Source organism: Erpetoichthys calabaricus, chromosome 13 (assembly GCF_900747795.2).
Source record: "Erpetoichthys calabaricus chromosome 13, fErpCal1.3, whole genome shotgun sequence".
Taxonomy (NCBI): domain Eukaryota; kingdom Metazoa; phylum Chordata; class Cladistia; order Polypteriformes; family Polypteridae; genus Erpetoichthys; species Erpetoichthys calabaricus.
In genome coordinates, this window is record NC_041406.2 from 53994577 (window position 1) to 54136359 (window position 141783).

Sequence of the window (141783 nt, forward strand, 5' to 3'; positions counted from 1 at the left end):
CCACTCATCATTGGCGGGGCATGGTGGAGAGGGTCCCGGTGTTCAGGTTTCTGGGTATGGAGCTGGAGGATGACCTGACCTGGAGTGCCAACACCAAGGAGCTGCTAAAGAAGGCGCAGCAGAGACTGTATTTTCTGAGAATTCTCAGAAAGAACCACCTCCCAAAAAATCTGCTCCTTGCTTTTTATCATTGTTCCATTGAGAGTGTGCTCACGTACGAACTGTGTGTGTGGTACGGCAGCTGCACTTCCTCAGAAAAGAAAGCGCTACACAGGGTCGTCAGGATAGCGGAGAGAACAATTGGTTGTACCCTCCCCACTCTGGAACAAATCTACACCTCCCAAAGCCGCAAAAAAGCAATAGACATTTCACAGGACTCATCACATCCCGGTCATTGCCTCTTCCAGCTTTTGCCATCGGGCAAGAGATACAGAGCTATGAAAACCAGGACAAACCGCCATAAAAACAGCTTTTATCCGAAAGCAATCATGGCCCTGAACTCAGAATAAAACTGCTCCATATTATTCTTCCAATGTGCAATATAGACCTTAAGTCAACAAGTGCAATTTGTATATTTATTACTATTCGGTTTGTTATTTTCTCTCTTCTTGTCTTTTTGTCTTTTTAACTCTTATTCCTCACACTGAGTCGATTGCACCTTCAATTTCGTTGTTCCTTTGTAAAAGTGACAATGACAATAAAGATCTATCTATCTATCTATCTATCTATCTATCTATCTATCTATCTATCTATCTATCTATCTATCTATCTATCTATCTATCTATATGGAGCTCAAGTGAATTCTCTGCATTACTCCCTTCCACTCCTTTTCTGAGATGTTGAGTGACAGATCCTTTTCCCATTGGATCCCATTCCTCATGGATCTTTGAAAGGGAGGTACTATAAAATATTTTTATATATTGCAGAAATGCTGTCTAAGTCCTTGAGACTGAGCAATATTTTTTCCAGCATAGAGGAAGGTGGGAGATGAGGAAAATCGGGCAGGTTCTGTTTAACAAAGTTTCTAATTTGAAGATAGTGAAAGAAATGTGTTGCTGGGAAATTAAATTTGGAATGCAATTGTTCATAGGATGAAAAGATGTTGTCTATATAAAAGATCTCTAAGAAATTTAATCCCAAATGTTTTCCAGATATTAAAAACTGCATACGTTTTGCGAGGGTTGAAAAAGGTAGTTCTCATGCAGAGGTGCCACAGATAAAAGATTCTCCATCTTAAAATGCTTTCTACATTGGTTCCATATTCTGAATGAGTGAAGTACAATTGGGGTATTAGTGTATCGGCGATAACTTGCATTTATTGGGGCACAAAGCAGGGAATATAAAGAAGTACTGCAGGATTTTACTTCTATTGTGGACCAGGCCTGTGTATGTTCATCTACTTGTGTCCAGGTTTTTATAGCTTGTATGTTTGCTGCCCAGTAATAAAACTGAAAGTTAGGCAGAGCCATGGCACCTTCTGTCTTAGGTGTTTGTAGGGTCGCTCTTTGGATATGTGGATGTTTTAGGTTCCAAATAAATGAGGTTATGGTTTAATCTAATCGTTTAAAGAATGATTTATTGATTTATATTGGAATGTTTTGAAATAAAAAGAGAAGCTTAGGAAGGATATTCATCTTAACAACGTTAATTCTTCCAACTAGAGTGAGATGGAGGGTTGACCATCTATGCAAGTCTTGCTTAATTTTTTCCGTACAGACGGCAAAAGTTTGTTGATAAAGAGCTTTATGTTTACTTGTGATATTTACCCCTAGGTATTTAAACTGATCTGCAATAAAGTCAGTTCTAAATGACACAAGTAACCAATGTAAAGATGCTAAAACTGGTGAGATGTGCTCAGATTTTCTTTTTCTAATTAAGTTTGTAGCTGTTGCATTATGCACTAATTGCAACTAATTGCATACAGTAATGTAGTCGACTAAAAACAAAAGTGTGAACTAATTTTTCAGTGTCTTGTAATGATATAAGAAGTCTAACTTTTCCTATATTCCTTAAGTGAAAAAAACACAGTCCAATTATACTGGTTAATATGTGATTTAAAGATTGGGTCAGAGTCAATGATTACCCTTAAATTATTTACCTCTGCCTTGACTTTTAAACCTAAAGAATCAAATCTATTTCTAATACCCTCACTGTCTCCATATTTGCCAGTCACTAATATTTCTGGGTTTGTTTTCATTATTTAGTTTGAGAAAGTTATTACTCCACTCAGAAATACTGCTAAGACATTGGGTCAGTGAACCAAGAGCATCAGGGTCATCAGGCACTATAGATAAATAAAGCTGTGTGTCATCTGCACAGCTGTGGTAATTCACCTTGGGCCTCATGTATAATGCCATGCATAGAATTCACACTAAAACATGGCATACAGGCAAAAGTGGAAATGCAAGTAGGGACAAAAAATCCAGATGCATATATCTGTGAGTACGCCAAGTTCTACGCACTATACAAATCCCAAACAACATGAAATTTAAAACAGGTGCATGTGCTTACAGCCCCATCCTGACTCCTTCAAGAATTTCACATATTCTAATATGCAAATCAGTATAAACAGCCTCTTTTCTTCAATGCTTTGTGAAAAGACAATGGCAAAATCACATGTAAAAAAAGTATTTCAGTGAATGCAAAGTAGAGGCAAGGGAAAATGTACTACTTGTTGGCTTAACCAGTGGTATAAGCAACAAAAGGAAAGTGATGGAGTGATGCAGCATGGCAGAGACACTCAAAAGTTCAAGTGCAGAAAGTTGTGCAGTGCCCGAAATAAAAAACAAAGTGGTCAGATATCAAAGTTGACGTGAAAAGTAAGTCACAGCCCACCATCTCTTTATTCTGTTTCAAACAATATTACAAAAGCTCGCTATCCTTAAAGGACTTCTTGCCTATTGCCGCATTCGTTGGAAAAAGCACCGGCAACTGTGCAGATCTGCTGTTTTTAAAGGTTCTCCAGCTATTGAGTGGATGTGAAAGTGGTGCACTGCTACAAGTAATTGGGGATCCACATCAATGAGAGGTTGGATTGGTCTCTTAACAGATGAACTACATAAGAAAAGGCTGAGCAGTCTCATTTTTTGGGGGAGACAACATTCCTTTAGTTGGGGTTACTGATGCCATTTTCATATTCTACAACTTCTGAAAGTCGTATTGATTTCCTATGCCGTGGTGTGCTTGGTCTCGGACTTTACTTCAAGACAGGCCCGTCAAATTAGCAAGCTAATTTAAAAGGGCAGGCTTAGTTATGGGATGCACTTGGGAAACCCTGCAAGTCGTAGCAGAGGAGAGAATGAAAACAAAACTGAGTGCCATTATGAACAATGCTGCACATCCTCTCTCTGATACACAAACACGGGAGGACTTTCAGTCATCGAATTATTTAGCAGAAGAGCTCCTTTATACCAACAGCAATCTGCCTGCCTTATGCCTCACTGTGACTGCCAAGTCATTTTTTTTTGTTTATTTTATTCATTCTAATATATTTATTTATTGAGCTTCTATAAAAAAACAGATTTCCCCCTGGGACAAATAAAGTTCTATCTATTTATGTAAAACATAGGGGAAGGGAATGTTAATAACGTCAAGGGATTGGCTGTGGAAATGTGTGCAGTTTTATTTATTTATGTATTTGGTTATTTATTTATTGTCCTTTGCTTTCCAGAAAGGCTGCAAGCACAAGGATTTAAACTATACATTGTGGCCACACAAGCAGAAAGGCAAAGTCCAGTGAATATGAAATAGTTCCTCACAGAATCCATCTTACACTCAGTTATAAAAAGTGTATCACCCACCATTTGTTTTATTTATTTTTTCTAATTGTGTACTCCTGTTCTGAGGTAGAACTTTTTGTGACTCAAGTTTTGAGTTGGGAAACAAGCGAACTAATAAAACTCCAGCCTTATTTGTCCTAGTAGCCTATTATTCATGGGTCACTATGCCCTTTCTTAATAATTCTTATAAAACATTGATAATTCAAAATGTTCACATGGTCGAGCAATGGGTTTAGCACAGTCACTCTGTAGGTCCAAGTGCTTAGGTTTGTCTTGCATACCTGGACATTGTCCATATGTGTATTTTTTCTCCTACTAGATAGATAGATAGATAGATAGATAGATAGATAGATAGATAGATACTTTATTAATCCCAGGGGGAAATTCACATACTCCAGCAGCAAAAAATATTAAAGAGTAATACAAAATGCGGGTAAAAAACAGACAATAACTTGAATAATGTTCAACGTTTACCCCCTCTGGTGGAATTGAAGAGTCGCATAGTTTGGGGGAGGAATGATCTTCTCAGTCTGTCAGTGGAGCAGGACAGTGACAGCAGTCTGTCGCTGAAACTGCTCCTCTGTCTGGAGATGACACTGTTTAATGGATGTAGTGGATTCTCCATAATTGATAGGAGCCTGCTGAGTGCCCGTTGCTCTGCTACGGATGTCAAACCGTCCAGCTCTATGCCAACAATAGAGCCTGCCTTCCTCACCAGTTTGTCCAGGCGTGAGGCATCCTTCTTCTTAATGCTGCCTCCCCAGCACACCACTGCGTAGAAGAGGGCACTCGCCACAACCATCTGATAGAACATCTGCAGCATCTTACTGCAGATGTTGAAGGATGCCAGTCTTCTAAGGAAGTACAAGCGGCTCTGTCCTTTCTTGCACAGAGAATCAGTACTGGCAGTCCAGTCCAATTTATCGTCCAGCTGCACTCCCAGGTATTTATAGGTCTGCACCCTCTGCACACAGTCACCTCTGATGATCACGGGGTCCATGAGGGGCCTGGGTCTCCTAAAATCCACCACCAGTTCCTTGGTTTTGCTGGTGTTCAGTTGTAGGTGGTTTAAGTCGCACCATTTAACAAAGTCCTTGATGAGGTTTCTATACTCCTCCTCCTGCCCACTCCTGATGCAGCCCACGATAGCAGTGTCATCAGCAAACTTTTGCACGTGGCAGGACTCCGAGTTATATTGGAAGTCCGATGTATATAGGCTGAACAGGACTGGAGAAAGTACAGTCCCCTGTGGCGCTCCTGTGTTGCTGACCACAATGTCAGATCTGCAATTCCCGAGACGCACATACTGAGGTCTGTTTGTAAGATAGTCCACGATCCATGCCACCAGGTATGAATCTACTCCCATCTCTGTCAGCTTGTCCCTAAGGAGCAGAGGTTGGATGGTGTTGAAGGCGCTAGAGAAGTCTAGAAACATAATTCTTACAGCGCCACTGCCTCTGTCCAAGTGGGAGAGGGATCGATGTAGCATATAGATGATGGCATCTTCCGCTCCCACCTTCTCCTGGTATGCAACTGCAGAGGGTTGAGGGCGTGTTGGACCTGTGGCCTCAGGTGGTGAATCAGCAGCCGCTCCATGGTCTTCATCACATGTGATGTTAGAGCGACAGGCCTAAGTAAGGTTTATTAAATTGGGGATTATAAATTGGCAACGTGTGGGGCAGTGGACCCTGTGAGGTACTGGCACCCTATTCCTGGCTGTTCCCGTGTCACCCTGAACTGAATTTAGTGGATTTAAAAATGTCTATTGTTCACACTACTGTTTGTATAAATACATATTTAATAGCAGTATAGTAGAGTTTGGTGGCACTGAAGTACACATAAAAAGAACTCAACATCAATCATAAAACACAGTCACTTTATCAAATTTGTTCACTGCTCTTTTCTGCTGTCCAATGTAAATATGCTACTCACAAAATGAAGTGTTTATGATGGTCATCTCAGGATGGCAATGATGCACTACATTATGCCACTCAGCTTTTAATTCCAAAACTGCTTCGTGCTAAAGATAGTAGCTGACTTACCTGAATGCCACTGCATTATCTTTTCTAGTTCCCCACTCCTTTCCTGCTGTGCTTGTGTATTAAGGTTTGCCTGTTAAAGATAAATCACAACCAACACAAAGTTAATACTTGGCCAGCTTAGTTGTCAGATAATCATCTCATGGGATCATGTGAAACATGGTACAAGTATCAACACTGATTACAGCAGCATACTGCTCTGTGTGATAGGCATCATGTCCAGCCTTGACTTGTTCCTCTTTGTACACACTCACAAGTATTGGAAAGCCATAAATAATTAGCCCTGTTTGTTCACTGGGAAGTGATACGAATTACCAGAATTAGAGATCAGTATAGTTTTTGTCTCTTAATTCAAACGGAGAAAGGTTTCGCTGCTCATATGAGGATTTGTCACTACAACTGTTTTTGATTGTGGCCATGCAATGTACTGTATTTCTTCCACCCTTTACCAGTAAGCGTAATCCAATAAGAAAACAAGCAATGCAGCTCAGTTGAATTTTTGAGGAGAGAGTCAACAGGCCTCTCATGATAGTGCCTGATAAAACAGGGTAAAGGGTACAGTTAGCCCTACTCATTTCTTCCAATTACCCAAAGAGGGACCATACTCTCCATAGCTCTAAACTCCCGGTACATTTCATGGTGTTCAGCAGTTGCTAAGTATTTTCCAATGTTCAACTGTCTTCACATTAATTTCACAATAAGTTGTAAAATGGTTCACACACTATTTTATCTATGCGTATGCTTGGTGTTAAAAGGGTACATACATGTTTTCTTTCCAGATTATTAATAACTTCCCATCATAAAACATTTCCAACCACCTCCTTTGCACTTTTCACTTGCATTGTTGATTACAAGAAAATGCTACCTGCAGCATGAAAAAAAGTTCTAAGCAAAATGTCCAAACTTGAAAAGGAAACCACAATCTGTGCTAAAATGACTTCCACCTTTGTTTTTGTTTTGTGTTTGTCACAAACAAACTACTGAAGCCCTGAACTAATTTTGTTAAGGCAGGCACCTTGCTGCTTCAAAGGGAACATATTAGGCAAGTGTTCAAGCTTTTGTTTCACCTTTGGTGTGGTAGATCATTGGTGCCCATTATTATCAAATATAGCTTTGATCAACAAAGCAAGTGTCTGTTGGCAAAGGATAGCACTGCACTACTGCTGAAAAATAACATCATCCTAAAAAAACAATATGAAACTTGTCCATTCACTTTCAAGGAATATACACAAGAATAGTTTATAATCAGTGAGACATTTTCATTACTAGTATACAGAATCAAATTCAATGTACATTCAATTCATTACATTTTTAACTGTCAATTGATATTCATGGCCACATTCCTTTTGGTAACGTAGGATAATGAAAATGAAATAAACTGTTATTATACATCACAAGAATGACAAGTATAAATGAAATATTGTAAACTGAATATTTAAATTAATTATAACTGGCTATTTAAATTCAAGACATAGTACAAAAAAAGGTGGAAATTTGCCAAAAGCAATAAAAAGGTCATTCAGCTAATAAAGAATAATAAAAAATAAATTAGAAAAATTAAAACCTGAAATCTTTGACAGAATATTACAAAATAGTCTACTTATTATCATTTAGTAAAACTTGGATGACCTTCTCGTGATTGTAAAAAGTCCATTACGAGGGCAAACAATGAATTTACACAGCCGAGATTGCTGCCATGTTGGCATTGGCCATAGACGGCCCTTTTACATGCAGACAGATGAAGGAATTTAAACCAACAGCAAGAAATAAATTTGTGCATGTGGTACAAACAAACAAATGTAAGAATGTACAGATGCATTACATTTCTGCATAAAATATGGGACACTTTAATAAACTTAGAAAATAATGTTAGGTACCAGTTAGAAGTTCAATTTAAATTGTATATTAAAAATTTCTTCCTTTTTATACATTCAGGATTTCATGATAAAAATGTATTACTTGGCTATTTTATATATCTTGATTTTTGAAATCTGAAATGTTTTCAAGGCAACATAAGTGTAAAAATACAAAATCAGTAAAGACTAATTTATTCCAAACATAAAAGTGACACACACATACTAAACAATCAGCAGCTCCTTTGGCGGCGGTTTTAAAGGGATTTTCCCCAAAGTGAATCGCTTAGCTTGGAATTCTTTTAATTCGTCCTCTGTCAGCTCACTTTGTGGTGTAAATAACTGGTTCAAAGGAGTAGTGGTACTAAGAGCAACTGTTGAAGGAGTGGTGCTAATCTTGCTGCCAAACACATTTGAAGATGTTCCAGACATTCCAGCAGAAGAAGCTTCTGCTAAGGCTGCAGCTGCACCAAATCCAGAGGTGGCCGATGGAAGGGCTGAAAACACAGAACTGCTTTTAAAGTTTACAGAAGAGGAACCAAACCCAGATGGCTGTACGCTGCCAAAACTCACAGGCTTTGACTTCTCTTCTGCAGGAAGAGCAAAAGAAAAAGATGCAATAGAAGGAGAAGATGAAGTGTTTCCAAATTCATGTGAAGTAGCAGAACCAAATGATGGCTGAGATGGAAATCCTGTAGAACTGCCAAACAATGGTTTAGAGAATCCTGGGTTTTGAGGTATGTTGTCAGATTTAAAATTAAAGTTGTTACTAGTAGTGTTTTCTGTTGAACTGAATAATGTGGATCCAAATCCTGTTAAAAAACAAATTCTGTATTAAAAGGTTGTACAAACATGATTTTAAAAAGTATACAGTATAAGACACTTGGTGTTTTTTTTTTTTTTTTGGTTTTGGAACACTGTATTAATCCACAAGGGGAGATATAAAAATAGGCAAAAATATTAATAGCAATACTTTAACATTGTGAAACAAAAATGTTTGACAATACCAAGCTGAGAAAAATATCTTACCAGAGACTGAAATGGTTTACTGAGTAAAGAACACGAGGAGTCAAATCCTAAAATATTAATATCATAACAGATTGCAGGTAGAGTTCTACTAAACGTACAATACTGCAAATGGCTGTGTGTGTTTGTATTTAAGAAGTATTCTTTTGTTCAATAACAGAAGGAACTCTTGACCAGAACTCCAGCGTAATTTGTGACGTGCTTCCCAAAAAGCCTTAAAAGGTGTATTGTAAAGTAAATTCCACATAAGGAACACGTGAGTTAACAGGCAGCAAGATTTCTGGCACATTGACAAAGACAGCCCTTAAAATCACACAGACAGACGGCTATTATTAGAAAGTCAAAAAAGTACGGTAACTACAAATGTCAGAATGATGGAAAGATCCTGCCTAATTTATTTCAAAATAGACTAAAGTGCCTACATGCCAAGAGGTAAATATTTAAAAAACAAGCAGCTATCCAAAACTTTACATCACTTGTATTTTGGCCATAAATAACAGATGTTCTAGTTGATTCAAACTTCATGTCATTTAGATCAATTGAAAGAAACATTAATTGGTATAGTTTTGAAAGCTCCATCTCTAAATTGATAGCAAATGATCAAAAGCTGAACACAATTTAGCAGACTAAAATTTCATACAATAACACTGTGCATTATTGGTGATATTTATATTTTAACATGGTATGCATTTTGTAGAAAACTGGAATTTTAGGCGGTGCAGTACCAGGGACTGATAGGTTATATATTTTAATTGAAATATATTTCTATAACAAACGCTCTGTCCACATTTAAAAGGATAGGCTCAGTTACTTCCTCACAATCATGGTATATATTATTTTGTCACATGAAACTGCATTCTAAACTGAAGTATATTTTACAAAGTCTAAAAAAATACCTAACATGCATTTGCATTTTATACTGGAGTTAATGGGAAGTGGGGTATCAATGTTTGATAAAGCCCTAAAACATTTCAAACAGGAGTGCAAATTATTCTTAATCACATGAGCTTATATGTTCTTCTATAGTCTCGTATGAAGTACAAATCACTGTCACTTGAGGTTACGTGGTAAGAACAGGAATTTATAGCTGATCAAAACTGTGGCTAGCAGATATTCTTCAGTGTATTGCCTTTATTTAAAAATGACTCTTAAATAAAAATCTTGTCTTTATTTTAAAAAAAAACCAAAAAAAAAACAATTGCTACATCACCTTTTAGCACTGCTTTGTTTCTTGCAGCTTTCTCAGTAAGAAAAGTAGAGGCTAACCAAGACTATCGGTAATAAACATGCACCAAAACAAAATAAATCATGCTAATCCATTTTTGTTGCTTTTAAGTCACTATTCGATAGTTTAAATATTACTCACCTCCAGATACAAGTGGTTTTGGAAATGCATCAAATCCTGATGATGAACCCTGCTGACCATGCTTAAGTTCTGCAATCTTTATATATATATATATATATATATATATATATATATATATATATATATTAAAAAAAAAAAAAAAAAGGTTAACTGGAAGTTCATTTTTTAATGTTGGGTATAATGTGTAACTGGCTAATCATTTATAAGTGAATAGTTATCTCCCTCTTAAACTAAAACACTGTTTTTCAGTATTGTGGTGACACAGTAGCTGTAACCTGACAAGAAGCAGATAACCATCTCTGGCTCAGATAAAATACACAAATTATAAGATTGGTAAATCTTTGCTAGTTTTAGTAACACTATATAAAAATGGCAGGTTGAATTATTTATGCTATTTAAGCTGCATACAAATGCCACAAACGTAATGAGCCTGCTGTGTTGTCCTATCATTCCTCAGGCTTCATCACCGCTCACTCTTACACATTTGATCATGCTGTAGCAAATGACACAATAAACATATTTAAAAACAACAGAAATAGCTGCAGCAATTAAATATGTGGATAAACAACAAATATGTGGGGAAAAAAAGATCTTCATACAGTTGCCTGTTATTTTCACAACATATCACTAACATATGTAAAGCACCCACAGATTTTTGCAGTTGCAGCACATAAAAGCTACTCTCTTGCTCTCTTTGTAACAGATGCCAAGTTATGTTACAGGTCATTTCATTAATCCCCCATTGAAAAGTGTTGCCTGATAATGACATGAGATTTAGCTGCTTACAGGCGCTCTCTTCTGACACAACGCCAGCAATCTCTTTAGCAGCAGGAAAAATCTAATTTTCCCCAATTGTATGTGGCTTTCCATTACACAGAACGATGTTTCAACTGTTTTCCCACACAAGCAGATTGAAGATTTTTTTCCTTTGGGCTGGTATTCCCTTTATTGATTTTCAAAAATTCAGTATGTTTAGGCATATACGCACTATGCTTTGTCTGCATATTTTAATATAATTTTTTGAACTTTGAGGCCTTATTTGATAGAACACTATATCGCTCGAGAGTTTGTTCAGTTCCCGCAACTCTTTGCATACAGCAGTGCTTTTGGGCTTCAGTTTTAAACACACTTCCCTTTAATTTCTACTGGTGTTCTTGAGTACATGATTCACTGTTAGGTTGAAAGAACTCTGCTGGATGCTCTTTATTATTTATGCTTTTGCGAAATTTCAAAACCTTGCCAAGAACCCCATGCAGCCTCTTCTTCTAAGAACTAAAAAGGTTTAATTCTGTGAAACTGTCAGAGTACGACACATCCTTAAAGCTTTGGAACCTGCTTGGTTGCTTTAGTCTGCACAGCTTCAAGTGCTGGTATGCCTTTCTTGTAGTGTGGGGACCACATTTGTTATATAGTTTGATTCAGCTTTGTAAGTCACCCCAGTGCCTACTGCTTCTAGTTTTGGAATTCATCTTTGGTGTGGGACTGTATTAAAATATTTCTGAAAGTCTACATAACTTATGTTATATGCTATGCTTTTGTCAACTATTGCAACTGCATTTCAAAATGAAAATCTAAAAGATTGGTTGTGCAAGACCAGATTAGATGAGAGAACCTAGACAAATATCCATGACTTGCAGGTTAATTCTGCAGGTATACTACTGTACATCAGGCAATGGCAATGAAGTGATTGTGCTGCATAGTCACCTTACAGCTGGCCCACAGTTTGAAATCCACAGATTTAAACTAATACGGAAATGTAGGCAACACAAAGGCTTTTGGCTTTAAAACTTGAAATATCTAATTCAGCATTATCATATTTCAGTTTCAATATTTTTTCGACTTTATCTAGAAACTATATACAAAACATTGCACAAATGCATGTCCATGAGATCAGGTTACCTATTCATGTATTTTTACAACAGTTAAACTTACCAGGGGTGCTCTAGTTGCTGAATTTTGAGCCTTTATCTCAAATATTCTATTTTTTTGTTGACTTAATAACTGTTGCACAGAACTGGCCTGAAAAAAAAAATTACATAAATTATATATACAGATGTCAAACAGGTACACATCATATAGCAGAACTATCTTTTAGGTTAAAGCAGTACAGACTAAGATAATGGCTAAAACAACAAAAAAATATATAATGTAAGCATTGAGGAGAAAAAGTCCCACAGACACAGAGAAAGTCTGAAGAAAAAAAAAGTATACATCAGGGGGAAATTCAAAATTCAAAAGAACAAAGCACTACACAGTGGCCTTTACAATTTAAAATGAAACAAAAAGTCAGCCCAGTATTTGCTATTGAAAGGAAGAAAAAAAAGACAGCCCCTCACAATTAAAGAAGGAGGGTAGCCAGAAAAATGAAATGGCAAACATGAAGAAAGAAAGTAGAAACTTGGGTTGTTGTTGTCACCTAGTGAGGAGAAAGCAGGTAAATATTTTCTTTGTTTGTAAGGTAAAATATAAATATGTTCATCAAACACTCTCGGTTGTATATCATGTGGTGTAACAGGACACACTGCCAACGCTGTAATTAATATCCCTACTTATTGAGCTGTGCATGATACAAAAGTAAATTGACAGATTGCTAAATGTGCTAAGAGCACAAGAAAGAACACTGGAAAAGAAGCAGAGACTCTCCAGATGCCTCAAAGCCTGTTCTTTTTTTCCCCAAATTGGGACTGAAAGAGCATTGAACAGGTTATACACCAATGGTGTGCCAGATGTTGTGAGAAACCAGGTGAGCTGGTAAAGATCAGGAACCAATAAAGAGGCCTGTTCCATCTGGTGTTTATGATCCAGGAGAGTATAAAAGGGTAGCAGGAAAAAAGAAGCAGCATTGATCCCTCTCTGGTAGCCAGGAATAAAGAATCTCCCTTCGGTAAATGGGGAGCATGAAAGAATTTTACTTTCTGCTTTTTAAAGGAACAGTCCACACAAAAATGACAAAACAGAAAAAAATTAATCTCATGTTAACATGCAGAATGGAGAGAAAGAAGACATAATTTATGCCAACACTGACCAGTGCTATGCAATGGCAAAAAATATGAACAACATTCATGGAAAAAAAAAATAAATAAAAAATAATAAGTCGTTACTCTTGTCACATAATCTACATGTGTTATCTGATCAGCTTGTTTAAAACTTGCAAAACGAATGCTTTTTGCTAAAATATTGTTAAATAGTTACTTCCACAATTATTAGCATGCAAATAAACAGGAAACCTAAAGACTCATGAGTGTGAAATTTTGAATTGAAAACAGGATTGTTGACCCGCAAATAACAAGGAAAGGCAGGTCTTCAAGTCACTGGAAAACAGACATGTGGATTTGGAGACACGAGAAACGCAAGATTTTTTTTCCCGTTTTTCATGGACATTTTTGATATTGTTTGCCATTGTACAACATTAGTCATTATCGACCTTGGTTATATAATGCCATTAACTTCCTTCTCTCCAATCTGCATGAAAACAGGAGATTAACATTTTTATTTGCTACCAACACAAGTACATGAGGTAAGTTACAAAGGAAAAACAATTTTTGGTACAGTATTCATTTAAATTTTGCTACAAAACTTATTTCTGAAGAGAGAACTGCTGCAAATTAAACATATCAGCAAGTGCATAACTAACAACATGAATGTCACTTCATTTGAGCAGAAAAAGGTCAAAGCATGTTCCATGTGCATTATGCATTATACTTGGATCTTGTATATTTATATTATACACTACACATTAAAAAATATCAAAGTAATTATTTTGAAAGATTTTTTCCAAAGCCTTGGGATATTTTTTCCTTAGTGTTCTTCCCAGGCCACCTTGCTGGATACATGGAACCAAATTTGTGTTCTTCCTTTTATATTATTTAATTTTGTTTCTGCGTGTCACTCTATGTATCTTCTCTTCTGTTCTGGCTTTGAGTATTTATTTCAGTCAAACCCCTAGAAAGTGTTTAAACAATACTGTATCTTCTACGAAGAAATGCCTTTCCCATTTTGTTTTCGTGGTCTTGTCACTTCATATTCTCTCATTACCCTCCAGCTATACAATGGAGATATCCTGAAAATATTCTGAAATAATCATCCTAAAACTGTCTTTGTGGCACCAACAATCACAATGTTATAAATACACACCATAACTGTTTAGGACTTGAAGTCTGTTACTACATAATTTAAAACCTCACTGTCACTGGACATGTGCTTATTAGTGTTACTTCTCTCCACAGTATTTAATGAAAGACAAAGTACAAGAAATATTGAGAGGAAGTGGTTTAAGACATGGAAAAAAAAAAGTGTGTCATTCTGTTTGGTAGGATATCCCACTTTTCCAGAAAAGTAACAATATGAAGCAGCTTGTTATCATCCCACCACAGTGGCAGATACCAATCAACTATCAGACCTTCAATTAATGAAACATGACACTGGTATATTATGACCATTTACACAAACAAATGTATGCTGCTTTTACAATTTATACAAATGTTATTTTTTTAAGATGTAGAAGTAAACTTAAATCAAATGCAAGTTTCTAATTGTCACAGTACAGAATTTCATTTTTTAAATAAAGGGACTCTATTCTTACATAAGCCTGCAAGTTCCCCGATGCCAGTGCAGTACAGTATTCAAAACGAAGCTCTTCTGGTGAAATATCTTGGAGTCCTGCAGGTAAAGTCATACATAACATCAATAACTAACAAGGTAGTTTTAGGCAAGCGACTGGAAAATACTAATCTTTGCATTACACTCTCCGATATAAAAGAGCAGTGCATAAATACAATCACTGACTAATTCTAAAGTACCTTAGACACTGGTAGTTACCATTCACTTCAAACAGTTTTATGCTGCACAGTTCCATAAGATTACAGATTAAGATAAGATTAATTGTACACAGAAGCTTCAAGCTTCAAGTGTAATACACTGTATTTGGTTCTGCATCTTGTGCATTCTCCGCCTTGCAAGCTGGGCTCACTTTACCTGGGCTTCACCTTCTCGTAATGCACACTACTCTAAACTGCAATGACAATGTGAAAGTGCTCTAGGATGAACAGCTATAAGACGCCTGGAGGTAAATTTGGGGTGTCTTAATGTACTAAACTAACTGTTATGAGATACAGGTCTGTAATGTAAATACTCAGGAACTAGACCAATTACTTTGATCTAATATACTAAAAATCTTCACAAGTCTCCTTTGTTGAGAGTAAATTCCAGTGGTCTCTGATCTAAAAACATTTACCACTATAAGAAAAAATATTGATTCCAAATTAAAGGAGTTACCAACTTTCACAGAGCTGAATTATCCTCAAACACGGTATAGCAAGGTGTTAAGCTCTAATAGTGATAATTACACAAATTTAGAAGCACTCTTTGAAACACAAAAACAGTCATAATTATTGTAAAACATTAATCAAGAAAAAAATAGTTTACCTGTTAGACAAGGTGAATCTTTAGCAACTGAGTAACAAGAGAAAAGCCACTGCCCTGACTGCTCCCAGCTCTCCATGTCCTTTTGAATCATCCTCCTGAAAAGAAAAAATGAACTCACCAAATTTAAATTTAATATTACATGTACAAAAAATGTAAACAGACCAAATCACTTAGAGGATAGCTGAAATCACTCATATTAGGCAGCCAATAAGTAAAACAGGCAGGTTTAAACGTTCCTACTGTGATTTTGATTAGTAGTGCAATAAACAGGTCAAAAGGTACCAAATTACCCAACATTATATAGAAAAATAGACAGCAATTTCTGCAAAACTACAAGAGCATTTCTACATGCATCTGTTTAATAATGTTATCAGTAGTATGCATTAAGATTCATGGAATAGCAGGCTGATTCAAGGAATGACTTGGTGGTTACCCTGTGATATAAAGAAAGGGAAAATTAGTCAGATCTTGCAAGCTCTATATTGATTCTGCACAGACCTGATTTCCAGGCAGTATTCCATATCATTCATCTTATCTGAAATATGTTTTAATACATTTCATTGTGAACACTGTTTCTTGGTACAATTCAGGTCAAATAAGTTTTTTTTTTCTCCTTTTTCCTAACACACAAAATCTTTTTCTGGCATATTATTAGACTAATTTTGAGCATCATAAAGTCATTCCCATTTTTCCATTAAAAATCTCGAAGAGTGGGGCCCACACCAGATCTCTTTCAATGGACAAAATAGCAGTTGGGAGACCTGGGGACCTGGGTTCGCTTCCCGGGTCCTCCCTGCGTGGAGTTTGCATGTTCTCCCTGTGTCTGCGTGGGTTTCCTCCGGGCGCTCCAGTTTCCTCCCACAATCCAAAGACATGCAGGTTAGGTGGATTGGTGATTCTAAATTGGCCCTAGTGTGTGTTTGGTGTGTTTGTGTGTGTCCTGCGGTGGGTTGGCACCCTGCCCGGGATTGGTTCCTGCCTTGTGCCCTGTGTTGGCTGGGATTGGCTCCAGCAGACCCCCGTGACCCTGTGTTCGGATTCAGCGGGTTGGAAAATGGATGGATGGATGGATGACTTACAAGTCAGATTACACTTTTATTTCTAAAGGACACTTGCTTAAAATGTGTACTGACATCTGTGCCAGAGTCAGTTTCTCAGTAACAGTGAAACACTGGCACCTAATGGCAACAGTGTGCAATTTCAAATTTTTAAAAAGCGAACAAAAATCTGTACAATAATAATAATTATTCTTTACATTTTTATAGCACTTTTCTCAATACAACAATAATGGAGTATTGAAAAGTTTTGCACGACAGTAGGAGGCTATGTGGGAAATATATATATATATATATATAAAAAAAAAACATTAAATAGAATTTCAAATGAATTTATTATGGACAAAAACACCTCAATCTTAATACAATATTTAGTCAGTTCATGGGCTATATTTTAGTTCTACCCATTAGCCCAGAAATAATTTATCATATAGGGCCTTGTAAACCTCACATATATCAAGTTTCAGTCCAATTATAGTGTATTGCTTTGATTAAACAGTTTTGCAAATTAACTTATATGGACTATGTGACATACAGGCACATATTAAATAAACTTAATTTTGGAGATGCAGAAAATGATTGAATGCACAGTTTATTAAATATATGTAAATAAAGATTTTGGTCAATAGATGTTAATCAGTATAGAACATGCACTAAATTAAGCAGTTACAGGGTAGTACATGTTTGGAAATCTGGATTGATATTGAAATCTGTGATGCACAGATACTTTTTTCTTTGAAATCAATTTTGACTGATGTCAAACAAATAGTATAGTAACAAAAAAAGAAGACATTTTCATATTAAAATTTTGAAAAAAAAAAACACCTCCCAAAATCCATTAAAATCCACCCCACTCCGGAGCTATTTAAGAAAGTACATACTAATTTAGGACTGATGGTACACATGGTCACTGACAGGGCTCAGAGGCCCACACAGCTGGCTGAGGAAAGAAATCTAAGATAAGTGTCAGATTCAAATCAAGGGTTTGCAGTCAGTCATGACTTGATTAGGGAGATATTAAATGAGGAAAATACTAACACTACCCAGTTAAAACACGCAGCTGACAATTCTAATAATGCTAGATTGTAAAAAGAGGACTTCCAGACCTAGAAAGAGACTGATACAGGATTGTTCCATTGGGAGACTATTAGAATTCTGGCCGCTATTGTAGTCAATGAAGTAATGCACGGATTGTGAAGAGAAAGAGAAGTGAAATCTAACAAAAGCAGAGTGGAAAAAGAGCAAGTAATTGAGATAGATAAGATGGAGAAGAGGGCCTTAGCAATTGAAGCCCAAAGAATAGCAACAGTGGGACATTCCCAGAATTCACAGATTCTTAATATTTAAACTTCTGAATTATGAGATAACAAAGCTAATTATGCGTGTAACAATGGAACTGAAATGTAGGCACAGCTCCAACAGCCTGCACTCAAACCCTATCCAAGACATTGTCTGTGTGGGGTCGGCATATTTTGCATTTAATTCTGTGTATTCTTTTGCTCTATAATGGAAAATCTAAAACAGCACAGTGTGAATTACTGTGGGTATGTGGGCAAGTGTGCTTCAAATGGACTAATGCCCTGTTATAGATTTGGTCCTGTCTTGTAACCATTGCTATTAGGATAGGCCCCGGCACTGTAATATAGAAAGGAAGTAAGGAGGTTGGGAGCATGCGCTGATATCACGTTGCCACACACACCACAAAACAAACCACATGGAATGGGAGATATAATATATAAATGCCTAACGAGCCCAAATAAGGGCAAAACGTGTCGCGTACTTTTTGCATTATTTGACAGTAAAACTATATAACATTCTATGATCTGCTTCTCACGACTGAGAGGGCGTGGCAGACGTTTACCGACTTGCAGACCAACCACATGCGTTACCTGGTAGGTAATCAGCCAAACAATCAGATTGTATTTCAGACTACGAATGCTATGAATGTAATTACTCCGATCTCCAGGCTGTCAAATAAATAAACCACACACCGTGGCGCAGTGTAAAGGGGCTTCACCTCTGACACTGACGTCTGAGGTTCGATCCCCGCGAAGGGTGCAGTGGAGTGTGTACACCTGATAAGCCCAAATAAGGCGAAACACGTGTCTTGTACTCTTTGCATTATTTGACAGTAAACTATGTAACATTCTATGATCTGCTTTTCGTGACTGAGAGGGCGTGGCGGACGTTTGCCGACTTGCAGACCAACCACATGCGTTACCTGGTAGGTAACCACCCATACAATCAGATCGTGTTTCAGACTATGAATGTATATGTATCTATCTATATCTATATTACATAAAAAATTTTGGGTTGAGACGGGATCATTTCAGGGAGACACTTTGAAGTCCCGTAAGACTACTTGCACGTCATGCCCTACTTACAATTTCTCAGAGACACTTTAACATTCCGGGAGACAAGGAAGTAAGACAAAAGGACAGCTGCTGTACAGGCTTTTAAATGATCGTCACGCAGCGCGACATACAGATCCCGCAGCTCGGTAGCAGCAGCTGCAAGCTAACAGCTGATTCGTCCGCATCTCCTTAGCATGCGTTCAGGCAGCCATACACAATGCGAGTGGCAGATACACACACACAGTGGCTGGAGTGCCAACCCTGCCACCAACCCCCAAGTTTTCCCTGCAAGTTGGAGGACTTGCTTGCGGGGCCAAATGCACGTTAACATCATACACTGGACGAAGCAATTGTAGGTTAATTGCCTTGCTCAAGGACCCAAAGGAGTAGAGTCACTTCTGGCATTTACGGGATTTGAACCGCCAAGGTACAGATCCCTGGCCTCAAAGCCACCACTCCACCCATCAAAGGAAGTAATTAGGAATGATAATGGATGATTATTAATGCAGAGCTTTGAAAGTTTTGCCATACTTACAGAAGTGTCTCGGTTTCATCTTCCTGATCATCAACATTACATTCTTGTTGGGAGTTCAAATGTGAGAATTTGTTTTGGTTGGTGAAATTGAATCTGGATGATCCAGTGTCAGAAAATCCAGAAAAACTATCAAAACCTTCTCCTCCTCCTCCTCCTCCTCCATGCCTCCTCTGATTTCTTTCACGGGCACCACGTCCATCATTCTCATCATCTCTTCCCCAGCCAGTCTGCCTAGAGAACGTAGGAGACTCATTATAGGAATGAGACTTATGTGAAGGATTAACCCACACTTTGTTGCCAAACCCTGTTAAAAGACAGAAAAAGGGATTGAATTCAAATAATAAAAATAATGTTAAGGTCTCAAATTAGCAAAAACATTGGTGTAAAAAAAATAAATGAAATGAATGAATGACAGTTTATGTTTAAAACTTATGAAAAGTTTTAAAGATTAAGAAATTGCAACATTTGTCTTTCAGTTAGAAGTGTAAGGCACTGTATGTGCATTAAGACTTTTGACAAATTCTGGTTTTACTGAAACAAATTCAACATTCAGACTGTGCTCTCCGTGATATTTTTTGCAACTTGAAACAGCTTTTTTAAGTGACATTATGTTAGAAAAAAATCTTTAAAATAAGAAATAATGTTGTCTGCGTTGTACGTATTCAGACCCCATACTTCAGTATTTTATAGGTCCACTTTTTGCAGTAAATCCAGCTTTACATCTTTTGACAGACTGCATGTACAAGCTCTGCATACTGCTTACGAGTGATTTACGCCCAGTCCTGTAGGCTGAAAGCTTCACATTGTTCAGTTTAGTCAGGTGGCACTGGTGCACCACCATTTTCAAATAATGTCACATATTTTCAAAAAAAAAAAAAAAAAGCTGAGATGACAACTATGAATGGGCCAATGTAGGACATTCACCGAGCCTCTCCAAGGTTACTTTTGCCTTGTGTTTAGATTATTATCCTGATGAACTATGGACTTTCACCCAGCAGTCTTGAACAGATTCTCTTTCAGTATTTGTTTTCATTTACACCATCCATTTTTCCTTTTGTTTCAAACAAATAACCAGTCCGTGCAGGGAAAAACCAGGCCAAATGCATAATGCTACCACCAATATATATCACTGCAAGAATATAACTGGCTCACTCGCATGCTTTTTGCCGAACACTAAATGTGCTTTCACTTTGTTTTGAGTAATAACTTTGTTGATGCTACCCTCCCATATAGGCTAATGTTGCACCGAGCTCTTCATACAGCTGACTGGAGCTCCTTTACTTCAATCTCAGTTACTGACCTCTGCAGCTCCTTCAAAGCGATTGTTAGTCTCTCTCTGACTTCTCTCAAAAATCTTCTTTTTTTTTTTTGTTTGCACACAGGTTTTTCATGGTCCATCTTTTACAAAGAGCATCTGGGTAGTTTGAAGTAGTTTTCATTTCCTGATGATTGAACCAACAGTGTCTACTGGGCCATCCAACCACTTGGATATTGCTTTGTACCCTTCACCTCATTTAGCCATCTTTTTATTCTTCATTTTCACAACTACAGTATCCTCGAGGTTCATAATGGAAATGTGGTAGTTATTTAAATGATTTACTGGAGGTCAATTGTAAAGCAACAGTGTCCACTTTTAGGTGTTGTTGTTCACCTTAAAAGATTTCAGTACACAAGGACTACATATTTCCTTTTTTCTTTTCTTAAAAGTTTTTAATAATACACAGTATTACATTAAAAAAATAATTTTGAGTTTCAGATAGGAAATTGGGCCAGGCATTGTATTTGGTAGGACCTAAGCTGGAATTTTGAACTGGACTCATTGCTTTAAAGATAATCCAAAAAATGACTAGTTATTTCTGTATACAGTTATTAGAAACAAGGCCATATGTTTCACATTCTCCATAAACAATCAATATGAGAATGTCTTGACAATTATTAAGAAAAGTACAAAACACTGGGGAAGTATTCAGGTTTTGTAACTATACAGGTAAATTAGCTCCATGTACTGTAAATGAGGCCTTTCAAATGGCAGGGTTCTGCATTGTGCCATACCCTATGGACTCTAGTAGCAATGCACTACTAACAGGTCTGCCAAAAAAGTTTTCTATCGATTACAGCTGATTTAGAATGCAGCTGGAGGAGTCCTAACTAAAATGAAGAAATCTGCCCACGTTGCACTGGTATTGGTGTCTTTACACTGGCTGTCTGTGTCAGTCAGGGTCCATATTAAAATACTGCTAATTGTTTATAAGGCTTTGAATAATCATGCACCTTTATTCGTTTTAGAGTGTTTGTCCCAGTACAATGTCAATCATAACTTCACATTCTCAAAAAGAAGTAGGGAGATGCTTCAAAAAATTTGGAATAATCTATCTATAGGGATAAAAACTGTACTGTACCAGCATGATGTGTTGAAATCAAATCTTACTTCTTAAATTTGCCTTTCTGTTAAATTTGTGACCATCATATCATTTGTCTTTTGTTGTGACTTATTTGTTTCTGGTGATGGCCCCATGCCATCACTTTCTGGACAAAACTCTATGAGGCTGGTGCTAGGATGACGATCACTGTCATGATGACATCTGCACAGGTTGACTCTTTTAATTCTTTTTTGTATCTTAGACATACAATGTAATGCCTCACAGGTTCTGGTGGGTTTCTGCTCAAGGAACCCCAGAGGTTTTTTTCTCCACTGCATGTTGATTTTTTTTTTTTTTTTTTTTTAAATTCTACACTCTGATCATCTGACCTTTTATCGTTTTTTGTTTATTTCCACTTAATACCACTTATAATCCCCCTTGGATGATGCTTTGTATTGGAAGGCGCTATATAAATTAATGTTCTTGCTGTTAACGGATACCTACTCAATAACTTTATACCTCAAACTGTTTACCTCCACCCCAGGATACCTCAGGAAGTGATTCGGTAAGATCTGATGCCGTACCACTTGACCGCTTAGCAGTTTTTACTTGTGGGCAGTAAATCCATAAGATCATCTGCTTGACCTGTGACAAAGAGTCCGTTATGGAAACACCGGCAGAACCAATCAGTTTATACTACCTCTTCTGCATCTCAGTAACTTCTAATGTATGGCTATTAGTTGTTGTATGATAACCCTGAATAACTGAATTGCTATTGACCCTTCTGTAACTTAACTCCTCAGCTGTAATACATCACTGAAAGGTTAAGAACTTCTGTAATAATACAAAATAATACAACCGTGTCCATCGTAAAAGCAGTGGTGAAAACTGTCCCTTTAATGCTTGAGAAGCACTTAACATTGCTAATTCTTTCTACCCATCTGGGGACAGATACAGTTGTATTTAAAATTTTCTAAAGTGCGCATCAATTTCAGGATCTCCGGAAAGGCGGAAAGTGATTCAGAGGCAAAAACAGCTGATCACAGAACAGAGTGCTCAATAAACTTTTCGGGATAGTTCATTAGAACTCATCGAAACATTATAAAATCCTTACTTAGGGAGCCTGATATTTACTATACTTCAACAGCAAAATGTGCGTCAGTCTTAATGAAAGAATTATAAATTAGACAGCCACTTACAAAAAAACGTAATACTTGTCTATTTATGAGATGGTACCGTTTTCAAGTTTTTTTTAACTTTCTTTTCAACTATAGCAGGCTCCTACTTTCTCACGATACAAGAGTGTTCAAGTACCTCCGCCTCCACGATTCGAACGTTGATATCCCCCTCCGCCTCCGCCGCCGAATCCTCCTCCTCCTCGCGGATGTTCATTCCAACACTTTTCCCCAAACCGACACCTTCCTTGCAAAAAAAAGTTGCACACCACCATTTTTAAGCTCAGCAAAACTCAACTACTAAGTCTGTGTCCTGATAATGACAACCCACCGGAATTACATGCAGCCTATTGGTCAATGCAGGACTAAAGAACTACTTCCCGTGCTTTCGTCATGAGAACGTATCAAAATAAAAGCCTGGTACGCTACAGTAAATAAGTGTACAGCACGCTGCTACCGGCCGACAGAACGGGGCAGGCAGTAGTGAGTGTTTGGTGTCAAAACAAAGGTAAGAAACACGTTTACAATTAAAGCGTGTTGAATACTACACATACACTGATGTCTGCATTGTAGATTAAACTTCCTGAGAAAATTGAAGTCAAACTCAGTTCAGTTTATTTTTGTATTGCGCTTTCCAATGAGAGTAGGCTTAGGATTCTTTAACTAATTAATGCAATGACAAAGTAATTAAAGCATACATTATTTACATTAACACAATCATTATGTTAAACACAATATAAAACATCATACTTCGATCTGATTACCGCAAAATAATTATCGTTACCACACCTATAAAATGTGAAGCCCTGCACACGCACACATATATATAATTTTCTCCCACGAAATAGTACTGCCGCTAGATTGGCTTTTTATGTTCTGTTTACCCTTTACTGTTATTTCCGAGACGACTCTTCCCCCGCTCGTCGAACACACACAGAGTCGTTCACGAGTTTACCCGTCTGCTGCTGCAAGTGACGGAGGCAGCAGGGAAGATCAGATTGAAAGAGATTTTTGTGTTTTAATAATGGTAGTTCTTTAGAAATGGCCAGTGACAACATGTTAGATTCTAGTTGTAGTGACAGTGAATCATACGAAGGTGATGATTTTGCACAAAAGGTAAACTTCGACTCCACTTCAGTTTGAAAGAGCCTGGTGTGACAAGAGCGCTGGACAACTTTCAAAGCGGCGGTTCATTGATTTACAAGGCAGCAAGGCAGACGTGAGAGATTCAGATAATCCTATACAGAATTTCAATTTATTCATAAGTGACGGCATGTTAGATGCACATTAAATTCAGAAAGTATTCAGACCCCTTCATTTTTTGCATGTTTTGCTCTGTTCCAGCCTTAAAATCATTTTCGTTTTTTTCCCACATCAAGCAACACTTATTACCCAAGAATGATAAAGTGAAAACAGATTTTTAGAAATGTGCAGATATATTCAAAATAAAAAACAAAATATTACATTGACACAGGTATTCAGACCATTTGCTTAATACTTAGTTAAAGCACCTTTGGCAGTGATTACAGTTTGGAGTTTTCCTGGGTATAACTTGACAAGCTTAGCACACTTGGACTTGGGGATTTTCTGCCATCTTTCTCTGCAGATCTTCTCAAGGTCTGTTTTCAGGTCTTTCTAGAGATGTTCGACTGAATTCAAGTTTGGGCTCTGGCTGGGCAACTCAAGGATATTCCCAGAGGTGTTCCTAAGCTGATCCTGTGTCATCTGTACTTTGTACTTGGAGTCTTCGTCTGCTTGGGTGGTGAACCATTGATCTAGTCTAAGGTCTGGAGCAGGTTTTCATTAAGAATATCTTTGTACTTTGTTCTGTTCCACTTTCACTCAAATCTGTCTGAATTCCCAATCCTTGACACCAAAAAACAACCCCACAGTATGATGCTACCACACGCTTCATAGCTAGAATGGTATAATGGGTGGTGCCTGGTTTCCTCCAGACATAGTTGCTTTCATCAGACCAGATCAATTTTTTCTCACAAACTGAGAGTCCTTTAGGTACCTTTTTGCAAATACCAAGTGTGCTTCTATGTGTCTTTTCCTGAGGAGAGGCTTCTGTCACTGTGCCATAAAGCCAAGATTAGTGGAGTGTTTCAGCATTGGTTGTCCTTCTGCAAGTTTCTTCCATCTCCACACAGGTTCTCTGGAGCTCCGCCAGAGTGACCATTAGGTTCTTCGTCACCTATGGCCCTTCTCCCATCCTTGCTCAGGTTGTCTGGGTGGCTGGCCCTAGGAAGAGGCTTTGATGTTTTGGACTTCTTTCATTTAATAATGATAAAGGCCACTGTGCTCTTGGGGACCTTCAATGCTGCAGGGATTCTTTGGATCATTCCTCAGATGTGTACCTTTACACAATCCTGTCGGTAAACTCTGCAGGCAGTTCCTTCAGCCTCATGGGTGCTGTTTGTTCTCATACACATTGTCAACTGTTGGACTTTCTATAGATAGGTATGTGACTTCCTTAATCATGACAGATCAATTGAATTGACCACCCGCTCTTAAAAATAATTGTTTTGTAATGGCACATAATGCCTTTACTGAGTTATATGGTTCCTCATAGAGCCATTGCCTGACAAAAAACATTTCATTTTGGGATGGGTTCTTTCTGCTTCGAAAAACTTCCCAATGTGTAAGAAAACAATGAAATCTTTAATGTATGATAGGCTACCTAGCATGACACTAACAGATTAGGAAAGCCTGCACTTAGCCTGTGTTGCTGTATGTATGCAGAAAGAGTTCTTTTAAAATCATGACCCATTGGCATAGTAGTTCACAAATCAGTCTGAAGAACCACTCTGCCACCTGTATTTTTAAGAGTGAAGGCACATAGACATATCTCAACAATCATCATTAGAAATTGGATTTCCAGTATCACAGCAAAGGATTTGAAAACTTGTGTCAATCCTGTTTTGTCATTCTGGGGTTTTGTTTTATGTTGGGGAAAAATAATGTAAAGGCTGCAACATAACAACATATGAAAACAGATGAAGAAGTCTGAATACTTTCTGAATCTAGAGTATTTGTGAATGAGACATGCACAGCAACTGATCTTCAAACTGCAGCCAAATTATAGGCTGCACAAGTGGTCTGATTTCAGTCGTGACAAGCTTCTGGCTTTCTTTTTACACTTATTGTATTTAATTCAGAAACTTGAAGTTGAAATGTACTGATTGGCAAAATCTTTATTTTAAACGCCTTATGGACAGCAGATGGTGGCTCTCTGCTCTGTTGGGCCCTTGAGCAAGGCCCTTAACCTGCAATTACTGAGCGCTTTGAGTAGTGAGAAAAGCGCTATATAAATGCAAAGAATTATTATTATTATTATCACAAGTCAAAAATGCTTCAGTTTACTTCCTAGGTGTTTGCATTTCATTGACAACAACTTGCTTGTCACTTTTAACAGAAGTGAGAAATCCTCTTTGAAAATGAAATGGTTCTTTGGTGCACTGATAGGGTGATTCACTGCAGTCCATCCCTGAACAGAATGCTGTTGTTGATCAATCACATGGTTTGGAAAGGTGGTTTGGCAATAAGGTAACACAAATTGCACTTTGTGTAACTGGTGAATTGGCTGTGTCTCTAATGGTCATCAGGTACATCTGGAGTCAGCAAAAAAACAAATCTGCTGAAGAGTTTTTATTTTTGTTTTCATTGTGAGATACGGCCCAGACACAGACGGGCAGACATTGTTACAAAGCACCACACACGTTTATTTACAACTGTTATTTACACAAGTGACACAGCACACAAACCAATACTCCCCCAAAGTCCAGGCCTCACACGATGCCTCTCTCTCTGTCTGCCTCCACTCCTCTCCTCCGAGCTTTGTCCTTCTACTCTCCCGACTCCAGCCATTGAATGGAGGGAGGCGGCCCCTTTTATTTTCACCCGGACGTGCTCCAGGTGCCTCCCAATGATCTTCTGCCGGCACTCCCTGTTGTGGTGGAAGTGCCGGCCGTGTCCCTGGTCTTTGTCCCCCCAGCACTTCCGGGTGTGGCGGAAGTACTGAGGACCTGGGCTCTCCTGGCATCTGGGTGCCCCTGGCAGTGACCATGGGCCCCTATAGGGTTGAGCTTCTAAGCTCTGTTCCTGTGGTCCCCAAAGCCACCAGGGCGGTCACCCCCTCATGGTTTGGAGGAGGTGTAATCCCTCCTCTGGTCCTTCCAGGCATCCCGGCTGAGTACCACCCCCAGCCACTTGCCACATCATTTTTTCTTTATTTTACATTAACAACCAAAAATCACTGACATTGCGAAAATAATTAGGTACCAGAATTATGTTTTAAAATATTTTTCCCTACTCCCTGCTTCTCTGTCACAATTAATAGCTGAAAGGGCAATCTCTCTTTGTGTTTAATACTTGACATGGCATACTGTGCTCTGATGGCTATCAAGTATAATTTTATGCTTTGATATTTCATACTCTGTCCCTCTATTTCTGTTCCCTCAGAACACCTAGGTGGGGCCCAAACAATGGTTCAAGCCCAGGGGTCCCCTCCCTCCTAAGCCCACCCCTGATGACAGTATAAGCACCTTAATCTTCTAATGGAGATGCAGGCCGCTGTCAACAGAAAAGAGGAAAACAAAAATGCATTTCTTATACAAGCAGGCGGACAACCTAATGAGCTTTGGGGCTCTTGGCCTTTCAAAGTTTTTTCAATCCTTGGAATTTTTAGTAGAGATAATAACATCCATGCATCCATCTATCCATTATCCAACACGCTATATCCTAACTACAGGGTCACGGGGGTCTGCTGGAGCCAATCCCAGCCAACACAGGGCACAAGGCAAGAAACAAACCCCGGGCAGGGCGCCAGCCCACCGCAGAGATCATAACATACACTTTGAAATTTTTATGTGGACTAGATGATATAAATAAGTATTTTAGACCTTTGTATGTAAGAAGAAACATTTTGAAATATGTTGGAAACTAAACTGAAAGCCACTGTTAAGGAATAAAAAAAATGTAAGTGTTGTGCTTGTAGTTCGTACTTCTAGTAGTGATGTTTGCAGCAGCGTTTTGAATTAAATAAGAGTAACAAATGGAGGGATTTACAGAGCCTGTGTATAATGCACTGTAGTCGTCAATGTATGAATTAACGTTTCTGTATCCTCTGTGTTATGCTGCCATTTTTCAACCCCAGAATGAATGTGTCATACCCAATGTCAGTGTTTTCATCCAAAATCATTGAGAATATCCTGCACTATGGATTGTTGTCGAATGTACAAAGGGACATTAGCCTGTTTTTTTACATTTACTTATTTGGCTACAATTGGTTACATTTCTTTTTCTGGAGCACAGGCATGTGAAAGGACTTGCTCATGGTCACACAGTATCAGTGGTGAGATTGGAACCAACAACCTCTGGGTCAAAGACTTTACCTCTTCATCACACTGCCTGTCTAATAACTGTAGACATGAGAGCTTTATTTCTCTGTAATTTGTTATTCAGTGGAATTTTATTTCCATTTTACTCATTATTCACTTCACCTGCACCTTCTATTATCTTGTTCTGGAGAGGGTTGTAGTGCCAACACACTGAGTCACCTATCCATAGCCACAGCGTCCAGTTACTTATTGAAATTCCTAGGCACTGTCATGCCAGCTGAGAGACATAATCCCTTACTGTATTCATACATTACCATATTGTTATATTAGTGATGAGTGATGATAGAGCAGTTAGAATTGCTGCTTCACACCTCCAGAATAATAGGCTCCAATTCCATCCTGGGAACAAGTTTTGTTCGGGGTTATCTGAAAGACATGTACGTATGTTAGGCTCACTGGTGACTCTAAAATAGTGGGGAGTTGTCAAGCTTATCCCAACGGCACTGAAAATGAAGCAGGAACACATCTTTGGGATGTGGGAGAGAAGCTAAATTACAGAGAAAAATCCACGCAGAAATGCAGATGACGTGCAGGCTGCATACATACATACCATGTTGCTTCGAAATAGGAGGCACCAGTGTTAACCACTGCAGCACAATGTCACTCAGACAGCTATTGCCGAGTGTAAAAGAGTCTGCAACTTGTACACACCAAGCACTTTTAATGTAGAAGATCAGATTTCTAGGAAAAGGGTTTGCCAGTAACACATCAGCAGAGTTACAGACCTCTACAGCCGCTTCATACTTAAGCAGAACTAGAACAGCTGCAATAAACAAGATGGAGAGATCTAAGAGGAGGAGGAGGATGGGATGTGATCCAGAAGATGAAGTTCATCCTTTTTAATAGTAAATATGTGAGGAAATGGAATGCACATAAACTTAAACGAATGTGTACTAAGAGGGTAGTTAGATTCTGACATAAGGAGAAAAGAAACAGTGAGCTAGTTAGAAATTGAAGTCATATGAACAAGTAAAGATGTGGAAGGGGTAAAGGGAGCAAGAGAGACAGGTGTATGTCCAGTATATTGCCTTTCTGTAAAGGCAACAAAGTGTGATCTGTAGGGGATGTTCAGAAGTAGCCCCCGTACCTAAATAAAATCCAAGGAAGTTTAAAAATATAACAATAGCAAAGGCTTTGTTATTTATACCCTTTTATTTGCACTTTGTGGTCTCCCACTTGTGTTTAGCCTTACTTTAACAAAGACCTGATGCCCACTGGCCTGCCTATACAAGTAATAGACCCTGACTACCACCTGGGGAGGCTGGTCCACTTATCCACAGCTCCTCTTCCACCAGCACTCCTCCACACTATGAAGCCTCCCAACTCCATACTCATGAAAAGTGCTTTTTGAGGCCAAACCCCGAGCTACTGCTGCTGTCCTGGATATCATTTAGGAACCCTGGGGCCATAAAACACAGGTAACCCCTACACTTTCATACCATCACAGAAACCTGGCGAGTTTCGGCATTGTAACAGGACTCCACTGTACCCTCTATCATCTGGGGGACTCGGATTATATTAATCGGAGTTCCCTGTTGCTTTTTATTGAATGCTTTAGGTATGCTTATTACCATGCTCTTGTCTGGTAGGACCCCTGTTAGCTAGACTGGGTGTCACTACCTGATTTTCATTCTCAAAGGTTTCATCATACCCTAACTACTTAAATATGCTGCATTAATATTCAAGTACATATTTGAACTAGAACAGAAAGTTCTTCTGCAATAATATATTTATTTATTATTATTTTATTAAGCACAATATAGTATACTTGACCTGTGTTTGATTCCTGGCACACTTTGAATCGGTTTTCTTCAGACCCTCCTGTTCCCTCCCACACCTTAAAGATGTGTTCATTAACCTAACCCATAATTTTAAACCGTTGGGAGGTTGCTGGTTCGAATCCCATAAACGGCAGAAGTGACTCTACTCCATTGGGCCCTTGAGCAAGACCCTTAACCTGTAATTGTTTCATCCTGGGTATGACGTTAATGTGCAACCAACCCTGCAAGCAGGTCCTCCAACTTATAGGGAAAACTTGGGGGTCGGTGGCAGGATTGGCACTCCAGCCACCATAAAAAAACATCACACAGTTCCGGTGTGATGCTGAGGTGTCACCCGCTGCACTCAAGTCCCAATCCAGGTGGTCTGTCGTGTGGTGGATGCGGCAACGTGCTATCAAGCACATGCTCCCATCTCTCTCTCAGTATGAGTAAGTTCAGGGCAGACATGTTTCATGTGTTGCATCCGATCCTGCTTTGGATCCCATTGACCCAATGAGAGAGAAAAAAATTCATAGCTAAATGATTTTGATGTATTTTACTGCTACGACTTTTGCATGTAACCGGTATCTGATCCACATGCTTATAATAGCATACAAAAAAAAAACGAGTGACATCTTGGACTGATGACATAATGTTTATGTTAGTGCAAAGTAGAGATCTCTGTTACCTAAGTGAATAAACTGGAATCAAAAGAGTTTATCTTCCCCTTAAGCATTGGTGTTACTAGGATGTCACCTATGGATGGGCATTTGCGTATGTAGGGAGGGAAACCTAATAAGCTGAAACATTATTTTTACTGATTTTTCATTGGTTGGGCGCCACCCACCCATAGCCACACCCCCCTCTGCAAGGTTTTTCGTTTTTGGCAGATACTATGGAGATCCTGAGGTCCTTTTTAGCCCTGTTGCCAGATTGTTCTTTGAGCAGTCCTTTATTACTTTACCGTATATTTTGTCTACACAATAGTTATCCCGTTCCAAACCAAAATTCAAACATGCCACTTCCTTACACATGAATATGTTTGGTCTGATTCACTCTAAATAATGGGACTGGTTTGCAGGACTTCACAGAGCAGCACAAAGTAATTTTACAGGGTTAGGGTTCAGAGAGTGGTCAAACAGGCCCAGGTCAATAGCCCAAAGCAGTGGTTCCCAAATTCAGTTCTGGAGACCCCCTTTGGCTGAAGGTTTTTGCTCCAACCAGATTCACAATCAATGATAATAATTGATCTAATTTATTAGCTGGTATTCAGAAAAGCACAGCAGTATGATTTATAAGGCATTTAGAAATGTTACCATTTTTGTTGTAGCTTTAAATGCTTAAGTCTCTTTTGCTGTTTTCCTATTATTTTGCCATTTTTCTGTGTAGTTTGCTTTCTTTATTGTATCCTAGTAAAGCCAATTAAAAACAAGCAGAACAGACATCTGGACAAAAAACACTGAATGATGAAAAGCTGCCACCACTTCAGCATCAGACCCACTAATTAGTGAATAATGGATTAAGTAACCAGATCGCCTTCTAAAAGCAGAATGAAAATCAGGTGGAAAATATTGTTAAAAGGTATAAAAGAAAATCTACATTATCTCCATATAACTGCTTAGCAGATTTTAATAAAAAAATGACCAAACTTAGTTTTGTAATCTCTACATTGGCCCCCAAACATAGACACTGGGAAATAACAGCTTGTTTAATTAGTCCAGACGTCCGATTAAAAACAGAGGTTGCTTGGAACAAAAACCTGCAGCCGCAGTGAGTCCTTAGGACTGAGTTTGGGAAACACAAAGCTAGAGACTGGCAAAATAATTCAGGGGTAAAAGAAAACGAGGGGGAATTCCATAAAGCACACGTCCATCCATCCATCCATTTTCCAACCCGCTGAATCCGAACACAGGGTCACGGAGGTCTGCTGGAGCCAAATCCCAGCCAACACAGGGCACAAAGCAGGAACCAATCCCGGGCAGGGTGCCAACCCACCGCAGGACACACACAAACACACCCACACACCAAGCACACACTAGAGCCAATTTAGAATAGCCAATCCACCTAACTTGCATGTCTTTGGACTGTGGGAGGAAACCGGAGCGCCCGGAGGAAACCCACGCAGACACGGGGAGAACATGCAAACTCCACGCAGGGAGGACCCGGGAAGCGAACCCTGGTCCCCAGGTCTCCCAACTGCGAGGCAGCAGCGCTACCCACTGCGCCACCGTGCCGCCCTGGTATGGAAAATGCAAATTAAAAAAAATGCAGTGATTCATAATTTTACTTTGACTTTTATTTCATTGCAGACAGTATGAACCCAAGATATTCCATGTTTTACCTGGTCATTTATTCCTGCATTTCAAGCCTGCAACACATTCCAAAAATAGTTGGGACAGGGGCAAATTAGGGCCAGTAATGAGGTAAAAAAATTAACCAATGATGTGATTTCAAACAGGTGATTGTACTCATGATTTGGTACAAAAGCAGGATCCATGAAAGGAGGAAAGTCAGGCAGAGGATCTCCAATTTGTCAACAACTGCATGAGAAAAGTATTGAAATGCTTAAAACCAATGCTCCTCAAAGAAACATTGGAAGGGATTTGCATATTTCCCCTCTACAGTGCATAATATCATTAAACAATTTAAGGAATATGGAGTGTATAAAGGGCAAGGGCACAAGCTTAAGCTGAACAACCGTGATCTCCAATCCCTCAGATGGCATTGCATCAACAACCGTCGCTCATCAACAGCTGATATAACCAAACGAGCAAGTGATTACTTTGGCAAACCTTTGTCAAGCACTACAATACAGAGGTATATTCACAAATACCACTTAAAACTTTACTGTGCAAAAACAAAAAAAAAAAGCCTGTTAACTATGTCCATAAGTACTGTTAACTTCTCTCGGCTTGGAGGCATCTAAGATGGACCATCACACAGTGGACACATGTATTGGGGTCAGACGAATCAGTATTCCAGATCTGTTTTGGAAGAAATGGACACTGCCTGCTCCAGACCAAAGACAAAATTGACTATCCAGACTGTTATCAGCAACAAGTCCTAAAGTCAGGGTCTGTCATGGTAAGGGGTTGTGTCAGTGCCTTTGGCAAAGGTAATTTATACTTCTCTGATGGCAGCACTCATTTTAATTAGATTGTAGGGCTTTCAAGATGACATCTTTTCCAGGGACGTCCATGCATATTTCAACAAGACAATGCAAAACCACATTCTGCATACATTATGAAGACATTGCTGCAGAAGAAGAGGGTACAGCTGCTGAACTGTCCTAAATAAAGAATGTGTGGAGAATTCTGAAATGAAAAAGGTGACAATGACGACCCCGTACTGTTGCACATCTTAAGACGTGTTTACTGAAAGAATGGGACAAAATTACTTGAAGTGCTTCACTGCTTGGTATCCAGTGTTGTGAGTAGGAATAACATTACACAGTGGAGAATGCTTTACTGTCCCAACTTTTTTTGGAATGTGTTGCGGGCCTGAAATCCAGGAATGCATGTATATTAACAAATGAAATGAAGTTGACCAGACAAAACATGAAATACCTTGGATTCATACTGTCTTGCAATGAAATAAAAGTCATATTAAATTTAAGAATCACTGTGTCTCATTTTCTATGTGCATTTTTCATACTGTCCCAACTTTTTCTGATTTGGGGTTGTATGTTCATAACATGAATGACATGCCCATGAACCTCAGTAGAAGAGGTAAGAGGAGCTCAAAAGGTTTCTGTTTTCAGTAATCTTAATTTGAAACAACAAGGCAAATAAACTAACACCCTCATTCTATTTGTTAGAAAAGAAACAGACGCTTTTGGCAGTCTGATTTCTTAATAGCTAACAGTAGAGGATCTAGGGATTTTACAATTATTTTATTACTGTACCAATAACTGTATATGCAAGGCAGAATGGTAAAAGGAGTAATATCGACAAAAATTATACTCATTTTAGTATTAATCATTCACCTCTTGGAGTTCTGGTTATCTTTATATATAATACGCTACCGTGGCTGTCCGTTTGTCTGTCCAGGATTTTAAATCACCTGTAGCTCGCAAAACGTTTGACCTATTGACCTGAAATTTGGCACACATATACTATGTGATGTCTACTATCCGCTTTCGGGGTGGTGATGCACCTCCAAGATTATTCCCCTTTTTATTTCATTGTAGAATCAACTCTCGGCAGCATGCAGCCGTGCGGCACATGTATACGGGTGCTGTTCTCATCCCTACCACCTTCGCCATCACTTCCCCTACTTCTTCATATCTTAAATCATTCTTGAGGCAGATGGAAGACTTAAATGCCAGCTTAAGTGAAAAATGAAAAAAAACGTACCAAGTAATTGCAACACAAACACTGACTTAATCAGTTTTAACGCAAAAAGATTCAGATGAAAGAAGAGAAGAAGCAGGGTGGAGAAAAGAAGAGTTCTCAGGAAGCAGCAAGCGCATCAACCTCTGAGCAAACAAATGATAAATGTACAGGAAAAGAGTATGAAAACTATGAATACTCAAGTCCAGTGTATTCTACAGTGCACCATTACTGGTTACTTTATATATGTGTATGACAGGTTTTGCCATTTGTTTTCAGATTAGACATCATTTATACTTTTTTTGTGTCTTTTTTTTCCTAGGTGCCACCAAATGAGCTTTAATTGTTGTGACACTCTGAGGTACACAATGTTGACTTTAGCACCACTATGCATTTCTTGGTCATTCAAGTTTATAGAAAAAAATCGAATGAAATCACTGCATGTGCTTGTTGGTATTTTTACAGACCCTTTTTTCTGGCTTCAAGTTTGATTTTTGGTTTAGACAAAAGGTAGAACAGATTTTCGGTATCAACTCTTTTTCTGGTTTTCTAACATTTCTTCTCCTGGTCACCTGCATTATTTCTAGTTTCTCCTTGTTCCTTCTGGAAAGCAAAGTAAAAAGAAGTTAGTCTTCAACAAATCCTGAAGTGCTGAAAATAATTGTACACACAGATTGTGACCAGAAACAAATATATTGTTTATCAGAAAAAAAATCAATTGGGAGAGAAGGGGACAATTCTGAGGAAAAGAGTTTGTCATATCTTGCATAACTGACCCAAAAGAAGTCACTTCTTTGATGTGTAGAGGTTATGATAGAAGTTGCCAAGATTTTTTCTCGCGGGGCATGGGAGCAGCGATTAAATGATGAAATATCCTCACTACATAGCAGTTTCATTTACACCATCAAATCTTCCTTGAATAATGAGAACGGAAAAGACCTGTATGATGGAACAAATATAATTAGGAAAGGAGTTGCTGGATAATCAAAAAATTGCTAAAGTCACTGAGAAACTACACAAAAAAGAGCTAGTAGGACTGCCTTTAAAAATCAACATTCAGTGAAGTAATATTTTCACCATAGACAGTTGCATATTATAACTCATGTAATGATAACATTTTCCCTGTGCAATTACTAAATAACCATTTATATTAATTGCATTTGCTTTTGTTTGTAGCATGCGGTGCTTTTTAAGTGACCACAAAAATATTTGTTGCTATTTTTATGATTTACCTTGATCCATGGATGGTATGGTAGAGATCAAGAAGGCTGGGTTTAAATCCTGGCCCAGACATTGTGTGGGTTCACATCTTCTGATGCCAAGGTGTAATCCTTGCCTAAACAAGGGTCCTGACCTGTCTCGAAAGCTTAAGTACTGCAGCCATAAGGATGTCATGTTCTTGAAAAAGGAAGGATTACTAAATATACAAGTTTCAGCCCATGATGAAAGATCTGATGAGAATCCCAGAAAACCCCCAGGATTGAAACTTTAAAGACAATATCCACTCATACAACTAAGTGCTCAGTTTTGCTTCGTTGAGTGCTCAGATCAACAGAGTTGCTGGTAATGGTTCATATGTAATCAAGAGTACTTGGTCAAATCCTCCATCAGACAAGCCTTGTGCATCCTGAAGGTGATATGCTTTACCAGTATGGCATTAACTCTGGAATGGAAAAACAGCAAAGAAGAAGTACTCCCAAGGTAAAAGAGCAGGACAGAGCTGCATAAGGTGAGTGCTTGATTCCTCATGTTGCTTTATTACCAAGTGAGCTATTACTGCCATTTCAAATGAGTTACCATCAGTTTGCTATCATGTCCACATGGCATCCACAAGTCTCAGGGACAGTTGTACAGTCATGCTGGGTTCTATCTTTCTGACCCAGCCACCATTCATAGATAACTGTGGCTCTCACATGAGACAGACATGTCCATATCACCAACACAAAGGAACATGGCTATATTTTATCTGACCACTGTACCATTTCTAAAAATGCTGTAATCAAAGAAAATGTGAACAACTAATACAATATTCAAATTTAAACCTAACCATTTTTTTGCAAATTATTTTAGTGTTTTAAAATAATAACACCTCATTGTGTGTGGTTTGCCTATAATCTCACAGAATTTCCATATATACATGCATGAGCTTAACTTATACCATCCAATTTTAGAGGAGTAAAACTGCCCACCTTCAAAAGGGTCCAAGGAACAAATACTGGAAAGTGTGGCACTCAACTGGTGGGCATACACCTCGTTACACTTACTTCCTCATAATATAGAGGTAGCAATTAACCTGACAGGCCTGTCACACAGATTTGAAAGAAAAAACATTGGCACATAATTGCAATCATTTGTCTACCCAGAATTTTTACTGTGTGTGTTATAGTACAACATGTGTGAAGTTCATTTAACATAGAATGCTTGATTGGTTTTGTCTTATGACATACAATGCCATGCTCCATTGTAAGTAATTAATTAACTTAAGAATAATGTTCATTATGTTTTTGCTGTAGTACTTACAGTTCCCTCCACAATTATTGGCAACCCCAGGTATCACTTTTTTTTCTCACTTTTTGGAGAATTACTTAAATCTCACACTGAAAAAAAATGAAAGAAATAAAACCATAAAATTATGTAAATATGTTCTGAAAAAAATCCCTCATGAATAAAGAAATATTTTTTAACAAAACCAAACAATGTTATTGGCACGCCTATAAATTCTTATGAACAAAGTGTAACTGAAGCATTGTTGTTCTTTATACAGTGATCCCTCACTATATCGCGCTTCGCCTTTCGCGGCTTCACTCTATCGCGGATTTTATATGTAAGCATATTTAAATATATATCGCGGATTTTTTGCTGGTTCGCGGATTTCTGAGGACAATGGGTCTTTTAATTTCTGGTACATGCTTCCTCAGTTGGTTTGCCCAGTTGATTTCATACAAGGGACGCTATTGGCAGATGGCTGAGAAGCTACCCAACTTACTTTTCTCTGTCTCTCTTGCGCTGACTTTCTCTGATCCTGACGTAGGGGGTGTGAGCAGGGGGGCTGTTCGCACACCTAGACGATACGGACGCTCGTCTAAAAATGCTGAAAGATTATCTTCACGTTGCTATCTTCTGTGCAGCTGCTTCCTGAAGCGACATGCTGCACGGTGCTTCGCATACTTAAAAGCTCGAAGGGCACGTATTGATTTTTGATGTTTGTTTTTCTCTGGCTCTCTCTCTCTCTCTCTCCCTGCTCCTGATGGAGGGGGTGTGAGCTGCCGCCTTCAACAGCTTTGTACCAGCGGTGCTTCGCATACTTAAAAGCCAAACAGCCCTATTGATTTGTTTGCTTTCCTCTGTCTTTCTGACAGACTCTGCTCCTGATGCGCACTCCTTTGAAGAGGAAGATATGTTTGCATTCTTTTAATTGTGAGACAGAACTGTCATCTCTGTCTTGTCATGGAGCACAGTTTAAACTTTTGAAAAAGAGACAAATGTTTGTTTGCAGTGTTTGAATAACGTTCCTGTCTCTCTACAACCTCCTGTGTTTCTGCGCAAATCTGTGACCCAAGCATGACAATATAAAAATAACCATATAAACATATGGTTTCTACTTCGCGGATTTTCTTATTTCGCGGGTGGCTCTGGAACGCAACCCCCGCGATGGAGGAGGGATTACTGTATCTTAAATCTCTTAGTTGATCAGAGTGTCTAGGAACTTTCAAGCAGTGATCTATGATTTCCTGATTAACTGTGGTATAAATCTGACATGGCATGGAGGTCAGATTCTCTTATTTATTTATCAACATGGGAAAAACAACACAAAATTCAAATGAGGGAGAAGTGTGTTGACTTCATAAGTCAGGGAATGGCTATAAAAAAATTGCTACTCGTCTGAAAAATTGCCTTATTTAATGTTGGGGCAATGATTAAAATATTCAAACCAACTAGGACTATTACCAACTGGTCTGGAAGTGGACCTAAGTTCATTTTGCCTCCACACACAGTGAAGAAAGTAAAAAAAAATATCTCCAATGATCTCTATTAGAGAAATAAAGAAAAAAGTTGCATCTTGGGGTGACCAAGTCTCCAAAACTACCATCAAACATCACCTCCATGTCAAAAGATTATTAGGCATGCCAGAAAAAGGTAATTTCTGTTATTTAACAACAAATGCAAGTGCTTGGAGTTTGCTTGAAACTGTGTTCTATGGGCAGACGCAACAAGAACTGACAAGCACTCAAGGTGGGTTTGGTATGAAAAGAAGGATGGCTATACCGAAAATGTAAAGTGGTACTACTGTGATGATATGGGCCTGTTTTAGCTCCAAAGGCCCCAGTAATCTTGTTAGGGTATAGGCATCATGGACCCAATGGAATACCATGACATTTTAAATTTTCTGGCTGCTTTTGTCAAGAAACTAAAATTAAACCAACATTGGCTCTTCCAGCAGAAGAATGATCCAAAACATTGTCAATACAAAAACAAGTTTCTGCTATGGCTATCACATGTCCCAGACTTCAATCTCACTGAAAACCTGCAGAGTGAGCTAAAGAGGAGAATGCACAAGAGACAACTGCAGGATCTGGAGAGATTCTGTAAACAGGAATGATTTCCAATTCCATGCTATACCTCTATATTCTCTCATTCTTTCAGTGTGAAATTAAGGTAATTCACTGAAAGATGATTTTTTTATAACCCTTTTACTCATCTTTACCAGGGGTGCCAATAATTGTTGAGGGGACTGTATAACAATGGTAATTTACTTTTTTTTTTTACCTATATCTCTGTAACCCAGCTGAGATATGATTTACATGTAGCAACTTTTGTTTATCTAACATCACCATGGGTCTATCATTTGCAAAGAAGCTGTCAATGCAATTTAGGGGTCCTAAAGGAAAAAAGGGGGAATCAGGGTTTCTCAAACAGATATAATTGCTTGTACATAGCATTTCCTTATTTACTAAATTATTCCAGTCAAACTGGCGTTGTTAGGGTTTCCTTCCTTTTCCAAACCATGGTTTCCAAATACAGGTAAAATTCTGTTACAACAAAATTTTCATTACAACGAAGTATTTTTATGGTCCCGACAGTTTCCCCATATGACAGTCTATAGAAATCTCGTTACTACGAAATACATTCAGCAGATACTTTCATTGTAACGAAGTGCCAAAAAGACCTTGAAATGCCTGAATGAATCATCCACAGAGAAGTCAGTTTTGTGGTCGCAGCTCAGTTGTGCACAACGATCCCCAAACAGAAACATTGTAAATTTTTTTTCTTTCTTCGAACTTTCCTCGTACTATTTTTTTTTTGTTATTTTTGTTTTCTGTGGTTTTCAGTGATACCTTTTGCTTATTGCTCGTCAACATCTGAAAAACATCCAGTGGAATTTAACTCAATGTCACACAAAGAAACGACAACAGTTCATATTAGAAAAAAAAAGCTCTCGATTGCGGCAAAAAGAAGACATTGTCAGTGAATTCGGAATTTCGCCATCAACACTGTCAACTTTCTTGAAAGGCTGAGCAAAAAAAGAAGAAAAATCTCAGGTTGCAAACGTATGCGAACTGCTGCACTTGAAGACGTCAAAAAAGCCAATTTTATGTGGTTCACTGATGCTTGTTCAAGAAACATTCCTATTAATTCAGCACTCATTCAAGAAAATGTGAGGTTTCTGAACTCTCTTGAGACCGCCCCTAACGGGACAACATGCCGAAGAGCGTGCCAAAGTGCGATCACCCTGTCTGTGGAAGACTGTTTATCTGTTGCTGGGGCAACAGCAGGCTCACAGCTCTGCTGTGGCTCTTCACTGAAGCAAACAGAAAAGATCTCAATGGGTGATGCAAGGAGCATTGTAAATGCAGGGAACAGGATTATTTGGTCACTAACCTGGCAACATCCCTGCCTGACTGCTGTGTCTGTGTATAGGAGAGTGACAGATTCCGCTACAATAATTAACCATGGTGTTCCTGTTTCAAGCAGAATTAAGCTGGTTTTGCTAAAGTACCTAGACTCAGCCTCGTGTTTTGAGGTGCAAGACAGGGACTTATATAGTGACCCCAATCTTTTATGATTTGCTTCTGTGGCGCTTCACTGCAGCACTGTGAGCCTGCTGTTGCGCTGACCCAGCAACGGACAATCAATCTTCCACAGACGCAGCAATTGCGCTTCGGGACGCACTTCAGCATGTCGCCCCATTAGGTGGTGGGTGGGAGGGCTACCAAAAGAGTTCAGAAACCTCACAATATGAAGAAGAAGAAAAAGATTATTCGGCTTCTGATTGATAACTGTGCTGCCCACAACATGTTTCCACATTTAGATAATGTTCGCATTGAATTCCTCCCACCCAGTTGCATAGCAGTGCTTCAGCCATTGGATTTGGGCATCATTCGCACCCTGAAAGTGTATTTTTGCAAGAAAATGCTGATAAAAATTTTCGTCTGCATAACTTGTAGACAGGAGGAGATGAAAATTAATGTGAAAAAAGCTACTGAAATGATTGCAAATGCCTGGACGCAAGTTAAAGAAAGCACTATAGTAACAAATATAGACTCTCATTACTACGAAATTTTCATTACAACTAAATATTTTTTAGATCCCTGGTAGTTCGTTGTAATGGAATTTTACCTATACCATCAACCCTAAGCAGTATGTTTAAAAGTTTTAGCTTTCTATATTCTTCATTAAATGATTTATTTCAGTTGTCATACCATTCAAATGTGGAACTGTATACAAGGCATTCAGACTTACTAGATTGCACAAGCTGTTTTTTTCATTCATATTTCCCTACTACCACCTCACATTTTTCTAGCATAATCATTTATTCTTCTGTAAATGCATACTTTATCCTTTAATTATCCACTTTCCCCTTATGATAACTTATCCAAAATCAACCTAAATGTATTAAAATATTTTGCAGCTTTCAGAATTTTTTAGAATATGTTAGCTCCAAAGCCAGGAAAATTACAAAGATTCATTGTTTATTGACCCAGATTCAATTTAGTCCATGAATGAGAGCACAACACAAAGCAAACATTTTGAATAACACTACAAAATATAACCAGTGTGGGGGTGAGAAAGATAACACATCCATACTGTATTCTTGAATAAATTAACATTATAATTACATATTAAATGGTAAATATAAAACAGATGACAAAAATTCAGCACAAGTAATACAAAATGCAATTAAAAAGACAAAATGAAAGTCACACAGCACAAATCATAGTTCACTGCACACACTGTTAACACAATTTCATTTGTTTAAATAAACGAAGCACTAGTAGAATTCAGACACATTGCACAAATAAAAGCCAGGTTTAACCAGTAGAAATACAAACATTGTAAACAAGTATTTCATGGCTAACCAGTAATGAATCACACAGTATAAAATATACACATCAAATCTGCTACCCATTTGGGCCATTCAGTGAATACAAGTTGTTTTACTCCCAGTCCAGATCGGGTGGTTAAAGAATTATTTTTCTTCTGCAATACGGTTGAAGTCTTCTAATCTAATCCATTAAATCACAACACTGAGTTTCCAACTGGAGAAATGAATGTTATTACCTAATCAGGAAGTAGAAGTAACAGCTTGTAAGCGAAAGTTACTTCTTGGCATTGCTATGACACAAGCATTATTTAGCAAATCACAACATCAGGTAAGACTTTACTGAAACACACAGTCTCTTTAAACAAGTACAAGGCACATGCCTACAGAAACTAACATTTAGGGCTTTTCTGATACAGAACAAATTGCAGGATTAATATACTTATTAAGAATGTAATGTCAATATTAAGGATTTTCATATCAGGTTTTCTAAACACACTGTAATAACAGATATGAGGGGTGTCTCGGAAGCCTACTAGTGTCTAATGCACAAGCAGATAAATATGTATTAATTCTAAAATAACACAAACAGCACTAAGGCATTGGGTAACTGAGAGGTGCAGAAAGCAACAATAATTGGGCAGGTGGACATGTACAGTATTTGTGGAAGTCACAATCACTGAACTAATAAATTCACAATAATCTAGACCAAATATAAATGACTACAGACTGAATAAAACTGCTACCAGTATGGTTAAACTACAGTTCTCAGAAGTAGCATTAAAGAACTTTGATTTTGTTTTTGTCTATATATCATTTTTATAAAGGAGGACTTTATGCCCATCATGTGATAGAATGAGGTAATTAAAAGCAATGTGAAAAAAATCAGTATTATAATAGTACAGCAAACAGATATTCTTTGAATTCTGAGCATCAAACTAAACTGCTAGACACTACTATGGACTATAAAATATGTACAACAACAAGTTTATGTTTGTAAATAAATACACAATTTTGCACATAGCATGAAAATTATTTCTATGTATGTAACACCAAACTAAGAAAATGCCGCTTACAATATTTTTAAGAAGCACTGGTATTACAAAATGCATCAAGCAGTTTGTTTATTGATGTAAAATATTGACTTCTGGTCTTACCATACCTGTTTACAGTACTCTCCATGTTCCTTATAATGCCTGCTTCCATTAAATAATACTTTGTAAATCTAAATTTACACTTGTGCAGCCTTCATTCTACTTCACGCTTACAACATTATCAGAAGTAATTTCAGGAGTTTGAAAAATGCTAAAAACAGACTGGGAAACCATTTTGAGCTTTTGGTATAAGAATGCCAGGAGTTAAAACACAGATGCCATACTGATGTAGGGCCAAAGCAAATGTGGTTTTCCCAGCACATAATTGTTTAAACAAACTGCTCAGTATAATAAGCATTATTATTCAATTAGCAAACAATACTATAAATATCTGGTAAAATGAAGAATCAACATGCTGCACATAACACATATTAAATAAAACATTACAAGCATGGCATAATTAAAAAGACATTGCCCTAAAGTTACATGAATGAGGCAAAATTAAATACTTTACTTATGGTACATGATACAGTATTGTTTTTCTCTCATTTTTAAAATGACTCAAAAGAAATATACCTTCTTAGTGTGAAACAGAGACACAGCCAAGAAACTAATGACTGTATAAATACAGGGCAAAAAAGAAATCACCTATTCAAAATGTGAATCATCCTGCCAACTCACGATTTAATACAAATTATCCACCAAACCAGGTGGACCTGATGACTGAACAAAATCTTTTATGAAGCTTATCTTCCCACAGTATTTTTGTAATATATTTCTGTATTCATTTGCATGAAAAGCAATTATCATGGGACCTGTTTCATCTTTGGCAGTAAAACACTGAAATAATTTCTTCTATAATACATTTCTGTATGAATTGGTGCCATTGTGTATATTTAATAATTCATGTGCAATGAATAATAGTTTATATTTAAAAGGCGCAGCAATAATTGTTGCAGAGTTTTGTGGACTGTTAATGTTATGTTTCATGTGTTTCTTCATTTGCTCCACAGGTATCCACTACACATATAAGACAACTTGTAACTGGAAATGCCCGCACTTTGTTGTTTGCCACCCATTTATCAGTCTCAGTATAGTACTCCAAAATATGTCCCAGGCGACCCACGCCCTGAAATCCTGCCAAGACATAAATAACAGATCCAACAGCAGCACATTTAACAGTTACCCCTTTCCATGGCATGGGAGACACCATTTTCCATTCATTGACCTTAATATCATAGTATTCTACAGAGTCCAGACCCCCTGTAAAATGAACAAAAAGGTATGTAAAGAGTTAGTTAGCTTTTTTGAGACTGCAGCAATAAACAGACAGTGGATTGACTTAAAATTTATATGCACCTTAAGTCATTGTAATGAAGCGAGAACCAAAAAATCTGATAAAGTTCATTTTTAAATAAATTTATGTCAGTTTTATTTTACTCAAATTCTTTTGTAATCAAACTGATATACATACGTCTTAAAATCCTTATTAACTTAGAGTAAATATATGAAAGGCAGTAACTACACCCATTCATTTAATTTTCCAAATGTTTTCTTTCCCATACAGGATCATGAGTAGATAAAGAGTCTATCATGTCAGCACTGAGTACCCTGAAGCAAGCAACTCTAAGCAGGGCGTTAGATTATTACAGTGCCCACATATCCATGTTTCATTCTATTTCATTTGAATTCAGAATGATTGTAGAATAAAATTCAACATAATTTATATATACAAAATACACTCTATTGGTAGTCTGCAGGCACAACAAGAATAAATAAGGATAGTAGGACCTCCAAAAACAGCAATATTGATAGAATGTGAGGAGTGAAGTAATGATTTCCAAAACTATGGTTTAATAAACACTTCAATAAAGGGTGTGTAAAGGGGTCAATCAAAACCAGAAGACAACATACCCATTCCATTCTGTCCACCAACTGCATAGATTCTATCATTTACAAAGACTAACCCATGATTCTTTCTTGCTTCAATCATGGGGCATAGTTCAGTCCATCTGAAAGAAAGTGAGTACTTATTATATATACAGTATGTATATCATATATATGTCCGTATTCAATATTTATATTTCAATATACTGGTTTTCAGTTTAACGCTGAGACATTTAAGAAACTAAAATATTTATGTATTTCTTGTATCAGAACACTTTATTGTGTTATGCACCACAAATGTTACTTTTACCCATCCCTCCATATATAAAGGGGCCAAAAAAGTAATGTTACCACATTTTCATGTACACCAATGCAAACTGACAAATTATAAAACTCAAAACATAAATAGGTCACATTCCAATATTAAATGCTTCTGCTAAAATGAAATTACAGTTCAAAAGAACTATTACACAATAAACAAAACACTGAGAAGATTCAAGTACTGTGTAAGTATGTGTTTAAAAAACGTGACAGATTTTTGGTGAAGATTCTAAAAATCTGGACACACCCAGAATTTTTCATGCTTTGGCTAGAAATGGATACCGTTTTTATCAAGATTCCAATCAGCTGGTTTTAAAACATGGCCACTATATTACTAGTGTTCCTAATGACAATTGCAGCTTGAAATGAATGACTAATTTATTATTCATATATGACTGCAAAGCCCTATTTTCAGCAGCCATTCATTTAGTGTCTTAATGGTAAACTGCCTTAGCTTATCTTTAATTAGTCATGTACATATGCCAATTGGTTATTACAGAAGCCTTTGTAATTGCATTAGCACAACTGAAACCGGTTATTCTGTTCGCTTGGGTTGCAAGGTACTGGCATTCCAAAAGCACACCTCTGTATTCAAAATGAAACTGTTTTCTCAAGAAACGTATCAGTCTATTGTGTGTTTTTTTTTTTTTGCAGAATGAAGATTATATCATGTAACAGACTACCAAGAAACTGAAAATTTCATACAAAGGAGCCTGTTACTAACTTAAGAAAAGAGGGCAGACTAGAACTAACCAGGAGAAAGGCAAAAACTGCATAAGAGGATAAGTACATCAGAGTGTAGTTTAAGAAACATATGCCTACAGGTTGTCAGTTGGCTTCCTCCTAAAATACTTGCCAAATGTCTTCTGCAACAGAAAAAAAGAAGATTCCAGAATGCTGACCATAATACACTTTTTCAGTTATCTTTCATTCAATGTCTAAGTTCTTTTACATATTTTAACCTTTTCTTTTAATTTGCCAGTTTCAGATATGGCTTTTTCTTTAATACTCTGCCTCTAAGGCTAGCATCCCAGAATTGTCTTTTCTCTGTTGCAGATGACACTGGTATTTGTATATTCTTTAAATATGCAGTAAGTAAATTATAAAGTAACAGTGCAGAGATGTAAGTTTGGGTCCAGAAGCTCACAATTTGATGTAGGCATGAACATGACACGGCTCTACAATTATAATAATCAATATGTTTAAGTAACCCTTAATTATATGAAACAAAACAAGTAATGTCATTGTCCTGTTGTATATCATTGGCTGGGTGATTTAACATGAAAAGAAAAAAAAAAATTTGTAATTTGTATTACATAGCACATATGCTTTAGATTGAATAACTACGCAGGGAATTAGATATAAACAACCTACAGTATATGCATACTTTAATGGGGCATTAATAAATGAGAAACCTCCTTAATATATTTTTTCCTTAAGGAGAAAGCGTACACACCCTGTGGAAATTATGGTGAGCCTGTAAAATGTATGTCATATATCTAATGTCATAATGGACAATAAATACCTCAGCCTGTGTACATCATCTAGTTAAGAGACTGAAGTAAATTTCTGAATAATTCTCCAGGTACAGTAATCCATTTAGTAATTAAGATTTTAACCAAATTAAAAATTATTTTTGACCTATGAATATATGCCATATTCAGTGATATGCAATTTCTGTTATAGTCAAGTCAACTGATGCTCAGAACTTACATTTCTGTTGCAGGGTCATAGACCTCACAAGAGTTAAGGACTCGTCCTGACACATTATTGCCCAGACTTCCTCCACACACATAGATCAAGCCATTTGCTTCTACCATACCATGACTGCAGCGTGGAATTAGCATGCTGGGTTTAGCATGCCAGCTTTCAGTCCTTGTGTCATAGCATTCAAAAAGGTAAAGTGCAGAATTCCCTTCAAAAAAGAATACAGACTTGGTTTGAATTAAGCTTCAAATAATAGATCAGCATTTTGTCATCACTGGAATGAACTGTGCTATATTTTATTCTTAAGATTAAGACAATGAATATATAATTACATTTGGAACACAGTACAAGCCGGTTTAGTAACAAAAATATTTAAGAATTGTACGTATTCTTCTCTTGTTAGTATGTAAGCATTCATGTTGATACTCTCAATAGTTTATTAATGTATTACTGTTTAGAAATGTCAATAAACCTAAACTTAATTTTAACATTCTGAAAATTGTCCATTTGTTCAATGTACTAAATTAGCAATAGCTTAATATTTGGTGATTTATAAAGTAATAAAATATGAAATCAATCACATTTTAAAGATAATTTTGTTACGTATACAAAAAGTAGAAAAAATAGTTTTAAACTATTGTTTAAAAAAAAAAAAAGTTTTACATACAGAAATAATTCATGTTATATTCTTTGAAGTTACTGATCTGAATTATTTTTAACCTGGCATCATGTTTTACTCTCAATGAGATCTTATTTTACCAAAAACAACATAAAAAGAGTATACGTGGGGACAATTTTTTAACAAACTAGGAATTTGGCACTGATTTTACCTAATTCATTTTCTTTATTGCCCTTTCATTTTCTGTGGAGTTTAGCCAAAGAAACATTTCTGTAATATTCTTTTAGTCTCATATTCACTTTAATATGTATTCAGTGCTGAAAGCTAAATGTACTTCTGGGGAACAAAATCTGTGTATACAAAGTGGCAAAAAATCATGTATAAAATTGGGTCTTGCCAACAAAAGTAATTTCTGGCACAGGCTAAATAAACTAAAGTATTTATATTTACATCAAAAAAGACAAGATATTTAACAACTTATTTTATGTTTTCCATACCATGGATTGCAAAACTATATGACATTATTTTTATGGAGAATTAGGAGCAATATTAGGTTTGCATAAAATTATTTTTAGATAATATCCATACCAACTTCTGAACCTCCAGAAGTATAGATTTTGCCTTCTGCTGCACAGGCTGCCAGGCTGTCTCTAGGCGTAGGTGGACCAAGTTTAGAATACCAACTGTCCTTAACCACATTGTAACAATCCATGCGTTTGATAGGGAAAAGTTGTGATCCTCCCAGAATGTAAACAACATTGTCCCAAAAGACAGAGGCTGCATCTCTGCGTTTTTCAAATGGGCAGCGTATATCTGTCCAGCTATAATCCTGCAATAAAATAAAAAAACAAAAACACTTAAAATTTTGATTTGATTATTGCTTAGCAGTAGTAGCAGAAGTTATATAAACTCTTAATGTACTTTATATTTGTATTTGTTTTTTTTTGTTTTTTTAACAAACCTGAAGGTTAAAATATATGATAGGGTTGTTATGCAGGCATAGACATAAGAATATGTCATTTAGCAATCAACCGTTATTAAGATTTGTTCATATAAGGAAAACTTTTTTCTCATTTTTGTGTATATTTTTCTTTTTTTTTGTAATAGTCTGTCTAGTCTCACTGATTATCATTTTTCAGACATTCTGTTACCCGCTGAGTTTAAATTCAAGTATTTTACAGAACTAAGTTTGTCAATATGCATTTTCTTCTGAAATACATTTCTTCATAAAAAATAAAATTAAGAACAACATTGTCATAAACTAGAAAACTGATTAAACAGGAAACACTTGTTTGGAATATACATTACAGTTAAAAGTACAAAGAAGTTGTTTAATTCACTAATCACCTCTGATTCAATCTTATTCTACAGTGACTGTGGTAAATAATCAACTGTATATACTCTACCTTTGGATTAAAGTAGCGGCAAGACTGTGGCTGGGACCCCCCAAACAGTGCAATACGGTAGTCATGCTTTTTACGCCTCGGTCTGCTGCTCTCTCCAAGCTCCTCACGGTCCTCAGGAGAAAGAAGATGATACCGCATCCCACCTGATGGCACACAACATTAAAACACTAAAAAAAGTACAATTCGTGTATAGAAAAAGGCACATATACCACAAAATAAGTTTAATTCAGATCCACAGGTCGCTGCCAACAAATATGCAAACTGCAAATGAGCTTGACAGCCTACATAATCTTGTCTATAACATTTCTTAAATTCTTATTTACTGCATCAACATGAATGCCATACACTATTACCTTTACTTTTTCATCAATAATGACCAGAATAGGAAAAACATAACTGAATGCAAGATATGAGCTAGGTTCATAGCCCCTTTTGTTATACTACTTCCCTTAAGAAACAAGATGTATATGTAGGAAAACAGAATCCTATCAAAAGATCTTTTGACAATGGAATGCTATTGTCCATTTTCTGTGAAATAAAAAAAGGTAATCTTCAAAAGAAATTAAAAAGCATAACTAAAACAAATGTTTCATTGTACTGAAAACTTTTTCATTTTATTTTTAATATTTCAATGTATTTTGGCCAGATATGGTATTAGCAATCAAACTAAATAAAGGGTCTGCTGTCTTAACATGCCATGTTTAGAGAAAGTCATATATGATAGATCAAAGATTTTTATCAACCTTATTTCAGAGAACACTACTAGCATTGGAGAATCCAAAGTCAGCATTTTTTGTTAAAAAAGTTATTTAGTTTTAGAACAATAAACACATTAAAATGAAATCTCTATTATCTTAGGTGCGTCATTTTAAAAAAATGTTTGTAATAGTCAGTCAGTCAGTCATTTTCCAACCCGCTATATCCTAACACAGGGTCACGGGGGTCTGCTGGAGCCAATCCCAGCCAGCACAGGGTGCAAGGCAGGAAACAAATCCCAGGAAGGGCGCCAGCCCACCGCAGGACACACACACACACCAAGCACACGCTAGGGACAATTTAGGATCAGCAATACACCTAACCTGCATGTCTTTGGACTGTGGGAGGAAACCGGAGGAAACTCACGCAGACACGGGGAGAAACTCAACGCAGAGAGGACCCGGGAAACGAACTCAGGTCTCCTTACTGCGAGGCAGCAGCGCTACCACTGTGCCACCGTGCTGCCCTATTTGTAATAGACAACAGCAAAATAAATCAATGCATTCACTGCCTTTAGTTCTTTTTCCTAAAATATGTAAAAAGAAGGAAATCCAACGTATTTCAAACAGGAAAAGTTTTTAAAACTGGCTGTTTTATGGTTCTAAACTTGTGTATAAAAACACACACATACACACACAGCAATTTCAGATACGACTGATACAGCACAGCATTCTAGCAAAACATATAAGAAAGTTTTGAAAAATAACATACTGATAACCATCTTGAGGCACTCTGGGTTGTCCTGAATCAAAGGTTCAGCTTGCACTGTTTTGCTCAGGAAGTTCTTTGACACAAGAGGAAAGCGGACTTTGGCCAGGATGTCCACCATGTATTGTTGCCGGTTTGGCTCATCATATTTAAGCCACCTAACTGCTGCATCATATACCTTGGGGAACAAGAAGGACATTCAAAAAATAAACAGGAATGCACCATAAAATTAAAACTACTATTTACATACATAAAACTGTTTGGAGGCTTATTTGTTTTTATTGTTTTGCATTACTTCATGGACGGGATTGCATTCCTCATTAATGATGTAAGAAAAAAATCATGCAATAGGTCAATTTAGAGATGTGAAAAAAAAGATACAAATAACTAAGATTCTGCATGTATAAAACATGGCACAGCCTGTGTGGGATTTTTGTGGGGTTTTTAAGTTTGTTTTATTTTTTTAATTTCCTTTCTTTTTTATGTTTCATCTTTATTAAATATTAAAGCCAAAGGATTAATTAAGAAATACAATTAATGCTTGCATTGAATGAAAAAAAACAATAATTTATGCAGAAACAAAAGGATTGTAGAAGAAATACCATTTAGTTTACACACAGAACTGTAGATACTGTATATGGGACAAATTACCAAAGTAGTGTAGTTTAAAGCAGCACCTTGTAAACTTTCAAACCTCAAATAAACAACATTTTGGAAACATTACATGCGTAGGATGCAACAAGCTCTGTTGTAATGAATTGTCTGTTCTCATCGAAACTGTTATTATTTACACATGGACACAAATACTGAGGAACAAATGCACTTTCCTACATTTCCGACCATTCAATGACAACTTTATATAAGTCGACTATGCTATTTAATGCATGGCTTAAGCCAGACTGACACCTGAATTCAACATGCTTTTAAAAGATGAAAAAGACACTGCACAAATTGTTGATATCACCATCGATATGGTAGGGCAGCCTGATCCCACCATGTTTCACTCCTATCAAGAAGAAACAAAAAGGTGTAGAGTGTATTGGCTAAGGAACTCAGGTACTGGATGACTGGAAAAACAGTGCCTGGTTTTTGCTTATTTCTATTGATGGAACCACGGTATGGTAAAATTTCAGTTAGTCCATGGTGCCATCCCACTGGATGTCAAAAATTCAGTATGGGGGTGGAAGTGAAATGATGTGGGTGCCCATGGAACAGGAACAATTAAAATGACACATGATATCTAAATATTGTTGTCTATCAGGTGCACATTTTTATGATAGCCACATATCTATAAGTAAACGGGCTTGTTTAGCAGGGTAACACTCCACATCACAATGATAAGAAGGTCCTGTGATGGTCCCTTGAACACAGCTGTGAATTCACATTAATGCAGAGGTCTCACCTACTAACATTATGAACTTCTACATGCTGCATAGTATGTAATAATAGCTGGTGGCTTCTAGCATTCTGCAAGTGTTGGTGTTTAGCGATGGTAACACTCGTAAGAATTATCAGAGACCAGGTTCTCATTTTAACATTTCCTATGCTTTCCATACTGGGCTACAAGAACTTTCTAGTATCAAACTCATGATATCTCTACACCTGATACTAATGAAATATGCAGCTACAAAACAAGCACATCATTACAGGGTACTTATGCAGCAAATTAACCTAATTTGGAAATCTTCCATCTCATAATTCTAAAAGTTATTGATTTGTATACTACCTTTCACAAAATGTTTATTTCATAGCCTGCATATTTCCTATGCAGACCAAAACAATTAGAAAATCATAACATAATGACAATGGATATTGCCTTCTAAGCAGCACAGTAATTTGACGGAGCCCTGAAAAGCTACATGGAACCAACCATTTGCTGTTTCTGCACTGAAAGTGCAAACTACCAGAATACAATAATGTACATAAGACTCGCATTGTTAAATCCAGCAGCTACTATCACTTGCACTGTGTGGAATCCTGTCTGTGGTGCAGTAGTATCTGTAGCTACCCAAGTTTCCCTTGCATGCATTGACAAGCAATTTATATTGTTTAAATCATACCTCTGATCCCCTATGGCTCATTTTTCATTGTTAACACATACTGCCAAGAGACTTTCTTCCATGTGCCACTGCTGAGATTAGCAGCTTTCTTAACTTGCACTGTAACTGCAGTTTCTTGGTATAAGTGACAGTAGCAGGCTGGTGCTGTTGGCATTTAATTTCCCATTCTCCTTGCATTTTCAAAGAGTCATCCCTATGTCAGGGCACATGTTGCAACTGGCCACTTCCATCACTTGAATTCCCACTAAATTTTGACAGCTGTGCCCAAAACATTTCTGCCACTTGTAAATAACTGAGCCCAGCTTTGCTTTGGGCCTTTGAAAGGCACAGTTTCTAATTTTTCAATTACCTGATCCTCTGCTCGAACAGTCAAGGTATCCTGATTTAACAGCTGTGTGACTCTCTTCACATCCAGCTGAAGGAATTCATCAGTTTTATAGACCTCCGTGAAGTGTTGGTAAATAAAATCATCAGCAGTGGCTTTCAGCTCTGGACAATCAAGACACTCTGCCAGGACACTGATACCTTCAATGAACAAAAAATATTAAAACACTGCTTTTAATTTACACTCTTTCAGTTTTTTATACTTCAAACCATTAAAAGGGAAGCTAATCCACCCATCCATTATTCAACCCGCTATATCCTAACTACAGGATCATGGGGGTCTGCTGGAGTCAATCCCAGCCAACACAGGGTGCAAGGCAGGAAACAAACCCTGGGCAGGGCACCAGCCCACCGCAGGTCATGCACACACACACACACACACCCAGCACACACCAGGGACAATTTAGAATCACCAATACACCTAACTTGCATGTCTTTGGACTGTGGGAGGAAACCGAAGCACCCAGAGGAAACCCACGCAGACACGGGAAGAACATGCAAACTCCATACAGGGAGAACCCGGGAAGCAAACCCGGGTCTCCTAACTGCGAGGCAGCAGCGTTACCCACTGTGCCACCGGGGAAACTAATATTATTTAAATTATTTAAAAAAAAAAAACAAAAAGGAATTTCCAAGCCTTGTCTGTCTAATTTACAAAAACTATATATGGAAAAAAACTGGCAAATGTATATCTTACCAAGACAATTAGATGCATCCACTTGCTCCTTAAGGAAGTCAACACACATCTTTTTTACAGGTTCAATCTGATACTGATTTGCAGCATCTAGTAATGACTGAACATTGTTGCTATTCACGGAAATTCTGTAAAACACACAATGTCAAAATTTGGCATCAGAGTATATGTTACTGGTTGTTTGGTCAGCATCCATCCATGACAGCATCAATTACAAGACAAGAACCAAACCTACACGGCAAAAATTCACAAAACATGCAGAAAATACCCCAACAAAACAAAATATATTCTGTTATAGATAGGTACTCTTTAAAGGCTGGATTCTGTCTTATAAAGCACTAAACTGTAGTCTGAGATGTAATATTTAGATTTACTATGAAGTACACCAATGTGAAAGATAGCTTTATGATATTAATAAGGAGACAATTTGATACAAGGCATAATTTGGAACACCTGAGCATATTTTATTAAATTCAGTTTCCTCGGTTTATGTTACAAAATTCTCTTTCACATTTATGTTGCATTTTATTGTTCATACTGAACTTATAATTATTGTGAAGTGAACTGGGTTTGAAAGTATGCGTAATATAAATAAACTGAATTAATTTAGTGAACCATAATAATTCTGAGAAAATTGTAAAGTTGTTTCAGAATGCTAACTAAAATTGCAGAATCTTAAAAGGTCAACTAAATATTTCTAACAAAAAAACAATCCAGTATTTAAAAAAAAAGATTAGGTAAAGCTGCTATAAACAAAGATAATAAACTTTGTAAAATCAAAGCGAAGTTTATCAAAGCAAAATGGAGGGAGTGTACCTTGCAGTGTATGCAAACTCCACTAGTAACTCAATGATATCAGGTTCTGCATCTTTTAATTCCACCTCATATGCTTTTGACTCCAGCATATTTGCTGCAAAATATGAAAACATACACAGACATTAAACACCTCTGTAAATCAGGATTGAAAAACTGTCATTTTGTGGTGAAACAGTGTAAACTTGCCAACTGCACATGGAACAAGAACAAAGTGTACTAAAGAACAATCTATATCGCACTTTAAAGTAAGTCATTTTTCATTATGGTAAACAAGTTACAATATATAAAATGTTTTCAAGTTTCAGTATCATCCTGTTATTGTGAAGAGTTCCATACATGATCTCCAATATTTGTATACATATAAACAAAATCTAAATCATTCAACTTTTGCATAACAAATTGAGATTCAATTTCAAATTTACTCTTATGTATACAAATACATCTATTGATATGCATGTTTGTATTCTTTTATAAGCTGATGTGATTTTTGTTAAATAACATGCAGTTATGTATTTTAATGTATTCTTGGTTTCATGGTGCTAGCACAGCGGTTCTCAAACTAGGGTCCGCGGTCCATGGGACCGTGAGAAATGATTGCATATTTATACTATTTATATTTTTATAATTATTAGCCTTTACCTTCCGAGGGGAAGTAAGTGACTGAGCTCCGTCGTTACCCCCACCACCTAAACCCGACCACTAATCAGCTGTTCCGTTATTCGCTGCCACCACATTGTTTTCCCACCGTTATCGCTCGGCACAAACCAGCCCTTATTATTTTTATCATAATCATAAATTATCGATTCTTTCGTAGAATCAAAACACTCGCAAATAGTTTTCGTATATTTTAGAGGCAAATAAGAGCGCTAAAGGTGGATACAGATAATCAAATTTTTCCGATGTCCGTTTTCTTATATCCCTGTCATTTTTGGTCGACATATTTGAATCTGTGAATTTTATCAACCTGGCGCTGCAAGGAAAAGATATCACAGTGCTCAATTGTCACGAAAAACTGGCAGCTTCCAAAATGAAGCTCGAACTATGGCATGGAAAGTTACAAACAATTTTTAAAGGGACCGCCACGCAAGAAATTCTAAAGAAGTTTGAGAACCGCTCTGCTAGAGTAAGAACTTAAAAATACTCTGTACCTGTCACAATTCTTCCATTACTACTACTACTATAGCACTCCCTCGTGTTTCCTCTTTGACTATTTCTTTTTTGCTTTAGCACTTCAGTCTGAAGTTGAGGGCAATCTATATGTCCCTCCTGTTACCTTGTTTACAAGCCTGCTTATCCCATTACAACACTAATGGAGCTTATACAGGTAGCATCAGGTGCAGGACTTTAACCTACATGACACTTAAAAGACGAAATTATAATTCCTACCTCTGTTTCTCAGAACCACAGCTCGGTCAAAGTAGCTGCAGGAGATACTTAAAGAGCTTCTTCCCATTTTTACACAGTCAGGCGTGACGAGTATAACAAAAAGGAACAGACTTATCAAGCTTACATATACACTTTGTAGTTTTAGGACTGAAATATAATATTGTCGGCATTTAAGTTAATACTATGATCACAGCAGAAAGCCCCTATTGCTTGTGTCTGCAAATATAACTATCAAGATAGAAGAATGATACACTATAATACAAAAAAATCATTCTTCAATTAATTTTTGAAGCATAAATTTGCATATAAAATGTACTCAAAATGCATTCATTAATTAATACTTACATGTGAACATTAAATTAAAAAACTGGCTGGCTGCTGCAAGGACAATTCTGTGAGCAGGAATCATTCTCTCAGATACTACTAAGATGACATCGCAGAGCGTCTTCTACAGAAAAAAAGGAGAGAAAATGCTATCTTATTTGGAGGAATCTCAATAGAAGAGAGATTTTATTATTAATGTATTACTTTACAGACTGAGAATGTACTGTGTCACAAAGCATGGACATTTTGTTGGTTTCCAAAGAGAAAACTGAGTACTTACAATACAATAAATGATAGTTACAAAAGAAAAAGAGGAGACAGTTATCAACAATCCCCTCTCTTTCATTTATTCACTCACCTGTTTCAGTGAGACCCATCCATTTTATTTTACTATTCTTCACCCTCTTAAGTTTTATTATGATATGTCACTCCTGAATCAAAAATACAATTGAGATGTACCTTCTCCAGCACACCTTTAGACGATCAATCCAAGGACTTCTCTATGAGTCCCATTTGCAAAAGGTATACATTAGCAATATCTACAGGGATGTTACTTCAAAAACATTCCTTTCAAAAACCTTGTTTTGTTTTGGCTTCTAATGCCACTAACTTGCATCCATATTGGAAACCTGTCCATGTAAGAAAAATGGCCTAGACTTTCGATGGATACACCGTCCAAGAATATAAAAGAGCTGAAACTGGCACCTAGACCAAATAAGTTTGTTTTGATCTTGTGTAATATAATATACTGCAATATATCACAGAAAACAACTCAAACAGTCTCAAGTCTTATGAAGTGTTAAAGACGACCAGCCTCCAATCTACTTTGAGAAGCATCTAAATACCTACAAGCGAAAAATGTCCTTTTATATAGAATAGCACTTGAGAGGAGGGAAAGTCAGCCATTTTTAGAATACAGTAAGTCAATGAATGACAGTCATAGTAACCCTGAATGTTGAGAGTTTTGCTATGCCAAGAAGCAAACTGCAATTGAAAAATGCCCTTTATATTTGAACTGCAACTCATTATCAGTAAGTTAGTGTTCCTTTTACAGCACTAAGGACCTGGGCTTAGCTACTAGGCTGGTCACGGTTTGTGTGTTCACAGGAGTTTTCTTCTCAAGACATGTCTGAAGGCAGGCTGCTGACTCAAATTTGGTTGAGTGCCAGAGGTCATAAGGGTGTGTGCTGTCTGTATTTGAGCATGTCATAAGATGGACTGGTATTCAACCCTCAATGAAGCCCAGTGATGCCAGCATTGGTTACAACTCTCCACAACCATATAGTGACGGGGGGTTCAGAAATGGATTGAAAGATGACACACTGGAGAAAATGGAACATATTTGTAGGACTATTGTGAAATAACTGGTTCAAATGGCCATGCATTTTGCACTTGAAGCTGTTTATCTTGCTGCACAGATGTGCAACTTACTATTTGTTTCTTTTATGCTTATAATCTGATGTCAGTTTTTCAAACTGACCTTTGCAAGACAAAAACATTCTAACTTGACCTAGTTATTATAACTTTATTTGGAGAAAAAACTGTGTCATCCTCAAAAGCTCTATTTTTCAATATTATGTTCCACAAGAACCAACAAATTTTATTGCCATATTTTATAAACTATGTGGCTGAGAAAAACATTAACAGTAAAAATAGAGTAAATATACACCTGTGAGACTGTATATAATTTAATCAACAAATTTGGAGACTCGTCCTCTTCTAACAAAATATAACTCAACAACTATGACTTTTTTTTAGCCAAGATATAGCAAACTCAGTCCCATACTATACAGTATGCAACTCAAGAACCCCAACAGTCTGAATTGAAAGCACATCTGGTCATTCCAGTCTCTCTGCTATTAGCTCCCATGAGCAACAATTCTGGCAAGGGACTCCTTCATGGAAGTTCAAAGTGAAAACAAACACTTGCAAAAAACACTAACAAACTTGTACATAATGTCTTCTACTTGCCAAAAACTGTTAACAACTTTGCACATACTTTGTTCTACTTGCACACTAAGCCAGAAGATTCCAGTAAAGTGATCGCAGCTACAGACTTCCATTACATTAAAAAGCTGTTATCTGCCATACAATGAATCCATCCATCCATTATCCAACCCGCTATATCCTAACTACAGGGTCTCGGGGTCTTTGGAGCCAATCCCAGCCAACACAGGGCGTTAGGCAGGAAACAAACCCTGGGCAGGGCACCAGCCCACCGCAGGGTGCGCACAAACACATACACACACACACCAAGCACACACATGGGCCAATTTAGAATCGCCAATGCACCTAACCTGCATGTCTTTGGACTGTGGGAGGAAACCCACGCAGACATGGGGAGAACATGCAAACTGCACGCAGGGAGGACCCGGGAAGCGAACCCGGGTCTCCTAACTGCGAGGCAGCAGCGCTACCCACTGCACTACCATGCCGCCCATACAATGAATTCCTTGAGAAAAACAGTGTTATGGAGTCTTGTTTTTTTTGCACTTTTTGAATAATAATAATTCATTACATTTATATAGCGCTTTTCTCAGTACTCAAAGCGCTATCTGGATTTACAACTACAACACACTGATAACTATAGTGTATTGCTCTTTTAAGAAATTAGGTAACTGTCGAATATATTAATGGCTAGCTGTATTCTATTTCCCTAATAAGGTTGTTCATGCCTCAGTTCATATTTGGTTCAGGTTGAGTCAGATTAATATTTTAGATAAGTCAAGACAAAATTAATTTGTTCACCTAATTAGCACTCAATTCTACAGCTTTATTGAATAGAAACATATTACAGTTATCTGGCAACAGTGTACATGTGAAGAAATCAGGTTATAATGTAATTGCAAGCCTCCTAATACTGTAGCTTTAGGTATAGATCCAACATAGTGCAATAAGTCAATTAAAGGTCTATTCTACACTTTACAAACAGTACATGTGTATTTAAACTGACCAAGAGGAGGAGGTTACGGACATGTGCTGATACGGGGATAAGGAGTATATCCGGTAAGCCGGTTTGGGTTTTTTTTACTTCATTGAATGAAATTACCTATAATATTCTTGTATATCATGGAGGCAGCGTGTCACATGTTGTTCAGAAATGAAAGTAGGAGCTTCACTATACTGCTATTTTTTAAATGTATCTATTAAGAAATGACAGGAGATCACAACAAATTTCCTTTATTACATTATTTAAAATACAGAACCCTCAATTATTTTCTCTTTAACCAACAGCCAAACAATAAAGAGATGCAAAATGACCCAACAGATATCCAACTAACTCAAGGTTCTGAATTTCAGTTGCTGTTTGTTACATTTAATTATTTGGCTGATTCCTTTATCCAAGGCGACTGATAACATTTGAGATATAACTGGTTACATTTCTTTTGCTTTTCCAATTAGAGCATGGGCTGGTGAAGTGACTGGCTAATTATCAAACAGGATCAATAGCAGGATCTGAACACACAACTTCCGGGTTTGAAGTACAAACTTTAACAAAATCAATCAGTTTTGATTATGCACACTGCCTGCCTTCTTCTGATTCTTAATTTGAAGACAATTTCTACCAATGATGAAATTTGTTGCTTAGTTTTGTGGCTTCTTGGTGCTCTCATTTTGCCACACTAGATATTTCCAAAACTACGGATTTTCTTTTTTTTTTCCTGAGAGCACCTCCCATATGTTTTGTGGGACCAGAGCAGATCAATATTTCTCAGTTTTTCTTTTCTCTTTCAAAAAAACTAAACAATGGGTCTGAATGTTAACAAGTTAATCAAAACTAAGGCAAAAGCACATGATACATTAGTAGGGATGGTTGATATGGCATGCACATATTCTTCTGAATATTTTTGCTAAAGACAGTTATTGGTTTACTCTTTATCATAACACTAATTTCCTACACAAACTATGTTCCAAAAATAGCCTGAATGATTTTGTTGGGATTTAGTGGGCCAAATAGATAGATAAATAGATATAGGGGGTACACCAAAAATCTTGATATCTGCATAACTACAGATAAACAGGAGTCAAAATGTCATATGTGTGGGTTTTCTTGTACTGGGCATTGATTTCATAGTGTTCATAAGTGATTCTTTTAACTGTCGTATATAAAAACTATAATACAAATTAATTGTTTAGATTGTATTGTAGACACGGGTTTCACATCTTCTATAACCTTAAAATTAACTTTGAAAATTAAAAACATGCCACTTTCTCCACGCGCCACTCTCCAGTTACTGTACCTACCTACTAGTGAAGGTGCTGAACTGATCAACCAAGACTGTCTGGCCAATGCATCTAAACTCGCTGTTACTCGGATTACTTTGTGTGTCCTGGCAACGCTCCCACTGCAGAAAGAAACAGCTGGACCGATCGAGTGTTTAAGTTGTTATGGACAAAATCGTTAGACATTTTGTATTACGTAAACGAAGAGAACCAACCGTTAAGTACGTGCCCTGAGTAACGATGAAAACTTGCTTCGAAAAAAGACAAAAAAGGAGTTAGATGACGCTTGCACAACCATTCATTTGCCAACTAATATCGCATTGCAAAGCTGCACGCCAGTTTTCCAGATCCTAACGCGAAGCAGCAGCGCTCTCCTGTCCTCGCCAAGCGGCCCCGGCGTCTCTCTTGGAGCGCAGGCCCCCTCCAGCCGCAGAAGCCTCCACCAAGCACATCCACGCTCACCTGCTTCCGCAAGTTGTTCATGACGCCCATGAAGCTCGCAAGCAGCTTCGCCTCCTCTTTCGCCGCAAACTTCTTCTCCGTTTTCTTCTTGGAACACTTCTCCGCTCCGGCGGAAGCCATTCCTGCCACCCTACTGAGCTGCAGCCGATAAGAAAAGCACGGGGTGCAGGTTGTCTTTCACTCGGATAGCATGTTTCATACAGATAAATGTAATATATATTATATATATATATATATAACAAATGATTCGAACAAAGCTTCAGCACTTATATTCTTTACTTATTTCTATGTGCGGGACAGAAGGTTCAACGAAACATAACAACTTTGAATAGAAAGCCGTAATCTACAAACAAGGGTTGTCAAACTAAGTGTCCACAGAGGATGCGACGGTTCGTGACAGTCCAGGTAATCCACAGCCCATCGGCGTCTTTCTGGAAATGTTTTCGGATTTCCATATATACATGCAATGTTCTTCGTACAGCTTTTGTTTTGAAACTGCTTTCCCACAATGCTCCGCGAACAACTACGAACAAAGAAAAAAATGCAGCATGAAATGTGCTTGAAAATTGTTATCGCCCTCTAATGTTGGAAGATTTATCAGAACTTATCCAACATGTGATTGCGATGTGACCTCAACACCAGACTAGCGCTCTACCCAATGTTTGCGCCTACTTTATCACTTGCAGAACTGGTTAAAACACAGGAAGCAGAGGCAGAGTGTAATGGTGCGAGGAACCTTATCAGAGTTGGATGCTGTTAAGTGTGGCGTCCCACAGGGGTCAGTGCCAGGTCATTCGCAATTTTTAATTTACATTAAGATGGTTTGGATAGGAGTAATACAAACTGGTTAAATTTGCAGGTGACACGGAGTTAATTGGATTGGCGGATAATCTAGAAACAGTCCACTCATTACAAAGGGACTTGGACAGCATAGAGTCATGAGCAGGTTTGTGGCAGCTGAAATTTGATAGATAGATAGTTCTAGGGTGTTGTACCGTGTTAGCCATTATGAATGTAGAGAAAAGCCAAGCAAAATGACGCCTTTTATGCATATTGTAATCTTTTTAGTTAGCCAATAAAAGGTGTCATTTTGCTTGGCTTTTCTCTACATAGATAGATAGATAGATAGATAGATAGATAGATACTTTATTAATCCCAAGCGGAAATTCACAATGTGTAATTAATGTAAATAAACAAGGTATTATACGCAGGCAATAAAAATGTTAGATTTGAATACACAATGGGAAGTCTGAAAATTGAAAGTACACCTTATGATAAGGACTTAGGAGGTGCAGTGGACTCAACACTTTCAATTTCCAGACAGTGTTCAGAAGCCATTATGAAGCCATTAGAAGCATAATGTGTAGAGTTCAGTTCAAAGGAGGTTTTGCTCAAGCTTTATAACACATTGTTTAGACCTCACCTGGAGTACGATGTATATTCTTAGTCTCCAGGCTACAGAAGAGACATAGAAGTGCTAGAAAAAGTCCGGAGAAGAGCAACTATGATTCCAGGATTCAGGGGAGGAGTCATGAGGAAACATTAAAACAACTGAGCCTTTTCAGTTCAAACAAAAGGAGATTAAGAGGTGACATGATTGAAATGTTTAAAATTATTAAAGGAATTAGTACAGTGGATCAAGATTGTTACTTTAAAATGAGTTCAACAAGAACATGGGGTATAGATGGAAACTTCTTAAGAGTAAATGTTGTTCAAACATTAGGAAGTTTATCTTGTCACAGAGAACCATAAGTACATGGAATAAGTTACCAAGTACTGTGGCAGACAGTAGGACTTTAGGGACCTTCAAAACTAAACTTCATATTATTTTAAAAGAACTAAGTGCATGGAACAAACAAGCTTGGTCTGAATGCCTCGTCCTTGTCTAAACTTTTAGAATTATCCATATTACTAACTGAGAATGGTAAACCGGAAGGCACGGACGCAGGTACACGGCGATGGGACCAGGAGACAGTGCGCAGGCACCTACAGCGCGCGTCTCATAAACCGCAAGCGAAGTCTGATCCACCGCGAACGAAGGAGTCACGGCTCAAAAACGAAAGAGCTCAACTAACGTGAATAAGAAATGAAGCAACAACGCGCCCATAGCTAACGACTAACGACACAGCCACACAAAAAAGAGGATTTTGCGCTGCACCCCAGAGTCAAACAGAAGAGGCTACGGAGGCCCCACAGGTCCACAAAGATAGTACGGAAGGCGCGGGAAAGTACGAAAGTCGCAGGCGCCTACAACGCTCTTCTGAACTAAACGTCCACACTACACAGCATGGTCCACGCGCTTCTAACACACCGCAAGCATAAACACGAGATAGTACAGGAACCCCACAGATCCGGACTCCACAACATATGTGAATCACATTACAGTAATACAATATTGACAGTACAACCACAGAAAACACCGGCTAACCGAGAATGGTAAACCACGAGCCCGCCTGGATAGAATCAATGAACGCAGGCACCTACAACGCGTGACTGAAATGCCGCAAGCAAAGCAGGCACGGCTCCAAAAAGAAAGAGCTCGACTGACACACGTCCACACTACACAGCATAGTCAAACCCGACATAGTACGGAAGGTGCAGGCGCCTACAACATGCTTCGAAAGCACCGCAAGCAAAAACCCAAGCTAGTACAGAAGCCCCAAAGATACGGACTCCACAGCATATGTGAATCACATTACAGTAAGACAATATTATAAGTACTCACAGAAAACACAAACAGAAGAGGCTTCGGCATCCCGTCCCACAGTCAAACCAGAGAAACTACGGAGGCCCCAAACGTCCACAAAACACAGCATAGTCAAACCCGACATGCGCCTATACACCGCAAGCGAAGGAGCCACGGCTCAGAAACAAAAGAGCTCAACTAACGGAAATAAGTAATTTTAACAGTACGTGCAATTATCCATATTACTAACAGTAAACAACGTATAACTAAGCATATGTGGATCACATTACAGTGATGCATTATTAACAGTACAACCACAGAAAATGCTCCGTATTAACAGTAAGTGCAATTATCCATATTACTAACGGTAGACAACGGATAACTAATGGAGTCACGGTCACGGCTCCAAAACGATCCAGCTCAACTAACGGAGCTACAAAAATGGGCCCGCATGGATACATAGGCGCCTACAACGTGCTTCTGAAACCGCGGAAGCAAAACTGTCTCAGCTCCAAAACCAAATAGCTCGACTAACGGAGCTACAAAAGCGAGCCCGCATGGACAAATACAATGAACATAGACGCCTACAACGCGCATCTGAAACTGCGGAAGCAAGGCAGGCACGGGTTCAAAACGGAACACCACAACTGACGGAGATACAAAAACGAGCCCGCCTAGATAAAATCAATGAACGCAGGCGCCTACAACGCGCATCTGCAAAGCAGGCATTATGGACTGCATTAGTAATATGGATAGTTCATTTGCTTTTGCATCTACCGGGGTAAATATCTGGCCACCAGCTGGCAATGGCCCATACTGCTTTCGCGTATGTGGACAAATATTACATCGGATTGGAACAGTGCACCCTGAACCACATCACGAACGCAAATATGCACATATCTTCGTGTTAGATCCAGATGACGCAATCTATCAACGAATGAACCTCTGACAGAGCTACTAAAACGAGCCCGCATGGATACAAAGGCGCCTACAACGCGCGTCTGAAACCGCGGAAGCAAAACTGTCTCGGCTCCAAAACCAAACAGCTCAACTAACAGAGCTACAAAAGCGAGCCAGCATGGACAAATACAATGAACATGGACGGCTACAACGCGCATCTGAAACTGCGGAAGCAAAGCAGGCACAGGTTCAAAACGTCCACAAAACACAGCATAGTCAAACCCGACATAGTACGGAGGGCGCATGCGCCTATACACCGCAAGCGAAGGAGCCACGGCTCAGAAACAAAAGAGCTCAACTAACGGAAATAAGTAATTTTAACAGTACGTGCAATTATCCATATTACTAACAGTAAACAACGTATAACTAAGCATATGTGGATCACATTACAGTGATGCATTATTAACAGTACAATCACAGAAAACGCTCCGTATTAACAGTAAGTGCAATTATCCATATTACTAACGGTAGACAACGGATAACTAATGGAGTCACGGTCACGGCTCCAAAACGATCCAGCTCAACTAACGGAGCTACAAAAACGGGCCCACATGGATACATAGGCGCCTACAACGTGCTTCTGAAACCGCGGAAGCAAAACTGTCTCAGCTCCAAAACCAAATAGCTCGACTAACGGAGCTACAAAAGCGAGCCCGCATGGACAAATACAACGAACATAGACGCCTACAACGCGCATCTGCAAAGCAGGCATTATGGACTGCATTAGTAATATGAATAGTTCATTTGCTTTTGCATCTACCGGGGTAAATATCTGGCCACCAGCTGGCAATGGCCCATACTGCTTTCGCGTATGTGGACAAATATTACATCGGATTGGAACAGTGCACCCTGAACCACATCACGAACGCAAATATGTACATATCTTTGTGTTAGATCCAGATGACGCAATCTATCAACGAATGAACCTCTGACGGAGCTACAAAAACGAGCCCGCATGGATACGTAGGCGCCTACAACACGCGTCTGAAACCGCGGAAGCAAAGCTGTCTCGGCTCCAAAACCAAACAGCTCGACTAACAGAGCTACAAAAGCGAGCCAGCATGGACAAATACAATGAACATGGACGGCTACAACGCGCATCTGAAACTGCGGAAGCAAAGCAGGCACGGGTTCAAAATGTCCACAAAACACAGCATAGTCAAACCCGACATAGTACGGAGGGCGCATGCGCCTATACACCGCAAGCGAAGGAGCCACGGCTCAGAAACAAAAGAGCTCAACTAACGGAAATAAGTAATTTTAACAGTACGTGCAATTATCCATATTACTAACAGTAAACAACATATAACTAAGCATATGTGGATCACATTACAGTGATGCATTATTAACAGTACAACCACAGAAAACGCTCCGTAATAACAGTAAGTGCAATTATCCATATTACTAACGGTAGACAACGGATAACTAATGGAGTCACGGTCACGGCTCCAAAACGATCCAGCTCAACTAACGGAGCTACAAAAACGGGCCCGCATGGATACATAGGCGCCTACAACGCGCTTCTGAAACCGCGGAAGCAAAACTTGTCTCGGCTCCAAAACCAAATAGCTCAACTAACGGAGCTACAAAAGCGAGCCCGCACGGACAAATACAATGAACATAGACGCCTACAACGCGCATCTGAAACTGCGGAAGCAAGGCAGGCACGGGTTCAAAATGGAACACCACAACTGACGGAGATACAAAAACGAGCCTGCCTAGATAAAATCAATGAACGTAGGCGCCTACAACGCGCATCTGCAAAGCAGGCATTATGGACTGCATTAGTAATATGGATAGTTCATTTGCTTTTGCATCTACCGGGGTAAATATCTGGCCACCAGCTGGCAATGGCCCATACTGCTTTCGCGTATGTGGACAAATATTACATCGGATTGGAACAGTGCACCCTGAACCACATCACGAACGCAAATATGCACATATCTTCGTGTTAGATCCAGATGACGCAATCTATCAACGAATGAACCTCTGACGGAGCTACAAAAACGAGCCCGCATGGATACGTAGGCGCCTACAACGCGCGTCTGAAACCGCGGAGGCAAAACTGTCTCGGCTCCAAAACCAAACAGCTCGACTAACAGAGCTACAAAAGCGAGCCAGCATGGACAAATACAATGAACATGGACGGCTACAACACGCATCTGAAACTGCGGAGGCAAAGCAGGCACGGGTTCAAAACGAAAGACCACAACTGAAATATTCCAAAATATGTTTCTAATGTGCCATGCTATGGGTTCTTTACTTCTTTTGTTCGTCATCTACACCTTTACACTCCAATATATCTCATACTTACATCAATGTATTTCGGCTTACCCAACACCAGGGGCTGGCGAGCGAAGCGAGCAGGGGGCGGAGCCCCCCTAGTCTAATGTTCTAATGCTGCTAGAACAGACTTGCTCATTGCAACCCTGAATAAAATAACCAGGTTTATATAAATGATGAGTTACTTGTTCAGGTGAGTTCAAATATGTAAGAAAGGTTGTTCATTTATTCATTTTGACAGAGAAATTGAGAAGTGACATATTTCCATCTAAGTTAAGAAAAGTGTGTTATGGAGAAATCTGAAACGGGCAAATTCTTATCCATAAAGGAATACTCGCATCCATCCATTATCCAGCCCGTTATATCCTAACTACAGGGTCACGGGAGTCTGCTGGAGCCAATCCCAGTCAACACAGGGTGCAAGGCAGGAAACAAACCCTGGGCAGGGTGCCAGCCCACCACAGAGAACACTCCACCCAAAAATATTTTTATTATATTATTTACCCAATGTAATTTGAAGTGATGGCCGAGAAAAATGTTTGAACTCGTGTTTTCATGCAGAGTGAGTGAAAACAGTTTATGATATAATGGAACATAATGGTGACCCGTTTAGTCTGACATCAAACTATGTTAAAAACATCCATGGGGAAAAAATAAAAATTCTCACATACCTCGCATATTCCATATATCCATTATTGATTTGTATACTCAAAATATGCAATATGCATGCATTGGGATGTTTTTCACATTCTTTGCTATTGCACAGCACTGGTCACCACTGGGTTCCATTATTTAATAAACGTTTTTTGTCTTGTTGTGCATGAAAACATGAGATTACATTTTTTTTCTCAGCCCGCATTACAAATTACATAGCATAATAATCATACACTTAAAGGTGCTTTCCACAGATTAATCAACAAAAACAAAGATATACCACATTTACTTGGATTATCATTAAATACTATGATAATTCCTAATAAATGTTAAGCATAGCAAATACAAAATCAACCATGTATTGTTAAGCAAAATATAACCACTATAGTGCAAAAAAACCTTCACTCTTATCAGAAAAGGGTTTTGTAATTAAAATATTTATACATTAAGGTTGACAATGGAACATCCAAGTCTAATTAATATGTGTAAAAAATATATATACAGTATATATATCTACATTTTACCTAGGCATATGTACATGATAACCTATTGAGTAGAAACAGATTGACATTATTAAAGTTAATGAAAAGATACAAAAGCAAATAAAACAGTCCATAGCTGTTTCAGTTGATTTAGGATGTAGATGGAGTTCGTGATTCCTGAATGTGAATGTTTGACCAGCTGACATGGAGGAGAGGAAAATAAAAAAAACTTCTACGATGGGCCATAGGAGAAAAGTAAACCTTTTGAGGGCTATGGTCAGAAGACAGAAATGAGCAAATCAAATACTGTAGTTAGATCTGCTGGTAATCAGTTTCTGTATCATGAAAGTCAGAATGACCTAGGCCAGCTGATTGCACACCCTCCTCTGGGCACAGTTGATACAATTAGCATGGTCGATTCTAAGGTTTCCAAGTCCTCCTCGTTTCCTCCAGTACCCCAGGTGACTGCAGAATGGAGCACTTTGAGCAGGTGTGGGTGGCGCACAATGCCACCACACAGGATTAAATAACATATAAAAAAATGGCATTTTTGGGTAGCGTATTCCTTTATAAGCAAATAGCTTTTGCCAGATCCCATAAGTGCCATTTTTGTGGTCAAATTATTTTTAGAGCAACATGAAAACCCTTGTTTCATTTGCTCTTTATTTAAAAATTAGTTTATCTTTAATTGCTCTTTTTGCAAATTAAGTAAGAAATCAAAGGTGTTAAAATAGTTAAGCAATAAGATTGGTATCTAAGAGTAGGTTGTTTTATGAGTTGTGCCCAGTGCTACCAGAATGAGCCATGACTGACTTCCCTGAACTTGGTTATCAGGTTACAAAATAACAGAGAAACCCATATGAATTTAAAAAATATATATGCGTAGAACAAAATCAGTTATATAAAAATTATTATTTTTTTCTTTTAAAAGGCAAGAATGTGTATAGTAAATCCTGAAGGGATGAAACTGTATTTTAGAATTATAGACACTATATTACAAACGAGTTGGAATCCACCTCAATTACAATATATTGTCCAAATAAACTGCAATGAACTATAAATGACTGTTGAAAGCATTTGACCTAACTGCATCTGCATTCTTTTTTTTTTTTTTTTTTGCTAAGAGCACAATGACCAGTAATTTATAACATAATTACATCAATCTAAGTGCAGAGTAACCAGGGATTTATTAGTTAACTACTACTATCTAAGTGCACACTGACCAGTAATTTATTACCTAACTACATCTGCAATGCACTATCAGCACATGCTCCCAACCTACATCTGTGCATTCTTTCTTGATTTCCTTTCTTGATTAAACAATTTACAACTTAATGGTAAAAGAATGGTAGACAGCAAGGAATTGTATGGATAAAGTACTAGGATCAAAGCTTTTAGGCAGACCTTTCTATCACCAGAATAGCTAGATAGCAAGTAATCATCTGCTTACAACATAATGAGGTGCAGAACCCCACATGAATTTTTAACATACTGTAAATAATGGCTGCCTGAGAGCCCAAACAGTGACATGAAAGACAGAGATACTATTCTTTCTGAATGTTGGAGGACACAATTCATTCGTCATCTCACTGCTGACTCTTAAAACCACACAGGACAATAAACTCTTTTGACACTGTTGCTAATTTTTAGTCCAGCTTTCTAAGACTACATATATACATCCAGACCTTGCTATCTATTTATATTTTCTATTATATTTTATTCTATTGCTATTTTAATAAATACCACTTTACTTTTAAATTTCTATTCTTTGTCTTTATATCCAGAGTGAATGAAGTAATAAGTAACAAGGTCTTAGATATTCATTTCTCCTACTGTAGCTATTAGGCTATAAAAACTTCATGAGACAAAATAATATATGACTGCCACTCCAACATGTGAAACTGCATCAGTAATACCCCTTCTACTCATAATTTACCTGTAATTTGCTTGTAATCATTTATGACAAATATGTTCTGAAATTATTCAAGTAAAGAAGATACAAGTTTTGAGATAATGGGGCGGACTGGTGGCTCTGAGGCTAAGGATCTGTGCTGGTATCCAGAAGGTTGCTGGTTTGAATCCCCGTCACTGTCAAAAGAGATCCTATTCTGCTGGGCCCTTGAGCAAGGCCCTTAACCAATAATTGCTCCAGGGGCGCTGTACAATGGCTGACCCTGCGCTCTGACCCCAAGGGATATGTGAAAACTAACAAATTCCTAATACAAGAAATTGTATAAGGTGAAATAAAGAACAAAAAAAAAAGGTAGATAAAATTACAAGTGGAGATTAGCAACATGTATATTAGTACATGCAAATATGAATTTCACTGTATTCTGTATAAGTGACAATAATGATCCTATAAATCTGTACACCTGCAAACTGATTCTTTGAGAGTGCCACACATTATGAGCGGGTACCTGCCTTTACTCATAATACGGTGATAAAACATCCACTAAACATAAACATACGAGAAACAGCCAATGGAAATAATTTGCAATTGAGCTCCTCCTGAAACCTCAAGCATGTGTCCTGCAGAATACACCATTAATCTCTTTATTTTATTAAATATACCAACCATCATGTGCTATCAATGCAGCTCCTATAACTGAGTTACTAGATTGTGTGTCATGTTCTACAAATACATTTTTAAATAGCTTGTCTTTATTGGGTGCGTCTGTAGTTTGGTTCTGGCTGGCTGCAGAGATTGGGTAGAGGGTCCTGATGCCTTATCAGGCCCAGGGGTCCATTGACATGGGATCTGTCCCTGGTGGTACGTAGTATTAACCAATATGTATCAGCCTCCATGTGTCTAGGTTACTCATGGGAACCGAAGTATATGGGCCTTTAGTGTTATGTTTACATCAGGGCTGGCTTACCTTTAAATTAATTTTTGATACTTTATTATTAATGTTAATATTGTTAATTATTTTTATTATGTGTCTAATTATGTATTTAATGTTACTTTATGTTATTATTTAGGTTCCACGTACATAGTTTTGTTCTTTGATGTTCCTTGTATTATGTGAGTAATTCCATCACAAGAAATAATCATCATTCTAATGATAGCAGTCAAGATGAACACAACTCTGTGATTCGGTGAACTGTATTCTAAAGGAATTATGCCTTTATTTGAATAAACAACTTTCAATTAAATAGGGAGTCCCTGGCTGGGATCCTAATTCTTTTTAATCTCATTTTGTGCTTCTTTCACAATTAATTAGGAGTGCATGATGAAGCATACATTTTTATTTCAGGCTGATTTACAAGGGTAATTGTAAGGTGTGCTACAACATTAACATTCTTCATGAATATAAATAAATAATTATCAATTGTTTCAGTGTGTGAAAACTGCAACTCCAGTACATTGTCTTTATTCCCCTGTGTCATAATTCTGACTTCAAGTTTTTTACATATTGACGTGCTGAAGGGTTGCTTCCTGCATCATGACGCTACCTGCTCAGGCTTTAGATGCTTGTCACCCTATAATAAAAAAACAAGCTCAGAAAAATAACAGATGGAAAACACAGACATATTTTAGTATGCATGGAGCTTACATCTATTTAAAGGTGTATGTTTCAAAGTGCACAGACAGCAATATTTAATATCATGCCTTCATAGTCCCTGCTTTGCTTGTGCTCCGTGGCGCTGCTCTAAAAAGCCAGACAAGAGGTCTAACAGCATCCTCGCAGATACAAGTAAATGCTCACATCAAGACCAATTAGGATATTACATTGGGTATAAATAAAAATGACTTTATTTATAAAATCTAAGCTTTATATACTGTCTTGAAGGTATTTTTGATAGATTCTGTCCAGCCAGTACTGGATTATTGCAATGCACTCTTATCAGGTCTAACAGGAAAAGATACAAATCAATTGCAGCATGTGTAAAAGCCTGCTGCAAGAATATTAATAAAAAGGGGAAATATAAACGCCTGTGTCTGTTAGGACTGATTTTAAAATATTCTTGATTGTCTATAAGGCTCTGAACAATCTTGCACCTTCCTGTATTCCAGAATGCCTGTCTCCACACATTCTTAATCATAACCTCAGATCTTCAATCACTACTTTCCTTGATGTGCTGATAGTGAAACATAAAAGTATTACTCAGGAGAACTTTTGCTTTTGAGCACTGAAAGCCAGAAATATACTCATAGCATCTAATCTTCTTAATCATTTCATCATACACAGCCAACTTTTAATGCATTTCAGTAATGCAGAATACCTAGTTGGAAGCTGGGTGGGCAGCCTCCACACCAGTTGAAGTTTTTGTCTTCTTCTCTTCCCTGGTCATCTGATTGTGGCAAATATTATCACATTTGATATTGACTGTTCCCATTATAATCATTAGTGACTTACAAACTCCCTCAATTCAATTGTAATTTAATTTATGTTCACAGCTGGTAGGCATTCTAACATTTCTGTGTGTTATTGATGTTTGTAATTGTAATCTTTTCTTTTCCTATTCGCAAAGCTCATGAAGGTGCAAGTTTTGTATGAAAATATGCTATATAAATAAATGCTGTTGTTTTTACTTGGCTAGGAAGAACTGCATTTCTGATCATCCATTTTCTTCTGCTTACTCAGTTCACAAGATTAGTAGTTTAAGAGTGTGAATTTGTTGGTATTCACCCATGCCTCTTTTTCTGGAAAAAGTGTCATTCTGTAAAAATATTTTAAGAGCTCACTAATTTCCACTTATTCTGCCTGGCTATCGGCCTGTAATCCAAAATAACTGGATTTAAAAATATCCATCCATTTTCTGAACTCATGTACTCCATATTAGTTTTTAAACATGTAGATTGCAGAAATTGGCTAATTTAAGCAATCAATTATTATTCTGACCCAAAAGAGACAGACAATAAATGAAAGTGATTATAACCAGGACATGCGGAGATCGAGGACAGGCCAAGGCCAATACCAAAATCCAAAACTGATCCTTCACCAAAGCAAGAGGGTGATCAAAATTTCAGAGACAAAGTCTGAAGCAAAGATTCAAGCACTAGGAAAAACAAACAAAAAATCTTTTTAGCAAGGTGATTTGAAGATATAGTCATCAAGGCTGGATGTTGAAGGAGTGCTTTACAGAAAATTATGGAAATTGTTTCCATGTCAACAAGTGAAGCAAAAAGTCTAAAGATGATGGAGCTCATAGAAAAAACAAAATGTCATTGCAGCAAAATGAAAATAAAATTGAACTATTGATAGAAGCAAGTTACATAAAATTAGACTTCAGATTCAGAATTCTTGATATTGAAAATGCCATGTTTGATATATAGATTATAAATAACATAACATAATCAAATGTACAAATAATTATAACAAATACTGTATCTTCTATGCATCAAGTTATATAGGTCAAGGAATGTGAAGAAATATGAAGGAGCTTCAAAAGTGTCAAGTCTGTCCTTTGAAATTTGAATCACTTATTATTTACAGTAATTATTATTAGATTTTAGGGGTTTGTAATGGTGTCTACTTTGTTAATTGTTATTTGATATTATTAGAACACAATTATGGGAGCAATCCCCACAGGAAAGAGGTGAATTAATAGGAAAACAACAAAAGACAACTAAAAACATTTTATGTAAACCTCATACTACTGCTCTTTTATAACTTCAGAAAAATAGAAGAAAATAGCCAACCAGTTATTTAACAGTAAAATCATTTTGAATTAAAATGGATTCCTGATTATGAAATTGGTTGGAACAAAAACCTGACACCATAGGGGCCCTCTAGGACTGCATGGGATTGTAAACCACTGTAATAGATATACAGTATCTGTACTTAACTACTGTATAGCTGTCAACTATCCTCCCTTTGGCTGTTTTTATACTATTTGATAGAATTAGGCACTGAATGTTGCAAACAGTCTAAACTTTATCTTCAGGTCAGTATATTTAAGACTTTATGTTGGGAATACTCCACAATACAAAACTGAACAACAAAATGAAGTGCTTAGATATAACACAAATACATCAACTCCAGAAATGTCACCTACATGACAATAAGGGCTGAAACGAGTAACTGCAAATTCACTATGGCCTTGTTGAATATTTTCTAATCAAAATGTTTTCCACATATGAATCAGGAACGAGAAACCTTGGGGATGAAAAAGGAAAGGGTGATGTGGCATAGCTGTTAAAACCTTGGAATTCAGACCCTGAGAGGCTGTGGGTACAAGTCCCACCACTGAGACTGTTTGACCATGAGAACGTCACTTCACCTGCCTGTGATCCAGTTGGAAAAAGGAAAGTAACCTAATGTTTTAAGTACTTTTGGATAACGGTGTCAGTACAATAATAATAACCAGGGTCTGCCGTGGAAAATCATCAATGCTCAAAAGGGCTAGCTAATCCCAATATATTTATATACAAAAAAATATTTCTTGAAATCACTGGTTCATGTTCAATAAAGACAATTTGCCCCGTAGTTACAGACTCCTTTGATGCAATTACAAGATAAAGTCCGGATCTGATTGAAAAAAAAATGGATATTACATTTTTATAATAAAGTATTTACATAAATGAATATATTGAAGTTACATGTATTTGCTAAAAGATTTTAAACGACGGACTCCTCAGTGAAAGCGAGCGCTTATCCCAACTACGAGTACTCGCGCACTCTGTAAACTTGTTTAATTGGTCTCATGACTCTGACGTCATCGAAGCGTTCGACTAGGTAACAATTGCCCTGGAGCGGCCCGGTGATTTTTGGGGAGCTTCCTTTTATGATTACTTTAAAACATGTCTTGCCTCATTAGCTGCTGCTCGTGTGTGCGTACTGGGGACGCCGACAACCCATCCGAAGAGCAGGCTGAGGTAGGCGATGGAGACGTACAAAGTTTTCTTTGATAGACGCGAACTTTTTTTCCCCCTGCAGGTGTCCGGTGAGATGTACCCGTCAGTTCTGTTTTATCTTGTGTCATTTAGTAGAAAAGACATGGTGGGTGTAAAGCGCTGCCCTGGGTGCGCCCTTACCGACTCGAAGAAGAGCCCTGTTATTTTTCACCAGCGAGATTAGATTTTTTTTTGTTTTCTTTCCTTGTTTGTGGCGTACCTGCTTATCAAGTTTGTATGCGCACTTTTCTTTTGTCACCGTCAGAAAAGCAGACTTTACTTTTGGCTGACGCGTTGTTAAATAGTCTGTGATTTTTATTTGAAAACGTGTTAGATTTCTGGGTTGAATCGAAACTTTAAAATCTCACCCTTAAGATATACTTAACTTGAGTACTTTAAATCAGTTTGCATAAAACTAGTAGCCTACTATAACGTTAACCTGTTTAATGAACGGAGTCTTTGTTTTTTTGGAAAGTTAAAACAGATTTGGGTCATGCATTCAACTAGCAATGGGCATGTGCTTAAAATTCCTAGTTGAATTTTCACGGCTTTAATATGGATCTGAAGAACTGTTTACCTGGGAAACGTCACAATGCCATGAGGTTTTATGGCTACACCAGTTTCATAAACATACGTGCGTATGAAGTTAGGCGGAGACTCTGATCTTAACCTGCTACGAGTGAATGCAAGTGCATGCGAAAGAGTCGGACGATGTAGACTTAATCGTGCCTTGCGGAAACTTTCCTGCAGTAGGCTTACAGTGACGTGCGGTGAGGTACATTGCTGGTGAGGCACGAACTCCTGCAGAGTGACATTCAGAAGTATATGAACCCAAAATAGTAGCTTATTCACTAATCATTTGGCAGCATGCACATTGACTACTAGTTATGTTTCATATCTCGTCAGCATTCTTGACACACACATATAAGGTACATATCTGGCTAAGAAAAAACATTACTTTTATAGTGGCAAGAGCACATTTGCTCTGCACCCTCCACGAGTTCTGAATTTGCCTTTGCAGTTCCACAATTCATACTCGTACGGAGTGGTGTACCAAAAAACGGATTTCAATTTTGACCTATTTAGGTGTTTTTAAGTCGGGTGCTTTAATCAATTTTAAAACGGACTGTTCAACAAAAGGATAACCAACAAAGGAATATTTTATTTAAGGTAAAATTTAGATTTTAAATATTGGATTGTTTTTTTTCTTAGTCTGATCCCATTTTTTATAAAATTGAAAATCGTTTATGGTCTTACCTTTTATTTGTAAAAGACGTCCATGCCCCTATCCTTCTCCACGAAAATCTTCGTCACTTTCTTGTAAAAGTCCCATTTATTTTCCTTTAGTTTTAAAAATCTTCCATTTTGGCAGGTAGTCTGAACAAAAAGTAAAAAATAAACGGACCATTGCAGGGCACTTGACTTTCTGATATCGCTAACTTATTGGCGCTCGGAGCCTCTGTGTAGAAGAACAGCAGCAACGAGCACCTGTTGGGCTCACATGCGCCCCCTTCTGTGCGATGCGGTACTGTCTGCCTCACCTTGAGCCTTTTCACTGCGGTTTTATGTCCGATCAGCAAGACTAAATATGTCGCACACATTCATTAAAGATAATAGCCAGACTGTGGTGTGTAATAAACGTGTGTGCAAACATTATATTGGTGACATACAGAGAGAAGCAATAGGTATGCACCAATTGCAGGCATCAACCCTGTGTTTGGGGGAGAGAGCAGTCCAAGGTGAGGTAAGGCTAGTCGCTGCCGCACCTCGCGTTTCTCCCATGTATTTGATCAGGAAATGCGCAAATTCAGAGATTTTGACTATAAAAATTATCAAAATTATTGGAATCATACAGAAAACATTTATAGCACAGACCAGTGGACAAATTGATTTTATGTTATTATTATTAGGTTTTTTTACTTTTCATGATGCCTCCCCTGACCGCATGTCCCTGTAAGCTTATTCGCACCCTGCAAACTAATGAAAAAAGTTAATCATTCCAAGGAGAAATGCGGTAACTTTTACTCTGTCTGTTATTGGCGTGTCATATAATGTGATTACTGTAGCTGATACAGAGCTTATCACATCTTTTGTTTGCGCATACTATGTGTGTAAGGCAGTGTAGGCATTGGTGCCAAATGAATAATAGGTGATTTCTGCACTGTATGAATTATTGCAACCAAAGCTTAACTCCGTAACAACATCTGCTTGGCAAGGAACAGTTATGCTTGAGGCACCAGTCCTTTGTAGGTCAGATTCACTTAAACTCTGCCAATTTATTGTTCATCAATACACCATCAATGACAAAGGTGTAAGGTTTGCTGTTTATTGTTGTTAAATTTTCCCTGCCTGCCTAAATTGGCCCATGCACTAAACAGTCTGTGTCTTTTTGTCAGTGACTCGCGAAACATGTTCAGTCTTGCACCTTTCATGACACAAAAAAGAAAATCAAATGATGAGATGCTGGTGTCTGGTATGTTTAGATTGCCATTAAATCATTGTGATATCCTCTGACATTGTTCTTATCTGACAAAACAAAGCCGTATATTAAACACTAAGTAAAGTGAGAACCTCACAATAAGAAGAATTTGTTGGTTGTGAACTGCCTGAATTGAAATGGCAATACCTTAAGTTTAGAATTAAACCGCTTTGTGGTGAAAAATGATGAGCCACAATAACATGGAAAGAATACCGAAGCTACACACACACACTTCACGTCCAATGGCAGTACTTACAACCATATGGACAAGTGTTTGCTGGTCGGTGTGAGGCCAGCAAACAACTAAAAAGATGACTTAATACATACTGTCCATACTCCGACTCACGCTTACTGAGTAGCTCCTTGAGGTGGTGGGTGCTTTGACGTATGCTTTTGATGAAAATTATGAAGGAAACAAGCAGTTGTCATTACATTTTTGAACTTCAGGGAATGTGCTCTCAGGCTTTCTTGATGTATAATATAGTGTCATACAACTGAATCACTTGGTTTGAGACTGAGATGACTCATTTCTTTTTTAACCAATGCTGTCAATCCCTTTTGCAGGCCAACAATGCCAGGGGCTTCATTTGTGACAAAGCTTCTTCATTTTTTCAAATGGTAGTTCAAATTTGCTAATAGCTAAAACAACTTGCTCAGACAAATCCTCATCTTTAGTAGTGTCATGCACGGCTTGCAAAGTCAGCAATTCCTCCCTGGTATCAAACTCATCAGTAATCCCTCGCACAAAAATGGCTAATTGGGCAGTATTGGTTATTTCCATTGTTTTGTCACAGGTCAGAGATAAATACTGCAATTTTTTTTGTGCAGTGTCCTTCAAGGAATTTTCAATATCTTGTGCCATCTCGGTAATATGCTCTGCAACGGTTCTTTGAGACAAGTATTTTACTTTGTCCAATGCTAGCAGCTCTGCAGCAGCAACAAGGCACTCCCTCACAAATTCTCTTCCTGAATGAGTTTTCAGTTTCTTAGCAATTAGCTTGCTTACCATAAAACTTGCCTGCATGACAGCATCCCTGTCAGAACACAATCTTGTGAAAGCAGCTTGTAGGGCATCCAAACTCCATCAAAGAGTGTTAACTTTATTCAAGTGCATATGTCCTTTCACCTCATCCAGTTTAGGATGTTTCGAGCTGTAACAACTTTGACAGTGACCCAGACTGCCACCCAGCCACCCTCTCCTCTATTTTATTATTTTATTTCAGAGAAAAAAATAATTGCCAAATTTGTTTTTATTTTGAGTTGCTTTTTGTATTAATCATTAATGAAAAAAATAATTAATGAATTGCCTGGTGTGCCGGATTAAATTGACTTTTGGGCCATAAACGGCCTGGAGGCCAGAGGTTCCTTACCCGTTTTAGGTAATGAAATAATGTCAGCCGGCAATTTGAGCACTTACAGGATTATACCCAAGTGCACTGTGCCACTGTGACATTCTTCTGAGTTAGTAAAGTTTATAAAGCTATTTTAATAATCATAACCTGTCTTTTTTTTCCCCATACAAACAACTGTAAACCTACAGTGCATCCGGAAAGTATTCACAGCTCATCATCCATCCATCCATTTTTCAACCCGCTGAATCCGAACACAGGGTCACGGGGGTCTGCTGGAGCCAATCCCAGCCAACACAGGGCACAAGGCAGGAAACAATCCTGGGCAGGGTGCCAACCCACTGCAGGACACACACAAACACACCCACACACCAAGCACACACTAGGGCCAATTTAGAATCGCCAATCCACCTAACCTGCATGTCTTTGGAATGTGGGAGGAAACCGGAGCGCCCGGAGGAAACCCACGCAGACACGGGGAGAACATGCAAACTCCACGCAGGGAGGACCCGGGAATCGAACCCAGGTCCACAGCTCATCACTTTTTCCACATTTTGTTATGTTGCAGCCTTATTCCAAAATGGATTAAATTCATTTTTTTCCTCAGAATTCTACACACAACACCCCATAATGACAACGTGAAAAAAGTTTACTTGAGATTTTTGCAAATTTATTAAAAATAAAAAAATTGAGAAAGCACATGTTCATAAGTATTCACAGCATTTGCCATGAAGCTCAAAATTGAGCTCAGGTTCATCCTGTTTCCCCTGATCATCCTTGAGATGTTTCTGCAGCTTAATTGGAGTCCACCTGTGGTAAATTCAGTTGATTGGACATGATTTGGAAAGGCACACACCTGTCTATATAAGGTCCCACAGTTGACAGTTAATGTCAGAGCACAAACCAAGCATGACATCAAAGGAATTGTCTGTAGACCTCCGAGACAGGATTGTCTCAAGGCACAAATCTGGGGAAGGTTACAGAAAAATTTCTGCTGCTTTGAAGGTCCCAATGAGCACAGTGGCCTCCATCATCCGTAAGTGGAAGGAGTTCAAAACCACCAGGACTCTTCCTAGAGCTGGCTGGCCATCTAAACTGAGCGATCGGGGGAGAAAGGCCTTAGTGAGGGAGGTGACCAAGAACCCGATGGTCACTCTGTCAGAGCTCCAGAGGTCCTCTGTGGAGAGAGGAGAACCTTCCAGAAGGACAATCATCTCTGCAGCAATCCACCAATCAGGCCTGTATGGTAGAGTGGCCAGACGGAAGCCACTCCTTAGTAAAAGGCACATGGCAGCCTGCCTGGAGTTTGCCAAAAGCCACCTGAAGGACTTTCGGACCATGAGAAAGAAAATTCTCTGGTCTGATAAGACAAAGATTGAACTCTTTGGTGTGAATGCCAGGCGTCACGTTTGGAGGAAACCAGGCACCGCTTATCACCAGGCCAATACCATCCCTACAGTGAAGCATGGTGGTGGCAGCATCATGCTGTGGGGATGTTTTCGGCGGCAGGGACTGGGAGACTAGTCAGGATAAAGGGAAAGATGACTGCAGCAATGTACAGAGACATCCTGGATGAAAACCTGCTCCAGAGTGCTCTTGACCTCAGACTGGGGCAACGGTTCATCTTTCAGCAGGACAACGACCCTAAGCACACAGCCAAGATATCAAAGGAGTGGCTTCAGGACAACTCTGTGAATGTCCTTGAGTGGCCCAGCCAGAGCCCAGACTTGAATCCGATTGAACATCTCTGGAGAGATCTTAAAATGGCTGTGCACCAACGCTTCCCATCCAACCTGATGGAGCTTGAGAGGTGCTGCAAAGAGGAATGGGCGAAACTGGCCAAGGATAGGTGTGCCAAGCTTGTGGCATCATAGTCAACAAGACTTGAGGCTGTAATTGCTGCCAAAGGTGCATTGACAAAGTATTGAGCAAAGGCTGTGAATACTTATGTACATGTGATTTCTCAGTTTTTTTATTTTTAATAAATTTGCAAAAACCCCAAGTAAACTTTCTTCACGTTGTCATTATGGGGTGTTGTGTGTAGAATTCTGAGGAAAAAATGAATTTAATCCATTTTGGATTAAGGTTGTAACATAACAAAATGTGGAAAAAGTGATGCGCTGTGAATACTTTCCAGATGCACTGTAATTTTTCTCACTCTGTATATGTAAATAGATGTGACGGTGCAGTTTACAAGTTGCTTGGATGAATGTTGTCACCGAATGAAGAAATGTAAAGTTTGAATAAAAGATATATATAATATTTAAAAAATCCTGGGACAAGACTTTTTAGCCTGGGACGAGATGTGACTTTTTCCAGAGAGATACTTTCACGTCCCGCGAGACGAGACTTTGTGCCAAGAGATTTAACCATGCCTGGGGCCGGAAATAAGACAAGGATGACAAAGTAGAACATCGTAAAGAATTCAAAAACGTTGGTGCGATACACATGCAGAGCAGGGTAGAGATAATAAAAGTACTAGAAATTCAAAAGTCACAAAAAATTATAGTAAAGATCGCATTAGCGCAAACAAACGGAAATTATTACTCGGTAAAGTAACGGTACAGCGAAAAGAGATCAAATATATTGTTCGGATTGAAACGTTAAATCTGACACTTTTAGATTGTCTAATTCGTGTTGCCATCAGAGAAAAGTAGTGTTTCTTCCCAATGAAGATGCGTATCCGTGAGAATTTAAAATATTGTTTGGTGAAAGTGAAATCCACATACGCAAGCAGCAGAGATGCGAAGTGGCTGGCGTCTGGAGCAGGCTGGGGGGTTGGCGAGCGAAGCCCGCTAGTACATATAAAAAGCAAATGTCTTCCCAAACTGTTCTGTTTTTACAACTGACTTTGTATTTGCTTGCTCGATAACTAGCAACTGTGAACTTACCTAATTTTAAGTGTGTGTGTGTGTGTGTGTGTGTGTGTGTGTGTGTGTGTCCGTGTCCTACAATAGAATAGTGCCTCTTCCCGGACTAGATTTTCACTTTGCCTATTATTATTTGGAAAGGCTTCTGCTGTCCGACATCACTCTACTAAATAACAGTTTCAACAAATAGAAGGATGAATGTTATGCATAAACCTTTGTAGAAAGTACTGTTTCAGGAAAAATGTTTGTTTGTAAAGCCTTCAGAACACAAACTGCTTAAACTAATAAACCACAAAAACATTTACTTTTTCTTTTCAATATTGACAGTTAAGGTTTCATGACAGAACACAGATAGCAAAATTCTTGATAAAATGGATCTCAATGGGGACCAATGCTGAACAACCATAAATAATATCAAAACCTCTATGAAATAGATCTCTGATTACTCACGTTGCATAATATGCTTGTCAGGTATCCAGTTATGTGCTACAAATGTGCATTTTGGCTAAAATATTGTTAAATAAACCCCTTCCAGAAAATTCTTTTGTGCACAACAGGAATGTACTCAAACAGAGTCCAGTTTTTGAATTGAAGACTCTCCTCTCCCCTTATTTGTTTGTTAATCCATAAATCAAGTACTTCCATGTTTTTCATTAGCGACAGTGATGAATTGATTTTCAGGTTGTTGAAGCATCTTGGATATGCACAAATATCGAGGCATGTATTTTCACAAGGCTTTGTTTAACCTTTTAACCTCTAGTTTTACATATCTCTGAGATCCTACTCTGAATTGTTTTTATCACGTGATGTGGTAATGATAGCCAATGAGTGAACAGTTACTAGGTGGGCATTTGGAGTGGGTGGAGTTTTATGGGCTTCAGCTCACTTTATTCTCATTTCACTCCTCTTTCATTTATGAGATGGTTGTATTAAAATGGTTTATTTTGTAATATTTTAACAATTTAATAAATGTGTTTGGAACTTTGTCAGCAAATGATTGGATACCTGACATGTGGAATATGTGACATACAGTAAGTAAATTAAAGATTGTGTTTTTTTTTTTTTGTGAACATTTTTGTATTGTTTGCAGCTGTTCAGCATTGTGGCCTACTAGCACCCATTGTATCAGGATTTGTTTTTCTGTTTCTCCTTTCAAACATGAGATTGACAATTTATTTTTTCCATCACTCCAAATAACTTGGGGTATAGAACAGGCAAAAAAATGTTTTGTTTTTTTTTGGGAGTATTCTTTAAAGCATTCACAGTTCAGTCTGGAAAAAGGATATGAATGTTTGTTAATTGTTTCTCTTGATGGAAGGCATGGTCCTAGGCTGGTAGAGTAGCAGTTGGTTTGTCTCTTTAAGTGGCGAAGCAATGATATAGCTGCCATAAAGATGTCACCATATAAAGTAAACTGATGGCTCAGGAGTTTACCTACTGCAAATGTAGCACTGCCCTGATCCCAAAATTAATGCTGGGGCATGACCAGAAATTACCTTGGGGGTGTTTATGGGTTAATACACTTTGACTTACTGAGACCTACTGAGCTCGGAGTGAGGAAGTGAATTGAGACATGGGTTTAACTGGTATATGATAGAGAGAGAGAGAGGTACAAATTGAGATTGGGGATGCTGTTTGACACTTTTTAAGGCGGCCAAGCCCCCCTACCTGAAAGACAGGGGTTGGAGACCAGTTAGTCAGACGTGACACTGCAAGACTCTACATATTCATCAATACTTCTAGTCAGACAGCTTGTGAAATTAATGACTATACTGTGGTTACTATTTTTTTTTTTTTTTTTTGTTGACTGGAATTGTGTAAAGTTATTCAGTAAGGACTTATGGGGAATTAAATTACATGATTATCTTTTGATTTTTCATCACAATTCCAAATTTTGTGTTGTGTCCTGAAAGCGCTACTACTTATCCATTTTGGCAGCAAGTCAACTTGGAGCACGCTGGACTAAGCCACAGACTTCACCTATCTTTTTTTTTTTTTTTTTCTTTTTACACATATGACAATCATGAAACATCAAACAGCTAGCAGTAAAGTTCAACAAGTCTATATGCATAGTCTAAAATAGTCACTTTAATTACAGTTTTAAATACTGCTTATTGAACATTCACTCTCTTGGCAGTAAAGCTGTTTTGGTAAATGATATTAAGTACAAAATCTGATCTGTGTCTTCTCTCTGAAACCTGGCTTAGTAAATGTGACACTGTTCCCCTAGATGAGGTGCCACCAGATAGATACTCGTTATTTCATAAGTCTAGAGATTCTGGTCAAGGAGGAGGTCTTGGAATAATTCTTTGTAACAAAATGCAAATCACATCTAAAAATTTAGGCGACTTTACATCCTTTTGAGGCATTCATTTTAATTATTAAAACAGATTCCAACACAATTATAGTGGTAGTCTACAGACCACCAGGGCCATATTCATTGTTCATGACTAAATTTAGCAACCTTTTTATCTGATTTGGCTATAAATTATGATCACATAGTATTGATGAGGGATTTTAATAGATAGATAGATAGATAGATACTTTATTAATCCCAATGGGAAATTCACAATGTACACATTGATGTGGAAACTGACACTAATAGCAAATATTTTACTTATTTGTTAAATTCAGTAGGATTTTGTCAGATTGTCAAAGGTCCAACTCATAATCATAACCACACATTTATAACTTACAAAGTTGAAATTCAAAATTTAAATATTACTCCATTAAATGAAGTTATTTCCAATCACTACTTAATTACATTTGATTTAGTCCTGCCCTTGCCAACACACTCACAGATTAAAACAAAGACAGTGCGACATCTAGATTGTAATTCTGCTTCAAAATTTATAGATACTTTGAGTAAGTCAAGTGTAATTGTGGACAACCATTTAGATCAGTTAACATCAAATGTAAACGTGGAAAACAATTTAGATCAGCTAACATCACGTTACAATGTGACCTTGAGAGATGTTCTGGACGCAGTGGCTCCCTTTAAAACAAAAGTGATCAAAGCACATAGAAACTTTCCCTGGTTTAATGAAAACACTCAAGCTCTTAAATTAGAGTGTTGAAAACTGGAGCGCAGATGGAGAACAACAAAGCTACATGTCTTTCAAATTACATGGACAGAGAGTGTTAAAAATATAAAAAAGCTCTCTTTAAAGCTCACTCAGAATACTATTCTACAATAATAGATAGCAATAATAAAAATCCTCGGATCCTGTTTAGAACAGTGGCTAAATTAACAAATGGGAATTCAGATCTACAGTGCAAAATACCAACAGATATTAGCAGTACAGACTTTATGAACTTCTTCAATGAGAAAATTAAAAATATAAGATCCCAGATCTCAGCATCACAGTACAAGCCGCATACTAGCTTAGCAGACCCTGCCTCACATTGCATTCAGCACTTCAGTAATTATAATCCTGTAACTGAGCAGGAAGTCTTAACTTTAATTTCTAAAATGAAACCCACTACTTGTTCCCTAGATCCAGTGCCAAGAAAACTAGTAAAAAGTGCAATGGATGTTCTTGCAGTGCCTATTCTAAACATTATCAATAGTTCATTTTTGCTTGGAACAGTACCTGATGCACTAAAGGTGTCAGTCATTAAACCATTACTTAAAAAGTTAGACCTAAACCCACCATTACTAAATAATTATAGGTCTATTTCGGATTTACCCTTTCTCTCTAAAATACTAGAAAAAGTAGTCGCCAATCAGCTTCAGTCACACCTTATGCATTACAATTTATTTGAGAAATTCCAGTCTGGTTTCCGCACTGGTCATAGTACAGAAACGGCACTAACACGAGTTGTAAATGACATTCTGATATCCTCTGATGAAGGAAACTCCACTGTAATTATGTTAGACTTAAGTGCAGCATTTGACACCACTGACCATTCCATTTTACTGCACCGGCCAGAAAATGATGTTGGGGCGTACAGGCACTGTGCTTGCTTGGTTTAGTTCTTATTTATCAAATCGATTCCAATATGTACAGAAATGTGCTAACAGTACTCCATCATTATACACAGAAGTGAGATATGGTGTCCTGCAGGGCTCAGTACTGGGACCTTTAAAGTTTTCACTTTACATGCTTTCGCTGGGATCTATCATTAGGAAACATAATGTTAATTTTAACTCATACACAGATGACACCCAGTTATACCTTTCATTTAGATAAATTGAAGCTTCTCCGATGGTAGTGAATTAAAGGAGTGGATGGATGAGAACTACCTATCTTTAAACACCGATAAAACAGAGATGTTAATTGTTGGAGGGAATGACACTGATCACAACAATATTTTGTCATCATTTAATTCGGTTGGAATCAACATTAATTTTACTGAATTAGCCCGCAATCTAGGAGTTATCTTTGACTCTAGCATGTCATTTAAAGCGCACATTACAAAGTTGTCCAAATCATGTTTCTTCCATCTTAAAAATGTTGGGAAATTAAGGCGCTTTATAAATAGGATTCTGAGAAATTCATTCATGTATTTATTTCTAGTAGGATTGACTACTGCATTGTGGTGTTCACTGGATGTTCAAACTTTTCTTTATACAGCCTCCAGTTAATCCAAAATGCTGCTGCAAGAATTATTACAAGAACAAGAAAATAATAACGCACAACTCCAGTTCTTAAATCCTTACACTGGCTCCTGGTTAAGTTTAGGGCAAATTTCAAAATCCTCCTTTTAACATATAAAACATTAAATGGCCAAGGTCTGGCTTACTTGTCTGAACTTATCATGACTTACAAACCAGAGCGCACATTAAGATCTCAAGGTGCCGGTCTGCTTATGATTCCAAGAATTAATAAAATAACAGTGTGAGGGGGCGGCACGGTGGCGCAATGGGTAGCGCTGCTGCCTCGCAGTTGGGAGATCTGGGGACCTGGGTTCGATTCCCGGGTCCTCCCTGCGTGGAGTTTGCATGTTCTCCCCGTGTCTGCGTGGGTTTCCTCCGGGGGCTCCGGTTTCCTCCCACAGTCCAAAGACATGCAGGTTAGGTGGATTGGCGATTCTAAATTGGCCCTAGTGTGTGCTTGGTGTGTGGGTGTGTTTGTGTGTGTCCTGCGGTGGGTTGGCACCCTGCCCGGGATTGTTTCCTGCCTTGTGCCCTGTGTTGGCTGGGATTGGCTCCAGCAGACCCCCGTGACCCTGTGTTCGGATTCAGCGGGTTGGAAAATGGATGGATGGACAGTGTGAGGTTGAGCTTTTAGTTACAGGGCCCCTAAACTGTGGAATGGTCCGCCTGCTACTATAAGAGATGCTCCTTCAGTCTCGGCTTTTAAATCCCGGCTGAAGACTCACTAAAGACTGACTAGAGCTGCTGATTAACTGTACAGACTGCATCTCTGTTGTTAGTCATTAGCACTAAAACATAAGTAACATGATCGTTATACAGTGATCCCCCGCCTATCACAGAAGTTATGTTCCAGACCCATCAGCGATAGGTGAAAATCCGCGATATAGAAAGAACATATATTTTTTTTACAGTTTAAGCCTTAAAATACCCATCCCACATGCTTTAAACACATGTAAACTTATTAAAACACACTTTGTAAACACATATAATATGTGGATGTCGGGCTAAGGATATGAGTAACATCTCTCTATTATAAAACATTTTAATGTCACGCAAGACAAGGCAGTGAGACAGAGCAACAAGCAGAACAGGCATCTTGGCAGAAGCAGCACAAAGCCAGTAGCTGAATCGTCCAGTTCTGCTTCGCATGTGTTCAACTTTCCCCCCTCCTCCATCCCTTCACAATGCGAGCAGAAGAGACGCAAAGTGGCAGGAGCATGGCACGCCTCCGGGGAGGTTGAGTGAAGCGATCAAGACCAGATCATCTCTGAGAGACCATAGACATATATAGATAGACGCTGCATTCACTGTGTTGCCCAGTCAACACGATACGTCAGCACATCCGCCATATTGCGAGGGGCAAAAGTGCCATTTAAACTAATACAGGTAGATGCGGAAACCGGGTTTTCTGATGAAGAAACAATGTTTAAAACAGTATTGTTTACATACAACAGATTTTGGCGAATGTTTAAATGCAATTATTTATATCCATTTATACACTTATAATAACAATAATAATAATAAATTAATTAATTAATAATAATTATTATCATTATTAAATAATTCCTCCCATATAAGTAACGTTTCTTGGACTGCCTTCTTCCATCTCCGAAACATTTCTAGACTTCGTCCTGTTCTTATGTAGCACAGTACTGAAGTATTGTTTAATGCCCTAGTCACCTCACGTATAGATTACTGTAATGTTATTCTATCTGGCATCCCACAAAAACTTATCCATCACTTACAACTTCTTCAAAATACTGCTGCCAGAATAATAACTTCTAAATCCACTGAACATATTACACCTGTTCTGTCTCAACTTCACTGGCTCCCTGTTAACTACAGAATACAATACAACATACTGCTCTTAACATTTAAAGCTCTCCACAGTCTCGCTCCCCCCTACCTCACTGATCTCCTCCAGACTTACACTCCTCTCGTTCACTCAGATCCTCATCTGCAGCTCTACTTTCTGTACCACACATCAAACTTAGTTCTATGGGAGCTCGAGTGTCCTCTCGTAGTGCTCCTCAACTCGAGAATTCTCTTCCCTCTCATATACGTCAGCTTGATTCAATAACACATTCTAAAACTACCTACAAAACTTATCTTTTCAAACTGGCATACCAATTGTGAATTTTGCACTCTTACTAACAGTTATCTTTGTGTGTTTTCTAATTATTGCTTTTTGATTTATCATTCTCTTGTTTTAATTTTACTAATGTTTAATTTTATTGTAAGGTTACCTTGAGTGCTAAGAAAGGCGCCTATATAAATAAAATGTATTAATTATTGAGACGAAAACTTGAACAATGTCTGAAAATCAAAATAGTTAGATTGCAACTGGCAGTCTGTTCTTTCTTTTAACAGTGAAATGATACACTCAATGACAAAAATTAACAATTTTCTTGTATACAAATTGGCTTAATAATTTCTGAAAACATTTCATTCATTTATCTCTTAATCCCTCTCTCATACACACACACACACACTCTCTCTCTCTCACACACACACACACAATGTGGTTACTTAAATATATACAGGATAGCATCTAAAATCCATGAAACAGAACTGTCTTACATAGCTTTTTCCGTGTGTTGCCACTCTGTAATTTGAGAATTCAGTCTGGCAATATGGAGCAGCCTTAGTTTGTGGAAGACCGTCACAACTAAAGACATGAGCATAAAATGATGGTTGTCAATTTCAAACTGTGTTTCCTCAATGTGGTCCTTGAGACAAAAACACATCATCTGAACCAATCTCAGCCCGAACAAACTGATTGATCAAAGATTCACTGACAGTTTGCCCTAATGTCAACTGTCGGATAACACACTCAGCTACTTTGACCACCTTGACTGTACCCTCAGAAGGAATCGTCAAACCTCCTTTGTTTTTTAATGTGAGCAAGTGGTAGCTTTGATCATATGATGCCGTTACAGCATCTGTTACCAAACTAGCACAGCACACATCACAGGACAGCTTTCTCAAAATCCCATCTAAGGGCTACCTCCCACTGCTTCCTGAGGTGGATTTCTTTGGGAAACCTTCAAAGTTTGTTGTTAGCTGTTAACATTTCTCAATCTACATAGATTAGTGACTAAATACGTTTAGCCAAAACGTTGATTTGGAGGCTCACTTGAGCACATAAATGCAAAGCTTTGCTAGCTTAGCCTGGCGTAGCTAAAGTTAAGATTATAAAACGGGATTTTCTAATGGCCAAATATAACGCAAAACAATTGTTCAGCATTACCTATGAAATGTATGCTCCAAACCAGATCCCGGGGAATTACAGCGGTTTGTACAAGCCCAACCAGCACATGCGTGAGGCATCTTTATCCATTACTTCACTCCACAACAGTGCCACTCGCAATATGGCGGCGACATTGATTACGATGCTGCTGGTCTTGCGGCGTCTAGTAATTCTATGTCTATGGGAGAGATACTTTGACGACACGCAAGACTAGACATTACAACCTTAGGAAGCAAAACCCGTGAGACGGTGACTTTGCACGTCACGCCCTACTTACAAACAATTTAAAACAAGTTCACTGATATCTAACCTAGCAGTTGTTGGAATGCTTTTGGCAGACAAACTTTAGGTGCTTCCAGCTCTTAAAACAACTACAAGTAGATCATGCAGCTTGCCAGCAGATGATCCGAGCACTTCTCCTTAGTGTGTGTTCAGCCCTCACACCACTCCAAATCTCCCCCAACCCAAACTTCTCCTCCTCCTCCTTCAGAATGTACAGAGCAACAAGCAGAACAGGCATCTTGGCAGAGGCAGCAAAAAGCCAGTAGCTGATCCGACCCCCCCCCCCCTTCGCAACGCGAGCAGCGTTATAAGTGCCGCGAGAAAGAGATTTAGCCACGCCCTGGGCAGGAAATAAAGGACAAATACTGTTTTTACAAAAGTTTTAAAGTAAAAATGAAAATAATGCATATGTAACAATTCCCATGAAAATAACAATCTCTTTAAATTATCCGGTAAACCAAACCTGGGGGTGGGCGAGTGAAGCGAGCAGGGAGCGGAGCCCCCTAGTAGTAATAATATTAATAAATCCGCGATGTAGCGGGTCGCGATAGCTGAACCGCTATATAGCGGGGGATTACTGTAATTGGTTACTAACCTTCACCTATTCTGTTTCTTTTCTTGGTACTCAAATGTGGCACTTGGTGCCACGGACCACCTACCAAGTTGTTTTGCCTGCCTACGGCAAAGTCATCCCTGATGGAGAATCGCAGGAATCGTGGGGTAGAGGGGTCCTTTTATTGGATTGGCTGGCCCAGTGCTGTTTCAGCTGTGGAATGGCCAAATGGGGGAGGCAGCTTGATGGCTGAGGTCTCCAGGACTCTAAACAAATCCAAATCATATTATGTGATATAATCTACTGTTAAATTCTGCTCCGTACTTGTAAAATTTTTATTTTTATACTATATTGAGGATTTGTTCTGTTCTGTGTATTGTATTGTATTGACCCCGTTCTTTTTGACCCCCACTGCATGCCCAACCTACCTGGGAAGGGGTCTCTTTGAACTGCCTCTCTCAAGGTTTCTTCCATTTTTTTTCCCAACTAGGGTTTTTTTAGGGGAGTTTTTCTTGTCTTCTTGGAAAGTCAAGGCTGGGGAGCTGTCAAGAGGCCGGGCCTGTTAAAGACCATTGCGATACTTCTTGTGTGATTTTTTTTTTTTTTTTTGGGCTATACAAAAATAAATTGTATTGTACTTGTAGCTGCCAGGGTTCCTCACTGTTTGTGGGCATTGTAATTCTGTTTGACAGCGTATTGGCTATTAAATATTAAAGGCTACCCTTGTGACTAGTGACTCGTTCCACTAAAATTAAAGCAGTTTGACTTTTGTCATAGCAAGTCACAGAGCGCTCTGAGTTGCTGGAGGTGTCGCACTCCACAACTGACTAACTGATGGGCACTGCAGCTGTCTACAACTTGCTGTGATCTTCTTAAGACTATACAGTCAACTGTTTTGAGGAGACATGCAAGTACATATTACATGGATCTATACAGCGATGACAATAAGCCTGACTTTATATCTTGTCTTCTTTAGTATTCTCTGTGAGTGTGTTTCTACAATACTGCCCCCTGTTTGTGTCATTTGTTATAAATTTGAAATGTACCAGATGTCTAGTGTTTAAAAGAGCGAAAAGGCAAGCAACCATGATTGGGACCCATATGGACTAGGAAAGTTTGAAAGGTATGAGATTATTCTTGAATATGTGACAGATGAACTTGTTGAATAAAGAACTTTCAATTGTTTTCAGTTGGTGTTATGTTCTTCTTTTCTTTTTAAAGAGTAGTATGCTTGTTGAAAATGGTATTACAGTATATGTACAAAATATTGATTGAATGATCAGTTATTTGGGCTTAAAAAGCAACGTATATAAATGATTACTTACAGTATATATGTGTTGTTTTTATTTAATTTCTTTAGTTTGGATAATTATTTTGAGTATACATAATTTTCAGCAAATTTTAATTGAACTGTTTTTATAACATTGGCTTCAGCCTATGCTATATACCTGTAATACAACTGCTTTATAAAATGCCTTCATTTATTATACTTGCTGGCAGTATTTCATTGAAGTTTTTGGTGTGTATAGCAGTGCTTAGCAGGTGCTTATAGAAGTAGTTCCACCTCTGGTGTTAACAATACAGTACATTCTCAAGAATACAAACTGAAAGGAAAATGAGCACTTGACCTTCCCTTTACTACTGAAAATCTCTTTTGGAATTTGGGTGATGCTGTAATTAAGCAGATGTTCTGAGTAATAGCCTGTTTAGTCACTAATATTTGGTCAGGTTATTGTGATTCCTAGATTCATTTTACGGTTCTAACAGCTCCTGGGCTTTGGCTACAGTGGTGAATGTGAATTGTGTTTAAAGATGTGACAAAGGAGCCTTTTACTAGAACAGTACATTTTTACTTCATGTAATATGCATCTTAATTGTTCTGATTATCAAACTGTTAATCTGGCTGTTGTTGTGTTTAGAAAAAGTAATCTCATTTTTGACTGTTCCTTTGTTTTTGTCATAAGCCAAAAGGGCACTGTGGAGTGCTGCCACATTTTCTTCATATTTCATCCTAAAATTGTTTATAATTTTTCTCTTGCAGAGGCAGAGCTTAATGCAAGCCAAATCTGCAAGAAAAGTATATCGATCCACACAAGGTATGTAGTTCAAGTCCTTATTGATAATGAGTGACTTGTTTGAAGTGCCACTCCATTCTATGTGGTGTTTAGGTTCAATAATAATGTATACAAAAACAAATGATTTTGATAATATTTCTAACTGAAATATTTAAAACACCAGAAAATAAAGTTTAACTCATTTGGAGGCTAACCAGAAGCCACTTTTAATTAAATAAACAATAAAGGTAAACTTTTTAAAAATTTAAATAGGTTTTTTTTTTTTGTTTTTCAACTAAATGAGAAGATGAAAATTATTTACCTATCTTTCTACTAAGCCTTTCATACAACAGAAAATGTTGTTCCTGCTTTACTTTATATTGCACACTTTATTCTTAATGTAAAAAGGTGGCTATCTTTTTTTTTTTTTTTTTTTTTCTTTCTTTCTCTAAATCTGAAATTTAAGACCCAATTGTTAGTGTCTCTCATTTTAGGCACGAGTCAGAAGTACTAAAGCTTTCCACACATTTTTATTATAAATATTAAACACTTTAAAAAGCATGGCTTATTTTTCCTGTTTAAAACAAAAAGACTGTTTAAACAGTTTCAGACTGTGTCTATACTTCTATATCTAAATCAGACATGATTATAAGTATGCCGCCACCTTCTTCTTTTGGCTGCTCCCGTTAGGGGTTGCCACAGCGGATCATCTTCTTCCATATCTTTCTGTCCTCTGTGTCTTGTTCTGTTACATCCATCATCTGCATGTCCTCTCTCACCACATCCATAAATCTTCTTAGGCCTTCCTCTTTAGCATCCTTCTCCCAATATACACAGCATCTCTCCTCTGCACATGTCCAAATCCACGCAATCTTGACTCTCTGACTTAGTCTCCCAACCATCCAACTTGAGCTGACCCTCTAATGTACTCATTTCTAATCCTATCCATCCTCGTCACACCCAATGCACATCTTAGACCTGGAGGTGGCAGAGTTAAAGATGCTGTCTCCTGGTTTCTGGTCAGTGCCACCGTCCCCAACCCATATAACATAGCTGGTCTCACTACCTTCCTCTAGACCTTCCCTTTCACTCTTGCCGATACCTGTCTATTGCAAATTACCCCTGACACTCTTCTCCACCCATTCCACCTTTCCTGTACTCTCCTTCACCTCTCTAGTATTTAGATGATCCCAAGATCATTCCAAGTAGTAGATCCCAAGTATTTAAACTCCTCCACCTTCACCAACTCTACTCCTTGCATCCTCACCATTCCACTGACCTCCCTCTCATTTACACGCATGTATTCTGTCTTGCTCCTACTGACCTTCCTTCCTCTCCTCTCTACAGCATATCTTCACCTCTCCAGGGTCTCCTCAACCTGCTCCCTATTCTCGCTACAGATCACAATGTCATCAGCAAACATCATAGTCCACGGGGACTCCTTTCTAATCTCCTCTAAAGTAAACATAATGGCTATGCATCTTATGCCGATAACAGTATCTAAAACTTAAGACCGATGCCTGTACTGTACCGTAAAAATAATTATCCATAAGATACAATAGGGAACAGGAATGTAATGCTTTACACTATTTCAAAATTGGTAAGTTATAATATCAGTTCAGCATGTAATGTTTAGTTATTGGATACGGATTAGCAATTTTGGTCATGGAGGGCCACAGTGGTTGCAGGATGTATTAATAATAATAGTAATGCATTTTATTTATAGGGGCACTTTACATTAGCAGTAAATCTCAAAGTGCAACATAAAAAGATTAAAACTAAGGCAAGGCAAGATAAAAACAGTGATAAAACAACAATAATTCTAGCATTCTTGTTAATATGCTTTCCTAAATTAGAAAAGTCTTTAGCTGTTTTTTTAAAACAGCCCACAATCTGCTGTGTTCTCAGGCTCACTGGTAGGGCATTCCAGAACCGTGGAGCAGCGGCTACAAATGTTTGGTTGAATTTAAATTATTAATGCATAGAGTAGATGTCAGAACTCTGCACAACCTTACTGAAATTCCATATTTTGTGTGTGTAATAGTTAAAATGAAGACAAATCATGTCATGCCTTTGTCATGGATTCTACTTTAATGATTGAGGCTTAGCATGTGTCATTACTTAAAAATTCTGCCTAAACCAGGAAACTCCTAAGCTTATAAAGGTCTAAGATAAAGGAAAATGTATGTACATCTCAACAGCTAGAAAGTGGTTAGATACCTTCCAAGGGAATGAAAAGTTAAAATGAGAGTCAGAAGCTTAAGGAAGACCACTTTTCACATTATCAGATTGTCATCATTTTAGAATATGTCTAGTAGCAATCCTGTGTTATATAGAAATATGAAAATACACATATAGAAAAATTTTTAAAAATACATTTTTCTTCACAATTCCACCCTTTTTTGTTCTTCTAGGACAATTAATCGGCTTCTTTTGTTTCATCCTAATATCACAAGAGAGAGAAAGTTCAGTTCAGAAAGAAGTTCTTTGGGTCTTCTCCCATATTAACAGTAAAATTACAACAACCATGTTGCTAACTATAGTTTCCTTGCACACTAACATACAGCATTTGATTATCTTAAACAAAATACCATTGCAAATTTCAACCATAAAGCCTGACCTCCGTATCACTATGAATGCTCTTAAATGGTTTAAATCCTGCCTCTTGTGTAGATCCAGCTCTGTGTCCTGACATGGAAAAATGCCATGAATTTGGCAAGCAAGTATGGGGTGACCAAAGGATTGGTACTGGTGTTTACTCAATTACTGTATGTTGACTTGTTTTGTAAGTTACGTTTTGTAAAAGTGTCTGCTAAGCTAATAAATTTAAATGCAATAAAAAGAATTAGTCCTTGCAACCATTGAGGTATGTCGTTCATCGGGCCAGTTAACCAGTGGTCATTGCTTTCACCATTTTGTTCAATTCATTCAAAGCATGTCAAATAAGATCTGAGATCGAGGAAAAGTTAAAACTCGCATCATAAATGTAGATACAACACGGGGTCCCAATAACTGCACAAGTGCCTCCCTGGCTGGCCAGGTAGCATATGAAGAGCCATTTGGTTTTGCAGAGTGACTGTTCATAGGCCTACCAATACAGCAGACATTTCATTGACTACTTCCACAGTGAAGTTTGTCACTATCTGTAATGCTTGAGGTTTTCAGTCTCCATATCCAGAGCCATTTATCAGTGGTATGAAATGGTGGATGCCCTTTTTCATTCTCCTCACAGCCTCCTTGTTAAGATATCTGGGAGGTATTTAAGGAATCATGTACAATCCTATTATGCAGTAGAAGATGTACCAATGAACGTATCTTGCAATGCTGTCTGGGCAACTATGGATATGCTTTCTGTCAAGAAATAAAGTACATATTATTAGGGTGTGTTGGAGAGTAGGTAAAGAAGAAAGGATTAGTAACATTAAAAACCGTGTCATCCAAGAACTTTCAGAGTAGTAAGCTGTGTAGCTGGCAAATGTGATAATGCAGAGTATATGTTAACAACCCATCTGTTGGCTGAGCCACTGGGTCTCTCTGGTAACCTGGTGGTGGGCAGGTGTTTTCATCTGGTGTTAGAACTAGCAGGGTTGGACAAATAGTAAATGCATATGTAGCCCAGTTTATATACGGGGTGGGAAGGGGGAGGTTTACCTGCAACTTTTTACGGCAACGTTTATTTATAAAGATTTGTTGTACACAAGTGCATAACACTCCATCTTCTACCACAATATTAACACAGTGAATATTTCAGTGAATTAGATGATTGGTCTCGAACCTGCAACCTTTTGGTTATAAAACAGTAGCTCATACCTTTTACACCATCCAGGAATACGTATTCACTTTCTGTCAATTGACATTTGAGCTTGGGTTTGTAACTTATTGACGGCAACATGTAAATTGAATGATTTTTTTTTTTTTTTTTTTTTTTTAAACTTTGGTTATATTTTTGAATAAAAGCGCACGTGTTTGATGTTTGGACTAAAGTCTTCACACATTATACACTTCACATCATTATTAGTATAACATGGAAAAAGGTTGTGCTTTAGGTACGTGTTCAGCATTTCTTGCCTCACATTTCCTTTCATCCTACACTTACCCAGATTTTTGTAGACATGGAACACACATGAAATGCATGTTTTCGAAATAACGATATACTGTATTATTTACCCTATGCAACTCCAGGGACGTTACATGCAGATAAGTAGCCTTGGCTTGAGCTGGGAGAACTTTTTGCCCGAGTTGAGCTCTGTCAAGTGGTGGGGGTGGATAGCTGGCTGCTTGTGCTGATCGATACATTTACAAAACAAAAGACGCTGATGGCGAGGTGCGAAGGAATTTAAGGTGGGCCGGGATTACAAGTTTTTTCTTAGGCTTCAGGGATTCTAGTCTTAAAGGATTATGTCACGTTGATGCATGATCTTTCTCCAGTACACACAAAAATATAAAAATTAGCTGAATACTACATAATGTTGTATTCTCGATTCTTGTTTACAGACCCCACCAATACGTTTTTCTGTCAGAATCATCACCAATTTGACCTTTGATGTTATTTTGAGATGCGGTATGTCCTTTACAGTGCCACACAACTTTAAATGGCCACAGCCAGTTAGCTGTGTATACATCTGCATAATAATATGTCATAGTTGGACCATTAATCAGGTCCCTGTATTCGTATAGATGAGATTTATGGGCTTTGTCACCATTTTCAGTTATTTTGTACTTTCACATGCATGTGTCAGACTTTCAGCTTTAATTCAGTGGGGTGAACAAAACGATTGCATAAAAATGTGAGGCAACTAAAGCATTTTTTAACACAATCCCTTCATTCAGGGGCTCAAAAGTAATTGGACAAATTAAATAACTGGAAATAAAATGTTCGTTTCTAATACTTGGTTGAAAACCCTTTGTTGGCAATGACAGCCTGAAGTCTTGAACTCATGGACATCACCAGATGCTGGGTTTCCTCCTTTTTAATGCTCTGCCAGGCCTTTACTGCAGCGGCTTTCAGTTGCTGTTTGTTTGTGGGCCTTTCTGTCTGAAATTTAGTCTTCAACAAGTGAAATGCATGCTCAATTGGGTTAAGATCAGGTGGCCATTCAAGAATTTTCCACTTCTTTGCTTTAATAAACTCCTGGGTTGCATTGGCTGTATGTTTTGGGTCATTGTCCATCTGTATCATGAAACGCCACCCAATCAATTTGACTGCATTTAGCGGGATTTGAGCAGACAGTACGTCTGTGAACACCTCAGAATTCATTCAGCTGCTTCTGTCTTGTGTCACATCATCAATAAACACTAGTGTCCCAGTGCCACTGGCAGCCATGCACGCCCAAGCCATCACACTGCCTCCACCATGTTTTACAGATGATGTGGTATGCTTTGGATAATGAGCTGTTCCACGCCTTCTCCATACTTTTTTCTTGCCATCATTCTGGTAGAAGTTGATCATGGTTTCATCTGTCCAAAGAATGTTTTTCCAGAACTGTGCTGGCTTTTTTAGATGTTCTTTAGCAAAGTCCAATCTAGCCTTTCTATTCTTGAGGCTTATGAGTGGCTTGTACCTTGCAGTGCACCCTCTGTATTTACTTTCATGCAGTCTTCTCTTTATGGTAGACTTGGATATCGATACGCCTACCCCCTGGAGAGTGTTGTTCACTTGGTTGGCTGTTGTGAAGGGGTTTCTCTTCACCATGGAAATGATTCTGCGATCATCCACCACTGTTGTCTTCCGTGGAAGTCCAGGTCTTTTTGCGTTGCTGAGTTCACCAGTGCTTGCTTTCTTTCTCAGGATGTACCAAACTGTAGATTTTGCCACTCGTTATATTGTAGCAATTTCTCGGATGGGTTTTTTCTGTTTTCGCAGCTTAAGGATGGCTTCTTTCACCTGCATGGAGAGCTACTTTGACCGCATGTTGTCTGTTCACAGCACTGTCTTCCACATGCAAGCACCACACCTCAAATCGACTCCAGGTCTTTTATCTGCTTAATTGATAATGACATAACGACGGACTTGCCCACACCTGCCCATGAAATAACCTTTGAGTCAGTTGTCCAATTACTTTTGAGCTAGTGAAAAGAAGGGATTGTGTTTATATAAAAAAAATTTAAAAAAAAGCTTTAGTTGCCTGACATTTTTATGCAATCGTTTTGCTCACCCCACTGAATTAAAGCTGAAAGTCTGCACTTCAACTGTATCTGAATTGTTTCATTTAAAATTCATTGTGGTAATGTACAGAACCAAAATTAGAAAAAAGTTGTCTCTGTCCAAATATTTATGGACCTAACTGTAGCTGGTGGGAGGGGAAGGGGACACCTTTAGCGGTCCCTCAGCAAACAGCACATCTCTAATGAGACATCATTCATCAGTTAGTGGTGGCTTTTCTTGGCATCATTATACCTTTTACAACTTTGTGGTAATGTACTATCAAACACTGGAGGATGCTTAAGCATAAAATCAACATAATATAAACACAAGTAATGTATATACCTGTGGTTTATTGCAGTTTACATTATTTGTGTTTTGTGATTTAAAGTGCAGTGATTATTTCAAACCTATTAGTAAAATGACAGTGAAACAATATCTTTCAGTAAAAGAATTAATAATGCATTATGCAATTTTGCCAGTATTTCTAATAATGAACATTTTTGCTACAAGTTCCGATTTGCACAAAATTTAGGTTATGATTTTCCCAATGATTTTGTAACCCTATTTTGTATGCAAGTCAAAACTTACACTGTATAGGATGATTCAGTTTGAGGTGAGTTTCTCCAGCAATTTAGTTAGGATCATACAGTCCATCTTGAATATCTCAGTAATAAATAAATGCAGCATGAAGCTTGATAGTGCCTGCCATGCTGGCAATCCTAGGATTCAGTAGTAGAAACCAGAAGTAAAGAAAGCTGTCAAATGGGAGAAAGCTGCCTTCTATGCAGTGTTAGTAGTAGCGTCTCCAAAGTTGCCTGAGACATACTGGTAAGCCTAAAAAAGAAAAAGGTACAGCAGTGGCTAAAGCAAAAGCCACTGTGTGGGTCGAACTTGGAGAAGCCATGAAGGTTAAATTTCAGATGGCCTCGAGATTCTAGCACACCATTTTGATGTCTCAACTGGGTAGGCAGAATGTCATTCAGGCTGTTTTCAAAAATAACTATTTGTTACTATAGCACGTTTTCTTACAAAACATGTATAGCTCAAAGCAAGAAAAAAAACTAGGAACAGAAGAGTATAGTATATAAATGCATAAATAAATGAAATGGCAAAAATTATAAATAAGAATAAATCAATACAAACATAATAGAGATAAACAAGATAAAACAATGTTCTCCATCCATCCATTATCCAATCCTAACTACAGGGTCACGGGGGGGTCTGCTGGAGCCAATCCCAGCCAACACAGGGCGCAAGGCAGGAAGCAAACCCCAGGCAGGGCGCCAGCCCACCGCTAAAACAATGTTCTTAATTATGGATTTATTTGCTGTTGTTTTTTGTTTAAATCTCCAATTATTATAATAAGTCTGATACTATGGTTATATTGCCAGATAGGAGAGAAAAACAAAAACTCTAGCATGCGAGATGCTAAACAAAGTAAACCCACAGAGTTTCCATTGCCAAATAATCGTGGGGCATTCTTAAGCACATCTATATTTGGTAGTAGTTCCTTGTTTTTGTGTTTCTTCCTAGATGATTCAATGCAGTGGATCCCATCGACAGTTGGAGTATCCAAATTCTTTCTAACATCACAAACAGCTGCACCATTCTTTGATTAGACGGTGGTGGTGCAAAACTGCAGAAAACTGGAAAAGAAAATTAACAATAGTAGTAAATGATGCTTGCAAATCTGTTATATGATATTGCAATGCATATAGAACCTATTACTTTTTAGTAGATTATTTTATAAAATGTTCTATGATATTAGCCTGGCGTCTCTCTATGGGTAAGACATTCTGACATATAACAGCAAAAGTCCGCTTCACCACTTCTTTTATGCTTAGCTCTTGGAATAACAGGCAAACTATTGTTCAGGCATCTAAGATTTCTGCTGGATATATAAGGGGGCAAGCACTATAAAATATAAGATGGAGCAAGATTGTTCTCAGCTTTATACCATTAATAGTATTGTAAAATCGATTCTAAAGGACACGGGTAACCAATGTAACAATGCTAAGACCTTTCAGATGAGTTCAGATTTTCTTTTACTGGCTGAGATTCATTCTGAACTAACTGTATTCTATTTTTGTCTTTCTTAGGTTGAGTGTAATATAGTTATCTAGTCTGCTAAAAACAAAAGAGTGAATTGATTTTTTAGTATCTTGTGATGTTATAAGAGGTCTAACTTACAAAAATGAAAATACAATCCTGGTAAAATGGTTAATATGAGACTTGAAGTTTTGGTCTATGTCCATAATAACACCTGAATTTGTTACTTTCTCCTTGTCTTGTAGTGCCAGGTGATCATGATTATTTCTAAGGCCCAAACTTTTTTTTCATTCCTGCTAACAACTGTTGTTCACATTTTTTTTCCCTTGTTTAGCTTAAGGAAATAACTACTTATCCATCCTAAAATGCAAGTTAGACTGGTTCAGAGAATTGGGAAATGGTTGCATTAACTTAGGATATTGTTGAGAGACAGAAGGACTGATTCAAAAAAACTCTTAAACTCCGTGGATACACCTCTTCGAGGAGGCAGTGCGAGGAGCACCAGCTGCGGGTGGGTCCATATCTTAGGTTGCTGCAGTAATTAAAAAGCTCCAAAGTGACAAAGTCAAAGGGAAAGATTAAGTACAACAGGAAATGCTGATTAAATACAATAAAATAAATACTGTAGATTGTTTATTGTGGAGTTGCTTTAGCTCACACTTCTCTTCAGTGTTGCATTGAAGGTGTCAATGCTGCCTTTAGACTGACAAAAAGAAGTGCTGGTTGCCATATAGAAAGTGGCGGGATGGGGAGTGTTACACTTGGAAAGTGATCACACTGTTTACCTTCCAAGTTAAATCTAACGTACATGTACCAAAACTAAGGCTTCACCTGAGACCTAAACCTCCAATCTAAGAGGAGGGACGTGGATGCTGTCCTGACAGTGGAATTGCACACCAACTCTGTTTCCTTGCTGAGATACGCAAGGCGCCTTGGGATTTTGCCAGACCTGTCTATGTGTGTTTTGTGAACTTTGATAAAGCTTAAGATTATATACCTTGTAGTACCTTATGGCAGGCGCTTACAGGAATATAGGGTTTCAGGGAAATTGCTACCTGTTACTTAGTTCATATATTTTGGTAGCAAGAGTTGTGCTCACATGCTTGACATTAAGAGAAATGTGATAATAAATGATGTATGTAGTGATTAAAGAGCTTTGAAAGGCTTGTTAAAGGCCCTGTGTATCTCTGATCCTCTGCACTTATTACTCAAATTGGGTGACTACCGATGCCATCACAGAGTTACTGTACTCCACATTAAATCACTTAGACAGCAGGTGTAGGAGTTCTGTGAGACTGCTGTTGGCAGATTATAGTTTAGTGTTTAACACCATAGTCCCCCACATTCTGATTGCTAAGCTCAATGACCTGCGATTTGACGCTTCCATTTGCTGTTGAGTCCTGGATTTTCTTACTTGGAGACTGCAAGGAGTGCGGGTGGGCAGTATCATTTCAAACACCCTCACTGTCAACAGAGAAGTACCGCAGAGATATATTCTTAGTCATTTGCCCTATACCCTGTATATCTATGACTATACTGCTAGGTATAGCTCTGACTCTGTTGTGAACTTTGTGGATGACACAGTAGTGTGGGCTGCAGTTTAGGGGAGGATGACCTCTACTACATGGATGAAGTGGTCAGCCTTGCACAGTGGTGTCGGGACAATCATTTAAGCCTGCATATCAGCAAGACCAAGGAGATGGTCATGGATTTTAGGTAAACTTGAAAGAAAAGTTAAACCCCTTCATCATCAGTGATTCACCTCTAGAAGTGGTACACAGATATAAGTACTTTGGGGTTTATGTTGCCAAGGAACTTGCATACAGATTCTGTTATCAGTGAAGTCAGGCAGAGACTTTGCCACCTTAGGCAGTTGAGAAGAATACTCAGACAGGCCTCTTCACTTCTGTCATCTAACTATCCCAAAAACTGGCCTCCTTGCTTTAGCAATTTATCCCTGATATGCAGGTGATAATCTAATTAACTCTTGGTGCAGATAACACAGATGACTAAGCTGATCACTTGATTACATGTGCATGTTAACTTGCCAGTCCTCAACCATTTAGTCACTCTATGTCAGTCCATCTTTAACCACGATGCCATTCGTTGAGCAAAACTCTCTTTGATACCTTCACCCACCATTTTCAAAATTGCTTTGTTACAGAGTTTCACATTGTGAATTTATGTTGTGTTTTTTTTGTTTTAGTAGTTGTTGGGATTTGCTACATATTATAAGGACAGAATTAACATTGTTCTACACAGCAGGAGCTGTCACTTCAGCCGTACTCGTCAACTTAACACATTAATGAAAGAAGATGTGCATCGGACAAAAGTTCAGATGATGAAATATTATGACAGATCTGTGCCCTCTGAAAATGGTTATAATCATTTTCTGTTTTCCTGCTGCTTAGTGCAGAATCACTCCAACCTTTCTGTTAGACATTTGCATTTGATAGCGCTGTGAACAAAGGTGCCCTTTCACATGGTGTTAGTTATAATAGTTAAATCTGCTATGAAAGATGGTAAAGCACGCCAGCCAAAAAAGGCCTTATTCTGATGATTTCAACATTTTACTATTAAGAAGTTAAGTTGTTTTGTTCATATTCTGACTGGGAATAAACTATTTGCTAATTTATTCTAACGGAGGTAGATTCCTTTTTTCAAGCAACCTATTCTACTTTTTTTTCCCTTAAGAATTATTTATTGAGATCTACATCCTGTTGCAATGGCAATGAAAAGTAACATTATGTTAAAATCATAGAACCCCCAAAAATCTTTATGTACACCAATAACCAAAAACCATTAAAAATCAAGTATTTGAAAATCCTGTATATGTAGCCAGAGACTGCTTTGAGTAACCATATTAAAAGTTATTTCTGTTGAAATAGCAATAAAAAACAAAGCCTGGCCACTGTTTCTGGAGTAATCATGGTACTCTGTTTAACAAAGGTGTGCTTGTTAATCTATATGGCATCTATTATGTTGCCATGTTTAGAAAAATAGAAGACCCACTGTAATTTTTCTCTCTTTTTATTTTTCTGTTTAGTTTATTTTCTATTCATCTGTCATGAGTAGAAGAAAGGTATTGTTAGTGTGATCTTATACTTGAATATTGGCAGTAGTTTTAAAACATTGTTCCAAGCAAATGGTGATATGTAAAATTGACTATCTGAAAATATTTACGGTGCTTTTTTTCCCCCCCCAATTTCTCCTTAGATGTGGCATATAAAAGTGGTAAAATATTTCTTCGGCATGTGGGAGTTTTAGAGCTTGATAGACGATTCATGGATATTGCTGACACCTTTAATAAGCAGCAAGAGCATCATCAAAGCCTGACTGAAAAATTAAGACTGCTAAAAGAGTGTTATAAATGTTCACCTGCAAGTTCCTTTAGTGAATGTTTCCATACAATAAGAGAGCAACACAGTAAGTACTGTCTATATGTATACTACCGTGCATTTTAACATGCTTTTTTTTTTAACAATTTCTTTAATCTGCAAAGTATATAATCATGTTACTGATTATACAATGCTGAAATATTTTGATTCATCTTGCATTTGGTTTTAATCTCTTATACTGTTTAAAAAAAAAAAAAAAAAAAATTGGTTTATGTTGCACTTTCAGAAGCTTTGGTCAAGATGCCCCATCCGTTATTCAGTACTGTAATAAATTCAGCACCCACAGAACTCTTAGAAGTTGTGATTATTAATGCTAAATTAAAGAAGAATATGCATTGCAAATTAAATTTGCTATTTTATTTGTAAAATACTTCATACCTTCCTACATGTTGCCCTTTATAAATGCAGAATGTGAAGGAAATGCTACACAACTAGTGCCAAGGCAAACATGACATATTTTCACTCAGCTTAGGTTCTGTTGTTGTTGCACTGCTTATTGGTTAAACAAAGAGGTAAAGCTCTGTTCTTATTATCATGACAAAATAATAATGACAAAAGTAGGACCTGTTTATTTGTTATGCTTTATATGTACACTCTTGAAGTTGATAGATGTCAATATCGGACACTGCTTACTATCTTAATTAGGATAAATCTTTTAGACATAGTGTACACATGACAATAGCTTAAACCTAAATGAAGAATTTGTGTTTTGACAGTAATCAAGGTTCATCCATTAATGGGCCTTGCTAACCCATTTCAGGAATATAGGGTGCCTATCTTAGCAACATTTAGGCAGAAGGCATGAACCAGCCCTCGAAAGTGTAATGGCCTGTTGGAGGGCCTGCTTAGGTTGATATTACACTACACAACTTTTCCAATGATTTTCAGCTGAGCCTTCATTTACGTAAGGTTTGTGAGTTGTGGACTATTGTGGCGAATGCCACTGGCTTCTAGTCCTGTAGATCACAATGCGATTTCAAAGAAAGCAAATGTTTTAGACCAAGCACTCTAGAGCTTTCAGACTGAACGTCACTATTCAAATGCAATTTGAACTTATTTGAAAAAGTTCTTATTTACAGGCAAAAGCTGACATTCGATTATAAAAGAACCAGTAACAGCGCACTGCATGATAATGTGCAGTGAATGCACTTGACTTGACCATCTCCTCAGTCTCATTTGTTCTTGCGATTCTCTTTCGCTCAGTGTTGGCCTGTCTTCATTGTGTGGTCTTTTCTTTGCTCTCAGTTGCTCAAGCAATTCTCTTTCACTCTGTGTCAGCCTGTCGTAAACGCTGAGTGCGCTCTTCATAGTTTTCATACTCTTTCTTTGTATGTTTAGTATTCATTTGCTCAGAGGTTGATGTGCTTGTTGCTACTTTTTCCCCCCACCCTAGTGGCCCGCTTCTACTCTTCTTTTGTCTGCATCTTTTCATGTTAAAATTGATTAAGTCAGTTTTTGTGTTGCAATTACTTAGTATGTTTTCCTTAATCTTTCACTTAAGCTGGCACTTAAGTCTTCAATCTGCCTCAAGAATGATTTAAGATATAAAGAGGTAGGGGAAGTGACGGCGAAGGTGGTACGGATGAGAATGGCGCCCGTATGCATGCGCCGCACAGCCACCCCGCTGCCGAGAGTTGATTTTACAGTAAAATAAAAAGAGTAATTCTAAAACTCTTCGCTTTTTATATAAAGCTGTAGTGCATAGTTTCAGCGTAAGTATATGTGTACCAATTTTAAGGCTACAGGCTATTTGATTTTTGACCTTGACCTTCCTAGATTGGCCTTTGATCTTGGAGGTCAATCATCACCCTGAAAGTGGATAGTAGACATCACATAGTATAAGTGTACCACATTTCAGGTAATAGGTAGTACTAGGGTGTTGTACTGTGTTAGCCATTATGAATGTAGAGAAAAGCCAAGCAAAATGACACCTTTTATTGGCTAACTAAAAAGATTACAATATGCAAGCTTTTGAGGCAACTCAAGGCCCCTTCTTCAGGCAAGATGTAATCTTACATCTTGCCTGAAGAAGGGGCCTGAGTTGCCTCGAAAGCTTGCATATAGGTCAAATGGTCTGCAAGCTACAGGTGTTTTAAAATCCTGGACAGACAAACGAACAGCCACAGTAGTGTATTATATAAGAAGATACAGTAGTTGTTTGTTTTACCTGCACTAAGTTTGGCTTTGAGTTACTCCAGAAGCATTATGCCTAGCTGCTACATTTTACTGATTTGTTTTTGTACTTCACATCCACAACCAGACTTCTCATAATTTTGAATGGTTAGCTTGTTTTCTTCATTTGAACTTTTTTTGACCCAGCACACTGCCCTTTGATCTGCAAGTGGACTTGGAGCAGTTTTTCTAAATGCTTCTCTGGTGTGGTTTCCAATATTTATTCCCACTTTGTATTCCCACTTCTTGCATTCTCTGTCTTACTAGCTGCTGGTTTAACACACAATACCTAAAACAATGAGGTATAATTAAAATATTGGTGCTTCTGTATACAGTATGTTAAAGTAAACTGATTGTTTGGACCTTGACTTGACACTGTGACAATGCTGCTTTCCCACGTGAATCCTCTGATGCAGACTTCGTTTTTATTCTGAATGCCACAATATAAACGATACCCTGCTACTGCCCATTAGACACCTCCAAAATAACAAGTCTGCCTTCATTCTGCATGCCTCCTGCTTGCACTTTTACTTTGTTTACTATTCTCATCCAGTCACGGTCTTACTAACTAACCCATATTCCTCTTAATCCTTGTCAGGACAGCAGGCCATAAAAGCAGCCATGAAAAGGAGCTTAAATCCTTCTAAGCCAAATGCACCGGCACTATACTTTGCATGGGGCACTATATCAATAGTTATTGAAAGTCAAAACGGATAAGGTCATGTGCTCAGCCTTCTGTGAAATATTTGTTTTGCTTTTTCCCGAATTTTAATTATTTTATAGATGTAAATAGCTCGGGGGGGTATTTTTCATACGTGGATTACTCGTTTAACTGGATGTAATTGTTGACGATTTGGCATGGTCCTGGATCTGTCAGTTTTTCGAAACTCTTGCTATATGTGTTGTCATAGCAACACATCCCTGCTTGGAGCAGGTTTGTTCTATGTAAACAAGGATTAGCTCACACACTTAATCAGTGTCCGTGTGTAGAATTCATTCAGTCATGACTTCGCCGTTCATGAATGAGCAACCAATTGATATCGGTACACAAATTATAAGAAGAGAATTTCATAGAGAGGGGTTTGTGCGATTGGCAAGATCCTTTATTGCTCCCGGAGGAAATTCTTTTCGAAAGATATTACTTTAGCCAAGGAGGAATATTGAACCTCAAAAATTTATTAGGACCTTATATTCGAAGTCAAACTCGGCGAAGTCAGACTCTCACAACCACACAGACAGTATGCATTGCTTTGACGTTTTTTGCAAGCGGAACTTTTTTTATATACTGTAGGCGATGTGGAAAATCTATCTAAAAGTGCAGTTTGCCAGGCAATTCGTAAAGTCTGTTTGGCTCTGAAATATTTCCTTCGGGTTTTCATAGTGTTTCCTGGACACCTGCATGTGCAGACAATAAAAGAGGCGTTTCATGCCATTGCAGGTAGGTAATACACAGGTGAAAACACAATCAGCCGAACATTCACATTACCCAGGATTTCCAAATCTGATTGGGGTACATGGGACTGATCAGAGTGGAGTTTGATTTGGAAAATGTACCTCTTCTCCTTATGAATAATCAGACACAGTGTCTTCATCAAATATTTGACCTTTGTCAATATCTCGTTGGTCAGACACAAGTTCTAGGGATATGGCATTCCCTGCAACTGACCCAACAAAAAAAGAGGGCTATATGGAACATACATATGGCACACATTGAGGACAAATATATGCAATGACCATCCTTTATCTGAAATGAAGTGACCACTGCATCCTGCCACTGGTTCTGAGGAGGAGCTTCCCCCTGGAATGCCCTCAGAAACAGGGCGATGGGCATTTTGCTGGAGAGCCAACTCTTCTGCAGAGGTTAGGTCTGGACCGCGTGGACCTCCACCTGTTTTTTGCTTGTCTGCCTTCTGATTGTTTTAAAATGAATGTTCTTTACATTATATATGATTCTTTATGTCAACAATTCTTTAAATAGTTATATACCAATATTTACCAGTTTGAAGTATATTCTTGTACTTCACTTTAACCTGTTCCCCTGCTCTCCTTGTGCTCACGTTTGATCTGGAATTATGACATATTAAATAATAATTAATCTGACACATAGGAAATGAAATGCCGCTTTCAGTAAGTATAATGCACACGCGTTTAATTTGTCGGCCACTTTTTGCCAGCTGTCTTTTCTGATTTGGGCTGCTTTTGCAGTGTTACTCCTTGTGCATATTAAATCTTGAAATCCTTCGAGTAACTAACTAACATGCACACACCCACCTACGCACACACCCACACCAACACACACACAGCTTGTGTGAAAAAAAATGCGCCCATTCTTGTTGCAGCCTATCAAAGACTTGCTGATCATGTTTTCTAGACTCAATATATATGGGATTTTCACTTAGCGCAGGTGTGCACATTCATCTCGGATGATTAGATCCAGCTAGACTAATCTACTAAGTTTCACCGGCATTAACTCATCCAAGATCAGGCATCTGATCTCGGATGATTTACGCGAGGTACGGAAAATACCCCCCAGGTATGAGACTTGGGTTATTCTCATGTAGACATTTCTTTTACAGCCTATACAGTAATCCCTCGCTACTTCGCGGTTCACTTTTCGCGGATTCACGACTTCGCGGGTTTTTAAATACAAGTGATTGCCCGCCTATCGCGGAAGTTATGTTCCAGACCCATCAGCAACAGGAGAAAATCCGCGATATAGAAAGACCATATAAATAAACATTTTTATAGTTTAAGCCTTAAAATACCCATCCCACATGCTTTAAACACATGTAAACTTATAAAACACACTTTGTTAACACATATGATATGTGGATGTCGGGCTAAGGATATGAGTAACATCTCACTATTATAAAACATTTTAACTTCACTCAAGACAAGACAGTGAGACAGGAAAATTGGTGATGTACAGGCTTTTAAATTATTGACAGGCAGAGCGACAAGCAGCACAAAGCCAGCACAAACTCCACTTCTCCTTAGCGTTCATTCAGCTCCCCACCCCCTTGACAATGCGAACTGCGCCTCCGGGGAGGGGGGTTTGAGCTAACGTGCGTTCAGCCCTCACATACCCACACACACACTCCTCCTCCTTCCAAACACGCAGAGCAACAAGCAGGCATTTTGGCAGAAGCAGCACAAAGTCCATTTCTGCTCAGCGTGAGTTCAGCTGCCCCCCTTCACAAAGCGAGTGCAGACACATTGACGTCTGATCGCTGTGTGCAGTGTTGGTCTGCAGTGTTTAAGAATGTAGAAAGTGTTTAAGAGCATAGGAAGTGTTTATAAGAGTGTGGGAAAGGTTAACAAGAGAGTGAGAAAGGTTTATAAGAGTGTGGGAAGGGTTTATAAAGCCTTAAAATATGTATAAATAATAAAATTAAATATAGGTCGCTACTTCGCGGATTTTCACCTATCGCAGGGGGCTCTGGAACGTAACCCCCACGATAGGTGAGGGATTACTGTACATTATTATTTAGTTTGCATTGATTCTGTAAAGCATGAAGTGTTGTATGGGTCCTGTTTTTAAGACTCGGCTGGTATTCTGCGCTGCAAACATTTTGTGATGTGCCTTGCTGCTGCAAGAACAGCTGTGAGGAATGAGAAGCAGCGAGCCCAGGGGAAAGCTGAGGGGTTTAAGACTTGCCCACCCAGCTGTCAGTGCTACACCAAAAACAAGACAGCAGCTGCTCGTCACTTTGATGGCTCTTATATTTAAATAACAGTTGCCCGAGTACTCCTACAGTACTTTGTGTTTTTTGCTCAGGCTGTTACCAAAGGACTAAAATATTATACATATAAAAAAGCACGTGTAACAGCCAGAATAGTTACCCTAAGTTTGAATATATTTTAATATTGTTTTAATTAGTACTGTTAACCTTTTGAGCCCTTCTCCACCATAACCTATCCTCTATAGGGGAGGAGCAAAAGCTTTACTTTCATCAAAAATGTCGATCTCCGGTTTTCAACGGATCTCAACATTTTAGGGTCTCCTCATACCGAAAACATCGATATTTCGATGATGGGTGTGTGTCCGTCTGTGTCTGTGTGTCACAATTTCATGAGAATGGTCTAGAGCTGAAATGGCTGAATGGAAAAATTGTGTGTGTGTGTGTATATATTCATTCATCCATATCATTCACACAGGTGGTGCCAGACCTCCAGTGATGTGTGAATATCAACCAAAGTTTTAATGCTCGATTTTGCACACTTTTAAGGTATGAAATGAAGATTCTTTATCCTGATAAGGATTCCGATGTTATCCAGATCCAAGGCAATATTTTTGCAGCATTCAGAATTTCCAATCGGTAGATTACGAAGTTTACAACAGTGCTCGACAGGATGTCATTTACTTGAGACAGTGAACATTCCTCTGCACTGTTCCACTCATACTGTTACTTTTTTCCCTCCCAGCATCATCTCTTGGTTACTGCAGAATGTGTTGACAGTATGTTGATTGATTACACCTCTTTTAAAACACAGCAGATAGGCCTGACATTCCCTTCATTTTTCACTTACTGTACATCATCCAGCATATGAAAAGTTTTGAAATAACCTATTTAATGTTGTATTTTTGCGCTGTCACTATAAATTGTTGACCACCAGGGTGACTTTGCATTAGTGCTACTGTATGATTTTCAATGGAAGCACTGTCTTAAAGCACTTGGCAGAAAATGCTATTTTGTTCGAAACAATTTAAATAATATCCTGTTTATGACGCAGAATTGTACTCCTAGGAAGATGGGCTGCGTCAGTGTGAATCTCCAAAAGAAAAGATAGGTTGAGGTTAATTCCATGCTGAACATTTAAAAAAAAAAAAAAAAAAAAAAGATTATAAATGAAACTTTTTTGGCAGTTGAACCGTCGTTAAGATAATTAGTAGAGAAAATTTTGAGCTTCTTATCTTCTTTGTATTTTTATCATGAAATTGCCTGCTTATTTACTCTAATCTCCAGCCTTAAACTGCTTCATCATTTAAAGGATTTCACAAGCTTTTAAAACAGTTGCATTTACTTCCCTCTGGTGTTTTTTTTTTTTTTTTTGTTCTGTAGTACTGCCTTAACTATATCTATGTGTAGAATATGGAAAAAAGTCTTCAAAGGTTTCAAATATGTGAATTTTTCAAAGGTTCAGCATTCAAGACTATAAAAATGGCAAATTTTATCAAGATGTGTCCTTTAACAGGGCATTAAGTGCGGGGGGTGTGTGTGTGGTTTTTTTTTTTTTCTTCTTTAAAGCTTCATAAAAATGTCAAAAATTGGAATATTCTGGAGGCTCACCTTATTGGGGTAGAAATGGCATTAAGATGGCTCAGTACAGATGAAGAGGTCTGCCATGCCCCATGCTGAGAAAAAGGAACTTCCGAGTGGTTGTCAGAGTAAATCTGTATATCAGAGAGGACAAACATCATGCATGCACTGGGGGGTGGTAGAAAGTATAAATATTTTCAGTGACCTTAAGTAATGCTTTCTGTGTACCAGTAAACAAGAGAGGTCCTGTGGAGTTTAAAGGAGGCCAATTCATCTCCTCAGGACTGCTGAAAGAGCAGCGCACAGTCATCAAATAGGGAAAGAGAGGACAGTGTTGCCCTTTCCAGAAGGATGTTTTCTTGTTTCAACCTTTGTAAAGTTGAGTGGGGCTCAAGGATGGTCTTGGTGATAAATCTGTTCTGATCCCAAACATGATTCCAGAATGTGGCCTGTTAGTAATCTTAGTGTGGGATTTAGAAACTCTTCATTACCAGTAGACTACTGCATTTGGGTGGAGAGGTTATTTGTAATGAAGGCTCATTGTCAGAGTGGAAGAAAGACCAGAGTAAGTGAGAGAGAGAGTGAGTGGTGAGAGGATGATTTTAAATGTGGCATCAAAAGGTGGGGAAGTGGTAAAGTGCACACCTTCAAGCAAACATGGCACCAACATGTATAGAGGTACTGTAGGTCCAGAGTGATGTAGTGGGATTTTGTTTGTGACTGGTTTTTGAAACTTTTTCTCCCATTGTTTAGCCTTTTTTTTCCTTCAAATTTGCATTATTGTATTTCAATATGCTTTTTTAAATAAATAATTACATTTTTTTACATTTATATACAATGGAACCTCGGTTTGCGAGTAACTTGGCTTACGAGTGTTTTGCAAGACGAGCTAAAATTTTTAAATAAATTTTGACTTGATAAATGAGCGAGGTCTTGCAGTACGAGTAGTATGTATACGCTTTGTCTGCTGAGCGTCATGTGATCACAACTAAGCTGATGGTTCTTCTCTCTCTCTCTCTCTCGCTGCGAGATTGTGGGCAATCGTCTCCTATTCTCCATCTGAGTCAGCGTGCCTCACTCATATAGTCAACATCCGTACGTGCGTATACTGTTTACTACAGCATTGTGACTGTGTGTGTGTGTGTGTGTGCGCGCGTGCGCATGCTGTGACGTGCAAGTCCCCGTCTTGCACCCCAAAACACGAAGCTAAGTCTCAGTACTTTAGCAACACCAGCTTTATTCAGCTTGAAACAGCAACAGCACGGTTATTTATTGTAGCGGGATCTGCCACTCTCCTAACACAGACACAGCAGTCAGGCAGGGTCGTGGCCACGTAGTACTGTGCCCTGCGCATTTATAATGATCCTTGTATCACCCATCGATGGCAGGCGCTTATAACATGTCCGTGATCTTTTCGGATTCGCTTTTACGGCAAACTGCTACAGCGCTGGGAGACTGCGATTGCTTTGGGATGCTCTTCCGCATGTCGTCCCGTTGGTTGGAATCCCACAAGAGTTTAGAAACTCGCACCAGCCATGAGTCTTTTCAAAGGTAAAGTGCAGGTTAATTTGTTTTATGTATTTTTACTATATATTTTGTATTAATCATTGTTATATGAATAGTTTTGGGTTGTGGAACGAATCATCTGAGTTTCCATTATTTCTTATGGGGAAATTCACTTTAATAAACGAGTGCTTTGGATTGTGAGCATGTTTCCGGAACGAATTATGCTCACAAACCGAGGTTCCACTGTACATTTTTTACATTTATATACATTTTTTTCTGTTATACCAACTTTTATTTATATGATATAAAAAATTTTTATAGTGGTTAAGCTTACTTTTTTTAAATTTACATACAATTTGCTTTTTCTTCAGGTGCTTTCTCCATCGATGTTCAAATGAGTGGTTATGATTTTTCAGCCACTGTACAGCCAGAAAATGCCCCTGCCGAGCTGAAATCGGTGCAGGAGCATGTAAAATGTTTGTCTCAAGATTCAAAATTAATCATGGCCGCTGGCCCAAAGCTTCAAGAGATGATCAGCTCGATGCTTCAGAATGAGCATCAGATTACAGAGATGGTGCAGAAGGCAAACCAGGCATATCAGGAGCAGCTACGTTATGAAGCCAATCTACAGGACAATTTTCAGGAAATTCACAGAGCAAGAGAGCTTTCTACTGAATACAGAGTAGATGCCAGCAATTTACTCACTGAGTTTGCCTTGCTTGCTGGAGTATCACTTTAATATTGCAGTTCGATTGGGCGGAAAAAAATGGAACACACACTTTTTTTTTTTTTTTTTTTTTCATTCAAAGAATGAATTGATTTAGAAAATGCTAAAACTATTCCTCAAAATCCTAGAATGCTTGCTGATGCCAATATTAACTGAAAAAAGCTTGAGTCTCTACTAATGTGCAGAAATATCATATGTTTACTGTACAGGGAGTCTAATTAGACATAGTTTCATGCTTTAAGAAAATGAAATCTAAATGATACCTCTGACTTCTAACATGCAGATGTTTCTCATTTCAAACTGCATCCAAGTTTTTAAGTATTGCAAGACCTAATTTGTCAGGACATTTTGTAGTTTTAAACAGTGTACGGCACAAAAAGTAAATAAGCCTTAAGATCATGTCATGTTTTGTATGTTGGTAGAAACATATATACTGTATTTTTATTAACAGATTTTCCCAACATATTTTAATCACTTTATATTAATGTTTGAACATCTACTGTAGGAAAGCTAAGTGCAGATGTCACTGATCTTCTGTCATAGATAAACGGAGTTCTTCTTTCTCAATTCTTTTCCACAATGTGTATGGATTTTCCTAACATTATGAAATGCAATTGTAAATATAAAGATATATAAAGTTTGCACATTTTACTTTTATCGAGTATTTCTTGTTGTGCTGTCTAATTAAAACCCTTATTAGAACTTGGGTGTTTGTTAAAAATTCTGATTGTCCTGTTCATAAAATCAAACCAAAATTAGGAAACTGTTTTAATATACAGTAAATATCATAGAAAATGCCATAGACTGGCAGGCTTAGCTTTTATTTTTGTATTTATGTGGGAGGTAAAAGGCAGCCTGGTGAGATGTACCATGGTTGACTTAATAAATGTAAATGTGAATGAATGCCTCCAGCAAGAGCAAACTCCAACAAATCAGTCACTTTCTATTTAAGTATACCACAGGCTAATGTCCTTGGCTTTTAAATATAGTATATTTTCTTTCTGGCAGAAATCCCTTTCAAGAAGTAGTTTGCTGTAATGACTAGCCCCAGAATACTTGGAAATGTAGCTTAAATCATGTTGGTACCACCTTGTATGTAACATACTATTACACTGTGGCTGTCAGCACCATGTTTTTCCTATTTAATGGCCTTAATAGGAAGTGACAGATGATGTTCAGTGACTGTTGTCAGACCAGTAGCCCCAACTAAATGCTAGACAGGGAAATCACAGCTCATCTGTTGTGAAGGTGACATACTGCATGCATTTGTTAACTGAAACAACGAAGAATTGTGTACTGTTTTGGGAAGTGTCAAAAGAGTAAGGTGATCTGTGTGGAAATGGTTTCAAACTGCAAATGTCTGCCAGCACTATTGTGCAGTAGAAGCATTTTTGTCTTGTATGTGGTCTGTTCACTGTTTTATGTTAAGTCATTTCTTTCTTTTGCTAACAAGTCTTTAGCAGCTTCCACTTCTTTGATATACAAATTTAATATAAATATCAAAATGTGAGCTGTGCATCAAAGGCTTCTTTGTATCCATTATTTTTTTCCAGTTACATTTAATGGAAACCAGGCAGTAAGGCTAGGCAGGGTTTTAAAGCACAGTGAGACATGCGGTACAGCATTACGCTTGACACTCTGAGCAAATATGTGTGTAACAGTCTTAAGTTCTGTCATTCTGATTTACAAAAGGTGTTTAATGTCATCTTTGGAATTGTTCTGTCAGAATACTGTACTGTTAAAACTGAATATCTTGGAGGAGAAAAAAATTATACAGGCAATTTTTGTTGGAGTAATTGTCATCTTTATTCAGATAGATAATGTTTTGGAGAAAGTGTTAACTTCAGGATTAACCTTTGCAATAATGTACCGTAACTGGTGCAAAGAATGTGTGAAGAAGCCGTCTGAATAGTTCTAACTCTTAAATTGTTTGTAATTTGGAGTGCAATGTATAAATTGTGTGATGTGACAGCTGGGCTAGCACATAGCTAAAATAACTAAGGACAGCCAGATTACACCCTGCAGGTTAAGTGTGAATTTTTTGTCACTATTTATCTTTAAAAGTTGTAATGAGGGTGATATTCCAGAATCCTTGTATCGTTCTGCATTCAAACTGCAAATGTCTGCCAGCACTATTGTGCAGTAGAAGCATTTTTGTCTTGTATGTTGTCTTGTATGTTCAGTTTGTCTAATTTTGTACATACAACTGAACAAACTGAAATATTTCTTCATGGGCCCTGGCAGCATACTTTGGGTCTGCAAGTAATCTAAACAGTGGTTCTGATTTTTCTGAACAAAGATTTCAGTTCAGTTTGTATAGTTCTGTGTACAGTAGTTATCTTTTACATTGCAAAATATATAGCAAATGTGTGTATGTGTTTAATCTAAATATTAATAAATATTTTGTCTTTAATATGAAATTTAAAACAGTTTTGTAATATTCATATGTACCAATTAAAGAATATAATCCAGAGTATAAATAACATTGTAAAAATCATCACATCAAACTTGCCATGACTGTTCAATCTAAAATATTCTTTTTCTTTTGTTTTTCCTGGACTGTAACTTTCTTTTTTTTTTTTTTTTTTTTTTTTTGTTTCTTCTGCATCTCTTATTAGGGTTGTCTGAATAAACATGGCTATCTGATTATAATTTGAATGAATACTGAAAAAATTCTTATTAAATATACAGACATTCGATTCTAAAAGAATTTTAACCTTGCACTTATTTTGGCATCGTGCTGCTCCAGGCAGGCTATACTGCAATAGTTATGTTTTTGCATATGTTTTGCACATCACTTCCATGATTAGTGTGTTTTAAAATTTTAATTGTTTGTTTGTATCATAGACAGATTTTTATACCACACTGCTCTGCCTTTTGGTTAATGGATATGTTAACAGATTTTAAACAGCTGTCCTGTGCCCTAAAGCTATCATTTATCTTCTGACCCTGTTCCGTTTTACTCTTGTTAAACTCCTTAAGTATTTATCGCAGCAAGCAAACACTGGTTTTTTTTTTATTTTTTTTTTATTATTATTAAAAGCAAGTAACATTTCATACTATCAAGTCAAGCTTAACAAAACTAAATTTAGCCCCGTTCTTCATTAAATGTAATTGAGACTAACTGCCATATTTCTAATTTTTTACTTTATTATTACAGCTTTCAGTGTCAGTAAAGCATATTTTCCTACCTTAACCAACATAAGTCATTTGTATGTGGTAGCTTGACACGGATTTCCTAAAACAATGGAGAAATAAGTATCAAAAGTTGCATGTTTAATGTTTTTGCTTCATCTATAAAGGGGAAAGGAATCCCATTTACTTTAATCCTGTTATTCTTTGATCACTGCCCCCCTGCTCTACAAATGTACCAAACTGGGCTCCTCTGCACACTTGATCTAGTTTATTTATATATAAAACAATTATACAAAGTTAGTTGCATAATTTTTAAGTGAGGAAGAAACATTACTGTACCACGTTCAGTAAGTCCATTTGTGAAATGAGAATAGTTTCACTGTGCCTTGATGTATATAAAATACAGATTCACCCAAGGACCAGAAAGGCAAATAGTCGATTGAGGGCTTCAGGAGGGGGAATGGTGCAGGGACCAAAAGTGTATAGTTATGTAATCCTAAATGATTTTTGCACAGGTTTCATATGTGTTACAAGCATGTAAAGTGTCCTGTTTCCACTTCTCTTTAATCATGTCACTTTCCAGACATTTCCTATTTTCGTGAAGGCCCCGTCAGTGTAGGCACATTGTGAGCAAAATTTTTAAAAATATAAAATACCAAGGCAGGTTAAATACAAATGTACATGTAGTAGCTCTTACAATTTTAAACTACATTCAAACATTTGAATATTTACTTATTTTTAGTATGAGTATTTGAACCCTTATTTTTGTATTTGACAGCCTTATTAAATATTCCTTCAGTAGAAAACAACAGTAATAAATCGAAGCCCTTAGGCCTTTTCCCTCACATCTTGAAAACTGTGAAAAGGGTTGCACTCTGTTACCCTAGAATCCAGATCAAGCAGCATTAGACCTCCTATATGAAGCTTGTTATGCATGTATTGAGGTAGAAAACACCATCATCTGACTGCTACACAAGCACTAATCCCATCTGGAAAAGGCAAGCAACTATGTGATGATTATGCTTTTTCCACTCATTGTACTTTTAACACAATACAGCAGGGGTGTCAAACTCCAGGCCTGGAGGGCCGCAGTGGCTGCAGGTTTTCATTCTGACCCTTTTCCTAATCAGTGAGTACTTTTTACTGCTAATTAATTTCTTTTCCCTTCATTTTAATAGCCCTGTTTTTAAGGATTCAGTCCTCTGAATTGATCCATTTCTTCATGAAATGGCAGTCAAACAGAAATGAGACGTGAAACGAGCCAACAGATCAGCAGCTAAATTGGGATTTCAAACTCCAACCAATTTCACTCCAACCAATCTATTAATGAGAAGCTGATTCTTGCTGTTAATTAAGCCCGTTATTTAATTCCGTGGCCTGCTTGCTGCTCTCATTCTGCTACAGAAGACATTTCCAAAACTTTTGATATTCTGTTCGTCAAAATATTTTGGTGACCTGAGAGATCAACCTTACTGAGACCTTCACTTTTCTTTATTTCCAGATATTGTGTGATGGGCACAGGTGAGCTGGTCATGTGGTGGCTTGTTTTGTGTCTCGTTATTGTTTGGCTGCTAATTAAAAATAGAGACAACTAAGGGGCCTGAGTCAAGTTAATTAAAACTAAAGCAAAAAGAAGTTAATTAGCAGCAAAAACTGGTCACTAATGAAGAAGATGGTTAGAATGAAAACCTGTAGCCACTGTGGCCCTCCTGGCCTGGAGTTCGACACTTGTGCAATACAGCATCTACTACTGAGAGATGAACTAAGATGAGGTTGATTCCCCCACTGTATTTCAATTTATTTATAATGTGATAGTCAGATCACACTGTCGGAGGCTACAGAAGTGAAAAAGGGACTATCCTAGCATGTATGAAGTTAAAGCCAATCACTTCCTGGCTGTTCAAGATTATGGAGTCTCCCACAAGACCTTTATATTAATTGTTAATATTGAATTCTTTACCCAGCTTTATGACTACTGATTTGGCACAGGTTATGTGTTCCTTCTTGCTTTTATTTATCAAGAATTGCATTTAGGACTGAAGCCTGGAAACTCCTCTTTATGCAAAGAGTTGTGGGAATCTAGAACAAACTTCCGAGACATAGTTGAAGCAGAAACTTTAACAAGCTGTAAGGAATATCTGCATGAGATTCTGGGAGAGCTTAGCTATTAGCTAAACAAACAAGGTTTTTGAACTGAATGGTCTCATCTTGTTTGACAAATTTCTTATGTATCTATCAAACTGTCCCCCTGATACACTTCCTAAGCACTGTTTTCTTCATTTTTTTTCTTCATTCTTTCTGATTCTGACTGTTGACTTCAAATTTTTGACTTAAGACCCTATCACATTACATGATTTCTTCAGTGCTTTTTAGTCATAGACTTCATTTACGTGATCATAGCAAGGCCAGAGTAGCCATATAGTCGAACATCGCCAGCTACTCAGCCAATCTTTGACTCACTCTGACAAAATCAGATATATTTGTTTTTGGACAGAAACAAATGAAAGACGACATAGGTTGGCTATTTAAAAAGTGCTGATGTGCTCTGTCTTATATAAAATATGGCCAATGCCACTATCTGCAGAAGCCATAAGTGATTAGAGCAGGAGCAAAAAGTGCTATGTGGGTTTGAGAAATACACAGATCATTTGACAGTTGCCCATATCTGGCAAGATTCATAGAAAAAAAAACTTGAGAGTATGAAATGGGGTGATACCATCGAGAAGCAAGAAGCCATCCTCATGGCGTCTACACTGTGCTGAAATGGAAGATGTGCATTCATCAGCATTCCCCACTGAAGAACTGGATGATGATTGTACTATTCCAATGGCTTCTCTTCAGCTGTGATGTATATGTATAAATAATTATACTACGTTGTATATAGGGAGTGAAAGCAACATTTTAGAGCAAGTTAAATATATATACAGTGGAACCTCGGTTTGCGAGCATAATTCGTTCCGGAAACGTGCTCGTAGTCCAAAGCACTCGTATATCAAAGTGAATATCCCCATAAGAAATAATGGAAACTCAGATGATTTGTTCCACAACCCAAAACTATTCATATAAAAATAATGAATACAAAATGTAAAGTAAAAATACATAAAACAAATTAACCTGCACTTTACCTTTGAAAAGAATCATGGCTGGTGTGAGTGAGTTTCTAAACTCTTGTGGGATTGCACCCAACGGGACGACACGCAGAAGAGCGTCCCAAAGCAATCGCAGTCTCCCAGCGCTGTAGCAGTTCGCCGTAAAAGTGAATCTGAAAAGATCGCAGACATGCTATAAGCGCCTGCCATCGATGGGTGATGCAAGGAACAAGGAACATTATAAATGTGCAGGGCCCTGCCTGACTGCTGTGTCTGTGTATAAATAACCGCGCTGTTGCTTTTTTAAGCTGAATAAAGCTGGTGTTGTTAAAGTACTGAGACTCAGCTTTGTGTTTTAGGGTGCAAGACGGGGACTCGCACGTCACAGCACACACACACACACAGTCACAATTCTAATGCTGTAGTAAACAGTATACGCTCGTACGGATGTTGACTATATGAGTGAGGCACGCCGACTCAGACGGAGAATAGGAGACAATTGCCCACAATCCCGCAGCGAGAGAGAGAGAAGAACCATCAGCTCAGCTGTGATCACATGACGCTCAGCAGACAAAGTGTATACATACTACTCGTACTGCAAGACCTCGCTCGTTTATCAACAATATTAACATTAAACAATATTAACAATAAATAACCACGCTGTTGCTGTTTCAAGCTGAATAAAGCTGGTGTTGCTAAAGTACTGAGACTCAGCTTCGTGTTTTGGGGTGCAAGACGGGGACTCGCACTTCACAGCATGCGCACACACACACACACAGAGTCACAATGCTGTAGTAAACAGTATACGCTCGTATGGATGTTGACTATATGAGTGAGGCACGCCGACTCAGAGATGATTGCCCACAATCCCGCAGCGAGAGAGAGAGAAGAACCATCAGCTCAGCTGTGATCACATGACGCTCAGCAGACAAAGTGTATACATACTACTCGTACTGCAAGACCTCGCTCGTTTATCAAGTCAAAATTTATTAAAAAGTTTTGCTCGTTTTGCAAAACACTCGTAAACCAAGTTACTCGCAAACCGAGGTTCCACTGTATCTCTTTTTGTGCAATCTTTCCCTCATCAGGGGCCTCTTGTATAAATGGCACGTACGCACAAAAATGTTATGTTACCCCCATTTCCACGCATACTTCGAGATGTATAAAAACTAAACTTGGCGTAAAGCCACACACATTTTCACGGCAGCCTTCTTCCTTGCGTACGCACTTTTGTGCTCATTTTTGCAAACTGGCAGCACCCAACATCAAAGCAGCGATACTGTTTCTGTGGTCTACTTTTCTTTTCTAGATTCACATCACTGAAATTAAATGCAAATAATGGAAGGCAAGAAAAAGAAGTATATGTACTTTTGGTGGGAAAGTGTGCAAGTCATCTCGCCTGTTACACTGTGGTACAAATCTTGCTTGGGTAGGCCATAAGGGTCAAACAGGTTTTTTTTTTCCTTTGCTTATTTTGTACCCTTGTATTCCTTTTGTTTATCCTTGTGCTTTATATTCATAATAAGGGGGCATATTTTTTTGCTTTTGCATTTCTTTGGGATTTTGGTATTTTTTCCAGGGTCACCTGCAGAGCAGTCCTTATGGGCCACACAGCAATTAGTACAAATCAAGTATCAATCTTAGATGGGATGGCAGTCCTCCACACATAATGAGCATAATGCATGTGGCATCATAACATAACTTTCTGAAACTCATTTAATCCACTTTAACCCCATTTTATTTTATTTTAGACACCAGAGGAATGTGAAGAAATCATTTTTGGGTTAGTATCAGTATGATAATGATTAACACAGCAATCAGGAAATTCCACCCTTCTTTCAGCAGATCTTGTCACAGATAAGTTGAAGAATGGAGAAAGTCTTGGTTCTAATCACTTCATTGACTTTAACACCCTTTCTTTATATATATATTTTTTTTTTAATTTTGCTTGTTACGGTATATTTACTCCTCCATGTCACTGGTAACAAGATTGTGTAATACATTATTATGATTAGACATCACTGTAAAACATTCAGGGTTAGGGAGTTTCACTTTAGAGAGTTAATCTGACAAAACGTTTACTAAACTTTAATCTCCTAATATTACAGCAAAACAGCGACTTGGTTTTCCTTTTTTTTAATCATTATTAATCTCTAAATTTCTTTGTTTTCAAAATACCACCACCATCTGATTAAAGTACAGTAGAGCCGCAAATGGTGTTGGAATGACTGTGGATAAGACCCACTGCATCGAATCTTCTTGTAAGAAGCATGAAAACAATAAGAAACTACTTAAATACATTTATGTTAGGTAGGATGCCCAGTTGGGGCTGGGTGGTCTTTTGACTTTGGAACTCCTGCAGATTGGTTTTTCTTCAGCATCTCAAACCTGGAGTTTTGTTTTATTTTTTTCTGTCCGCCTTTTCCGTCTGACTACAGCATCAGATTTATCCTTATAATCACGAGGGACTTAAAAACAAATCCATAATTAAGGGCTGTAAACAGAATTGTACAAACTATTTATAACAGTACCCATACCCCCACCATAGGTATTTATTACTGATTTGTTGTTTTTCTTTTTTTCGTGCAACTTTTTATTTGATATCTTGTAAAGCACCTTGAGCTACATGTCATTTATGATAATGTGCAATAGAAATAAATGATTTAGTTGTTGTTCTTGTTTTAGCCCCAGCCAGGTCACACTCTGTCTTGCTCCCATTCCAGTTTCCTCCCAGTTGACAAAGAATAGCATATCAGGTAAATTGGATTCTCTGATTTTGCCCAGTGTGAATGAGAGCAAGCACAGGTGTATGCAGAAGTGTACCCAGGAAAGTAATGCCATTTCATCCAGTGTTGTTTCCTGCCTTCTATTCACTGCTGTCAGACCAGTCTCCTTTTCTAAAAACTGTGTAATGAAAAATGCAAGTTTAGGGTAGATCGTTTACCTCAGTAATTCAAAGACATGTTTATTTCCTTTCCATTTTTTCCTGGTCAACCTGTATGGCCATAACATCAAGGCATACATGTATTGTCTCACATATATGCCTGAAAAATGGTAAACTGCATACCAAAGATATAGCTACATTTGGAATACCAGAAAGACCTTAGAAATATTTAGATGAGAACAGGCCATTCAGCAAACAAAACTCACCTGTCCTATCTACTCAATTCTTCCAAAATAAAGTTGCATTTTGAAGGTCCCTAATGTCCTTTTGTTTACCCCAGTACTTGGTAACTTATTCCATATGTCTCTGGTTCTTCCTAATGTTTGTGTGAAATTTACCCTTAACAAGTTTCCAACTATGCCCCGATGTTCTTGTTGAACTAATTTTAAAGTAACAATCTTGATCCACTTTACTAATTCCCTTCTTAATTTTAAACACTTCAATCATGTCTTCTCTTAATCTCCTTTTGCTTAAACTGAAAAAGCTCAACTCTTTTAATCTTTCCTCATAACTCAGCCCTTGCAGTCTTTAATTAGCCTAGTCACTGTTCTCTGGAATTATTCTAGCACTTTTATGTCTGTTTTGTATCCTATCAAAACTGCACACAGTACTCAAGATGTGGCCTCACCAGTGCATTACAAAGCTTGAGCATAACCTCCTTGGACTTGTACTCCACACATTAGGGTGCTATATACCATGACATTCTAGATAGATAGATAGATAGATAGATAGATACTTTATTAATCCCAATGGGAAATTCACAAATTGTTAACACATTCTTTTAGCCTTCTTAATGGCTCCTGAACACTGTCTGACAGTTGATAGTGTCGAGTCCACTATGACTCCTAAGTCTTTCTCATAAGGTGTATTTTCAATTTTCAGACCTCCCACTATGTATTCAAACCTAACATTTTTACTTCCTATGTGTAAAACTTTACATTTACTTCCATTAAATTTAATCTGCCCAAGACTGTATGCTTTCCAAGTCCCACTGTAATGATTCAACAGAGTCTTGCTTATCTGCCAATCCACCTAGCTTGGTATCATCTGCAAACGTAACCAGTTTGTTGTTTAAATTCCTACCCAAATCATGTATATGAAGAATAGCAGTGGGCCTAGCATTGAGCTCTGAAGGACACCACTCTTAACTTTGCCCAATTCTGATAAAGTTCCTTGCACCATCACTTTTTTGCTTCCTATGTTTTAGCCAATTCTATACCCTTCTACACACTACACCCTGAACTCCCACATCTTTGATTATGAATTAATTAAGAAAGTAACCTTTTTTTAATGTCAATCCACTATATAATAAAACAGTAAAGTCTGTATGTCCAGTCCCTCTGAGCAATCTGATTGGTCAGTTTGGCTTTGGTGACATGACAAATGATGAAGTGCGAGTGTCAGACACACAAGGGAGGCATGAGAAGCAGGTTTTACAGGAGTGTGCTCAAGAGAGTAGCTGAAAATGAACATAGGGCAAGACATAGCAAATGCTTTTAAATTATTCTATTAGCTGTCTTTATTACGTAATGTGGCTAGTAGTACTGTATATAATTAGCATATGTTTTCTTTTACTCAATAATATCAATTACTCACTTTTGTCATGATGCTAATGTAAATCATTTTGAGTCTTCCCTGATTGCTTAGATTGAAAAATACTCCTTTTCAGAGATCATGATATTGTTTAAAAGTGATTATGAGATCGGTATACAGCAGCGCAAGCCTCTAGATAGTGAATGGCCCATGAGACAGAGGAAGCTGTGCCCTCTGATGAAGTGTTTAGGTTACTTTTCTGTCTACATCTCTATGCTTAGTGATGGCTATGAGGTTTGAACAGTGGCCAAATGAATAACATCAGGGGCTGAAATGACTTTTGTCTGCTGGGTTATGAAGCTCACTCTCCGAAGCAGCATGAAAGCTTCACAGACCAGTAGAACTTCAGAATCACTGCTGTTCCAGATGGAAAGAAGCCACTTGAAATGGATCAGGCTGCCCACTGGAAGGAGACTCAGAGCAGATATAAGACATACTGAAGGTAAAAGATCTCTTGTCAAGAAAGACTGCCAAGCTATTCCAGAGACAGAGCACAAAACTGTTACATTGCAGAGTTCCCTGCTCAACTTCTTACAGCCGAGACCATCCAGAGGACACAGTGGTACAAAAAAATGAGATGAGCCCAGATGTATGCCATCCATCCATCCATTTTCCAACCCGCTGAATCCAAACACAGGGTCACGGGGGTCTGCTGGAGCCAATCCCAGCCAACACAGGGCACAAGGCAGGGAACCAATCCTGGGCAGGGTGCCAACCCACCGCAGGACACACACAAACACACCCACACACCAAGCACACACTAGGGCCAATTTAGAATCGCCAATCCACCTAACCGGCATGTCATTGGACTGTGGGAGGAAACCGGAGCGCCCGGAGGAAACCCACGCAGACACGGGGAGAACATGCAAACTCCACGCAGGGAGGACCCGGGAAGCGAACCCGGGTCCCCAGGTCTCCCAACTGCGAGGCAGCAGCGCTACTCACTGCGCCACCGTGCCGCCCCCCAGATGTATGCTCTGAAGATAAAGCAAAGGTGTTCATATAACCTGGCAATATTAACACCTTAGTTTAAACATTTTATACATCACTGTTTATTTCACCTACTATGTGTGTAAATCATTTTAAACCAGATTTTCAGAATTCATTTACATTCTGTCAAGGTTCAGCTAATTTTAGGGTTAACTGTAATAATGTTTAATGGGCTTTAATTGGTGTGCTAATTGCCACGTGTTAGAGGCATGTGGGAAATTACAGTTAATTAGACTCAACAGCATGCTCTGCTTAGCAAGCTGCCTCTTTAAAAGTGAATGCAGAGACAGACAGCAAATGACTCAGAAGCTTCGGGAATGAGAAATGCTGGCTACAGGGACCTTATTTGTGCCACATAGAATTATATTAGGAGCCTTCTAGCCAAGGCGGAGTGCTAGTCAAGGCACCCTAACAATTTATTATTTAGCTTAGGGTTAAAGTTTTAAATTTAGAAGGCAAGTTATCTACAAAAGGGAGATATCTGCTTATGTTTTGCTTTGAATTTTTGCTCAAATATCTACAGCCTGCTAACAATGAAATTAGTTGGTTTCACTGCTCCAGCCCCTATAATTATTGGCACAGGAAATTAGAGTTACAATCCCAGTAATTACTAAGGTGAATTGCCAAGCTGGTAAGGTTTACCAGTGGCATAAATAACAAATGCTTGGCGCAGAATAAAGGAAGTTCAATATGAGGCTCCGGCAGTAGAGGACTCACCTGGAAATAACAGCTGCTTAGATATTGGAATATCACTAGTGCCCCTTGTAATCCAAAGAGATGCACTACATTATTGTGATTTCCACTAATAATATTAGTTCTTTCCTTCATTGTATTCATCTGTATATCATGGTCACAACTATGGTAGTCCCAAAAACATGTTGCAAAATTTTTAAAAAAGTTAAATTACTTATGGCACCAGATAGGACCAGTCAGTGACAAGCAGCTTTAATACTGTATTTTTCTGACATTTTTTGCCTAAGGGATACAATATGGTCATTCACTAACTTCGACCAAGGGGTTGGTGTGGATATTACCAAATATTAGAACCTCCTAAATTAAGTTTTTTTTTTTGTGTTTGCTTTAAAGTGGTAAAAATCCCCACTGCAAATATAGTTATTTTGAGCTCTTTATCACAGGGTTTCCAAAGGCAGAGTACATTTACAATATGCAATTTAATTTTGTTTTAGAAGAACTGCTATAGAAACTTTTATGATAACGGTGCCGCCTGACTGATTTTGTTTACAATTGTTAATCAACTGTATGCAGTGAAGAGAAGGAATATATTAAATCATCTTCTTTTGAGAATTCATCTTTGAAAGCTAGCCTTCCTGAGTCACATCTAGGATTCCTCTTCATCTCCAATAGAGCAGCTTATTTTGCCCTCATCCACACTACTAGAGTTTTGTTTAAAAATCCAGACATTAGTCTCCGTTTTCTCCTTTTGTCCACAATAGGAGACAAAGTCAGAGAGGCGAGATTGCGTTGGTTTGGACATGTGTAGAGGAGAGATGCTGGGAATATTGGGAAAAGGATGTTAAAGATGGAGCTGCCAGGCAAAAGGAAAACAGGAAGGCCTAAGAGAAGATTTATGGATGTGGTGAGAGAAGATATGCAGGTGATGGGTGTAACAGAGCAAGATGCTGAAGACAAGATGATTTGGAAGAAGATGATCCGCTGTGGCAACCCCTAACAGGAGCAGCCAAAAGAAGAAGAGGAAGTCTTTTAAAAATGCTACCTGGAGCCATAAACTCCTGTTAATGCAATAGAAAAACAGGTCATTCCAAAGGCTAGCAGCAACAATTGAAAAAGCTCTGTCTCCCTTAGACTTCAACTGAGATCTTGGAACTACAAGGAGTAGTTGTCCAGATGACCTCAATGCTCTTAGTGCTGAGTAGGGGTGAAGGAGGCCAGAGATGTATTTTGGAGCCAAGACCATGTACGGCTTTAAAAAACAAACAACACATTTGTAAAATCAATGTCACATCTCATCGGTAGCCAGTGGAGAGGGGCTAATATTGGGGAGGTAAGATTTGTTTTTCTAGACCCAATTAAAAGCTGCTGAGCTTTGAACAAGCTGAAGTACTGACAGAGCAGATTTGGTCAGTCCCATATATAAGGAGTTACAATAGCCTAGGCAAGATGTGATAAAGGCATGAACAACTGTTTCCAAGTCATTCTGTGGAAGAAAAGATTTTAATTTTGAAATTTGTCTCAGTTGGTGAAAACTGGGCTTTACTACAGAAGAAATTTGTTTATCAAAGCTTAGTGACGGCTCAACGATGATATGTACGTAGGTTCCTGACATCATTATGAACCATTTCTGACAAAGAGCCTAATTGAGGGTCCGATTTCAACTGCTGATGTGGTAAAACCAAAAATAATGACCTCTGTTTTCTTTTCATTTAATTGTAAGAAATTTTGCATCAACTAATATTTAATATCCTCAAAGCACTCCCTCAGCTTTTGTTTTACTAATGAAATGATGTCAGGATTAACTTTGAGGTATAGCTGTGTATCATCAGCATAACAATGAGAAACAACATCATGTTTTTGAAAGATGGTCCTCAGGGGGAGCAGATAAAGGGAAAATAAAAGTGAAGCCAAAATAGAACCTCGTGGAACACCTCATATGAGCGGTGCTGGCTCAGAGAAGTTCCCATCTATGTTAACAGACATAGATCTACCTTTAAGGTAGGACTCAAACCATTTTAATGCACAGCCTTGAATGCCAACTTCATGCTCAAGCCATTTTAATAAAACCCCATGGTCTACTGTATGCATGCATTGAGATCTAATAAAACTAAGATTGCACAAGAACCCGAGTCCAAGGTTAATAAGATATCATCACTTTGAGACATGACTCATCATCCTGGTGGCAATACCCATTTGAGAAAGGGTAGATTGTGGCCATACAATAATGGGCATGGTCAGCAACACATAAAGATTTTATATACAGTATATATATTGTGGTAGCCGGCCCGGACACAGACAGGTGGACACGTTGACGTCACCCACAATACATTTATTATACATATTTACAAATATCAAAAGTGCACCTCAAACCCCCAAAGTCCTGGCCAACACAATGCCTTATCTCTTCAGGCCGCCTCCTCGTCTCTCCTCCTAGACCTTGTCCTTCTCCACTCCCGACTCAAGCCCTGTATGAAGGGAGGCAGCCCCTTTTATACACACTCGGATGTGCTCCAGGTGCTTCCCAGCAATCTTCCACCGGCACTCCCCAGTGTGGCGGAAGTGCCGGCTGCCAACCCAGAAGCACTCCGGGTGTCTCTGCTTCTCTTCCCCCCAGCACTTCCTGGTGTGGCGGAAGTGCTGAGTTCCAGGGCTCCCAAGGCATCGGGGCACCCCCTGGCGGTGACCACGGGCCCCTACAGGGTTGAGCTTCAAAGCTCTCTACCCATGGTCCCCATAGCAACCATGGTGGTCGCCCCCACGTGGTCTGAGGCGGGCGTAAGCCTTCTTCTGGTCCACCGGGGCGTCCCGGCCGGGTCACTCCGCAGCCACCTGTGACAATATATATATCTATACTAATAAAAGGCAAAGCCCTCCCTGACTGACTGACTCACTCACTCACTCATCACTAATTCTCCAACTTCCCGTGTAGGTAGAAGGCTGAAATTTGGCAGGCTTATTCCTTACAGCTTACTTACAAAAGTTAGGCAGGTTTCATTTCGAAATTCTACGCGTAATGGTCATAACTGGAACCTGTTTTTTGTCCATATAGTCTAATGGAGGAGGCGGAGTCACGTATCGCGTCATCACGCCTCCTACGTAATCACGTGAACTGAAAACAAGGAAGAGATTTACAGCACGAGTCAAATGCGGGAACGAAGGTAAATGACATTAATTGTTGAGTGTCTTTTAATACTGTGTAAGCATACATATTAACACATGTGCAATTAAAAGTGTGCATTTACGGGGTGATTTCTCAGGCTTAAAAGCTCGCCTTTTATTAAAAAGGTAAATGCAAACTGTTTTCATTCTGAAGGGCACAAACCACGTTAGATTTCAGCCATTAAACGCGCAAAAATGTCGGTACACCAGATAAATAAGCGCAACATATTATCAGTTGTATTGTATGCTTACAATACATATAGAAATGTGTTAATCGTTAACTAATATTATGGGATGGTGTTTTTCGACTCGCGCCTTGATTTAAACGATTGCATGTCTTGGTGGGTTTGCATAGCTTATTGTCAATATCTTTACACCTCTTCTTAAGACTTAATTTAAAAAGGTTTTCTTTTCTTCTTAATTAAAATTTAAAAGCAATACTTCACCGCTGCGATGCCCCTCTAGCGCTGACGTCCGAGGTTCGATTACCGTAAGCGAGTGCAGTGAGTGTGTACGCCTGATGAGCCAAGAATAAGGGGGAAACACGTGTCGCGTACTCTTTGCATTATTTGACAGTAAACTATTTTCAACCATTCTATGATCTGCTTCTCACAACTGAAGGCACCGTGGCTGATGTTAGCTGACTTGCTGGCCAACCATAAGCGTTACCTGGTAGGTAACCACCCACTCACTTCACTCCCTTACGGGAATCGAACCTCGGACGTCAGTGCTAGAGGCGAAGCCCCTAAAATTGCGCCACGGCGTGTGGTTCATTTATTTGACAGCATGTAGATCGGGGTAATTACATTCACGGCATTCGTAGTCTGATTCACAATCTGATTGTATGGGTGGTTACCTACCAGGTAACGCTTATGGTTAGCCAGCAAGTCAGCTCGAAGTGATCACTCGAGTGAAGGCAGCTTCACAAAAGAACAGATCCTTAACAAATTGTTATTGGTATATTTTCCCTCAATTTAAAAAGGTTTTCTTTTCTTCTTAATAAAAACTTAAAAGCAGTACTTCGCCGGTGCGAAGCGCGGGGATTTGAGTGACTGACGCATACAGACATATTCATGAGTGCAGGTACTTCGGAAAGAAAGCACCGTGTAAACCTAAAGTTTAAATTAAGTTCATAGACCTACAGCAGGTTGCCATTGATTTCAGGCAAGATTGTTTTTCTCCTGTACAACTATACGTTGCATTCTCAAGAGTGTGCTTGCACAGCTTGGTCATATTACAACCGGAGTGCTGAACTGACAACGTGGTATACAAACAGAACTATAACAATCGTAATAAACGAACAAAAAAACAGCGGACAACCCGTGGATTAAATAAAAAGGCTGCTTCCGTTGGCGAAGCAACGAAAAAGGAAGACCTTATATGGCGTTCGTTTATAAAACAGCGGAGAGGCTGTGTGAAGTCAGCTTCACAAAAAACCAGATCCTTAACAAATTGTTATTGGTATATTTTCCCTCAATTTAAAAAGGTTTTCTTTTCTTCTTAATAAAAATTTAAAAGCAGTACTTCGCCGGTGCGAAGCGCGTCGATTTGAGCGACTGACGCATACAGACATATTCATGAGTGCAAGTACTTCGGAAAGAAAGCACCGTGTAAACCTAAAGTTTAAATTAAGTTCATAGACCTACAAAAGGTTGCCATTGATTTGAGGCAAGATTGCTTTTCTCCTGTACAACTATACGTTGCATTCTTAACAGTAAGCTTGCACGGCTTGGTCATATTACAACCGGAGTGCTGAACCGACAACGTGGTATACAAACAGAACTATAACAATCGTAAAAAAAGAAAAAAAAAAAGCGAAGAACCCTTGGATTTAATAAAAAGGCTCCTTCCTTGGCGAAGCAAGGAAAAAGGAAGACCTTATATGGCGTTCGTTTATAAAACAGCGGAAAAGCTGTGTTAAGGCTGCTTCACAAAAAAACAGATCCTTAACAAATTGTTATTGGTATATTTTCCCTTAATTTAAAAAGGTTTTCTTCTTAATAAAAATTTAAAAGCAGTACTTCGCGGGGATTTAGATATACAGTAGATATATATATATATATATATATATATAGATAGATATACATATATAGATATAGATATATATATATATATATATGTATGTCTATATATATATATGTAGAGAAAAGCCAAGCAAAATGACACCTTTTATTGGCTAACTAGAAAGATTACAATATGCAAGCTTTCGAGGCAACTCAGGCCCCTTCTTCAGGCAAGATGTAAACATTCTCTACATTCATAATGGCTAACACGGTACAACACCCTAGTACTACATATATATATATATGTAAGCTTATAAGTACTGCCTTACTTCTCTTTAAGAAAGGAAGATGTAATGATACTTGATTTAAACGATTCCATGTCTTGGTGGGTTTGCGTAGCTTATTGTCAATATCTTTACACCTGTTTTTAAGACTTATTGACTGAAACGGGCTTTCACGAAAAAAGTTAGGGCTTTGCTACAGGATACACCCTCCACAAGTTAAGGAAGTAAAATTAAAAGGTATATATTTCTGTTTTATTTAAACCTTTTAAGTTCGTATGCATAGCCCCATTTGGCTGTTTTAGTGTTTTTTTTTCTTTCTTCAGTAATATTTAATCTACTTAAAGAAAAAGAACATATCCATTTTACTTTTTTTGTATCTCTTTAGTAATATTTTAGTGTAAAAGGATAACCAGTATTTAAACCTTTTATGTTACTTTATAAAGTTATTTTACACAATGTTGAAAAATTAATAAGAAAGCTACATATTTTGGCAGCTGCTGCTTTAATTTTCAATGAAATGAAAAAAGCTCTCCAAGAGAAAACGTCAATGAAGAAGAAACAGTTTGCACTATCTAAAAAGGAGAAACCCTCATTTATAAAGGTTTGCTGCAGATGACTTAACTGAAAATAAATGAATAGTTCCTATGTGTATAATACATATTTATCTATTTTACTTATGCCTTTATTCCAGCAACTTGCAACATCTGAGGTACAATTTGTTACATTACTTTTGTTTTTTGCAGCACAGGCAGGTGAAGTGACTTCCTCTGGGTCACACAGTGGTGTCAGTACCAGGATTTGAACTGACAAGCTCCGGGTTTGCTGAAATATTACTGAAGAAAGAAAAAAAATGAAAACGGGCAAATAGGGCTATGCATACAAATGTCCATCCATCCATTATCCAACCCGCTATATCCTAAATACAGGAGCCAATCCCTGCAAACACAGGGCACAAGGCAGGAAACAAACTCCGGGCAAGGTGCCAGCCCACCGCAGGGCGCACACACCCACACACACCCACACACCAGGGACAATTTAGAATCGCCAATGCACCTAACCTGCATGTCTTTCGACTGTGGGAGGAAACCGGAGTACCCGGAGGAAACCCAGACAGACACGGGGAGAACATTCAAACTCCACGCAGCGAAGCGAACCCGGGTCTCCTAACTGGCACCTTTCACTGCGCCACCATGCTGCCCGCATACAAACTTAAAAGGTTTAAATAAAACAGAAATATATACCTTTATTTTTACTTCCTTAACTTGTGGAGGGTGTATCCTGTAGCAAAGCCCTAAGTTTTTTCATGAAAGCCCCTTTCAGTCAATAAGCCTTAAAAACAGGTGTAAAGCTAAACTTGCAGCACCACTATTCAATTACACTTGCCTAACGCCTCTCCTAAGGGGACATACTGTGGGATCTAGGCATCAGTCAAAGCACCAATCACAGGCCCGATTAGAAAGCGGGAAGCTGTGATTTGTCGTCTCCCTCCCATGTAACAATCACAGCCCGTGTTACAAGGCACTATGTATGTATGTGCATATATGTGTATGTGTGTGTGTATGTATGTGTGTATATGTATGTGTATATATATATGTTGATATGTGTATATATATATGTATATATATGTGGATGTGTATATGTATATACATGTATATGTAGATATGTGTATATATGTATATGTATATATATGTTTACATAACCTCTTTAACACACTACTTCTCCGCTGCGAAGCGCGGGTATTTTGCTATATATATATATATATATATGTGAATGTATGTATGTATATTTGTGTGTCTATATTTATATATATATATATATATGTGCATATGTATATATATGTGTATATATATGTAGATATGTATATATATGTATATATATGTACATATGTATATATATATATGTAGATGTGTAAATTTGTATATGTATATATATGTATATGTGGATGTGTATATGTATGTATATATATGTATATGTAGATATGTGTATATGTAGATATGTATATGTATATATATGTTTACATAACCTCTTTAACACACTACTTCTCCGCTGCGAAGCGCGGGTATTTTGCTAGTATATATTTATTCTCAATGAAAATAATTAATGTATAGGCCTAGCAATCTGATTAGTCATGCAGGACCTCATAAGGCCCACATATTATAATGAGTCTACTGGAATACATTTTTTATAGGATCTCCACTTTTTTTTGCTCATATGTTCATATCTGACTAACAAAACAAGGAGCAATGCTGTGGACCTCAGAAACAATATTTATATATTGTATAACAATAGCTACAAAATATTTTTAATCAGAATGTTTTGCTGTTACTAGTTCTAGGCAACAAAAGTTTTCTCATTGGGTCTGTAACATTATATGTGATACCGTAGGTTGACATTGTGCTTACTTAGCTCCTCAAATATCTCAGATTACTCAAGTAACTCATCCCCAGAAGTGAAATGATGAGTACATGGTTCATGTATTCATTACACATTTCATTTGGCCTTCATGTTGTCTACTTTTAATACATGTGAACGTTCTGCTTGGTAATTGTGTGTCAAACAATAAAAGGCATCATTTTGGAACATTAAGCACAGTAATTAAGATAATATCCTACATTTCAAGGAATGTATACTGAAAGTTAAATTGCCCTCTTGGTGTCTCAGGATGTGTTCTTTGTGCATTGAAGTCAGCAGATGGCACTAAAAGCCAAGTCTATTTCCACCAACCTGTGTTCAAATTGTAAAGATGATATGTGTAAAGTATTGTTCTGTATTTCTGTTCTTCTTGAGATGGTGTTCGCAGCATATAAGATAAGTCTGATTCTAAATATGTCTTATGAATTTCCTATTAGGATACCTTTAAGTTAAGTAACTGCATATTATTGATTTATACATCAAGCCATTGATTTTCATAGAAAATATCAATATTGTTTACGCTTTAAAAATAATACTCAGTTGTTATTTATTTATTCTTATTGTTTTTCTGAGAGACATAATTTTCCTGAGATACGCAGTACTTACCTTAATGCATTCTTACCTTTCTGAAGTACCGATTTATTCACTAATTACTTTTTGAGTACTTATTTACTTCCAGGTCTAATAAAGTACTTTAAGAAAATGTAAAAGACAGTCGCAGTTGCAGCATATGGGGAAATGTACTTTAAAAGTAACTGTTTTTTGTTACTGAACTAGTAAATGATACGTTTTTATTTTTATTGCATACTGCACTTGGTAATAAGGTTCCAATTTGATTCCTTATAGGATATTGTACAACAATTCAAATGTCTTCTCTACAGGTTTTTAGATGTTGCACACACCCATGCTAATAAGAAAACGGGCTGAAAATGATTTGGACTGTTTTCCAAAGTGACTTATGCATCACTGTGGTAAAACTGTGAATGTATTTCCATGGGATCACCCAGGGAGCCAGTGGTGGGGATAAAACTGCTACTGTGTGCTTTGTACTGCAGAGTCTTTGCCACACAAACTAAATTTGGACTAAACTTTTATGATTTCTTCTTATACTAAAATTATTTTTTAAATAAAAAAAAGAATGTCAAAAAGTGCAAAAATTATATGCCAAGAAGTCTAATAACTTTTTTAGTTATGATATAGTTTTAAAATCTATTAATTATAAGCAAGATATGCAAAACATATGGTTATGTATATATAAGATATTAATAAAAAAAATGGACTCTCGTTCCTCTACCTAGACAAAGTTATCTGTTATACATACATGTTTATATATTATTTAGATAACATGTTTGAAAAGAGAAAAGTAAATTGCTCATTCATGATTAAAATATTCTTGAATTATTGATATGTACCCAATAGAGAAGCAAAATACATTTTATGTCATGAGCCTATTTCTGTATATCATGTCTCTAGGCAGTAGTATGACTGTAATTTTTCTTCTTCTTTTTTTAATGAAAAATATATATAGCTCGTGTTATTTAACCTTCTTTCATCTAAAGCTGAATCCCTTTTCACTTACATAAAAGAATAACAACATGTGGTGTTAGAAGGTTTTACAGATACAAGAGGCTCTGCTTTGTGTTTTGTATTTTCACATTGAATTGATTTTACCAAGGACTGCAGAAGTCACTGCAACAGTTCCATATTTAACTTATAAAATCAATCCATGGGCTAAAAAGTATATGTTGCAATCACCATATTTTTTCGTAGACAATATGTTCATTCTTTTTCTGTGCAAAAGCAGGCTTGCATAATCTTAAGGAAGCTGCCTTTAACCACACTATTTATCATCTGTTTCCTAAGTATTGTGATTCTGCAACATGATGTGTGTCAAATGGAAGCTAGGACTGAATTGCTAAAGACTCAAGATGTGGCTCCAGAAAACAGGAAGCTGAAACAGAGTATTTACAGTAAGTATGCATATAGAGTATACATATATGGTGTGCAGTGTAAAGAAGACAAATCATATTTAACCCCCATTTGAGTACAGAAGTGCTATGCAACAGGTAAACATACAATTAATTAGATTAGATAAACTTTATTAATCTCATGGTGAAATTAAGATGCATACAGTAGCAGAAACATAAAACACAAGAATACAGACTCACAGGACAGATAATACAGCCAATCAATCATTCATTCAATCAATCAATCGATAAATAAATAAATGTACTGTGTATTGTGCAGATTTTTCAAAATTAACTTAAAGAGTGCATCGGGAGGAAGCATTGAATTGCCTTAAGGCAATGGGCAGAAAAGACCCCCAGGGGCACTTCTTAGCCCACCGTAGTGGAATAAGCCTGTGGCTAAAAGTGCTGGAGCGTGCAATCCAGTTTTGCCACAATCCTCTTTTCCACAACAGCTTCCAGTTTATCCAATGTTAGTCCCTGTGATGGAGCAGGCTTTCCTAATAAGTATGTTCAAGCATTGTGTATCTTTTTATCTCAAGTTGCTTCCCCAGGAGATTGCATTGTAGAACAACACCCTGGTTACTATGGACTGACAGAACATTTCCAATAGCTTGCTGCACACATCAAAAGACCTGAGTCTCCTTAGGAAGTACGGCCTGCTCTGGCCCTTCTTGTACAGCACCACATTGTTGTCAGACCAGTTCAGTTTGTTGTTTATATGGACCCCTAGGTACTTGTAGCTCTGCATCACTTCCACATCCTCCCTGTGAATGGTGACTGGTCTCAGAGGTTCCCTGGTACGCCAAATGTCCACCAGCAGCTCTTTCGTCTTGTTGATATTGAGTAACAGGTTGTTGTACCTCCACCACAAGACAAAGTCACCCACAAACTTCCTGTATTCTGACTCATCTTTATTATTAATGTAGCCTATGATGGAGGAGTCATCTGAAAATTTCTGTAGATGACAAGCATTGGTATTGTCCTGGACGTCTGTTGTGTAGAGAGTAATCAGGAAGGGAGATGGGACAGTTTCCTGAAAAGCTCCAGTATTACACACCACCATTTCTAACACACAATCCCTCAGCCTCACAGCTGCCATCTGTTGGTCAGGTAGTCTATGAACCAGGAGATTGTGGGAGCATCCAGATTCAAAGCCTTGAGCTTTGTACACAGTCGATGAGGCAGAATTTCTTGACTTTGACATTTTCTTTAATTTGTTGTCAGCTTTGTTCAAGTAAGAGTAGGTTAGGCTTTGGATCATGTTGATCAGAGCATCCACCACACCTATATGTGTCTGATAGGCAAACTGCAGACATCCCAGAGGTTCCTGGTTCTGAAACCAGGGTTCATACAGTGCATCCGGAAAGTATTCACAGTGCATCACTTTTTCCACATTTTGTTATATTACAGCCTTATTCCAAAATGGATTAAATTCATTTTTTTCCTCAGAATTCTACACACAACACCCCATAATGACAATGTGAAAAAAGTTTACTTGAGATTTTTGCAAATTTATTAAAAATAAAAAAACTGAGAAAGCACATGTACATAAGTATTCACAGCCTTTGCCATGAAGCTCAAAATTGAGCTCAGGTGCATCCTGTTTCCCCTGATCATCCTTGAGATGTTTCTGCAGCTTCATTGGAGTCCACCTGTGGTAAATTCAGTTGATTGGACATGATTTGGAAAGGCACACACCTGTCTGTATAAGGTCCCACAGTTGACAGTTCATGTCAGAGCACAAACTAAGCATGAAGTCAAAGGAATTGTCTGTAGACCTCCGAGACAGGATTGTCTCGAGGCTCAAATCTGGGGAAGGTTACAGAAAAATTTCTGCTGTTTGAAGGTCCCAATGAGCACAGTGGCCTCCATCATCCGTAAGTGGAAGAAGTTCAAAACCACCAGGACTCTTCCTAGAGCTGGCTGGCCATCTAAACTGAGCGATCAGGGGAGAAGGGCCTTAATCAGGGAGGTGACCAAGAACCCGATGGTCACTCTGTCAGAGCTCCAGAGGTCCTCTGTGGAGAGAGGAGAACCTTCCAGAAGGACAACCGTCTCGGCAGTAATCCACCAATCAGGCCTGTAAGGTAGAGTGGCCAGACGGAAGCCACTCCTTAGTAAAAGGCACATGGCAGCCCACCTGGAGTTTGCCAAAAGGCACCTGAAGGACTCTCAGACCATGAGAAAGAAAATGCTCTGGTCTGATGAGACAAAGATTGAACTCTTTGGTGTGAATGCCAGGCGTCACGTTTGGAGGAAACCAGGCACCGCTCATCACCAGGCCAATACCATCCCTACAGTGAAGCATGGTGGTGGCAGCATCATGCTGTGGAGATGTTTTTCAGCGCCAGGGACTGGGAGACTAGTCAGGATAAAGGGAAAGATGACTGCAGCAATGTACAGAGACATCCTGGATGAAAACCTACTCCAGAGCGCTCTTGACCTCAGACTGGGGCGACGGTTCATCTTTCAGCAGGACAACGACCTTAAGCACACAGCCAAGATATCAAAGGAGTGGCTTCAGGACAACTCTGTGAATGTCCTTGAGTGGCCCAGCCAGAGCCCAGACTTGAATCTGATTGAACATCTCTGGAGAGATCTTAAAATGGCTGTGCACCGACGCTTCCCATCCAACCTGATGGAGCTTGAGAGGTGCTGCAAAGAGGAATGGGCGAAACTGGCCAAGGATAGGTGTGCCAAGCTTGTGACATCATATTCAAAAAGACTTGAGGCTGTAATTGCTGCCAAAGGTGTACTGACACAGTATTGAGCAAAGGCTGTGAATACTTATGTACATGTGATTTCTCAGTTTTTTTATTTTTAATAAATTTGCAAGAAACCTCAAGTAAACTTTTTTCACGTTGTCATTACGGGGTTTGTGTGTAGAATTCTGAGGAAAAAAATGAATTTAATCCATTTTGGAATAAGGCTGTAACATAACAAAATGTGGAAAAAGTGATGCGCTGTGAATACTTTCCGGATGCACTGTAGCTGTTTTAGGACCAGTCACTCAAAGGTCTTCATGATATATGAAACTAGGGGGCTTTGCCCCCTGCTCGCTTCACTCGCCAACCCCCGTATTTGGTTTTCCGGATACACACTTTTAAGATTTTTTTTTCTTTGAATTGTTGCTATTTCATTAGTTTCACTTTCATTTCAGAACTTCTGTAAAAACAATATTTGTAATCTTGCGAGTCCCAATATGCTGAATCTTTTTAATGAGGTCAGGATAAGTTTCTCTGTTTGGAATTTCAGCATAGACAAAACGATCTACATCATCAGCATGTAATAATTTTTTTTTACAAAGTAACAAAGTAAGTAGAGTTCTGCATTGGACTCCTGTCTGTAAAGTCGTGCTATTTTCCTCTCCCAGTTCCAAACGTACATGGGTTTACCAAGGTAATACCCCAGCTTTTGTCTAGGTTTTTGAACAAGGGCTAGACAGAACGTTTTTGACTCCTGGGGTAAATTTAGGTTTTTAAATAAGCAGTCAGATAAATATATATACATTAACAAAGTAACCAATAAATGCATGTGCGGTAAACTCCGTTTTTAAAAATCTCAAGATTCTTTATTTGTCACATGCATAGTTATACAGGACGAAATGCATCCTGATCCACTTATCAAAAACTGTGCAAAGTTAGAAGAATATCAGTTAGATTAACAAAAAGTCATAGATCAAAAGATAACAGTATAGTAGAACATAATAAATAAGTAAAATTATGTGAATAAAGTAGAATTAGGTGTTAAGGTGCAATAGTGTAGTAATTATTGTGCAAAACCAAAGTTAGACTGGTGCATAATTAAATGAGGCAGTTTGTTTGTTTGCGCTACTGCGATCTTTACTTTTTTATATTTTCTAATTTTCCTACTTTCTTATCCTTTAACTTTCTCCACATGTGTATAGCGCTAATTTTTTTTTTTTTTTTTGAGCCTTTCTAATTTCCCTGGTTTCATAGTCTCTAACCTGCTCTGCATGTGTTTAGCGCCAACGTTTGTAAACATCTCTATGAAGTTCTACTTTGTCATTTTACTCACTGTCATTTAATTAAGAGCCGGATTGGATGTGCTTTTTTTTCAATTCCACTTGTTCTGGGCTGATAATTACTTTCCTTATTTTCTGAATTTGCACCTCGATTATTCTTTTTTGCTCTTTTTTCTGTCCAATGCATTTGAGTCTCTTTTCTAAGCGCTTTTCTTTCTTCTTCGTTTAATCGTCGACGTTTCATTTCTACCCTATTCATTTCATTTCTACCGTATTGACCTTATACACTTTATATGCACGGAGAGCCCTGGAGCTGTGTGTGCTGCATGACTGCCTTTACACTACTGATTTGTTTTTTTTGATATTGCTTGTAAGTAGGGTGTGTCTTGCAAGACTCTCGTTCTATGTTCCCGTGACAGGCACCGTGGCAGGTCTCTTTCGTCTCGCGGGTCTTTAAATTATCTTCCGAGAAAGATCACGTATCGTAGACTATCAAGACAGGGGACAGGATTTCTTTTTATAATAGATAGATAAGAGCCACTAGTCTGAAGTCCTTGGGATCACTGGAATGCCCATTCTTTGCTACTAGGTCCACACAGGATGTTTTCCACAAATGGGAAGCCTTCTGCAAATTCCAAGAATATTTTCAGCACCCTGGGGCTGATGTCTTTCAATTTATAAAGTATATATATGTACACTCACTTAAAAGGATTATACGGAGCAGAAAAAACAATGGCGGTTTGTAGAGAAGGCTATCAATGTAAATAATACCAAGCTGTATACCAAATGTGAATTTAACATTTTTATAAAATAAAAAGCATTTGTTATAACTTTTTAATGGAGATTGGAGAATATTAAACATACATAATAAAAAAGTAACTGTATAAAGTTTGAAAAAAAAATCCTGTTTTCCTTGGAGGTTTTTAGGAGTGTTTTGTTTGCATTTGTGCAAAATTACCTGCTGGGTGTCACCTTTTAGAAATAATTTGGCACTGTCTACCTATTCCTTAGACAGGTCCTGCAAGAAAATTCGTTCTTAATAACACTGCAGCAAAATACAAATACAACTTGGAAACTCATGAAAGAGAATACATAACACTGTAGTTCTGAAAGCAGTGTATCTACAATATGCATATACTTTTATGTATACAGTTTTTATTACATAATAGCTTTACTTCTGGTAAGATGCATCCACCATGGATATGTATTCACTGGCTTATAAAAAAATAAATTACAAAGGGCTGAAGGGCTTGTGTGCAGTTGTTTACAGTTAAAAGAAGACAATGAATATTTAAGCACACTTGGGATAGAAGTGACATTCAAGAGGTAAAAATTTAATTCATGTTCAATTTATATTGCATGCTTTACAGCTTCTTGATGCATTTGTGTTCATTAGTTTAAATGACATCCAAATCTAAACAGAAACCTCTGCTGTTCATGTGCTTCTGAAGTAATCTTTAAACACTTTAAACACTCTACAATTCCTTTACTATGAATGAATTCTAGATAGAAATACAACTTTTATAAGTATTAAAGTGATCTATACTAGATTTTGCTGGTGATTGTTCTCCTTTTAATGCAGAAGCTATGAGACTGGGGTTCAGCTTTCAGGATTCTTCTGGGATTCTTCAGTGGGTTCAAAAGATGGATGGATCAATATACTCATATATATTGCATTGGTCTTCTTTGGGCATGCCAATTTCCTCTCACATTCCAAAAATGTGAAACTTTGGTGAGTCTGAGTCTCTGAACTGGCTTGCTGTTAGTTGATGCATGATAGTGAGTATGAATTGAGTATGGAGGATGAGTAGTGAGAAAAGTGCTATATACTGTAAATGTAAAGAATTATTATTAAAAGAATTATTATGTGTGTGCTTTATACTCCATGCTGCTCTAATAGAGTCTGACTCCCTATCCTACAGGACTAGGTGGGTTAAGAAATGGATGAATAGTTGAATTGATGAATAGGTTTCAAAAATAATTAGATGCCTGCATGAATAATGACAGTTGGCAAAAGAATGGAATGTTCTGACAATAAAATGAATTACTATAGCCATGTGAAACTGATACGTTAATTTATTCAAACAACATACTGGTATTGTGATACTGAAACATTTTTGGCAGCGCTCTTTACCCAGAATATTACCAAAAACTCCAAAAGTAAACAAAACAAGGAAATGGAATAATACATACAGAATGAACAATTGCAACAGAAACAAAATCCAGCTGTCTCTGAAAGCTTGACTGTTACGGGCTTTGTATGCCCTGCCCTATCTACCCAGTGGTATGGCTCGCCCACT

At 38.0% G+C, this 141783-nt stretch overlaps 3 protein-coding genes across 3 annotated transcripts; 1 reads left to right on the top strand and 2 right to left on the bottom strand.

The window, feature by feature from the left end:
• Positions 1 to 7126: 7126 nt before the first annotated feature.
• nup42 (nucleoporin 42) lies at positions 7127 to 23293 on the bottom strand. The gene is made up of 7 exons (XM_028818287.2): positions 23106 to 23293; positions 19432 to 19735; positions 15488 to 15582; positions 14646 to 14722; positions 11996 to 12082; positions 10064 to 10139; positions 7127 to 8483 (listed from the first exon to the last, which is right to left on the bottom strand). Exons 1-7 carry the CDS (start codon positions 23239 to 23241, stop codon positions 7897 to 7899), a joined length of 1362 nt encoding a protein of 453 aa, XP_028674120.1. The 5' UTR covers positions 23242 to 23293; the 3' UTR covers positions 7127 to 7896.
• Positions 23294 to 41413: 18120 nt separating this feature from the next.
• On the bottom strand, positions 41414 to 61153 carry klhl7 (kelch-like family member 7). The gene is made up of 11 exons (XM_028818288.2): positions 60629 to 61153; positions 55964 to 56066; positions 54233 to 54326; positions 53420 to 53544; positions 52688 to 52863; positions 50282 to 50456; positions 48815 to 48957; positions 47997 to 48237; positions 46796 to 46997; positions 44789 to 44886; positions 41414 to 44137 (listed from the first exon to the last, which is right to left on the bottom strand). Exons 1-11 carry the CDS (start codon positions 60746 to 60748, stop codon positions 43854 to 43856), a joined length of 1761 nt encoding a protein of 586 aa, XP_028674121.2. The 5' UTR covers positions 60749 to 61153; the 3' UTR covers positions 41414 to 43853.
• A 13185-nt stretch (positions 61154 to 74338) lies between these two features.
• si:ch73-345f18.3 (uncharacterized) lies at positions 74339 to 113335 on the top strand. The gene is made up of 4 exons (XM_028818289.2): positions 74339 to 74513; positions 91956 to 92010; positions 103379 to 103588; positions 112871 to 113335. The coding sequence occupies exons 1-4, from the start codon at positions 74439 to 74441 to the stop codon at positions 113236 to 113238; spliced, it is 708 nt and encodes a 235-aa protein (XP_028674122.1). The 5' UTR covers positions 74339 to 74438; the 3' UTR covers positions 113239 to 113335.
• Positions 113336 to 141783: the final 28448 nt, after the last annotated feature.

Coding starts and splice junctions, on each gene's coding strand:
- klhl7 (XM_028818288.2), bottom strand. CDS start 60,748: ATGGCTTCCGCCGGAGCGGAGAAGTGTTCCAAGAAGAAAACGGAGAAG. Junction 44,887..46,795: donor TATGACCCTGCAACAGAAAT/GTAAGTTCTGAG, acceptor ACTTTCTTTCAG/ATGGACTGAACTATGCCCCA. Junction 44,138..44,788: donor TGGTGGACAGAATGGAATGG/GTATGTTGTCTT, acceptor TTCATTTTACAG/GGGGTCTGGACTCTGTAGAA.
- si:ch73-345f18.3 (XM_028818289.2), top strand. CDS start 74,439: ATGTCTTGCCTCATTAGCTGCTGCTCGTGTGTGCGTACTGGGGACGCC. Junction 74,514..91,955: donor CATCCGAAGAGCAGGCTGAG/GTAGGCGATGGA, acceptor TTTCTCTTGCAG/AGGCAGAGCTTAATGCAAGC. Junction 92,011..103,378: donor AGTATATCGATCCACACAAG/GTATGTAGTTCA, acceptor ATTTCTCCTTAG/ATGTGGCATATAAAAGTGGT.
- nup42 (XM_028818287.2), bottom strand. CDS start 23,241: ATGGTGGTGTGCAACTTTTTTTTGCAAGGAAGGTGTCGGTTTGGGGAA. Junction 15,583..19,431: donor GATGAAACCGAGACACTTCT/GTAAGTATGGCA, acceptor TTTTCTTTTCAG/GAGGATGATTCAAAAGGACA. Junction 10,140..11,995: donor CAGCAACTAGAGCACCCCTG/GTAAGTTTAACT, acceptor ATATATATAAAG/ATTGCAGAACTTAAGCATGG.